The following is a 144,179-nucleotide window of genomic DNA, read 5'->3' as shown; positions in this document are numbered from 1 at the left end:
TGAGGACAGTGGGAAATAACATATATCAAAGGAGATGCTGCTACTGAAGAACTGAACTGCTAGAAATGGGTGACTCAGTGGACATAGTGACTCAGAGGTTAGGACTGTTACCTCTCAGCATTAGGGGTCCGAGTTTGATTCCTGGCCCCATCATTTTCTATCTTCTCCCTTTGTCCATGTGGCTTTCCTCCCATAATTCAAAGACATTAAAGAGAGACGGTTTTGAGACTTTAAATTGCCTGTAACTACACATAAATGTCTGCCCAATTGTGTTAACCCTACAAGGTACAAATGGAGCGGCATGACAGACTGAAAGAATCAATAGTGCCACTGGACAAAATTCAATATTAAGAATTGTTATTGCATTTGTTGGTTTTAAATGTAAATGTAATGTGTAAATAAAATAAAACTACAAAAGAGTAGTAGTAGCAAGAATATGACTATGTACATACATGCACGTATTTTTGCCGTAAATGAGTGTTTTTGCTTTATAGTCACCAAATGCATAAATAAATGCATAACTTGATTATCCTCACTGCTGGAATTGAACTGCAGACATTGCGGTTATGTGGAATACGTCTAGTACTACAACTAGTAGGCTAACAGGGCACACTGACTATTTGATTTTTTTACAGGAAAAGAAGTGCTATATTGCTATATTGAAAAAGAGTGTCTTAGTTTGCTTTGGTTACAAAATTCAAACTCGGTAATTCCTTTATGGTGAGGTAAATTTCCAAATATTCTCTAAGAATCCTTAAAATTGCAAATAGTGGATTCCCAAGGCAGTGAGTCCATGCTGTTCTACTGGTGCTGCTCACATGTGTTGGAAACAAAGTGGCTCTGCACTTATGTGCTGGACCTGAAGGGGATGCACATCTAGCCCTACATTATTTTATTTTCTATCCCCAGGACCAACATGATGTTGATGAGGATGGTTGCTGCATCTGCATTATTAACAGTCAAGGTTGTCTAGGTTCCTCTCGCTCAGCAAGATTGTCCCTAATGTTGTGGCTATGGGCACACCCAGGGTTATTGTCCCTGAGGGCAGTTTATGGACCAGAGATGGATAATCTGGCAGCAGATCAGCTGTACAGAGCAGGGTGGATGTTACACCCCTACGTCATTGCAGGATTTTTCACACTGCATCAGATGGGCAATCCTTGACCTCTCTTCACTGAGGGAGACCACCCATTGTCTGATGTTCTTTACCCTGGGGAAATATCTCCTTTCCCCTTGGAAGACAATTTATGGCCCATTGAAGGCGTTGGGCTCGATTGTAAGCTTTCCCTCCCCTTGTTTTCACTCACAGAAAATGCAGAAACAGGAGGAGAAGCATATTCTGGGCCGCATGGGTGTGGAGTCCTTGTCCACCAATGCATAGAGCCATGGTTTGATTCAAGCATGCCTCCAGCTTGACCGTGCGTTCCAGCAAACACAGTTGGCTGTAGCAACAGGTGGGAAAGCAGATGAGAGTTCTCCTTATTGCTCACTGACGTTCTTTGCTGGTAGGTTAAAGGAGCGGCTGGTGACACCATGTGTCACAGAAGAAACAGATGGCTGTCTGCACCCTCTTCAGGCCAGTAGAGTTAGCAATGACGAGGACTTTAACAGAAAGCAACCTCGAGTTTCTTCCCGTTAAAGGGGAGTTTTTCCTTGCTGTTGTCGCCAAGTGCTTGCTCACGGGGGAATATTGGGTCTCTGTAAATTAAAGGGTATGGTCTAGACATGCTCTATGTAAAAAGTGCCCTGAGATAACTTCTGGCATTATATAAATAATATTGACTTGACTTGACTTAACTGCAGTGCACAGGGAGTTGGTGGGAAAAACTTGCAAAAATAAACTGAATTAAAAAAATACTGCCTTCCTGGTGGCAGTGATTTCTGCCAAGAGGGTAAGGGGGCTGCAGGCTCTCACCTTCCATCAAGACTTGTGCACATTGCTGCCTCCTTTCTGCTATTCTTTTTGGACAAGATGATTGAACTCTCTCTACTCCAAATGGAGAGGTGATGAGGGATGCTAGCAGTAACTAGTAATTGGCACTGGCACTGTACAATAAATACCCACCATCTGAAAACAGACCAGTTGTTTGTATGTTTCAAGCCAGAACACCTGAGCTTTACCAAGTGACAGTTGGTGTTTTCTGTAGTCCTACATGGTGCTACACAGCTGTAGCATGGGCCACTGTACGTAGATACAGTGTGTTCCACTGCTACTTGGTATGTCCCATCCACATCTACTATCTCAACGTGGCTTGATTTGAGTGCTTCCTTTGGGAAGCAGGTGCAAGGCATTGCCCAGTAGCCATTCTTAACCTTTAAGTGGTGTTCGGGTCAAATTGACCCATTTCAAATTTTTACTGAAAGAAAAATGATACAAGTATACAATTTTTAAACCTGAAAAAAAATCATTGATTACACATGCTACAATCCCCCGCACATTTATGTCCTTCATACAATGTTTGGGTCAATTTGACCCGCATACACACACAGACACACATAAACATGGACACACACACACACACACACACACACACACACACACACACACACACACACACACACACACACACACACACACACACACACTGTCTCTCTCACTCACTCACTGATAGAGAGAGAGAGAGAGATGTACACACACATACACCTGCTAAAGTGTAACAAGCCAAGCACAGGGAAGCCGTCTGCTCCTGCTTTCCTGCTCTCTTTACCCTCTGTAGAGTGGGAACCTGCACAATGTTATTCCAAAACATTCTAAACTTTCTCATACTGTACCCCTCATATCTGCACCTCGGGGGAGGGACAAAACAGATAAATAACTCTACTTTATGGTGTATAGGTCACTTTAACTACAATCCTCCACCAGCAATATGAGCAAAAGATTCTCTGCTCAGAGGGCCTTGGAGCTAATATTAGAAGAGAGTGAGACACATAGTGAAGTGGAAGAGGAAGATGTTTTAGAATATGAGGATAATGTAGAAATAAGTTCTGAGTATGAAAGTGAGTTTGAAGATGATGCACCAGAAGGAGTCCCACAACATACATATATGTCCAAGGATGGCCAGATGGAATGGTCTTCATCCCCAATGAGAGTCCCCCCACTCAGCGTGATTTATGCCACCCAGTGGATCTTTATTATAGTGGATTTTTTTTTTTACATAAATTATAACTTTATCACAAAAAATGAATGACACTTCCATTGTTAAATGGGTTGTAGCAGATATTAATTGCAAATATTGCATGCAGATATTAATGTAATTTTTTATTTCTGTATTGTTTTTAAAACCCCAATAATGCTCCGGGTCAATTTGACCCAAACAGTGCCAAGGGTCCAAAAAGTGAACGTAATACAAGGATTAGGCCCATTTGTGCACCCTTCATAACACAAATGGGGAAAGAGAAGTCTAAATGATCAAGACCTGGTCTCTCAAACTGCCCACTCCGGAACCTCACTCACCAACCCCTCTTAAACTGGTTTTAAATTTATTGCTTTACTAAGCCCCCTCTCCTCTCTAAATGGGCACTAGACCTGGGTAAATAGTTCTAAGTAGAGGTTATAAGTGAATTAAATTCAACACTTGACCAAAGCACACAAATGGATAACCATCCTTTTTTTTACTAGGCCTGTAACCTCTTAAGGGCCATAATGCTGTTTCAAGATGTGTGGGTGCACATTAGTTCACCCTTTTACTGTATATTCTGTAAAATGGTGAGGAGAGCACAGCTGGTAGTCAATGGAATATGCTGACAAAAATATCTTATACATGAACACTGATAAAGGCATTCAGACTCTCAGAAAGCAGGACCCGCACGCACTGGTGCATTCATTTTATACACTTATTCAATTCACATGGCAGCTGATACTGTAAGTTATCATCTAATTGGTGCTAATTAGTTCTCATGTTTACATATAAAACCAATGCATGTTATTTATTGTAGAACAAAGCTACTAAGTACACAGGTTTCATGTGCAAAGTTGGAGAGGCTATACAATAAAGCATGCAGCCCTCTATGTGACATCTCTATATCTCTGGGGATCCTCTGCTCCAATCTCTCTTACCTTGTAGTAATGCTGACAGTTGTAGCTGCACTGACACCCTCACCTGCCTACACTAATATATACATTACGCTCAATGAGTTGAAGTTAAAGAGCAAAATGTACATTGCATAGTTTTCCCTGATGCAATTAAAGAATGCTAAACCATGAGCAGTGGCCTGAGCTGTTCTATAACCATGAAGCGGAATATTTAATTTCCCAGCTCTCCCTGCTTGAGTGCTATGAAAGTGATGGAGATGGGAAACTCCCTGCAGGAAACCTGGGATCACAGTATGTCCCCAGCCTGTTTTTAAGACAAGGCTGATTTTTTGACTGACATTAGTACTTATATTTAATTATTCTCAAATTCTAAAATAAAAAAATGAAAATAGGGACTGTGGATTGGCCCCTGTCTGTCTGCTTTTACCTGTCTGTCATGCACAACCTCTATGGTTAAGTTTGGATATGTTTAGGCAACAAAGGGGTGGTGATCTATAGTATGGATTTAAGGCATGGACCATGACCCTAAGGTTAGGGGTTGTAGGGTTGGGGCTCAGGTCCGAGTCCAGATCTTTGTTAAATGTCATTCCCCATCTCTTTCTCCTCTCATCTCTCCCTCAACTGACAGCAATAAAGGCTTGCAACCCCCCAAAATAAATTAAAAATGTCATGGCAACTAAAACTTGACTGAAGGAAGGGAAAGATCATGGTCATTATTATAATTATGTGTAATTTTCTATTTGAATGATTGGGGACATACAATTTCTGCTTAAAGCTTTAGTTAAGCTTTTTTTCCTAACTGGTCCAAAAGACATGTAGTATCTAGTTAATTTTATCTCCATGTATGTTTGTGTACCAATTTTGTCCTTACAAAACATTATTGCCAGCATTAGCAGACAAAGGGGAGCATTTGGGAGAGGACATGATTCGGTGTGTATGCATGTAGGTGAATATTGCACCAATTATTACAGTAATATTTGTTTACAATTTTAGCTCAGAAAAAAACTAGCCACAACACTAAATCTGTAAGGGTCGGGTTTTTTGTATTTTGACATTTTTAATCAATTGCATTTCTTTTAAATAGCAATTTGCTGAAACGCTCTTGGAGTTATGAGTTAAATGAAATACATAATCTACGATGTGTGTGTAGGAATATGCAAGATATTTGGGTCTGTGGACAGCACCTTATTGTTTAGATGCAAATATTCAGAGGTGTGGTTAGATCATGACAGAGGGTTATTAAATGAGAGGGCCAGACTATCTATCTGATAAAGATTCATCTAAAAGGCAGAGCTGTTTGAAGACTGAAGCCAATTAGACACGATATGCAAAGGGGTCCAAGATTTACATTTTCTTCCATCAAGCGACAGATGGATTTATGTCACTAACGCCTCAGATCAGAAGAAGACCGGAGACCAAAGGCACGCACATTATTCATTCAACACTGCTGCATGCATAATGCTAAGTCCATAGAAATATTGTCTCTGAGGCCTGCATGGCACAGAAATGGGAAACTCTTTACTATAGCTCATGACTTCTAAATTTGAGTTTCTTTTGCAGCAGGGTTTAATTCTGTCTAGATGTATTAAAATAATCAATCTAATTACAAGCCTTCCATTTGCGCTGAGAGAAAAAAAAAACACATCAATGGGATTTTGAAAACATATTTACAGAGACTGAGGCAGGGAGCGTATCAGCAAATATTGGATTTTGCTGGGAGGGGAGCAAATGGGTCAGGGTAACAAAACACACAGGGAAAACAATGACAAAGCGAGACCAAAGAAAAATATCTGATTAATAAGAAAAGCAATAAGTAAGATATCAATAAAATGTGGATAAAGAAAGTACATGAATAGTAAAATATACTGTACACACAGAGTTTATCAAAGTGGATGCATGAAATGGGCTTGAATATATTTTTCTAACCATCAAAACTATCCATTATAGTATCAGACAGCAGGGTCCTATGGGAAAAAATGTGAAAACAGGGAACTGTTAATGATTGCCATTGTATTGCAACACTATGATGATAGTGTTATGTGATGTTAAAGGATATCACTAATCTTATTACAATCTTAGCTGTGTGCATAGGCTCCATAGCTACATTTACACGGTAGCTGACGTGCAACTCTTCAAAAATGCAACTGCATGCCAGGGTTATGCTGGCTACAGAGATATCACGTGGAGACCGCAAGAACTGTGACTGGTCAGTTTGTGTTTGCTCCCTCCAGTTTCTGATGCAGGTAGAGATTTAATACAACAAGAAGCATGTTGAATAAAGCTGAGTAAATTCCTCCTTTTGAGTAACATACATCTAGCAAAGACATCTCCACTGCAAACCTTTTGCTGACTGCAACCACTGCTCTTTATCACAGTGAATGAAACAGCATCACAGTTAATGAACTATACTGTAACTGAAGTACTTTATTGTGGGTGTTAAACTGGATGTGAGAGCGTACATTTGCAAAGCTGTATGTTTGTTTGTCTGTCAGATAGTAAACAGTCAGCTACCGTGCATAGTCTATGTCTGGTCAGGAAGAATGATAATGTCTATGTATTACTGTTATCCATTTTTATTGATTGCAACGGTTTTCATATTTGAAGCTATTCATTTATTTGTCTTCCTTCCAGATCTCCATATCAGAATTCAAGATTATTTGTGAAAATAATATCATAGCTGTTACCTGGATTCACTGAGACAGCCTACTTCATGTAAAGAGTAACTGCAAAATATCTAAAGGATTGTCACAGTCACTGCAAGCCTGATCTCTACCTTGCATAATGAGCACACTCAGACATTTTACAAGTTTGTCAAAGAATCATAAGATATGAATACAAATATAAAAAAACATAAGTTTGTGTGATTGTGTATGTATATTTATGACTTGTTGACTATAGTAGCTGTGAACAACTGAAAGCAGTATCAGGGACTAAATGACAGACCAACAAGAGGAGCTGAAAGGCCCTTTAAGTAACAAAATGTAATGGCTACAGTACATGACAACTGTACAGTATAGAGTATAGAGCCCTGGAGTTTTCTGTCATTCCATTAGATGAATAGGGCTGACTTGCACATGCACACACTCACCCACACAAATATATACCGACCACACACACTGTATATCGACTCTATTTTTTCCAGAGCATAACACTTCACCACATGTGGTGGATGGCTTTGTCCAAAGTGCCTTGTGGGGATGTATGGGTGGACATTTTTAGCATGAAAGCTTGCAGCAGAAAATGAAGACCTTGCCATGGTTGTGTTAGTGCCATGCTGCTGTATTCTACATGTATTTAAAATACAACTGCTGGGTACACCTTGAAAGTGATTTATTTATTTACAATTTACCTTATTTTTTTCAAATTGAGGACTGCCAATGTTAAGACCTCTTCACCAAGAGGTCTATCTAGGATATTACCCAGACATTCAGCACTACTGTGCAGGTGAAGGACAGATATGAAAACAAACAAACAAAAAAACCCCCAAAAAACACACACATTTTAGTTGTGAGCAAACAAAATAAATTCAAAAGCTTTTCAGTTAAAGCTGTTCATTTTTCAAAGAAGTAAAGCACACTGAAAGTATGCCTTGTGCATACCTCAACAATATATTGCAAGTGGCGCAGAAAGTGATATGCACAATAGGAGAGTAGCAATTAGTGGCACAGTGGAGTGCTGAGGCAATATAGGCAGATAAAGAGCCCCTTTGCCCACAGTTTTCAAGCTGTAATTATGTTTAATTGTGATTTTTTTTGTGTGGCTTCTGAGCTGCTCTCAGCACCATGTTCCTCTCAAATGAGTCCTGTGGGGCTCACCTTCACTTTCCCTGCTCAGCACTTTCACACCACACCCACTGATGTCCTGTTCCAACTCATTATTGTGGGGCTGTGTATGGTTGGGTCTTCACGCCTACATACCCACAACTGCTGCCTCTGCTGCCACACTAAACTCCGTCAGTTCAATTTAATTAAATTTCAGAATTTGCATTAAAGAGACTGTCATCGCTGAGCATGATAAATGTACAGAAATACTGAACCTATCAGTGACATTTTTGCGGCGACACACTGATGCACATGGTGCAAGGACAAGACTTCCAGTACAATACAAAACGGAGGGCAAAACATGACTTGAGTCTAGAAGTGTGATATACAACTTCAAATAGAATAATAAAATATACAGTGGGGAACTTTCTCTGAAAAAGACCACCCAAACAGTCACCGGTTTATTAACTTTAATAACTAAACTGAAATAATTCCATTTTAGCTGTGCCTTTCAGTAGTCTGGTTTGCTGGTCTTAATTATTATTTTATTTTATTCCTACTTTTTAAAATGGTTTTCAACTCACATGTCTTATTATTTTTCACTGGTCAACTGCTGGTCTTAGTTATTATTTTATTTTATTCTTACTTTTTTAATGGTTTTAATTCATATTCTTATTTTTTACTGGTCACTTGATGGTCTTAGTTATTTTATTTTATTTTATTCCTACTTTCTTAATGTTTTTTAACTCACATATTATTTATGTTTGCTTTAATTGTGTTTACTTATGTCTTATGTTTTATCTTGTACACTATCCACATAGTTTTTGTGGCTTCATCTTCCGTGGTAGCTCACACACTGTGAAGCACATCATGCTTCCACCTGGAGTGAAATGTGCTATATAAATAAAGTTTTGCTTGCTTGCTATTAAGTACACTTATACAATCTAATAAAATGAAATGAAGCAGCTCTGCAATTAAACCCTTCCTTCATGAAATAATAATGGACTAAGAAAGCCGGATCCCTCTCTGGGAGGGTGGCCAGGCCGATACCCATGAGGCTTGGCTGTGTCACCCCTCTGATTCGGGAGGAGGTGTATTTTGTGCAACCAAATTACTGAACAGGAGCTGAACTATTGTTAGTTTGCCCTGGAGAACGAGAGGGCTCTGACTGTTGCCCGAGTCAAAGGCAACAACTGCCTTTTACATAGTATTAATAGATGTTGTTTGACCTGAATAAAAAAATCTTCAGGAAGCAAAACTTTTAGTGGTTTAGACAATGCACCTACTTTTTAGCATCTATAATTATATATTTATAATATTTGGTTTTAAATTAGTTTTGTGTGCTTGTTTGGATGTAGGACTTTCTTAGATGCACAGAGGATGACATCACTTTGTTTTGTGCAGGCTTAAAGGACCAGTGTGTAAGATTTAGGGGGATCTCTTGGCAGAAATGAGCTATAATATTCATAAGTATTTATATATTTTGTATTTATATATTCATATTTCATTAGTGCATAATCACTTGAAAATAAGAATCTTTGTGTTTTCGTTACCTTAGAATGAGCCCCTTATATCTACATAGGGAGTGGGGCCTCTTCCACAGAGTCCATCATGCACCACCAGTAGCCCAGAACGGACAAACCAAACACTGGCTTTGTGTTTTTTCGCGTTTTGTGTGCTAGGTTCTCCTATATGCTTGAAAGAGAGGGGTGAGGGAGAGGGGTATTCAGTTGGTTGTAATCTGCAACCTCACTGCTAGATGCCACTAAATCCTACACACTGGTCCTTTAAACATGGCCATGGATGGTTTATTGTTATCACTGTTATACTATGCAACATTACGTTTTCTGGGACGTTACATAAGTACAGTATCTTCATTCAAAATTAAATTAAGACAAAATGATACACTGACCTCTAATATTTACCTTAAATCTAATTTTAAACATTGAAACACTGTGATATTCAATATGTCAGAGTGGCAGCATGCACATTTTTAGCCCAGCCTGTATATACATATAGTTATTCAAGTTCTTTAATAGCACAAATGAGCATGAAGGGCACTGGAACTGTACTTCATCCTCTTTCACATCACACAGTCCAAGTTTTCTGGCTGTTTTGTATTTTAAGGGACATTTACACAAACATACACCTGCGAGAAGTCTCCACCTAACAGGATTGATATGTCACCTAAGACTTGCGGCAAGTTGCTGAGTAAATGCTTTGCCAGATTATCTATTTGTTGCTCCTCCCATTTTACTCCCTTTGGCGATGTCTCTCATGCAGAGAATTGGAATTTCAAATTTCCGCTTTTGATGACATTTGTGCTCAGGGCTCTGACATAATATTTTCTCAGTTGAATAATATGTAAATATAGACCACCATGTCATGTCTGATTAAACAAATGAATGACTTCATTAATGAAATGTTTTTCTTTCTTTGCCAACGTAGTGTACTTTTTGATGACTCTATGTTAGAACACTGTGATCTCGCAGAGGGCTGGTTGTACTTCTTCACTACACCTGTGAATGCTTTGTTGGGAGAATCTTCATTAAGCAGGTACATTGTGCTATTTCATATATGCTGACTCATGTCCATCATATTCCCTTTTCCCTGTGGTCTAAGAATTTGCTACAGTAGCAGAGAAAGTAAAGCAGAGAGTGCTATAATTCGAGAACTCAAAAAGCCCCAAGTTGTGGCAGAGCTGGATATACTGGTGGTGTGAACATTGAGTTTGTTCCACCATGATGCCACCCTGCGAGCCCCCAGGTGGATGCCTTGGGTTTTTTCTCTACAGTTCAGGGTTTCTTTCATGCCATCTGCGCCTGGCTTCAGGACATGGCATTCAAGCGGGGCACAGAGCAGGCATGGCTCCTATACCCTCTCTCCAAAAAGGCTGAAAGCTTTCACTTTGAGTGAACAAACCTCAGGTCAGATGACTACCACAAACAGACATGGCATTAATAGCGCCAACAATAAACACATCATCCTCTACCCTGTCATGGATACGCTGTTTATTTTCATTGCTGTGAGCGACACCATTGGAGCTATGTGAGGAGATTAACACTACAAACTATGCACACTAACTGCCAACAAGATTTCTTAGAAGACATAGTTGCTCATTTTTAAATCATAGTGTATATTGCATGTGTGCCTCCACCTGGGCCTTGCCTGCAATGGTATGCCGGCAATATCAGCTGCCCCTCACAATCTATACAGAATTTTACATTTAGATATCAACTACATACAAACAATGGTGATAAATCTTCCTCACAAAAAATCTGGGTTAAAAAAATGTCATCTTTCGTACCATCACCAAAGACTGTCCTTTTCTTTAAACCAACAATAAGAGGATACAGCATCAAGTTTCCTTATAATCAGATGCTTAATGTAGGAGACAGAAGCAGCATGGCCGCCAGCTACTTGTGTTTCTGCATCTACAGCTCAGCTCGAGTCCCACTAATCTGGAAGAAATCAAAGATTAGCATTTTTGAGAGGTTTACATTTGTCTCAAAGACCGCTGACTCAGATGTTCTCCAGCCCTCCAGAGAAAAATCTGTCTGACACATTTCATATTACACACTACAAATAACTTATATTTTATCAGAGAATGTAGGTTGGTGCTGACATGTGCCAAAGTTGAATTGATGGGAACACCACCTATTTGATAACAGGGGCGTGACCGAAGGAACAATTGACTGTGCATTGAAAATTTCAATGTAATGAAAATTATTCTTTACAGCAGAACATTTCAGCACTACTTCATCATCCAAAACAAATTGCCCAGTCCTCCATTTCTGTGGCAAAACAAGATTAATCACTACTCTAAACATGTGGAAAAAAAAATTAAGTGTGAAATGAATTTGCCAGCATTGCCTTGATACGTACAACTCACAGCTCTCTCTAGTCTTGCTGCTGAGATCAAGCTGACCTAGATTCCATTATTTCTAAATTCTGCTGATTTTCCAACAGCAGGTAATTAAGTGTGATTCTTCCACCTTGTTCAACGGGGCCCTGGATGTTTCTGAGTTGGCTGCTGAGTCAGATGGGGTGGCGCTATGTGGCTAACTGAGATCTAGGGGCACATCTCACTGCTGCTGCCTTTAGTGTGTGTGCCAGCTGCCTGCCAGAGGCCCAGCCTCATTAGCTGAATTACAGAGATCAAACAGAGAGGCCGAGGAGCAGAAGAAAGAGAATCCGCTGTCCCTCTCCAAGAGGATGGGATGAAAGGCACACAGATAGTGAAGTGGGGGCAGCAGAAGACATTGTGTAACTGGCTCTGAGTTCGAAGGGTGGGTTCTTTGATTCCCTGTCTATTATAAATGAAAAATGTGTAGTACTTTGATGGGCCTGCACAGGTCTGTTGACATTCTTGTCTGCTTACTGATGTACTATGGAGAAGGAATATCACCATTATTGTGGCTTTGATGACTATAGGCCATGGGCATGTTTTTCTTTGAGTATACTATCTAAGTAGATAAACAATTAAACTGACTGTGGATTTCAGTAAAAAATGCTAATTCAACATAAAGCTTTAAAAAACTGCTTTTGTTGTTCATTACCATGTTTGTATGAAATTGTGAGCATATTCCTTAGCAAATCTGCTGAGTACATAAAAGTGATACAGTAAATCTCCAGTCTGAATTTCTGAATCCTGAGTCAAACAGAAATTACATTCAATTTCAGCTTTTCCATTTGGTTCATGTTGAGCATAATGAGCCATTATTATTATACATTGATGAAGTTATGTTCAGTATGTACATCACACTCTGTTCTTTCTCTGTGAACACTCAACTCTAGGCTTAATGTAGCCTCGTACTACAAGCAGAAAAGCTTTCTGTATTCTACAATCCTTGAGAATCCCCGATCAAAAGGTCAAAACAGCATGTCAACTGTATCTTATCTCCAAACGCTTCGTCATTTTTCATTTGCAACACAGATGTTCTTCCACAGGTTGCAAGCAGTCAAGGATACCTAGCCAAAAAATATTTTAGTCTTGAATCAGTTTATTGCCAGCTGAATAAAGTCCTGATTTATTCAGGACTGATTGATCCAGCCTTGGACTCTCCATTCAAATCATGCTTGTCAATACTTAAGTGAGAACATGCATAGTGTATCAGCTGAGAGTTGAGATAGCTAAAGCTTACACTGATTAAAGGTCAACAGGAGTGCAAAGTGCAAATCGATAAATATGGCTATGCATTTGGATTTTGAATATACCATGGCACTTCTTTATGTGTGCAGGTTCTGGGCAAACCCAGCTGAATTTAAGCACATATTGATTTTATCGTCATTTTACTCTGTTACTGGGATGTGCACAGAGTTGCATAGCACATAAATTGACTATATGTGCCTATACAATAATGTATGTATGCCTCTTGGGCAACTTTGTATGCAGTCCATGAGCTAATTACTTTTGATTAGTTTGAGCCCTCTATCTGATTTTTGCATTTTACAGTGTAGAATAAGTTAAGGACTTCTTGGACCCCTGAGGTACAACAACAAAAGCCCTGTTGAAATTGAAGAGATTTCCAGTGCATCACTGGTATTGGTAGTGAGGTAGTGAGGCTTACTTGAGCAGCAGAGGGGACAGCAGTGGATTTAGAGAGGGATTTCATTAGGGTGAGAGAGACGAGATGGTGGTCCAGACCTCAGGGAATGGGGTGAAAAGCCCACTGGATGGCTTCATTACTTGTGGGGTTGACAGCTTTGGGTTAGAGCATCTTACCAATATAGACACTTTCCTAATTAAGTCCTCACTTGCTTTTAGAAACTTAATTGATGAGATAATTGGGTGGTGGTGGGGGTCTCCAGCTAATTACTCCTATAGAGGGTCTTTAGACATGGGAGGTGAAATTGCTTTATGATAGTAGTTATAGTCTCTAATGCAGAGAAACCATAAAATCAATTGATGGATTGTTTTTAGGGAAAATGTGCAAGCACATCAGAATTAAAAGTATCAAAGTTACTTAACATAAATTAACCATCTCAAAGCTCCACAGGGACATCCCAGCATGTAATAATGTAATAAATATGCTTAGCACATGATGAAGCACATGTTACTAAATACTTTTTTATTGCAGTTTGGAAAATCCTGATTTTTTCTCACTGAATTCTATGAATAAAGACTCTTCCCAACAAAACAGTGCTCTAATAATAGACCAAGTGATCATATTTTGACAAAGTGTCCGTGGCATGTGGAAGATGAAAGCAGCTTTCTGGCTCATGTAACTCTGAATATAACAATACTTTAAGTAGGACACTTATTGTGTTCAGTCCTTGAAATGGTAATAGTTTACCTTTTCATGTGTATCTCATACAAACAATTTTCATTACATGGAGTCTATGTTTTAATGAAAACGAGAATATGTTAACTGTCACACATTCAGACGAGGAGTTGAGATGAAGCTATTCTGAACACTTCAATTGTATTCAAAGAGAGTTCCAGACAAGTACGCTCTGCATGGATTTACTGTCCCCGGGGAGAGGGACAGACTCCATTGCAATCTCCTTTCTCATTTTACCCCCAAAAGGTGTTGGCAGTGCTTTGCATCTAAAGAGCCTTAGAAATGATCAGTGTTAAAAGACCTGACATTAAGAGACACAACTTAAAGATCACTTAAAAGACTGCTGAAGGAAAGGGAACATTAAGAAATAGAGGTTTCATGTGATGAAAACTGCTGTGAAACGAATTCATTTAAATAGCTTGTTGATGCGGAGAATATTAAAATGGTGATCTCTGTGAGAAGTAAATAGTAAATACCATACTGCGCTCATTTTGTGAGGCATTAAATTCCGCTGTAAATCCAGATGAATTTTCTCTCATAACTAGGTCACACATCAGATCTGCAAACTAAGCATACTTAGTCAGAAGCCTTTAAAAATGCTTGAGACTCCCAAACCAATCATGCTGTAGCAAAGACAATATGTGCTCATTATCTTTGCTAATCAAAGTTCATATAACACATGGAAAAAGATTGGAGCTTCATTCATCTCACAGTCAATTCCAGCCACAATCCCTCATGTCAGATATTAGTTGATAAGAGAAATAGGTCACATTTTTATGACAAAACACTCTGTATAGATTTGTTCAAAATCAAATGCTGCACCTGATCATAGAATCCTCTCCAGACAAAGATTATAGTGTAAGTGAGGTTTAAACTGTCATTGTAGTCATTCAAATAGTCGTTCTACGCCTTTCACAGATCTCTGCATAGTTATGCCAATAAGGATATTAAGGAAATGCAAATGCACCACCATGCTTCCTTACCTGAGGCAATGCAGCCTGCTCTGTTTCAACACAGCAACCAAAGCGGAACTGCTCACTCTCCCCTGTGTACTACTGCAGCCCACGGCAGCCACAGGAATGTAGCAGTGAACCAAATACTAAACCGAAATATGGTCATAATAACAAACCCTACCAATGCTTGTTTCTCAGCGGTAGACACAAAATTGGTGCATCTACCAAGAAAATCTCAAATTTTGTTAAGCACAAAATCTATACTATCTGTGTTTTTATAAAGATGTCCATAACTCTTTCATATTGTGTGTATATCATGACTTTGAACTGCATTGAGGTGGTGGAAGCATGGAGATGGGGGGCATGACAAATGTAACATGAGGCTGGAGCATTTCCTTGTATTGTCAAGCCCAGATGTTAATCTGATGAACACTAACTGTCAAGAGTGTTGTGGTCTGATTTTTACCAAAGTAATTATTATGTTTGCTGGATATTTTGTGCAATTTTGTGATACTGTAACATTGTACTGCTTATTTCACCGAGAAGTAACTAACTACAGTACTTTAACTAATAACTTTGCTTGGTTGATAGGCTATAATATGAGCTAGGCTTAAGCTCAACTTTTCAACTTAACAGAGGTGGTGTGTTACAATTAATCCACATTGCATTAACTTTAGCTTTTAACCTTAAGTCCTTGCTTTCTAACATGCTGTGCTAATTCATGCTAACTTATATCTGTTGCATAGGTTATAATCGGATGGACCCTGTACTTGATTTATCCTCCCTCTAACATGAGCAAAGAGTTTACAGCCATGCTGGCAGGTCTGTGAAGCTGGACTTAGGCACAGTGGTACTTTGAGTGAAATGTTAACAGATCCTAGTTTAGTGTGTTAGCATGCTAACATGTTCTAATTGCCACTAAAGGGAAAGTCACAGGATCACCAAAGTCATAGGGGTTTATCATCTGATATCTGTACTAACTTTCATGGCAATCCATCCAATTATTGTCAAGATATGTCACTGAAAACCAGTGGTCAACCTGCTGGTGGAGGTACAGCAGTTGAAAAGAAGAGGATCAACTATGTCAGCGGGCTTCACCCTCTTGGGACCATGAATGTATATAAAGAAATTCCTAATCAAATAGTTATTGAGATATTTTAGTTTGGAGTGGTGGACCCATTGACATTGCCATCCCTAAAGCTATACTGATAGCATGGCTAAAAAATCTATCACCGTTTGACATAGTGCATCCCAAGGCAGAACACAAACATCTTATGCATTCAATATGCATTATAAATTTACATGGGGTTGGGGGCTCAGAAAAACCACCACAGTGTGGGGCCTTTGAGCTATCCTGAGAACAACAGAGAGGTCACATGTTCCTATCACTGCATGGAGCCAAAAATTTTTAGCAGAAATTCATCCATATTTACATAACCTTCTTATTTGCCATGGGAAACTAATATCAAAGGTTTCTAAGAACATTTTGCTTCAACATCTCTGTGACTATGAGATTGTGAGAGGGGAGGAAGAAAGGCAGTCTAAAGGAAAGGGGAAAATGATTGAGTGCAGACCTCTTATTTTGTTCTATATAGCATAACAGAATATCCTTCTTAAAATTCAAAACTGCAGTACTTTTTGTAGTGAAATATCACATACACAACTTTGAAGTATCTGAAAAATCGCACACTGAAATATCAAAAGGAATGGTCATGTTTGTGTTTACTTGATTATTGGTCTTCTCACATTATGAAATCACATTGAAAAACATTTCATCATCCTCACTTAATTAATAGCACATAGTCTTTTTATTGCAGTGCAACTGACCACCCCAACAGAATAGCAGAGGGGTTCCAGGAGTATCTTTTCAACAGATTTGAAAGTTCACCTTGAACAATATCCTCAATATTCCTCAACAAAAAAAACAAACTATACAGTTGTATTATAAATAATTCAACTTTGTTTTTGAGAACATTTTTTTCCGCATGACATAAACAACTGAATGTTTTAGATCTATAACTGGTTGTTTCTTCACACAATGCTCATTGGGACTCATAAACTGACTTGCTTATTCAACCAGGACTTTTACGGTCATCCAGCAGTCATCGGAAGTGCTTCAATGCCCACAAGGCAGTGGCTATGTAAAAAAAATGATTTGAAACCAGGGCTGCCCATTATAACCACTATAACTCTTTTCTACTCCCTTCATACTTATTTGAAACAGTGAGAAGTTGCAAACATTTTATCTGGCTAAGTTTTCTTTTCAGAGTTGAACAGAGAGATCTACACACCAAATAGCTCCCATTTAAGGGACTTTTTATTTTCTGCTGTGACCTTTCAATTCACCATCTTAAGTAAATACTACAAACACACATGACATAACACACCTATTGCAAATTGCCATCAATTAAATTGTAGAAAACCTTACATTCCATATTTTACATGTACATTGATTTTACATATAGGCTACATATATGCAAAAGTATATAGAAAATTACAGTATATACAACTCATGTACCCTCAAAAATTTGTACTCCAACAAAGGTTGTCATATATACTACCTACTAGGGGTGTGCTCTAATACAAATACGTTATTCGGCAAAGCACAAATAGTGGGGGGTTTTTTGTGAACATTTGTGTCATACAAATATTTTAAAAATTATTTTTGTTTTCGGGAAGAAAAAAAAACATCGCTACATCAGTATCTCAGTGTCTCTCCTCTGCTCCGCTGTTACATCTATCAGCAGGTCTCAACAAGGGTAATCACATCCACCTGCTACATGACGCACATTTCCTAATTTGGACATCACTCTCAGAGTTGGGGGTGTTCCCCAGAGATAAAGCTGAGCTACTTACACACGTGAAGTGCTCTAAAGGGACTCTCCATAAACTGTTCTTCCCCTTCTACTTTCCACAAAGTTAGGTTGTAAAAAATACGCAATAAATGAAAAGTGCAAAGCAAGAATCAATGAGGGGTGATGAGTAAAGTCTTAGGTCAGTAATCAGCGCAGTCATCTATGATCTGGGAGACTCCAGTTCGAGACTCGGTGTGGGGACGTCCTTTGTAAGGTAGTTTATTCATGAACACTTATTGTAACACTTTAATTTTCTTTAATTAAACAAAAACAAACCAACCAAACATTTTTACAGTCATGTGCGGACATTTTAATGGAGATTTTTAACATCACGTCTGGCATTTTTGACATTTTTACCGCGCTTTAGTGTTTTAACCCAAACCATGATCTTTCCCTAACCCTAACCGACTGCGTTTTGTGCCTACACCTAGTGTAACCCAGTAGAGAACTAGGTTCAGTAATATTATTTTATTCCCAATATTATTTTCTTTTATTCATCAGTATTCATCAGTCATTAATTCAGCTCAAACTTTGTTTATTGCTTGAAATTGGGTCAGTCTAACTTATTCTGCTCAGACTAGTTGTTGTTGGTCATATCAGGAAATGAAGACTTTCTATTGGTTAGAGGGAGTAAGTCTCACCCCTCCAACTAGAAGTTGACTGCACAGCAGCAGAAACAGTATGAGCACGACAAAGCTACTCAAGCTAAAAGTCAATTTTCAGTGAGCTATAGTGAATAATTTCTGTATAAAACACAAAGTGTACCCTCAGAAGATACATGCGGGAGATGAGAAGTTAACCATGGACCTGTGCACCTGGAGTTTGATCACTGTTGGCAACATCTTGGTGGGTTAGCGGAGTTGTGCTAACGTGGCTAGCAAGAATCAGCTGGCGTTGTCAGTCGATATAGGCGCCAGGTTAAGTGGGTGTTTTCCTTTACACTATGCAAACTTGACATTGTTAAGTAAGTGTTAGTAAATCATATCTCTGCATTAACAAGCTAACCAGAAATATAATTTATAGCTCAGTTATTTTATTTTGTCACTGCATAGCATTACTGGATTGTTATGAGTGTTAATAACATGTAATATGTTTAAGAAGCTACTTAGTGTGTGTACTCATGTGCAACCCTGAATGTAAGAGTGTGAATAGCATATATGATGTTGCAGTTCATGATTTGAAGAGAAACATGTTAAAATATGGTTAAAATGGTTAATCATAAAATACGGTCAAAAAACATTTAGTTCATATTTAACATGAAATACATATAATTTGTAAATGATTAACATGCTTAATGATCATAATTCATGGTTAAAAGCTATCAATTGATGATTGATGTAAAAAGGGATAAAATATTACAAGAAAGATGCTGTACAATTAAAATTAATTAAATCATCCACTCACTGTTGTGTTCAAGTAGTATATTGATTTGATATTCATTATGGCCATGAGAGAATTGAGGTTCATGAATCAATATAGTAATAGCCCTGTTTCTGTACAGGCAAGGTTTTTGAGATCCCTTGGAAATTAGATTTGGATTCTGGATTCTCCCTGATGAGGGAGATGGCTAGCCCCTCTTGAACTTTTTGCCCGGAGGAGACCATCAGATCCCACATTCTCATCCTGGACTACCCCAGTGTGGTAAGAGTGTTAAAGCCCACCTCTTCTACCTGACTTTTGACTAAATAAGTGCACCTCTGAACTGAAACTGACTTGAAATGACATTATCTGACTGAAGCTAGCTGAACTGAACTGATTACAACGAAGGACACAACTAAACTTGAAAACCAAACCAAAGGTATACTTATACTTCAGGGACAATTTATTTTCCTTTCATTTTATTCTCATACATTATTGTCTTTTATTGTGAAGCACTGAAAACAATTGTTGCAAATACAGTAATTTCTGGTTAATTAATGCTAGAATGCCGGCTTAGAGCGGTAACTTTTATTTTGTTTACAGCAAAGGTTTTCAATATATTTTAAGTTAAATCACAACGTGGCTCCAGTTGCTTATTGTGTCTGTCATACCTTCTTATTCTACATCCAATCCCTCCCTGCGAATCTAGATACTGGTCCACATATTCGAGTATACTGTAATCACTAAGTAGGTTGCACTAGCCAGTTAGTTAAATGACACTTGAAAAGGTTAAAAATGCAGCATTAAAGTGGCATATCCCCTGCACGCAAAATTGAACTTTGGTATATACACTGCATGTAATTTGTGTTATTTGTACACAGATTGTGAGACTGCGTTGACACTACAGATTTTTTTTTTGTCTGCACATTTGTTTTTACATGTATCACTTGTAAAAAAATCTGATGAAAATAGGAAATAGCAGACAAAAAAAATGAAACTTTTTTAAAAAGCAAATCTGTTCGATTTCATGCTGATATAATGTCGACATACGCCCCAACTGTATTTCTTGCTTCAGTGCTGATTACCATTGTTTAAAACAAGGCTTTCTTCCCAAGTTGAAAAGGTCTCCCAGTTATAGAAAGAGAAACATGTGGACAAAACACATAAGCTGCTGATGCACCAGAGTTATGTTAAAAATAGTTAAGCTGAGCTACATTGGACTATAACTCCAGAAGAAGCAAAGAATCCTGCACACTGTCACCACCTGCTGAGCTGACTGGTGCTCCTGTGTATACCAAAACAGTGTATACCAAAACATTGTAATTCAATAAAGTGAGTAAAATTTGTGTATGCAATGTTTTGATTATTCTTAGATTGAAAATTAAAACACACACAAAAGATTGTAAGCTTTGTTGATCCACTGCAACTGAGTTTCCCTTAAGAACTAACTTGATATGAATGTCCCAAAAGTATAAATCAAGCAATCACACAACCTTCTTACAAACAAAATAGTCCTGCAAAACAGATTCATCACAGTTTAATACATGGCATGGGACTCCATTGATCTTGAATTCTGTGAGGTCTGTCATACACCATCTGGAAACCACTGCAGGATTCCTCCCAAAGGCCTTTGCAGCTGACAGGGCTTGAGGCTTACAGATACTCAGACTTATTTCTTTTTATAAACCTGTCAAACCAATAGTATCCTGCTCTTTGCTTTCTTCACCAAGAAACCTCTGATACTCTTGTCCCAGAGATATTACAGTGCAAACTTTTTTTTTCACAGTATCTGTCATTAGGAAGCGTTTTCTCTACTTGGTCTCGGTATTCCTCTATAGCTCTCTCATTGAATCTTCCTTCCATATATTTCTGTCACATGATACCTGTTGGCTCAGAATCTAATTTAAATTTTCAGCTGTACTTGAAAACAATGTAAAATATATAAAAATAATGTAAAATCTACACTAGTTTGTGAGCATGCAGTCAGTATTTACAGAAACCATTTCATTAGACAGACAGAACATAGTGCAGACACACTTAGATGTATAAAAGCAAGCTTTGTAAACTGACTCTGTCCCCAGCCTTGTCCTGCGGACCGAGAGAAACACCTGGTCTGCAGATCTGGGTTGGGGTGAGAAGGTTGATAATGTAAGATGGGGCAAGGCCACTCAGTGATTTAAAAACAAAGAGGAAATGTGGGATAATATGAGCACATTGGGGAAATGTGCTCATATTTTTGAGCTCTTGTAAGAACCCTATCTGCAGTATTTTGTACAAGTGGGAGGCGGTTGATGGATTTCTGGGGCAGTCCAGCAAATAATGAGTTACGGTAATCTAGATGGCTGGAGACAAAAGCATGAATGAGAGTTCATGCAGTACTTGCACTATAATACCAGTGAGTAGCACTGTCAAGGCCCCCTCTCTCTGTATAGCCTATCATAATGAATTGCTGTAGAAGTTCTTGCTCCTGCGTGAACAAAAGACTCCGTTTTAAATATCAGATGCTATTTAAAGTTTTTGCAATCCAGCAAGAAGTCCAAGCTCTCCATTCAGGCCTCCATCACTTAATCTTTAATCTGCTGTACTCTGTCACTGGAAATTTCCCTTTTCCTTGTCCATCAAGACCTTTGCTGAGCACTCACTATTCACACAATCAATCTCATCACTACACACAAATGTAGGCATCCACCGACAAAGTGAAGAGGTGTTTCTGACTGAAAATAAAAAAGCTGACTTTTTACTTTTTTTGATTTGCTTTTTTCCTGCCTTGGGATTACTGTAAGAAGCCGACACTCAACAGCTGAAAGAGCAATAATGCAGTGTGCATGTCACAGCACATACAAATGAATCGAGGCACCCATGAAAAACACACACACAGGCATGATTTCCAGGACAGTTTTCAGGAAACTCCTTCCTTCAGGTAACATATTTTTTACAATATGTAAATGACTTTGATAAACCATACCCAAACCCATAACCCAAAGTATTCACCCATACTTTTTGAGTAATTATTAGCTACTTTCCATTTGGAAAATGTTAGCCATGCTGGAGATGAGGACACTGCCTGCAGCCTCTGGCTTTTGTGCCAAAAAACAAACAAACAAAACTATAAACTGAAAGGTTAGACAAGGCCAAACAAACATATAAAAACAAATATTTGCTACTTTGGTTGTCCAGACCCATGCCTCACAAATACCTTTCCAAATCTGCAGCTAATCTGCCTGGCATTGGAGTAATGTTTTAAAGCCAAATACGAAGACAGTTGTACATGCTGTACTGCAAACAGCTTCTTAGAACTCCAGAAAGAGGCCAAAAGATTAAACATTCAATGTCTTTTGTCTGCTATGAGCAACTAGTTAAGCAGCTAGGTGACAAAGAGAACTGCTATTGAAAGAGAGGTTGAACAGTTCCATGAAAGGTGTCTAAATGATTGCATATTGTTCTGTATGTCTTGCTCTAAGTATGCTCGTGTTCCTAATGCTCTGTTTTCATGTGGTTGAGAATGTGCTGAGCCTCACATCCCATAAAAATTGGCGACTAACAAAGATCCTGAAGATCAAGAGCTGTGGATTTGGAGCGTTTGACGACACCGTTCAGTGATATGCAAATATCATTCCATGCTTGGCAAAGATTTTTTTCTAGTGAGCTCACAAGCATGGAATAAAATGTATGCATGGTGAAATGTATGCATGGTGCCACCGCGGAAGAAATGTATGGTTTATGGTATCCAGGGCTGGAACTGGCCAGGACCCTGTGGCACCAAGGGTTTTATTTTCTATAAAAACCAACAGGCCTTCATTCTGTTCAAACTATCCATCAGGTGTCTTTCAATATATACTCCCTAATATGTTACAATGCTTTTTCCTTATTCCAATAATGCAAAAGTGACTGTGAAAATATATCATGTAATTTCTTTATGTAGCATAGTAACTTTGGAGCAGGTCAGCTCTCAGAATGCTCTTTAAGTGAAAAAGAACATTTGTAAGATGTGGTTACTTTTTGGTGATTCACACATGAACATAGTTTGTGTCTTTTTAAACTCTCACATTAAAGCTGTTAAAGCTGCACCAATCACTATTTTCATATTATCCAAATATGAGAAGGGTCACTTGTAATAACAAACACACAGTGAATTACACCCCTCAGCTCTACGAAGAAGTTTGTTTGTTTTACGGCCCACAAAAGTTACAAAAGGTACAAAAAAGTTCCAAAGTTAGTGACTAGCTGGTGAACATAGTGGCACATCTGGCGGCTACAGAGCCACATATTTCCCCCACGAGTTGGTGGAAACCAAAACAGAGCTACGAGGAAAGTGAATATATTTAAATTACAAATATTTTTTAATATTCATTTTAAACATACATATTGTAATCCCAATAATGAATTAACATATTTGTCAGTTTGCCTGAAACACAACTTCAGATAAAGCATAATGTTGCTTTGTGTAAATAATAAATTTATCAGGTCATAATATATCAGTGTTATGTTTTCAGGTTGTTCTGCTGTCCTCAAGTAGAAAAAAATCAATCAATGCAGCTTTAAATATTTAAAATGTTTCTTTAAACATTGCACTGCTAATTTAAAGTCTTGGCTGGCACAAACATGTTTTTTTATAATCTGATTACATTACATACTGTTCACCTGTGAACAAGGTGAAGTCAGTGTACAAATATAATTCCAATTTTACTGTAGTTTCAGTGGTACTACTATGCACCTTGATGCTAGAAGATGGGTAAATATAGTTTCAGTACATTAACACCTATACAGCACTTGTGCATTTGTTTTAGCACACGTGACTCACTTAACTGGAAAATGAAATCCTGATGGCTTCTTCAACTCACTATGCCCTCTCTGACACTGCTCTAAATTTCCAACAAACACTGTAAGTATGATTAAAGTCTAGGCATTCAAATATCAGACATTATGCAGCACCATAATTGCAGCATAACTGCTAACAAAGTATCTTCTTATTGCAATCATCTCAGCATTTCATATATCTGCTTTGTGATTTACATTTTGGTTATTTGCTGTCTTAAACCTCAGATAAAGCAGAGCAATTGCTGTCCTCCCAGGCTTAATCTTTTGATCCGGGGTGAGAGAGTTGGTGGGATGTCAGTGGGATGAACAGTGCTGTGACAGGTGAGAGAGAGAAGAGGGAGGGAGAGAAGAGCTGTTCTGTCAATCAAGTTAGTTGGAAAAAACCTCAAGCTTTGCGTCTTAATGAATGAGCAAGTATCCCCTTTAAGAGGACAAGCATTTGAACCACACTTGCGCCTTATTTAGTAGAATGACAGAGAAAAAGAAGGGGAGGGACAGGGACAATCCATCCTGCCTTTCAACGATGGAGGTCGTGAGCCTTGGTGCAGATCCAGTAAGAGCAACAACTAAGAACATGATGGGGAACAAGATCAAGTGAAGATAATACGGCTCTTTTTAGTACTAAAAATGTACAAAATGAAGAAGGTGAAAGCAGAAAATTTCAAACACAAGCTGAAGAAGAAGAAGAAGTTGTTCCCTTGTAACCACAACTACAAATGAACAAGCCGTATATACTTTTGGAAACAAACTCAGATCATTTCACAAAGGGACAACAAGAAGTATTTCCAATTAATTACTTAATTTATCTGTATATGTGTGTGGATTTGCAGCTTTGTGTGTATTTACATTGTTTTCAGATCATATCAGTACATATATATCAGTATATCAGTACATATCACACACACATATATTTGTAATAATCTCAAGCTGAAGTGCAGGTCTCAGCCATTTTGTACCCCATTCAGAATAAAGGTCCCTGCTACAGTATTCATTGATTCATATTTAATATCTTTTCTCCTCACCTTGGGCTGATATACCTTTAATGGTTGACGTTCAGTTCAGACTGATTATTGCTAAGTCGTTGACTCTTTTACAAGGTTCATTGCAGACCAGTTCATCCTGTTCTGTCAGGAGCTACAGACCATAGTGTCATCAATAATATAAGAAGAAGACCACATACCTCGGCTTCCAATTCTCAATTGTAGATTATTACATTGTCTTGTACTGTTGAACAGAGAAATACTAAACTATCCAGGGTGCAAATGATTCTGGTCTTCGTGACTGTAACACTCTGACACTGGTGGAGAGTTTAGGGAGGATTTTAGCTCTTGCTGAGTGACTGAAATAGTTTTATAACTATGTGTGTTGTGAAGAAGGTTGAAGCATGCAAATTGCTTGGAGTTGGTGTTGCTTGATGCATAGAAAGGCTCCTAACTAACAAAATAGCCTTTTCCTCACCGTCTACCCTAAGATTATTTTCCCTTTGAGTTGTTTTTTTTGGCATTATATTATAAAGTTATCACAAATTGATGTGAACTGTGCTCACAATGGGTATCAATGTGTGATGGAAAAGCAATATTCTGAAGGTTTAATTGACTTGTTTGTCTTTAAATGCAGTATCCGAGGATCTTCACTTCAGCTTTTGGTTTAAATGAAAATGTGTTGACACTAAGCACACTATGATAAATTATATATGTTTTTAAATATATATCATATATTTTAAAAAATAGGATAATGTTTATATTTCATGTAGAGCAAGGTCATTCTGAGCAAAGCAGAGCAAGATATTTTGCAAGGAGTGGGTTCTAGAGCTGGTAGTAGTAACATCACTGTAGCAGTGACACAGTGTGGTACTTATATTATTCAATCACTGCAGGATGATGCACTGCATAATGTATACAGTAAAGCATGAGAATGTAGCATCCTAAACAGCTGGTGGAGAGCCACATCTTGTATTTCTTCCTAGTTAATGCCTTGCAGTCACTGGAATTACCCTGAGCAAAATGAAGAAACAACAACAGAATTCAATATGTGTCATAAAATCTATTGTCTCATTAAGGAAACAACAAAGTAGTTTCACAGACAAATGATCTGTGATAGCCAGTAAATCATGCTCACACTCATGTGGGTAATTGTTAAATTAAAACAAACAAAGGCAAACAAATGAATTCAAATCTTTATAAGAGATATTCAGACATGCTGTATGTCTAGTTTTAAATATATAAATATTTTACTTCAAATATACCTTTTTTATTCAGATACACACCCCTTTCCTTTTTTATCAACTGTTGAGTTCAAAATGTCCGACATATGAATATAAAGAAGGTCATAACAGTGACAGCCATGCAAAGTTGCTTATATTATCATCAGCACCACAGTCTTTAATTTTAACTATAAATTTAAGATTGCACTTTATGTCAAGATTTATTTGACACACTGGCCATGATTTACTGGACCTTGGAGCCAGCACTAATGCATGACATTGTGCATTAGCGCACTAGATCAAAATTAAAAATCTGATCTGAAAACCGTTCACACAAGCATTTTCCATAATGACAATGGTTCACACCCCATTAATATAACCAGGCTACAATAATCTCCCCTCTCTAATAGTCCTTCATGGCAACTCATGACTACTGTCACACTTGAGATGACCACTGAGTGCACCTGTGGATTTTAGTATATGTTATGCTGCCTGTGGTGATCAATCATGGCCTCCAGAGCCTCTCTGATGAGGGAACTGGAGCTCACTCAGGGATAATGAACAGAGGCCATGGCCTGATGGTTCAGCCTGGCCTTACTCTCTCATCTTTCCCCTTTAGCTGGAAAAGTCACCTCTTGTGGGTTTAGATCACTCATGAGTATTGGTACATCCCTCTACGTTTAATTTCACAGCCGTTCCGCCTCCGAAACTTTTCCTTCTTCTTCAGAATGAGCAGTTTTGTTTACTTGCCCTCAAAATAAATGTTATACAAGAATACACAAGCAGGCAAAGCTTTGTACACTCTGAATTCAAAACACATTGGACTGTATATCAGTCAAGACATTTCATATTAAACACGATTTGTCATGGGGCCAAGGGAAAATAAAGGTCGGACAGAATAATAAACAAATACTGTATGAATAGGGTATGGCAGTTTGGGCCATAAGCTTGAGACACGTCACATTTTCAATCTCTACCAGTGGGAGGACAAATCGCCTGAGAGGAGGGATTAGGGTTGTGAATCACTGATGGAATAAAAGCCTCTTGTTGTTGCTTTGTAATTGTCTCTGCCATATTTACATGTTAAAAAATGGAAATCTTTTGTTAGGTGCTGGCATGAAAATCGCTCTCCTATGAGTCAGCAACGATGTTAAATATTCATGACTCTATGTGGAAAGCAGCATTTAGGTCCAGGATGCCAATGAGAAGTAAGCAAAGGCGCGGATTAGCAGAGGTGACGGGGTTGATGAATACAAACATTTAGGAGATTATGTTTTTGATTGGAATAATGCTTTGCAGGCAGATTTATTCTGAGCATTGGGGGAATGATTAGATTTCCATCCCCCCCCTCATCATCCATATGGAATTTTGACATGCTGTGTACGCCAACTCCCCAGAGGTGGAGTGGCATTCAGTTTTCTACTGTGGAGGGGGAATTGATCCACAAGGTGACACCCAGTATAAGAACTGTCAATAGAAGGTCAGGAGCTCTCCACTGCCAAGCATACAGAGTGTGTACTAAGCCTCCCGTGCAGCCATGCAGCGTCGATCAATGTTATATGAGAAGGTTGTAAACATTCAACTGAATCATCCTGCTGCTTTGCATTAGATTGCAATAGATGCCAAGCTTTAGGACTTTGGGATGAAAGAGAAGTGGTGCCAAGAGTGAATTTAAAATTTTTGACAACCTTAGGAAACACAACGCTCACAAGTACTGGTAGTTTGATAACTTGTACAAAATAAAAAGTACAGTGGGATACAGTGATTTCTAACAGAAGACTAATAGATGTCATCACTTTCATGTGACAGACAAAACATCTTCAAGCAACACTGCATCTCTTTTTGATGTTTCCTTGTCAGTGTCAGCGAGATAACAAAAGAAAAGCACACGAGAACAGACACACAGACACACAGGCAGACTCAGATACACACACACTTATAGAGGTGAAAAAATTCAGAGAGGAATTTCTGTTCTTAATGTTTGACTTTGATCTGCTTTATTTGATGTGCACTACTGAAAGAATGAGTTCCATCCTTTCTTCCCTTCTTTGACATCAAATAAGCAGTGTCCTCTTATACAGGCAACCTGGTATCACGCCAAAGCGTGTAATACACCTGCCGGTCCACCGTGTCAGTGTCACGTTTTGCCTTGCCTATGCGTGACAAGTTAACATGTGTACGTTAGGAGCTTTTTCCAACATGGCACCTTCAATGATCACTTGAAACGTGGTCTGGGTTAAAGGTACCTTAAAGTTATGCAACCTTTGTTGTCATGGCAACAGTAAACACCACGACAGTCATAGTTACGGTTTTTTAAGAAAACTGACTGTTAAGTCCCCCAAAATGTCCATGTCAAGCTTTTAAGCTCCAGGCCTTGATATCATAATTGATTACAGGTGTGATCGACCACCCACTGCAGGAGTAGGGAGGGCAGGGCAGAACCTGGAGAGATACAGGAGAGAAAAAACACACACAGACACCCACAACACTAGGCCGTAACACTGACACTCGTAGTTGGAAGCGGGAAGTGAAAAGTGCTCTCCTGCAGCTAAGTACTAGCCACCCACCCAACCCACCTTTTCTTAATAAGGACATTTGTCATCTTATATAGATGTCATCTGAACTGCATAACTTCTCCAGATCATAATAACTATGGCCGCTATGGAGTTGTTGGCATTGAGTATACACACGTGTACTATTCACGCCTAGGCAAGGCAAAACCTAACACTGACACGGTATCCTCTAGTGGATCAGCAGATGTATTACACACTTTGGTGTGATGCTGAGCTGGTACAGGAGATGAGAGGTAAGTATACAGAGGTCTAAATCCTACAAAATATCCAGCTTGTAAGAAATCAAAAGTTTTATTGTTTCTTTAATCAGAATGATTATTTAAGGAAAAAAAGTCCAAGTCCAAAAAGTCCAAGCAAGGCCAGCTGCATTGGTTTATTGTTTCTGTACAATATGTGAAATATGAAATGACGCTTTAGTGGGGCTACGGGCTGTCTGCCCCGCTTGTCATTAATTTCATGTGATCTACATTGAATCATGGATGTATTATAAGAGCTGGATACCGGACTAAAAAAGGTGCCTATTCAGTCCTATAGGAATTGCTCAGCTGGCGCACACGCCAAAAAAAGTTTCTAGCTTCCGGGTTTGCTTCCGCGTTGTGCAGCCCACTGAATATGCGTAGTAGTGTTTCCCCCACTGGCCCCACCCACGAGTTCCTGCTTGGCTAGACTTTACATTGTGGTGACATCACGAATATTTAAATCGCTTTTCTCGGCTCAAGGAAAGTTTTACAAATATAAAACCTCCATGGCTCAAAAGTTCATAATGACCAGTCGCAGGTGCATGTACATATTACATGTTTAGTAATGGCATCATGCAGTTAAAACAGTCAACTAGGGATGTTACCTTATTCAAATATGATTTTTGTCAAAACATTAATAACAATAATTGTTTTTGTTAGCAACAGCTGTACCTCCCCAGAGGTTTCAACAGCGTATTAATGGGTAAGCTGCAGTTTTTGAATACAGACAAAATGAATGATGTTATATCTTTGTTAAAACAGCAGTAGATGCCCATCAGAATGTGGACACAGTATGATCATCAGCCTATCAGAGAAACTGAAATAACCACCCTTTGTTCAACACAGGCAGGCAGTTCATCATGGTGTGTTAATAGCCTAAACTTTGTGAATTTGCAGGAAAATATCATCAAATCTCATTATTTCAGCAATTCCAATTTGGAAAGTATTTTACAGCTTTCCTTTCCCACTGGGTCTGCTCATCTATCCAAGGCTTAGGTTTTTTTGATAGGGAGAGAATTAGTAAATTAACACTAGAATCAGTTAAAATTTTGCACTTAGCTATACTTGTGCTGTTGTATTAAAAAGGCCACTTATCTTGAATTGTGTAACCTGCAGACAGCATGACAGCATGCCAATCATTAAATTAGACAAATGTGTGTGTGCAGAAATACAGTGTATACCTTAGAGGGGGGCTCTGTCAATTCACATCACAGCTGCTGCTGCTGACATGCTGCAGACTACATTCTTTTATTTTTTGTTGATGTTAGTTGCCAAATGAATGCTGTTTCAGACTGACTTTTCCACATGCCTGCACTTGTTATTCTTTTTTAAAAATTTCCCTCAGTGTTGCCTTCAAGGTTAACTGTAGCTGTTGTAGGAACAGTTAAAATGTTTCCCTTGTTTATTAATTGCAGTTGTTAACTTAAATGAACATGAGACCAACGACAAGCGGTCTATGGAGTTATATTTGTGTCTCATCCCTGAGCATCTGTTGGGACCATTGACTGTATATAAATATGGACGATGTGTTGCCACTTCCTACCACTATGCAAAAGTGAAGCCAAAATCTCTCCTTTTTGAGAGCTGCCATCTTGCTTGTGTGACGCTATTTGGAGCCAGGGTCTGTGCAGTAGAGTCAGGTGGCGGGATGACAGCCCACAGGACACGCCCCCTCAGCCATCCCACTGCCTGACGGAGGTTCGAGAGCGGCTGTCACAGCTGTCAATAATGGCGCCACAGTCCATTTTATATCCTCAAGTAATAACTACATAAAATGACAGACACCATCTTTGGGAAAAATGTATTTGACATGTACTTTGATTTTTTAGTTTGGCTCATGTCTCATCTGCTGACATGAATGGGGCGGGACTTATGACCTATACTGCAGCCAGCCACCAGGGAGCGATCAAGATGTTTTGGCTTCACTTTTGGGGAGCTGTCATGACGTCCATATTTATATACAGTCAATGCTTGGGACAAGTAAATAAAATTGATTTTGTGCAGAAATAATTATCATACAAAGAATAATTTAATTTGAGCAAACAAAATTATCATGTGCCCAAAACATTTATTTCCATGTTTGCTAATATCCACATATTGTAACCGTTTCACTCAGTTTTACTCACTTCCCCTCTCAGTTTCTGTGCTCTCTGATACTTGATACTTGCTCAGTGTCTGTGTTTCTCTCTTAACATCTCTGTTCTGTGCGCTCTCATATGGAGCTGGAACCATGACTTTAAGTTTTGGCATTGAAAATAAAATTTGGCATTGAAAACAAAACCTGAACTGACAAAAGAAACATTAGCATTGACATACTCATATTGAAAAAAGTTGTATTTTCTCATTTAACGTTGATATTATTTAAATTCTGATGTGTTTGTCAATGACAATTTTCTGATTTTTTTCTCAATGTCAGTCTTTTTAATGCTGACAGTGATTTTTAAGCCGATGGGGTTTTTTCAGTGACAGTGGTTTTCAGTTTCAACTTTCTGTCACTGTTTGGCATGGAGGGGAGGGTTTGATAGGAGGGGCTATGGGGGGTGTGATTTTCATATACTTTGCATACTATGGAGAGATGGTCACTTGACTCTTCCTGACCCAACATCCGCCACAAAGCCATTGCATGCCTGGCATGACCTACACCTTTAGCTTCCATGAATTCAGCCAGAACTCCCAGACCACATGGAAGTCTGTTTCTCTCTGTATTTGTTTTCACACAGAACTGAGCTAGGCAAAGTTTTAACCAGCTTAATACCAGTATGGTGGTTTGGCAGAGGTCTGCTGGAACAAGCACTAACATTAGCTAATTTGTGTTAGCTAGCTAACCTATGGTTAATGGTAGCTAAGTGTCCCACCTTGTGATGTCTTTTTTACCCCTTGGAGTTAGAGACCAATGTTATTGCAAGCCAGATCAAAACACTGATATCATAAATGAAATATTCCATTTATTGCTGTTGCTAGTGTCTCGCCTGTTTCTGTAAACAAAAGTGTATGTGCGTTTCTGTAACATTAGAGCCTGCAGCCTATATTTTAGTACCCTGCACCAGACTAATCCTCACTGACTGCATGCTGTGAGAGTATAACTCAACAGGCAACTAGAAGAGTGCACTTAGTAGAGTGCAGATCTCTGCCATGTGTCTCTGGGGGCATGTATAGTCTCAGTTTTCTTTAAGATGCATAGATGCATTCGCCTAACTGTATAAACTTAAATAAAGTAACAATAAACAGGACAATAAGTCCAAACTTCTCTATTGAAACATTGTTATTTATTTAGAACATTTTGTTGTAACACACCACACAAAATAAAAACCCCTACCTACCTCCTTCTCCCCTCCCAAACAAAGATTTGAATCGCACTCAATCGTTACTCCCAGCTCCTTTACAGTCAAGATGGCAGTAAAGTTAACAAAAACAGTGTTGTGGCCTGCAACAGACTAGGTAAGCCTTGTTTGTAGCCTAGCAGATTGCCGGAAATGCCTTTTGCTGGAGTTGTTGAACACTTGCGTTCCCTACTGGCTGGTTAAGAGTGAGGAGACAGCGGTCAATGGCAGTATAAAACGCATTATAAAATGGGTTTTTCAACAATTGTGAATCACTACAACCACAAGAGATCCTTGAGCATACAGTCATAAATATGCACAAAAAATATCAGGCTTACGCCTGGTAGAGATAATGTACACAAGCTGTATGATACTGGGAAAAAGATGGTTACATGAATTTCTGATGGACAAAACCTTCACCACTTTATACCTACTGCAGTGGGATACTTTAAATTTGCCTATAGCTGTATTTATTTAGGACCTGAAACCTTCAGTGAACACTGATCACTAAAGCTTTTTCTGTGCTGTATTCAGAGTGAGCTACATGGAGCCAATGTGTCTTTGTCTGCTGTCATCTAGTAGAAGACATCATTGACATGCCTGCACGTTGGTCGAGTGTGCAGGCAAACCTGAGAGTGCTCAGAGAGAGGTACAGAGAGGTACAAATATAACTCCATAGTGATCCAGTACCCAGTTAGAGCATCAGCCTGGGGACCATTTTGAGAAGAGCTGGTTTAAAGAATAAGCTATGACTGCTGGTTAGCTTGATCAGCCAAGGTACCCTTGATGATGATGATCTTGCCTTAACTTAAATCACAGAATGTTGTCTAAATATGTTTTGGGCGAGAAGCAAATGATTGGTAGTTTAATCTTCTACAGGATGCCTACCACTACTGCTTTAGTGTCTCTCATAACTGCCTTGCTTTAATTAAAGGTATACTATGTAGGATTTGTCCGTTGGTGTTTGTAAACACAGCATTCAAAGTTTGCCCCTCCTCCCCGGCTTGACCCATAACACAGAGACAGAGAGCAGAGCGGAGCAGAGGAGAGAGACGGACATAGCGATGTAACCTGGTCACTACATTTTTATAAAGTCCAGACCTCACACTTGCAAGCTGTTATTGGCTGGGGGCTACACACCCAGTGCCCAAAGGTTGACGCCCAGAAATGTCCCAAACACAGCAAAATAATAACAAAATAAAGATAAGATAATTACCGCCACACACCTCTAGTGAGTCATATGTGACGTTTTAGAGGGATTATTTTTGTATAAATCCATACATTGTTTTTTCAGGAAAATCCTGCATAGTATGCATTTAAGTCAATCATGTTGCCTTACATGCGTGTCTGGTAAGTGACTTACCTTATAGACAGCTGATTAATTTCTAGCCAGGTTATTTTTTCTGTGGGTGCACCTTGCTGATCATGGAATTTCTAAATTGTAAACTATTTTCTTGCAAATGTTTGGGTATGGGAAACAGGTTTAGCACATTGGAATATCACTGCTACACACCTTAAAAGAAAAGAAAAAAAATCTGCTTTTCATTCCAGTTTCATTTTTTTCCCATCCTACAACCTACAGATACAAATGGCCTCTCTCTACTGAAGACCCTTTCGCTCAATATTTTGTCAGAAGACACGGTCCTCAGAAATAAAATACAAATGGAAATAATAATGTTATTTTCATTATTAATATGAAAATAAATTAAATAAAATGAGAGTTAAAAAGATCCAATTCCACTGGATTATGCACAGCCAAGTCCACCACCAAAAAGTCAGCTTATCATGACAAGAAAGGGAACAAATAAACTCATGAATAAATGCAAATGGATATAAATATGCACATATATAAGCCAGGCCATGCTAGTCTGATGACAAGAGGTGGTTGGGTACAGAGCATTGCCCCATTGCTGATGCGCTGTTGAGCAGAGCACCCCTGCTGCCCCTAAAAAAGATTCTACTACAACCTCGGACCCCATTTGCAATCAAAATGCACTTAAGGCACAGTTCCCTGTTCTTTCCTCTGTTTGCATTGCACTGGTAAAGGCGTCTCTGTTTCTGACAGAAGCAGGGCGCTGTGTTGAACTGTACACCGTGTCTTTCAGACTGACAGGTTTGTTTGTATGCAGAACACACACAGCCATCACCTGGGGAGCAGCTGGGCCTCAGAGCAGAATAGGAAAGTTCAAACTTGCTCAACTATACCTAGATGAACAAACAGGGCAATATAGAAATAGAAAAAAAAGGACCACAATTTTATATATGTCCATGCACATATAGTACTGGACTTACCAAGAGCGACAAATGCATCCATAGTAAAGGATGTCAATGACCAGTCTCCTCTGACTGTTCAAGAGCCATTACAGAGGGGGATCTATATTAAGAAAACGGAGGCAGGAGCCTTTAAAAACACCACAGGGATAATGACATTAAAAAGACAAGATTGATGTGCGAGGGAAGAGTGACACGCATGAAGGACACGGGAGCTTGGCCTCATCTTCAAAGACAACAAGGACTGTCATAGCAGTGAAAATGGGAACTAACAGAATTATTTTGGAAAGTGGTTGCTAGGCTCTCAGCCAGCACTCCAACCACAGAGTGAGAAGGCGACGGGGGGTGTCTGCTGCTTACAACACTACTATAACAACACTGCCTCCACATTTTCCAAAATGGCCACTGGCCCAGACAAAAGAGGGTGCCACCTGGGGAAGAGACATCACGGTTAGAGGGCACTGCATTTTTGGTGCTTTCTGTAGGGAGGTTGCCTTTTATGTTGTCATTTGCTAGGAGTTGTAATGTCTCTACTAATACTGCTATCATGAGAACTGAAGAAGTCATTTAAATGAACTTTATAACAGACAGGAGTACTGTATGTTTTTTTTTTTCAGTTGACATTAAACCATCATGTAGAATAAGATGCATCTAGTTTGATTAAATTGTCGCTTCCTATCTCTTTGACAAATTTCACCACAGCTTTTGACATATAATCTATGTTGGGGCTAACATCCCATATCAGATTTTTTCCCCCACTTTTGCATTAAGCTGAATTTTGACCACTAGTGCGCAGAACGATCCCAAAACAGCAGCCTATATTAGCACAGAGCAGCATTTTTTTCTAGCATTAGCTGAGTGCAAATTCAATATCCATCCATTCATCCATTTTCAGCCATTATACGAGGTCCTAGTTGGGTGACAGTAAGCTGAAAATGGTAACCCAGATGTGTGTGTAACCCAGCTGTTGCTATGGATGACATCATATTTCATCAGTGAACATTCTCACTATGTCTAGAGTGAGTGGTTGACAGGTGACCAGTCTGTGTCAGGGAATGTTAAATACTAAAATAATAAGAATACATGAATCAATATAGAGGAGCACAAGGAACAAATTCAATTATAGTGTATGAAATTAAATATATAATTCAAATAAATCAAATTAAATTGGATTGAAATTAAATTAAACTATATTAAATCAACCAATTGTATAGCATAAATTTATTTCAGCAATCCAATGAAAGCCATGGAGTCCGCTTTACTTGCTTTACCGCTGACTATTTCATATACACTTAATGAAATGTCGAACAAATTGTGGTCTGAAGAGCACGCTTTTGTTTTGATGAATAATTCTAAAAGACAGCTGAGATAATCCATGTTCATCAGTGCTGCAAACTGTATTTTTATTATTATTATTATTGTTACAAAACAATGACGTGATGAGGCTCATTACCTGCAGCAGGTGACTGATTGTGAGCAGGTCCTGGTAACTATGGGATCCTTTGGGCTACGTCTAACTCCTCTTATACTTACATTTAGTGCTGAAAGGCTTTATGAATTATCTAAAGTTAGGACTGACACACCCCTTATGTTAAGGACTTTCTCCTGACTTGTTTGAAAGTAGCCTTAGGGTGTTTTGTAAATACAACCCCAGATGCCCAAACCTCCTCAACTCCTTTCAATGCAAAAAAGCAGAAATCTACTATTGAGATCCTTTCAAATCTCATTTTAACAACTTAAAACTATGATGTAATTCTTTTCATAACTACCCAGAGCTCATGACTGTAGGTGAGAGTTGAAATACGGCACCATTCCTCCTGTCAATTTCACACTCCTCTTATGCTCCCTTATGAACACGATTAACAAAACGTTGACATACTTGAACGGACGAGTAATGATGGCACTGCTTCCACAGTGATTCTTTCTCTGTATGAGGTTTGTCATGCACATGCACACACATAGAAAAAAAAAATATATATATATATACATATAAATATATATACTGTATATATAAATACATATAGCATATACAGCATGCAGAAGCACTGTTAACGTCTGTGTCCATTTGCTTTTGCTGTGCCTTCTCTTAATCAATTCACCAGCTCTTTTAAAATATTGTTTTCTGTCATTACCATTCCAGTTTGTGCAAATTCAAAATGTGCTTAAAACAGATGGACAGAAAGGCACATATTATCTAAGAGGATTCTTTTGATGTCTTAGTACACCTTTTAACTATCAGTGTTTTCTCTCCTCAGTTCATCTGAAGAGAGAGTAAGGAGTCACTTGGAACACATTAGATTGCAAACAATTATGCATACACTTTAACAGCATGTTGACAGTAATTAAATTTGTTTTGCATTCAGAGAGCAACACAGGAATCATTTTGTAATATTTGTATTGGTCCCTGGAGGGGACTGCAGATTCTTTATTGTCATCACTATCATAATATTTAGAGACCCGAGGAGGTCCTTTGCTCTTTTTTAGATAGCTCACCTAATCAGATTACTTAGGCACTGTTTGCCCTGCGAACAGGTTTTGATACAGTGCAAATGATTTTAATTTCACCAGGCCAGGCTGCGAGACAGCTCTAGTCTTGCCTTGCTGATTGGTGAAGTGCTCTTTAATTGGTTTAAACTTTGCTCTCGCTGCTCAGGGATCTACACGCTTAATTTCAGCAAAAGGTCAATATCAATAAATCTGATGCTGGAGAAGCGAGAAAGGCAGAGGCATGGAAATAAAATGCTCTACACTTTTCTGGCTGGAACTGACCACTGGGAGGAGGAAGTGAGCTGACCCTGGTAATACCGCGAACCAACAGGGTGCTAAGAGAAGATTAGAATTTGAAGCTCTGTCTGAGCACCCTCTTGTCAGGTGTTTATTGCCCATGACCTCGGCAAGATGAGGTCAGATTTTCATATTAAGGCAAACCAACTCCTTTGGCACAATTGGTTGCAGTATATTCAACAACAGCATAATGAAATGGTCCAACAGGAAGTCAGCTGTATCTGCAAGTGAAGAGAGACAAGCGGGGATAGGAAGTGAGTCTTAAGGGGCAAAGCAGAAGAGACTGCGCAAGATTGTTTGCAGTGCAGAGCAGATGCAGAAGGAAGGAGAGTGATATGAAAGAAAATCTACTCTGTAGGGGCCTTTCTTGTTGCATCAGATCCTCTCTTGTGTGAACATTACAAGGCCCTACAGAGGCAGGCATGGGAGGCTGCGGTGCTCTGGGCCCTCAGGGGGGTATCCACACTCCACACTTGCCCCTCGGGATTTCACTCACCCAAATGGAGAGATGAACAGCCCCACTGATTACATGTCTAATACTTTCTATGGCTCATCACTCTCTGATGCCCAAGTGGAGCGCTGGCTCACACACACATACACACACACACACACATGCAGGCATAAACTCCCCAATCTCTCTTTCTCACTCTCTCACACACATACAGACAAAACTAAGTCATGATGATCAACATCCTAGCTCAGACCTACCTGATCTATCAAGAGATTATGTCACTTGTCTATCAGAGTGATGCTAAAGTCTTTCAGCTGACACACACACACACACACACACACACTGAGCCAGGACTGTCCAGGTAAGATTAAAATAAATTACCACAGCTCACCCTGTACTTTTCCTAATCTGTCAGCTGATTGGTCTTTATTCTGGTGGTCCTGGCTTTAGCAAAGCACTGTGCAGTCCTGCACAATGGAGATGAAATTGGGTAATTATTCCGTCTGGTCACCATGCATCACTCCTCACATGAACTCAAAGAAAGGCAACACCAGCCAGAGAGGAAATATAAGGAGAAGCAAATACAAACAAAATGAAGCCAGAACTATACAACAACAAGCTCCATAGTTTTAGTTCTTTTAGTTTACTGCTAAAATATTCATTTCAAACCTTTCTTTATTTGTTAAATATATTTTGTCTGTTATTACCATATGCTTGACAGTCTTCATTGTCAATATGCTCTACAATGTAAATGACTGACTGTGACTGACTGTAATCCTCAAATGCATTAGTATGAATGCAGCATGTCACGTTGCTTGAGTAAAATCAGCCCTGGTTTCAACTTTATGAACTTTGTTGCACTTTGATTCGGGTATAGGCAACATACAGTATACCTTGTATGGTACTATTTTGCATAGTTATATCACTATGTCGCAGTGTTGTAGTACTTGAGTCCAGGACTCAGACTCAAGTCCTGATTTTTTAGAACTTGTGTCTCAACTCGGACTTGAGCACTGATGACTTGACTCAAGCATTGACTGCATTCAGACTCAGAAGTTGAAGACGAGGACTCAAACTTGCTAATTGATAAAGAAGTAATATATATCTGATTTTCAAATTTTCCGCACATAGCCACACTATGGTTCACGCTACACACAGCAGCGCACACAACATGCACGTCGCGCACACAGCGCAAAGACACTACAGCCACACACACACACGTGTTAGGTATGGAAATTCTATAGCGTGAGTGAAGAAGACACAAAGCTCGTAATTTGTAATAGTACAAAATAAAATTTAAAAAATCTTATTTAATTTTTATAAAGAAAATCGGAATCACCAAAAGTCGTAATTGGTAGGTCAGACTTTTAAAATATTGGAAATCAGAATCATCAAATTGAAAATCGCAATTGGTGCATCACTAATATAAATATGAAATCACAGCTGTGTCATTTTTGTTCAATGTAGACCTTTTTTATTTGGATGTCAGCCCTTCAATGGTGGAACACTGGAGCCCATCTTGGAACTCAACTCAGACTCAATCTTGATGACTCCAACTCAGACTCAGGTAATGGGGACTCGACTCTGACTCTTCTTTGGTGACTCACACTTGGACTTGGACTCGAACATTGGGGACTCAAGACTCGACTCAGACTCAAGACTTAGTGACTCGACTACAACACTGGCATGTTGATACGTGTCCTTGTGCTTCTTTATATTACCAGTCGCTGAATGATTGTCACAGTCAGCCTGGAAGATTAAAGAGATCCAAACTATTTAGATATTTCAGGGATAAGAGGATGAAATATCAAGTCTACTGTCTATCACTTCATGACATTACATATATGTCAATGAAATGGATAGCTACATTATTATTTTTTTTGGCTGGGACCAAATGTAATGCACTGAGTGTGTTACTTTCTAGTGGGATCATCTATTGCCATTAAGGAAATTCTTACCACCACTGAATTCAGTACAAGGTGGTATAAAGTGTTAATTTGTGTCTGTATGTAGGGCCAGCTCTTTCACTGCAGCTGCAGTCCGTGTCCTAAAGAAAGCAACTGGTGCATGTTTCTATATGTTTGTGCACAACATCAACAAAGCATCATCTAAGTTTGGATGAATAAATCATCTGTGCCAGAAATGTGGTTGTGTAGTCACACACCCTTTGGCTGTCCTTCAGAGTGATATACTGCATGTTACAGGTTTTGAGCAACTTGTTCAAGTACAGCTTGTTGTTTTTCTAGTGTTTTTCTAGCAACCTATGTACTTAACAGACAATAATAGTCTCATTTTGGCCTCAAAGTATTTTGTTATTTCAATTAGCCTTGCCATGCATAATGATGTGTCAGGGCTGCGGTTGCAATTTTGTTGCATTTTTCATTTAAATTGTATTTCAGGTAATGATTTTGTAATTTTTCTGTCATAACAAGCTAGGAGCAAGAAATGTATTTTCTCAACATACTGCCTTCAGTGTCATTTAGTTCACAGTTAAAGCTACAAATTAACAAGCTGTGTTTACTTGGTTACCTGGGAAGAGTAAATTGACTGAAAAAAATGAGATACAACAACAACAACAACAACGAAAAAGATGTAGAGGCAGTCTAAACCCTCAACCAAACCTTTATCAAAAAAAATACACCACACCACATATAGACAGTATTATGCCCATCATAAATATATCCAATCTTTCGTATGATTGAAGTTTAGTTAGCAAGTATCAGCATTATGAAAAATGAATAACAAATACATTTGTGTTTTAATGTTTAAAACGCATCATAGTTAGCACTATACCCCTACAGTTACTGTGAAAGAACCTGGTTTATTTCCTCTGCTGTTTGAGAGTGTTTCAGACCAGAGGGGTGTTCCATCAATGCACCTAAAGAAAGCTGCGCTTACTTGAAAAAGCCTGGCTAGAATTAACGTCAACTTTCACTTGAGGCTCAAGCTGTTTCACTAACGCAGCTTAGCTGCATCTAGTCAACGCTAAGTCTAACCAGACTGGAATAAGCTTGAAGTGTGCACGTGCACAGAGTACATAAGCAGCCCAGACCAGTCAATTGTCGAAAAGACGATACTATGTCGCAAAAAGAAGACAAACTAGAGCGGTGTTCTTCTCCGCAGCAGAACAAACTTGCTGATGAAACTATATGAAGAATATAGAGGAGTTTTCACCAAAAAGGGCAATACTGCTGCAATTAACTGGTGAAGGAGATGACTTAGCACAACATTGATGACAGACTGAATGTATACCTGCGGGTGGGTAGTGAAAGCCTAAAGGTTAGAAGAGAGAATTTATTACTAGAAGGTTGACAGTTCAATCCCTGCATCCGGCTTGATGAGTGAAGAGCAGTGCTTGTTCCTGTCCATGGTTTTATCTTTATTTGTTAATAAATGAGCATTCAGATCACAGACTGTGGTTATATTATCACTAGGCTAGATAATATCAGATGTATATTTAAAATTATGGTGTAGGCAACTTAAGAGAACCAACTTACCAACATTATCATACTCTTTGACATATTTTCTCTTTCACAGGATGTCCATTTACGAGCATCACTGAAAGTTAAAAATTAACTGGAAACTGGAGATGGATATAAGTACAGTGGAAACCACTTATAGTGATCACGTCTGACCTGGTCAAATATCACTATAAGCAGATGTTTATTATAACCTTTTCTTTTTCTTTATTGGTCATGCAGAATACCATCTAATTGACATTTGTATATTAATTAGCCTACATGAATATAAATTCACTGAATTTTAATGACTGTTTCATAATACAGTATAGCTATTTCAAACGCAGTGTGCACACATTTTTGAAGCAATGGGTTCTGACTTGTGTTCTGCCAATGACAAGTTCCTTATTTCAGGTGAAGATAGCAGTGAAATTTACTTAAATCATCACCCCCCCCCCCCCCCCCCCCCTTTTATTGTCATAAGTTTCGGGGAGACTATGTTTGTCAATGAGAGAAAATGACTTTCTGTCTCTGTCATGATTTAAGTGTGCACACAGCAGCAGCCGCTTATCATGAGAGTAAAGTACAAAAATAGGTTTACGTGGCTTAAAATGTTTTTCCATATGTTGTCATGTACGAAGAAACCCAAAATGAATACTTTAGGCGGACTACTTGATTTCTATAGGCGCCTTATTTAAGCAGCATAAATGTTGTACAGGAATGATTCTGTCCCGAGCTTTTTGATCCATATAAGCAGCTGATCACTGTATCTGTGATCACTATACGCAGTTACCACTGTATACTTTTAAACACAGCAGAAGTTAATGCTTTGGACTTTATTTAATTTTCTTTTTGTCTTCACAGCTTGAACAAAATGAATGAATAAATAAATAAATAACTTCAAAATAATGCTGGCACACTTTTATTTCTTAAATTATAAATGCTAAGCTTTTAATTAAAAGGGTTGCGAGTGCGAAAAGACACTTGATGGAACCATCTTTTGAGAGTCTGTTTCCGTTCATGGGACATTCTTTGACACAGCTAAATTAAGCTTGACCGTGAGCCTACCACGGAGCAGGCTAGTTCTGCTGACTAATTTACCATGGTTACTGAGTTGGGACTCATATAAGCTGCAGTGATGGAACGGATCTCTCACTCAAATTAGTGAGGCTTATCGAAATAAGCCAAGCTATCCGGTTAGCCAGCTTGATGGAACACCCCTCTGAACTCTCCTACACACTGGGAGCTATGTACACACACTTGTGAAACCACAGCTATGCTAAACAATTACCTCTAATTTACAGAAATTGGGTGCATGCACAGCCACTGCAGTGGGACAAAGATGTATGTTGATGTGACAAGCTAATTTGAATAATGTTTGGTAACCAAACCCAAATGCAATTCTAGAGAAGTTGGGGCAGGCTTCAATAAAAAAGAAGACTGTTGCATGAGTTGCATGTTACACATAAAAAGCACCTCAAATTTAAATATATAGCACTCTATACATGGTTTTAATGGCAAATGATTTATTTTTCAGGGGGCACTAAAATTCCTGTATGTGAACAATGGTGCAACAACAGTAACAAATGTAGCAGAATTACATTTGTTTCCATTATTACTGTCAGTAAGTACAGTACCATTACATCACACAAAAATGCAAATACTGTAAAAAAAACAAACAAAAAAAAACCAGCAACAACAAACAAACAACTAAAATGTGTAATTTCAGCAACAGACAACAAGGACTGTGCCTTTATGACATTCAAAGTTGTATTTTGATAGGCCTTTCCTGTAAGTGTGTACTACTGTAGATATAGAAAATATCAAAATGAGACAAAACTCAACATACAGAACATATGTACATTTTTGTGACTAGGCTCTGTTTGGGTAAAGAGGTGTTCTGATCAGAAAAAAACAGAAAAGTGTCCCAAAATTGCTCTGCACAACCTGATTTGCATTAATCACCAGTGCTCTACCTACCCAGTGCAAGTGGATTAATTAGAGCCAGGAAATCACCAAAAAGATGCAGGTGAGAAAAAAAAGGACTTTGCCAACATGGCAATTATTATTTTATCATTGCTCATGTGCTTTGCCAGCTTTGCACCAGTGACGCTGATCGTTTAATGCAGCGCTCAAGCAATCAGTAGGACCAAGAGACAGCTGTGTTACATGTTTTCTACAGCTGACTGGACCTGGCCCTTAAACCATCTGCAGTGGTTATTCCAAGCTAATGACCACAGAACAAATCAGCTGATCACCCAGTGCTTGCCTCGTGATACCTTGCTTGATGGGCGCTTCATGAAGGCATGAAGGAGACTGGGGTTGAATTGCATGTATGAAACAGGGGGGAGTTTGGTAAAACCCTGCCCTTCCTCATATAACACCATAATGGAACACAGGATGGGGCCAAGGTGCACAGATTTCAGCTGTCAGGAAGAGCGACTTAGCATCATCTCAAGCAGTGATGATAATCCATGCTTGCCTATCCCCAATCAGGAGATGAGAATCTGTAATGACAGGCCCCAATCAACATGAACCTCGGTAGCTAGGGGGCTAATAGCATTTCATGTCCAATTAGGTTAGTTGACGCTGGTGCTTCTCCCTGACACAGCCTCTTCTCTGTGATAGGCAGACTCTGGCGGAGATGGAGGACGGATACATCTGACTGGGTTGACAGACTGGGTCAAAATCAGCTCTCCAGTGGGTTAAGTAATTCTGACACTGTGTCTGCCTTCCTGTGTAACTGAGCTGAGACACAATGTACAGTGCACGGAGTCATAAAAAATTGAGAATGATATTTCGCTTTTGAAACAAAATAGCTGAGGCATTGCTTTCACCACTAGAGTCCATCTTAAAGCTTAAATGCTGAGGTGCGTTTCAGACCAGGCTGAGTAGCCAGTAGGGGTGATGCCTCTGAAAATGCTTTGATAAAATGGGAGACTTGACCGGTGAGGCGTGTGATGCAAATTAAATTCCTCTAACAGAGAATCTGATTGAAGTCAGAGAGGAACTGACCAAGCTGAACACAGACCTCACAAGCTCATCATCCCAGCCTCCGGCTCCTTGGCTTGCAGCAAGATCTACCCCCTGTAGCCGAGCAAACACAGATGTGGCAGCCTCATTTAAATACCTTGCTCAGAGGGCTGCAATCTCATCCATGTTTCCCCAGCTGGCAACCAAAATCTCCTGTGGAAGGCAAATTTCAGTCTTTAGAGAAATTGCCTGTTGTTTCCAGTCACTGATTTGCATGGTTTCAGTGTACACAAATGTGCTTGAATGACTGTGAAGACAGTCTTGATTTGTTTTTAGAGGGCATGTCGGTGAAACAACTACATCAGGCTCAGCTCAGACATTGCTTTGTTCAGAGGAGAACCCCTGTGAACTTCAAACTACATGCTGCAGCAGTGCTATGGTATGGTTGCCCCGTATTCTATAAAACAAAACCTGAGTGAAAACAGTAGGGAATAAAAATAAAAATCAGCGCGGCTCTGCCAGATGGAGCTCTGTTTGGTAGATAATGCCCATCGCCAGGCCCCTGAGGTACATTAGCAATGCTTATTTAAACAGCTGGGCTGAATATTGCCCTTTTAAATGGAATGAAATAGTCCCATTAGCGGGCCATGCACTCTACTCCTGCCACTTATTGTTTCCTGTAAAACTCCCTCAACATTGAAGGAAAGTTGATTAACAGTAAGTGAATCTGAATTGGTGGTAAGGTGGCAGCAGAACAAAACAATACTGCTAGAAGCTGAATCAAAAAGACAAAATTTACTGTAGGCATCTACATAACATTTAAATTGAACTCTGTGAAACATTTGCTCCTCATAAGCACGCACACTTAAAAAGTGTTTAATCATCTTCTTAACATTAATCATTTATAATGGAGCTGCAGGGTGACCAAGTTCTGTCTGTTCTGTAGGTCTGTAATTAAAATATGTAAACTTCAGTCCATTTTACTGGTAAGGAGATTACCTTCTGCTACAACTCCGGGAAGGCAAGGAGGACACTGACTCACTGATTGGAGCTGCAGGCGGAAACAGGGTATTTCTAAACTATAGTTTTGTCGTCTTGATATCGTGTCTGTGGGCACTCAAGAAAAATGAATGCAGAGTTGAGTTCTGACATCTGGCAAAAGATATGTGCTCATTCTGATTGTTGGGCCAAGTAAATTTCAGTGCAGTGCACCACGTAGAAGAGTAGTTTAGCCTGTAAAGTCTGCTGGAAACTAAGGTGTCTGTAAAAGTACACCATATGATAATTTTAGCCTAATATGAAACAAAAAATAACTCACACCAATTTTTATAAATATTATGCAGGGAATGGGGTATGTGTCTTGGTGAAGCAGTGATAGTTTGACAGCAGCACCTTTCCCAGACAGTGGCTGTCAGTCTGTCAGGTGAACTATGCTTTTTTTTTTCAAGTCTGATTAGGTTGACAGTTCTCTCTGTACCAACTGGTCATTTCCTGTAACAATTGGCAGCATAGTTCCCTGCAGTGAGCGCTTTTATACTCTCCCTATCTGTACTTTAAATGAATATAGTCTTAGTGGACAGGCTACGTAGCCAGAGGGCATTTTAGATTATATATGTCAAGTTGGAGCCAATATTTCCTCAATCTAATTACATGTCAGGAATGAGTTGTCCATGTGGAAAATTTCAAGTGAGATTTCTTTTTCAAAAATTGACGTGCTTCAATGATGTAATAATGGTGTGCAAAGTTTGACGGTGGACCTACACAGTGCAGCATTTTTTGTGTGTAGGTGAGAGAGATATAGGAAGAAAGAGAAGGATAAAGGTTAGAGAGAACAAGCAAGAAAGAAGAGTGAGCGTGGGGTGCATATTTTCATTTCTGCTTGCAACCCTGATTGGAGTGTTAACAAAGCAGACTGGTTTTCGCTGTTCCTCTCAGCTCTCGAAACAGCATGAAAAGGAACAAAAGACCAGGGGCCCTTTCATTTTCACAAGCTATTTCCACATAGATACAGTACATCAAACAGACAAATAAGATAAACAGACAGACAGACAGAGTCAGACAATCGGATAGACAGATAGCAGCTAGAGCTAGCTAGCTATATAGCTAGATAGAAATGTAGGACATTCTCATATTTGGCTCTATTGGAGGATGATGGCTATATCCGTGAGTGACAGGCAAGTGGATGTGTCAGTGAAAAATGAGTTCATCCCACTCAAATATAAAACTTGGCTATTACCTCAATAGCGATCCACTCTGATTGTGCACATTTGTCATTCCTTCTGACAGAGCTTAAATAACATATAACCAGCTTTCAGACACATTCTTCTCAAAACCAAAACTGCCTGCACTTTTGTTGAGATCGTTTTTATATGTCAATATATAGACTGATTGATTGAGGCAATAAACAACCCTCCCTTTCCCCCCACCTCCTCCTCCAAGGTTAACCACTCTACATCGATGCAAAGTTTCCTAAACTGTGTAATTTTAGCCGCATCCCTCAGAGCTCTGTCAGTTTGTGTCTGGAGGTTTGGCTGAGAAAAAGCTGTCTCCAGACGGACATGGATGATATAGTCACTTCTCCTAGGCCCCCAGTACTCTAATCGGCTTTGAGAAGAGAGACGGGTAGAGGACATCATTGTCTGTTGCTTGGTGTTTCAGCCCTCAAGGCCTCATCTCCTGTGTACCAAGGCCAAGCATCTCTCTGGCCTCACGCAATCCAGCTTGTGTGAGGCGCGATCTGTTTTCTGCCCTGGGGAGCTAGCCACTGCTGGAGCACATCAAAGTTTGTGAAGTCATCCCAGACTCACTACTTTCATGTCTAGATGTATCAGTGTTTCTGCAAGATCCCAGTATAGCCATCTGTAGAGGGGAACCCTTCTCAAGGCTGTTGCCTTTGTTCACTGCAGAGGTTACCATTTACTTTCCCTCTCATTTCTCCTGTCTCTGAGAAATGGACCTGTTGTTTTAATGCACAATTCTCCTACAGTAAAAGGTTTGTTCTTTTTATTGAATCTTCAGGACTGCCCACACGGCTCAAATTAAGTGTCTCATAAAGCTTCCACTTAAATTGTCCTGTAAAGCGTATGCAAAGGTATTGCAGATTTTGCCATTAAAGTCTGTATCAACAATTCCCTTGGGTCTTAAAATTTGCACTGGCTTTTAGAATTACACAATCCCACTATAATGAGGAAGTAAAATTACAAAGTCAAAGTCCCATTTCACCACAGGAAACAAAAGTCTGCATCAATTATTAATTTGTTACTTTACTGCATTTTGCTCACCATATCATCTGTTTTGTCACCTTGTATTTAGCACTACAAGCACTAAATTGCACCAATGTGAGGTCTGCACTTTCCTCAGATTGCTTAAATGTGATCTGTGTTGTTTTTTTAATAATGCATGCTTTACTAGTCCAGCAATGCATCATGCTTCAATGTACAAGAGGCTCTTTTCACTGATTAATTTTTAATATAACCAGCCTTGCCTTTGAAAGACCCATAGCACCGTCTCATTATGAATAAGATAGTTTCATTAGTTTCACTTTGGCACCTGGGAGACTCGAAAACAAGATTCACCTCACCACATGTTTTGTCCCAAAGTAATAGGAGGGATGTATTTGATCAATAATGCATCATCAAAATAAATGCAGACCTCTCCTGTTGTTGATTTCAATGCATACAAATATCTGCACTCCAATAACCATATTGTGTTTAGTGAAAGTATCATTCCATATCTGTGCACATTTCACCTGAACGGCCAGGATAGATTTGCAGGAAAGCTTCAATATACTGTAGATCTGACAGAGTCCACATAGATGGACACATAATCAAATATAAGTGTATTTTGTAGGCTTATCTAATTACCAAGGCCTGATTGAAGTGATTTTATCACTGCCATTGATATATAAGTACACAGATGTCTGATGTTAAGTTCAACACTCCAGAGTTAGAATGAGGACAGACCTTCCAGTGAAAATGACAACAATAACATTGTGTATGGAGGTGTAATTGTCAAGTCCTCCTTGTTAGATTGTTAATTGTGACTGATTGTGTCACCCACTTGGGGCTGGTTAACCCATTGAATAGTGTGTGTGTGTGTGTGTGTGTGTGTGTGTGTGTGTGTGTGAGAAGGGAAAAAATATATTTATCATAGTATTATAGTATAGTATAATTTGATATTTAGTGATTACATTACCATTACTAATCTCAGTAACACTCTGTTACTTAGACATTTTAGGGGTCAGCTTTTTCCCTTTCTTACAGGGAATAGACAGTTGATATTAATTTTGTCTCCCTCAGTGGAGAGACTGACCTGGGACCTGTTAGCTTGGAGTACCTGGAGCTGGAGGTGTGGGGAGGCAGTTAGCCTCTGAAAAATGTAAGTCTAGGTGCCTCAAAAGTTGTTTTATTTACATGCTAGCTTAGCTGACTTAATAACATAAGCCGCTGGTGAATCTATTTTGGGCATCAGCTGGGTTTTCCAGAGTTAGAAGGTGTGTGAACTTGGACGGGACTTCTGGAGAACTGTGTGGATTCACAGGGGTAAAGCGTAACTGTTGATGGTCAGTAAATATATTTTCTATTTCCTCATCTGTTAAATAGAAGAGTATATGAGTAATTAGTATAGTAATGCATTTACGTTTTAGTGAATAATATGTAATGAGCGATTTATAATATTTTTCATATAACCTGCCCAGCACTGCCCTCAATTCATACGTATAAAAATAGACACACTTTTATTGAAATACTAATGCAGTTTTTGCTACTACAGTATAAAAAGCATTAATGATAATTTCACAACACAAGTGCATGTGCTTGACCATGTAGCCCTGCATGCACACACTCCTGTCTGTGGACATTTATTTCTGGCTGCCTCAGTGTGTGTGCATGTGTGTGCATGTGTGTGTTTGTGGGTATGCTGCTACTTTGCATGGTAACTCAATTCCAAGGCTGTGGCTGAGCACAGAGCTGTCCTTGGCTGTCACTTCTCATCATTTGCTGGTCAGCGAGACAGCTGAGCAGAGGGCAGCGTATGAGCAGTGAGGAGATGGAGGGAGTCCTAGTGCTGAGTGACAGACTCTGGCATTGAGTGACTGCACCCTGTTAGGACCCCTGTTGTCTTCATGGGGAGCCTGGCCCTCAAGTGATATATAAAGGATGAAGAATAATTCTGCACATACAGTACAAATAAACACGCCCACACTTCATCACACACGCAGATAGACATACCAGCAGATACAGGGGTATTTGAATACATGAATTTGAATAGGTTTGCATGCATCCAGACATACGCAGCCACACATATGCAGGAAAAGACAGAAATTTATGTATTCACTATGCAGCCACCAACATGAACACACACACACACACCGGCAAACAATCACACTGTTGTCTCCCTGCTATTGATATTCCTCACAGCTGTGGCCTTCATGCACTTCCAAGTCATCATAGGCTGCCTTCAGCCACCACATATAATGGAACTCTGTATCACTTCACTCTTCTCTTTCTCTCTTTTCCTCTCAAGAGGGAATGTTGCTGAGATAAAGCAATATTTAAAAATGCAAACAAACTCACAAAAGTACAAATGCTCAGACACACGCATGCATTTAGTTCCTGTGCAACACAATAAACCATCTCTAAACCTGAACTGAGAAGACCTTCAGCCAGAGAGGTCTGTGATTAATGCAAAGCATATATATATATAATTCATAGGGTGCTATAATAAATGGCCCCTCCTTGAGATTATTAGACAAAAGAAAAACTGGTTTTATCCCATGTGTCAGCAAGATTCCCTTATAGCCTGATCTTGTTCCACACAAAAACCATCAGCATCATCACTGAGCAAGCTGTAATACACAGAGGACTGTGAACAGGAAAGGCAGCAGTGCCTGTCAAGAGATTCAGGTGTTAGTTTAGAAGACTGACAACAAAGTAACAGCGAGAACATTCGGGCTTTCACATTCACGGCATGATCCAGTTTCGGATAACCCCGTAGTGTTGCTCTTAAAATTTAATGATCCCCAATTGGTAAGCAGTTTTGTGTAGGAGAATTTCAATGAGACAAGGCGCTGGATATTCCTGATATGGGAAAACAGGGGTCAGTGAATATATAGGGAACACAAAAAAGGATATTCACATTCTGCTTCTGCCTTTGCAGTGATCTGTAATACTCAGAGACAGGAGAGTGAAAAGTTCAGCGCAACCCTGAGCCAGTTTTACTTACATAACAGATCAGAAAAAAATGAATATATCCATGACGACAATGACAGCACCCACTGAAAGACAAGGTAATGCTGCAGTGCTCATGTGGGCAGGTGTGTATGTATCCATGTTTCTGTGTGTATTGCCATGCATTCTTTGTGCTTTAAGATTTAATTTCTTCATCGTTTATAGAAAAACATTCAATAACTTAACTGGAAGCTGTGACAGTGTTGGGTGAGTTCTGCAAAAACATCTTAATAAGTAATTTAATTTTGTATTCTGCCTTGAAATATGATTTACAAGTAAGTAAGCACACCACCGGTGGGATGAGGTAATGTCACCTTTTCCAATGCCACCTCAGTTGCCTCGAGAGTTTTCAAGAAAATCTGCCTTTGAAAATAAATCAAGGCTACAAGATTAATTTTAAACAGAACACTGATAAGGGTGTGGTGAGTGTTTTATACCGCTGTCATTGTGCAAGCGGCATTGATATTTTTTTCTGGGTGAAAAATTTCTCTCCTTCTCCTCATTTCTCTAACCCCTATCCCTATATCTTCCCTGACAATCTCAGCTGTAGGCAGAGATTAATCAAATTGTGATATATTTTACTCAAGCAAAAAGACTTCTCTTTAGTTATTGCCTTAGCTAAGGTCACAGCAGAAAATACAGGCCTTGAAAAATACTCAATTGTAAATAATATGGAAACTTTTTTCTACCACTATGCTAACACTTTCAAGCAAAAGTGATTTGTACAAGCTCCAAAATCTTCACAAAATCCAGAGATTCCCGGCTCTGGCATGGTCGTTGCAAGTGACTTGATACAGCCAAGGGTTTGGCGATGGTTCCACATTAGCTTGTTATCAACAAAGCTACAGTTCTGGCTCAGTTTTAGGAGATAAAACAGAGAGTGGCTGCTTGACTACAGATTCAGATGTTAAACCATAGGTATAATATAAAATATTATATCTATGGTATATGCTAGGTATGTGCAGAAATTATTTATATTTGTATTTGTATTTGAATAAACATGAAAATAGGTGTAAAAATACAGTTTTTGTTTTTATTATGCTTTTAATTTTAGGATATTAAAGTGTTAAAATAAGTGTATCTTATGAAAGAGTTTCCCAGATCATAGACGACTGTGCTGACTACTGAGCTAAAAACCTTGCTCATTGCAATTGTGCAGACAGACCTCTACCTATTTATACACCCATAACACAGAGACAGCACACCGTGTAATGTGTAGGGAAGAACCTCAAAGGTGATTATTGCTTTGCACTTTTCATTTATTGCCTATTTTTTACAACCTAACTTTGTGGGAAGGAGAAGGGGAAGAACAGGTTATGGAGAGTCCCTTGAGAGCACTTCGCTTGTGTCAGTAGCTCAGCTTTATCTCTGGGGAACACCCCAACTCGGGAGTGATGTCCAAATTAGGAAATGTGCATCATGTAGCAGGTGGATGTGACTCCCCTAGTTGAGACCTGCTGATAGATGCAACAGCAGAGCAGAGGAGAGAGACTGAGACAGCGATGTAACCTACCTGCGTGCTGGTATTTAACATGTTTTTTTTTTCCTTCACAAAAACAAATATTTTTAAAATGTTTGTATGAAATAAGTGTTCGTAAAAAACCCAATGTTTGTGCTTTGCTCAATAACATATTCATATTCGGGTACATCCTTAGTATATACTGTACTACTGTATATAAAGATGGTTGTGGTGAAATGTGATGTCATCCTTTGGTTTGCATTGGAGCTGGTTTGAAGCCCAGGGTTGCTGCTTATGGTCAGCGCCATCTTTTCTGTTTGGAGTCAGGACCTTCCAAATAAGGAGTGCGGGTGCTGTCTTTCACACTCTGGAAACACGACCCACTACCTTGGACCGAAGCGAGTGCTAGCTTACTGGGAACACCTAAGCACTGCACACTTGGGCTCTCATTAGCTACTTTTGCTTAATTTTGCTAATAATCGTTATCAAGTAACATCAAACTTACCGAAACATTGCGACAACAGTCTGACTCAGTGCGAGTCTCAGAGTCGGGGAGAGCAGCAGGTGAGCTGACTGTCAAACACAGCTATCAACCAACACCCACACGGCAGACATCAAAGGTACTATAAGTCTTCAAATCTTATTAACAGAGAAATAATTTCCAAAATTACCACCAGTATTAGACGTATTACACGTATTTAACGACCCGAATTTAACGATTGAGAACATGACTCGTTGAAAAAAATGATTGACTTAGGAGAAGTTGGCACTTGGGAATGGGAGTAAATTAGAACCAGGGATTCTCTGGAGTCAGCATCTAGTGGCTGTTGGTGACATTGCAATTTAAGGTTCTTCTGCATTAGCTTCAGCCTCAGGCGAGGTAGTTGTTGCTTGAGTTAAACTTATTACTAATGTGTCTGCAATGATGTAAAGTACATCCACATTTACTTAAAAAAAATGTAGCATGAACAGTACCATTCAGCAGAATTTGCGACATGCTTTCTGGTCCTATGCTCCTTATCACTGTCATGCCCTCATTAGTATTGTGGATGGAGGCATTAATGTCTGCTCCATGCATTCAGATATTTTCCATCCCAAATCCCGAAAGACAACACACAGTGGGTACTAATGTTTTTGTCGTTTTTCGCTCTGGATACCCGCTGAGTTATTGTGTGTGAGCTCTGTGTGTGAGCTCTGAGAGAAAGAGAAAGAGACATAGTATAAGTGATGCTGGGTAGCTCATGAAGTGAGAGCTCTTTGTTTTCCAAAACTGCCAGCTGTGAGTCTCCTCAACGAGTGTTAAGTATTAACGAAACGAACATTTGAGTAGATTGAACGTGTTGCTGAGTTGGTTTAATTTACAAATGCTCATTGTTGGCCTCATTGTTGAATACCTTGAATATCTTTATGCATAGCCTTAGTAATAAAGTTAATAAACACACATTTATTCATGTATATGTATGTGCACACATTCATATATATGTATATATATATATATATATAGCTGAGTGTGTGCCTGTGTGTGTCTCCATGTGTATTTTCTTCAGCTTGTGTACATTTGTTCTTCTATATTAAAGAAGCCGAACATCATGTCAGCATGTGGCTCAGGATGACAAATCTCCTCTCACTATCTACAGCCATGCAGCTCTCGCACTGCGTGGCCAGGGCCATGTTTCCCAGCCTCTCTGACACAGGCAACCGGCCTGCCTGCTAAACTACCAATGCTCCCCAAATGGAGTTCTCATTTTCAAGGGGAACGGCTGCATGGCATAACGCACTTTGTCTTGGGAATTACTTTTTCTCTGCCTGTGTGACTCTCCAGGATGGACATGGCTGGCTGGCTCTAGGGGAGACAGATGGAGACCACTGGCTAGCTTGACACACGTTGAGAGGCTGTGATGAGTCAGTGACGAGGGGCCGGCGGGACAGGGGGGCACAGCACTCTGTCTATGTGTCTATGTTGATGAGCGTAGGGAGAATGGGAGGGTGGAGGCCCTGCTCAGCCTAAAACCTGCTGTACAAACCTTTATAGTGAACAAGATTTGGACACTTCATCACTTCAACTGGCACTTCAGAGAAATATAACTCTAATAATATTGTACTGATTTATAAAACAATGGTCTTTTGAAAAATAGGTACTAACATGAGTTAGTTGGCATCTCAGTATTTTTCATTTAAATGTTATATTTTTTGTCTAAACCTGAAATAGTTGAAATTCCCAAAAAAATTAATGTAGTTGCCTTGTTCTCTGTACATAAAAAATCCAATTTGACATACAAGGCTTACTTCATTCTCCTACTTCATTTGGTCACACATAAATGAATGAATATAAGTTATATAGTAATCATCATTAGCCAGTAACCACAGGTATACTGAGATGTGCTCTGGTACAAACTACCTCTACAGCTTTGCAGTTCTTAATTGGATTTCTATTTCTGCAGCTGCAACCTGTCAGTCAATCAAAGGACAAACTGATGCTGGTGTATAGGAGCACATGCAGATACTTTTACTTTTTTCTGTTTCATCTATTGTCTTGTTGTCCTAAACTAATATTTTCTATTGGTTTTACCCACAATGAATGTGAATAGATATGTGTGAGGATTAATTTACTTAATTTCAGGGAATAAATACATTTATGGGTTGTGTTTGATTTGTACTGCAGACCAATTATTAACGATTCAGGAGTAGATAGCAGCATGCCTTGAGCAGATTTACATACAGTTCATGAATCTGAATCTGAACTCTCATCACAAACTATCTAGGACAACAGCAACTGCACAGTAAAATGCATGGTTACTCTGCAGAATGACCTCCATCCATTGATTCGAGTAATTTTTTGCTGCCTCTGTCCATACACCAGATCTTGACTTCCTGTACAAATGCTAACTAGAGGATAGTGGTCTTCCTCTCTATCTACTTCTCTTCCAGTCCATGGCATTGAGAGAGGAACTTGGGCTGCCTTAGGCAATGAAACAAGAGTGGCAGTAGGCATCAGGATTGAGCTGAATAATTCAGCCCCTGGATCACAGTACATTTTCATATTCATATTTTCACTGGCACATTTATCTGAGCAATCCTCCCCTCCTCTGCCTGAATGCATCTTCCTCTTCAGACCCCATAAATATCTGAATCAACTAATGACTCCTCTTGAGGAATTAAAAAGGCATCATTAGCCAGCACCTGAAGGTTGGGTCTGATGTACTGTGAGGACTTTGTCAATGCTGATTAGGAAAACAGTCTCAAGGGTTGATCTGCATCACAGCAAAGTCATATGTAATGTGGAACCAGGAGTACATTTAATGTACAGCATTTCCCTTTTCACCACTGACAACACAAGAATTAAAACTAAATTCTTGCTAAATAGGAAGTAGTGGACATTTTATGTTGGCATACCAGTGGTGTCCAGATCATCCAATGCACAGCAGAGGCACACAGTAAAGAATTTATACATTTTAATGTATTTTTATTGAGTGACAGATTTCATGCTGGCTCTTAGCACAGAAAAGATCCATCTGCTGTCTTGTGACTGACATTTACATTACAGGCTCTGTATGGCAGGACTCATTTTAACGCCCGTCATGCAAATAGTATGTGAGACTGATTAATAAAAAACATGACATATAGTCGACATACATTTCTTTTTGTATCACCAAGTAATTTCATTTCAGCTTAGGTAATTTGTTGTGGAAATAAGAGGTTTGTCACAACAGCAGCGCACTGGTTTTCAAGAGGTAATGTCTGAATCCCTGAGGACACCGAGGGCTTAGTATGTTGCACAACAAATCAAACAGATTTGAAACAAAAGAAAATGGCAGTAATTCTCAAAAGATCTGTTTTAAATACATTTTCCAAAATCTCTTACTTTAGAGAACTCTCTTTAATTAAGCTCTTTCTTGTACAAGTAACACATCAGTGATGATTCTACCCTCCCTTTGAATGAGGTAGACTTGCAGGAGAATACATTTTATCTGTTTAAGTCTCTAGCACAGCTAGGACAAATAACACTTGTCAAACAGACAAACGGGTATGCAAAAAAAAGTATGGAGAGGAAAAGGGGGAGAAGGAGGGGCAATGAGGAAGATGTAGAGGCAGCAGAGATGACCCACATTGGTGCGACTCGTTATGAATTTGCAATGATGCTGCTGGGCTTGTTAGCACACGGCTGGGGAGCCAGGGGTGATGGGAGATGCACAGTTGGCTATCTCAGCTAACCCCACTGCAATTCTATTACACTTGTTTATAGCTCTTGGCAAACAGCACACCAAAGATACTTTAGCTTCTGAGAGAAGGGCAGGGTTAAAGGAGGACGACTACTTAGCATTTCACAAGGAGACTGAGAGGGCATCTTGAGCAAAGTGAACAAGCAGGGGAAGTGAGGAGAGAAGAGATTGAAAGATACAGATAAAGCTGGGCTGACTGTTAAAGTACTGGCTCATGGTAATATGACCAAACAGCGCAAAAACACTATGGGATTAAATGTTATTATGGATGATGTTTTTTTGTTGTTTTTTTTTTTCTAATCTTTCTGTGAATTTGAACCTTTATGTCCTATTCCTAGCACAATTTGAGAGGATTTGTAAAAAATCTCCCTGCTTTGCATGAATATTGAGAATAATTTTTGAGTGACATTCCCTCATCCAGTTTCAAGTGCTGTGCCCGTTTGAGAGATGCCAACTGTCAATGCTAATGTAAATTTGGAGATGGTTACTACTCACTATGCTTTTTGTTCAGCAGAGTGGGGATGATAGTTGCACCTGCAAATTAGCAACTCTTGTCACACACACACACACACACACACAAAGGAAAAAGAGTTTGTGTGTGTATGTGTAAGTGAGAAATATGATGCAACTGCTCACAGCACTCTAACATAATTGGTTTAGATGTTTTAAAATGACAGGACCTATTTGACTGTGTGATACACTGACTACTGACACACTACAGGTGTCAACTGGTTTTGTTTATGATGTAAATTATGGAACTTTCTATTAATTCTGTAAATTGCAAACATAAGATGGTGAAAAAATACTTATTTGAACTAAGCAATCACTTCACCACAGTAGTCAAAAACGGTGCTTACCATGTACCAACAACAAAGCTCGCACAATGTAATTTCAAATTCAACTGCTGAATAATGTATACACATATAGGTTGCATAACCTTATATTGAACATATTTTATATGAACTGCAGCTCTGAATTTCTCTGCTATCCTCCCCTCTTTATGTTCTCGATCAAAGGCTGGATTTTGCTTTGACATGATGTACATCTGATGGTGTACAATTTTCTATTACCTTCCACACTACAACATAAAGCCAGTTTCTACTGTTGCTATGAATCCAATATTTCTTAGCAGCTCGTGCAGAAGTATAATCAGGGAATTTGATTCAATGCACCAAAGAATGTCTGCCTTCACAGGAAAATATGAACATATAACATGAGTACATTCTAGCTATCAGACTTAATCGTACCAACTATTTTGGCAGGATTCAAACTGGACCAATAGCATCCAAGTACAGGTCCACTGTTAACTTATTAGGTAATATGAAGCCTGAGTAAATGTCTTCACATTTACAGTATTGAACAATTAATAAGAGTAATCAAAGGTTTATCTCCATACACTATATATAAAAATAGACATAGCAAGGTGTGATGTAACCCATTATTTTGCATTGGAGACGGTTTGAAGCCCAGAGTTGCAGCTTGCAATCTGCACCATCTTTTCCGTTTGGAGCCAGGACCTTTGGAAACAGGTCCTGCTACCTCAGACCGAAGCAAACGTTAGCTTACTGAGAGCAATGAGTAGTGCACACTTGGGCTAACCTTAGCTACTTTTGCTAAATTGTGCTAACCAAGCGGCAACCTCTGGGGCTGGAAACTTGAGGCTGGCTCCAAAAGTGAGTCAATCCCCATAAAGAGCCAGTCAGGTACAAAAATCTCTTTAGCCAATTTCCCCTTTCATGACAACTGTTGGGGGGGTGAATTTTTCTATAATTCACTTGTTTAAATGTTATTAAGCCATAAAGTTATGCATAATTAAGGACGTGGCTACTTTGAGTGACAAGTCACAAGCCGCTAGGTGGCTTGTTTCAGCAACCAGGCTTCATTCAGCCCACCTCAGCTCTATATCTTTGCCCATTTTGGATTAGCCGGGAGTTAGGCAGAGTCAGGCACTGCCAAGATGGCGACGGCCAGAACCACCCACTTTGAGCTTCAAAACTACTCTTCAGAAACCAATGGGTGACATTACGGTGGCTATGTCCATATTTTTTACAGTCTATGCTGCTAACACAGCAAGTATCGTAATCAAGTACCATTAAACTTACTGAAATACTGTGACAATAGTCCGATAATAGTCCAGGACAGCAGCAGGTGAGTGAACTGTCAATCACAGCTGTCAATCGACACCCACACCACAGACATCAAAGTCTACAATAACTCTTCAAATCTTAATAACAGAGCAATAATTTCCAAAATGACTGCCAGCACACTTATTAGAGGACCTGAATTTAGCAATTGAAACCATTATGATTCATTGAAAAAAATTATTGACTTAGTATTTGTTGACACTTTTTGAATGGGAGTAGATTTGAGTCAGCATCTAGCGGTTGCCAGTGGTATTGCACTTTGAGGTTCTTCCGAACTGCCTCAAGCTTGTATCTCAGGTGTTAGATGGCAGAAGCTACTTAGTCCTTAACCCATGCCATCTAAACTGACAGGATGTAGAGTCTATTTACGTAAATAAACTTTACTTTACTACGGTTTCTATCGTAGTATGGGAAAGAATGTGTATCCTAAATTGTTGTTTTTACTTGATTAACAGAAGCCAGCTAGTGCAATACATAAACACAATCTACATTACAGATACAGAGAGATGGGTGTGTGAATACGACACCACCATGGATTTCCAGCACAACAATAAATAAATTAACAAGTTATACATCAACCAGTGGCAGTTATTGATGGAAGAATGTTGATGCATTCAGGTTTCTCACTGCATATGGCTTTCTATCCTTAGGGCAGTGGAAGCATATATAATGAAAGCCACAGCATGTCTTAGCATGCTGGGTTCATTTCTATTTCTCCTGCATCCTCACAGCAGGAGATAACCACACTGACCCACAATAAGCAGTGCCAAACCCCATCCTCAATCGCAGTGTCCCAGTAAAGTAAGTGTGGGTTCATGCTGTTAAACTGGTGTTAATGGGAGATATACACTTCTTGTGGCTGTTTTACATTAAAAGCATTGCAATGGCAAACTGCAGGAAGGATATAAAGCAGTTATACGCAGTGTTGACTAACCCTCCTATTAAGACTAGAGGCATGTTAGGCTGCCATTCATTGTGAATGGATCTTCCCACTGACATCCCAGCACCACCCCTGCAATTCAAGACTCCAAAGTCTTTCTGCAGCGTGACCTGAAGAAATTAAGAGTTTCAACTTTATGCAAATTTCCTCCAATGTGGAGGAGCAACAACCCAGGAGACAACCAATCTCACTTGAGTTTATTACCTTGGTAAAAGCATTGCAAACAAATGTGAGAAAAGCCAATTGTGGTGGTCAATGGTTCTTCACGCAACATGATGCAACTTTAATGAGTTAGCAGGAAATGATGTGTAGAACACATCGCTGGGGAAATGTAAAGTGTCTATGTTGTATGCCAGTATAGTGACAAGGGGACACAATAATTGTCCAATCAGAGCTGAATATGCAAATTACACCTGCTACTTTGAGTCTGTATGTATGAACAGGGCATTAGTTAGGCATAAATTAGGTTAGTGACCATCTCTTTCCACCTTGTTCAGTTAACATTTATATCTAGTTTTGGACAATGTTTGGCACTTGTTTCATTGGCAGTAGTTCTGGGAGGGAATAGTAATTCAGCTCAGAAAAAGAGGTGAAATCCAGAGGTGCTTATTACAGTTTGGACAAACTGTAAACTCGCGCCTTTCCCTGTGCCACTGCTGTTGTTAAAAAAAAAACAACTATTTGCACCTGAATTTGGTTCGCAGTGACAGCTCGTAATGAAGTGCATGTGCAAACATGTTGGATTTGATAATCCACACACATAATCAAATAAATGACTCAGCAGATCAACTATTGTTGAGGAACACCTGTACCTCAATTGTTATTAATAACCAAAATCATAATGGCATGTTGATGCAGTATTCTGAACCACAACACACATTGTATAGTTTTGCTCACAGTAATACTGCTGTTTTGAGCAGCAGCCTAGATCAGACACAGGAGGTAACGTCCATTCTTTGAAATGATCTCTAACAGGCCAATCAGAAATAAAATAAGCATTTGGTCGCCTCTTGTTTCACTTGACATTGGGCAAAATCTTCAACAATGTCATTTATATCTGTCCCATGCTACGATATTCTCTCAGTAGTTATGATTTGTCAATTTAGACTGTCATCCATGCCTGAGAAGTGGTTTTTGATCAGTTTTGATTTGGAAATGGATCTCTGTCTCCACTGGCTGATAGGTGTTATTTTTATGGCTAGCTTTAGTCAGAATTCTTCTGCAGTAAACTTCCAGTTTCAGCGTTTGTTTGCAAAGCTAACTTCACTAAAGCGTTTGTAAATGAACAAACTCAAGATAAACTTCCTTCTTCACATGTACATAGCTTCTTTCACTTGATGAAGAGGATAAATGGGCTCAAATACCTTTGGTGTCATGACACATTTATATTTTAATCTGTTTTGAGTTCCTTTACATGTGTAGAAAAAAACCAGTGGTGGACAAAAATTGCCATTCACTATTAGCTTAGGCTGTATTCACACACACGCACATGTTTGCGTTCTCCCATCATGTCATACTCTAAATAGCTCACATTGATCCACAATACGCGGACTGACAACTGTTGAGTGATTGCATCTCAAAAACATACAAACTGAATATGATACAAGCCCACTCTTCACAATGAGACCACACAGGCCCTCTCAGGCCACGGGCCCCAGTGCTGCTGCAAGGGCTATAATTCCACCACTGGTGAGGAAAGTAAATGAGAAATCAATCAAACACTTAGGCTTCATTTCATTGTGTAAGAGCACTGATCCATCACAGGGTGTTATGGTCTGAGACAGCCTCTGCTCCTCTGCATGCTGTATGACTGCTAAAAAAAAAAGAAAAACCCAACAGACAAACACACACGCACAGGATACCGACTGAAATATCAAAAGGTCAGGTGACAGGCAAGAGGAGAGACTGGTGTCGTTGTAAGACAGGCTGGGCATTAGAGCCCTCTGTCCCTTACTGTTTGTCTGTGTGAAATCAAGGACCGTATCAGAATCGTAAACAGGGCATGATGTCTATGTTAAGCCATGCATATTGTAGAGGCCAGATGTGCCTTCCAATTCTTTTGGTTCATAAATCATCATTCAAATCAATCATCAGCCAAAATTCAACTATGGAATTATGATGGCAGAGATTATATGGAAAAAATACTTAAGCCTCTTAGTGAGAGAGCGTTTTATCAGTGGAAATCATTTGATTATACATACTTTTAAATAAATCATGCTAGACATGAACTGACTGCCAAGCATCTCTTAATTTATTCATGGATATGTGTTGAATGTGCATTAAAAACTGCAATTAATCCTTCTTTGATTCTGCATCATGTTATCATGTGACTTCTTCACACAGCAGGCGTGTCATGTAACAATAAATATTTCAGTGCATCTGTTGAATACCAAGAGCAAGCAACTTTTCTCTGTCTGTCCACCATTTTAATACACACTCATAGCAGAGAAAAAGCAACACGTCACAACTACACCACAGTGCCACACAATGGCCAGGAGAGGGAAAGCATAATGGGTTCAGATTAATTAAAGGGATAATGCCACAAATTGTAGCTTATTCCTTGACAGTGAGTGGGAAGTCTCATGTTTCCTCCTCTGCTCATATGTTTGTTTGGAAAATATCTCAAAATATTACAACAGATTTAGCTGAAAGTTACGCAACCCTTTGCGCAAGAATTAACTAATTAGATTTTGATGATGATCAGGATGAAGGATTTCTACCACTAGACAGTGTTTATGTGCTACTGTGAAAGTCCAACATACATATACCACCTCTGAGACAAACAATAAACAAGCGTTTACTATATTATGGAGGCTGAAAGTTGGATAAGTTTTGCATTGGTAGATTTTTGTAGACTAACAAGTGACTTCTATCTGTATTTTAGTTTTTAAGTTTGTTTAAAAGAGTACTCCACTGATTTAGCATTGCACTCCTTCAACATCGTCAAACTCGCAATGGGCAGTTTTAAAAATAAAGTATCAAAATCGATGCAGCAGAACCAAAGAAATCATCTTTTTCATTCTTCTACCTTGCCAAAACCTGGCAACTTCATTCCCACGATGCATTTCAATTACAGACAGTTTGGTTGGATATTCAGGTGTGTTTCCAACTCCATACCCCCTGACTTTTTTCATTTTCAAACTCGTAGTTGCCTGATAAATTGCTTTGTGCAGCTCCCTTTTCTGCCACAAAAGGCCTTAACTTATTTTCACATATGAAGTAGGGCTCCACAAGACTTTGTTGTGTAAAATCAGTGGTGTTCCCCTTTAAGAGTATTTTCTGTCATGTATTATATGTCTATTCTAGTCACCCTCAAATCCAGAGAGATCCTTAACTCTATTCTGTTGGGAATGGATGGTTACAGGTCAGAATGGGGCAGATGTATCAATTATGCACATGGTGAAGATGTGTGTCAGACATTTATGCAAATGACTTCCACCTTGAATTTCAAAGATGGGTGTGAGAGTGATGTTGGTGATGGCTATGGCATCAACGATTGACGCTGGTGAAAAAACAAGACAGACAAGTGGGCATTCTGAATTGTTGATCACCTGATGAACATGCACTTGGTTTAAGCACGAGCTTCTGTGTATTATGCAGCTTTTTGAGTAGCGAAGGGAATCAAGGGTATTGAGGACTGAATAGGAGCTAATTAGTGAAGAGGAAAGAGTGATGAATTGCTGGAGGAGGGGTGCTGGGAGCGCTTGAGGGTGGGGGAAAAACTGCCCCTTACAGACCCTTCAGCAGCGATTTTGAAAGTGTGGGGGAACTAGGGGTGGGACATGAGCACCGCAACCCCCAATGTCCCTGTTCTAGTCTTCACAACATGCCAAATCAAAATGAATGCCCTACATTTCTACATTTTTTTCAACCACCAAATGCAAATAATATTGAGCTCAAAATGTACATTGTAGCACTGAGCCCTTCACCCCACGATACTATATTCACCAGCATTCACATATCATAGTATTAAGCAATGACATTAGACTTTTTAGTGTCAAAAATATAAAGAATAAGACTTAAATTCTCTTTTTTCTTATATTATTCCCTGATACACAACAAGATGGAAACTGAGCTACATTGTCCAACTTGACCATACCCATTACTCAAAACCAGTGTCAGTGGGTGAAATTGGCAAGAACACAGCAGCTTTCACATTACAAAAACAGTACTCTGCTCAAAACCAGAGCCAGAAATAATGAAGGGCAACATTGTCCTTATCGCCTGGTATTAAATAGCTGTTTCATACCTTTGATCTGTTATTCCCTAATCTGTTATCACAGCCAGCAGCAAATGACAGAAGCACCAGTTTTGAATGCATGTAACTTTGCCATACTTCAGCTGTTTAAACTTCCCTGGCCTGGTGGATTGGTCAAATGGCTGTGATTGGTTGGGTGGCCTTTCAATCAATCTAACTTGACCAATAGGTTTTCATGTATAGGGACGTCACTTTAGATTCATCAATGACTACCTCAGGAAAAAGTGGGGGGATGGAATGATGTTTCTGTGAAAGTGTGGATGTTGCAACACCCATAATGCGCAGCTGCGACATGCCTGCCCTTCACAGTGGAGTGCAAATTTACTTTTGTTATATTCATTTTTACGTCAGTGTAAAGCAACTTAATGCTCATATCATTAAATCTCATATCCATCTATTTTTTTCATACAAATCATTTTTGACCTCCTGGAAACTGTTTATTTTAGTTTCTTCAACATCAGAATGTCAAGTAAATACAACTTCCAGCCAATAAACAATTCTTGTAAACTTCTCTTTTCCAAGCCGCATTAAATAAAACTCAATTTTCTTCTTCACATATCCCATTGGTTAAGCAATTTTGATTTTGGCGTTATGTCCCACCCCTTCAAACATTAATCTATAAAATGTAAGCAAAATGCCGTTTCATCAGGACATGGTGACACCAATTTGAACCAATGCTACAAAGATCAGTAGCCCAGCTCAGACTGTGCAGCCTTTTGTAACAAAGAATATGATTTATTTGTACAGTGTCACGATTAAACAGAAAAATAACCAATTCATTTTGATTATTTTGTTTTCAATATGGCATAATGGATTTTATTTAGTGTTTTATATTTCTTTTATATATCTAATAAAAGGCTCCGAAATGCATTCTTTCCACCCCTGTAATCATACATGTGTACGCTGTGTGGAGACAGGGAGGAGCATCTGTATTGATTGTTGGTGCTGGTCTCTTTCCACTTTAATAAAAATATATATTATAAATCCTGTGCACATCCTGTATCAGTGGCTGTGAATCCAGAAACTGCAGGGAAGGTAGCCAAAAGACAACAATAATAAAAAAGAGTCTTGATCCCTGCTGTATCAAATAAGTAGGAGTATGATGGCTTATTGGTAGGTAAAGAATACAAGTCAAATAAAATCTCTCCTGGGTTTTATTCTTATGTTACCAAATTACTAATATGGAATGCCCAGACTTGTGTTTATGTGTGTGTACTTGATGTGTGTGTTTGTGGGTCTATGTCTGTGTGTGCCTATGTGTACGTGTGTGTTTGTTTATGCATCTTTGTGCTCGTTTGTGAGCCTGTGCCCAACTAGAAAAAAATTACGTTCTATAAAACGTCTCCATAAACGGCATGGCACAATAAATCCAAGGCAGAAATATTAAGTGGAACCAATATTTTGCTGGACTCACTCCAGATTCCTAGTAAAACTCACAAGTCGGGATGACCTTAGCATTAACAAAAATATATTTTACAGGGAGAAATAATCCAATTCCCTTCCAATGAAGGCATCGCTGACATGGAGCTATCTGTGCTGTGCACCTGGGCCTTTCCACTGAGAGGTCATTTAGTAGTATATACTCTCTCTTTTAAGGACAGCTCTATTAAATACACCATGAATATCCAAGCAAAAGGTATTTTGCAATGTCAAGAAAAAAAAAGAAAATGACACAAAAAAATGTGCTGCAAACTGTTGCTGTGTTCTAAGAAGGGAGCCTCCCATATGTGCAGCGAAGCTACAAAGGAAACATGCTCAAGGATACCTGTTTCTTGCAGGGAGCAGTTTGTGAGAAGCATGATGTCTGTGCAATGCTGCACCAGCTGTGTGTAAATGCAAGGAAAAGGCACAGCATCCCATTACAGTCCCCTAATCCCACACAGCCACAATGTACTTTAGAATATGACGACATACTAAAAATTTGATGAAGTCCTAAGATGACACAATCTGACTCTGTACTTAGGAAAGCATAACATGGAATATGAAGCATTTCTTTATTAAGCCAAACTCTATCATTTATTAATCAAAGAAAACATGCAAAAGAGAATTTGTTATACTGCAGAATATTCCCCCAATTAGCCTTACAGCATCAGCATAACGCCTGTGATCTTAGTAGTAGAAACCACAGAGGACACAAGAACAAATTCATCTGCATGGAAGATCCACCTAACCGGAATCCACTCTGCTTTCTTCTTTACAATTATGCTAAGGAATGCACTGAGCCTCTGGCTGTTCAGTGCAGTTATCTGCCAAAACCCTCTGGAAACTGGCGTGCATTGCTCAAGAAGTTGTCATTATGAATTTGCTTTACTCTTACATTATCTCCTTTGGAAAACTAATTTCATATTAGGGTGATTGCCTCTGGTGGGGTTATGCAGGGCTGTGTCTTGTGTTGAAAAAAAAAAAAAACTTCCTGATGAAGAGGACGGGGGAGAGAAAAAGTCATACTGGCCCTCCCTTCCCTTTTTCTGTCTCTTAGTCAGATGAGGTCATCAAACACCAACCTGCTTTGTATATTAATGATGTAACAGCCAGGGATTTTTGGACACCTTGTCCCCGGAGACTGCTTGGCTGGCGGCAGAGGAAGACTTCATCTTGATTTAAGAGAGAGATAACACCCTCGATAGAACTGTGACAAAGGGTAGATAGACAGTGAGAGGAGATAGTGAGGGAGTGTAGACGCCAGCGAAGGAGAGGACAAGAGAGAAGAGCGATACACTGTGCCTTTAACGCACCAAGCCCCTCCTCCACTGAGCGGAGCAGAAGAGCAGAGTGGTGCTGGCAGGAGCCTGAGCCCCACAATAAACTCTGGCATCAGCTTCTCTTCATCCGGCAGTCAGCGAGGACACAGTGAGGGCGCAGGGGCAGAGAGAGACGGGGGCCGGAGAAAGAGAAAGAGCAAGAGCAAGTATGACAGAGAGGGGGGAGAGGCACGGAAACAGGCAGATAGGCAGAGAGGAGAGGCTGTCATAGGAATCACACAGCTCTGCACACAGCTTACAGCTCAGCCGCTCTGTCTACTGCCTCCTGATGCAGGCAAACGCTGACGGGGATGACGGGTGGCTTGTTTTCAGTGGCACAGTTATCTGAGTGATGGTAGCAACCGCGGCGTCAGGATCCGAAGCAGGAGCACTCCTTGCCGCTCTGGCTCTTAGTCATCTCCAGCCTCCTCTCTCCTCTTCTCAGAGTGCTATCAGGGCCATTCATCGTTCCCATCTCATGCCTCCTGCCTCCTCCTCCTCCTCCTCCTCCTCCTCCTCCACAGCTTCATCCTCCCCTTCTACTCCTCCTCTGATGAGCCTCAGCCTCAGAGTGAAATAACCCTGCTGATAGAAGCTTCTCTCTCTGTCAAGACAGTAAGTAGGGGAGGGAGGGAGAAAACTGTGTGTTTGTGTGTGTGTGTATGTGTGTGTGTGTGTGAGAGAGAGAGAGAGATAGAGAGAGAGAGAGGGAGAGAGTGTGTGTGTGTGTGTGTATGAGAGAGAGAGACAGAGGGAGAAAGAGAGGAAGAGAGAACAGAAAGGCGGCGAGAAGATGTTAGTATGTGCGACAGAGGGACTGCTAAACAACCAGCAGGTTGTGTGTAGCTTGAATGATCCTGCTGTGCGTGGACAGTGAGCTCTGGGCATAGCAACAGCAAAGTGATGCACAGAAAAGGTGAGTAGATGTGTGTCCTGGTGTGTGTGTGCGTGCGTGTGTGTGTGTGTGGAGGTGAAGCAAGAGATGCATTTTAACTCCAGCTAAAAATCGTCAACGCAGTTAATCCCTGCCTGTCTCCGTCCCTCTCTGAGTCTCCTCCACTCTATTGTTGTTGCATTTTACGCTGCTATGAGATAGAGAAAGAGCGAAAAAAATATGGAGGAAGGGAGGATGAGACATCAGAGAATAAGTGATTGCTTTCCTTCCCATCTGTCCAGGTGCCATGTGTGATTGGCCAGCACACCCTGTGGCAGTGGCATTGCCCCGGATTTGGCGAGAAGCTCTCCCCCCCGCTTGTTCTCTGGGGCTCCTCTGGGAAGCTTTCATGGGATTTATCTCGTCCTGCTGGATGGCACAGAGCTTTCTGCTTCTCTGAAAAGAGTCCACAGAGAAAACACACACTACACGGATAAGAAGTAAAATAATTATCCAATCACAGCACAAGGAGGCAGACCGGGTTCCCTTAGCAACAACTGAAGGAGAGAAGAGAATCCTTTTCTCTTTCTGCTCCCTTGGTTTTTGGGCACACCCCTGTGGACTGCTGTGGGTCAGTGTTTGTGAGAGGACTTGGAGAGAGGAGCATCGTTGCATAAGACAAGCTGCCACCCAAATTCCAGGGGAAGGTGCTCTCATTCGCCTTCCAGCTCTTTGTAACTGTGTTTCATCGACAACCATGATTTTTTGTTATCCCTCCACAAATTCTCATCACAAGTCACGTTCCACTGGCTTAGAAATCAATTCATTCTGATCCCACGCCACCTGGAATAAGCCCTGCTTTGGGGGAGAGATAGGACGTTCTGTGAAAAGACCCACACCTACCTTCCTCCCTTTCACGGACAAGAAGCGAAGGACAACATGATTAAGTCATCATCTGCAAAGAAGATGGATGTGAAGCGAAGTTTATTTTGATGTGAGTTTCTTGTTGAGTCCTTTTTTTTTATTTTTCCTGTCCTCCTGAGGTGGAAACGCCACACTGCACAGAGGAATATCCCCTTTTTTCCAAACAGGATCTGTTCTTTCTCTCATAAAAGACAGTAGCCTTCCCTGAGGGACTATATTTTAGAAGGCGAATCTTGTCACTGCTGGCAACCAATAACGTAGTGGACGAGAATTTTCAAATTTGAGCCACTGCTGGGAGTTCTATTTTTCTATCTATGTTGGATAGTTTACTCTATAGAGGGGTCAATATGAACCCCTTTTCTGCTTTCACTTTTCTATGTTAGCCTGCTATTATGTTACTGTGTTTCACAAGTAAAAAAGATTGCGCAGGACAAGTGGAAGAGGGGAAAAGTCTCTTCCCTGTATAGACAGGCGTTTTAAATAGCATCTCCTCGGGAACAATTTCAAACGTACACACTGACACATGAGATGAGTTGGCTCAACATGATTATGTAAGAGTTTCATACCAGCTTTAGCCCATGTATTTTGCCTCTTTCTTTTCCATGGATTTACTGCGTTTGACTTTTCCCATGCTCATTTTCTCTTCGTTTTTGGACGCATCTACCAGAAGGCATGGATGTCAGAGTGTGACCCTGTGCCGAGTGTGCGGGCGAGGCAAGGTGTTTTGGCTGCCCAGGTGCTTTTAAGATGTTGAGGTCTCCCTGCGTGGCCGGGGCCCCTGTTCGGATCAGTAGCACTGAGGCTCCTTGTAGCCAAAGACATGGACCCCGACTCGGCTCCCCCACGCCCTCAGCCTGTTGGCCACTGGCCCCACGTCGCCCTGTAAAGGATGTCCCTCAGCAGAGCTCCGGCCCGGGACACCTCTGAGACCCCCAGCCCGAGAGAACGCATCCGCAGCCACATGAAGATGGTGATTGACCAGCTGGACGGCATTCTCAAAGAGCTCAAGGATGTGGCCAAGGAACTCCGGGAGGTGAGGTTCAAAATCAGCTTACACATATCAGGCTTTTGGGGATTTAGCAAGGAACATAGGGGGAATATGAGACGGAGATACGGAGAGAATGTGGGTTTCAGGTTGGTGTGCGTCTCAAGAAGGATGCAATTAAGTGTAAAATTCTTTTCACAGCATGAAGATTTTGATTAAGATTCGAAAGTGATGAGATCTCACTTTTTTTTTTGTTTTTGTAGCAGGAGGATATTGTTGATTACAACCGTGACGAAGCTGTCTTCCTTTTCCAATCAAACAGTCAGCAATACAAATGTCCTTCATGTGTTCAGTGGTGTCTTGTGGGAGGTACAGTAGATGTAAAGGGCTCTTGAAAAGCACCAAAGCCAGGCTGAAAGGAAACACAGAGGCAGGCTTGAATAAGATACAAGACTTAGCACCGCAATAGTTATATAACCATTTTGTTAAGGATCAGCTGGATTCCTACTGTATTTTTGAAACTGCCATGGTAACGCTGGGAATCTGCATGTGTGTGTGTGTGTGTTTATGTACAGTATGTTTGAACAAGGATGAACAAAGAAAGAAACAGTGTGTGTGCATGTTTTATCCTTGCATGTACAAGTACGTGGGCTAAAATAATGCGTTTGGTGAGAAAAAAAAAGCGTATGATAGATGATAATCAGAGTACTTTGTTCATATGTGTGAGAGTATAAAAAGGCCCTCATCATCTTGTTGGGATCTTCCCCCTGCAGTGTCCTCAAAGCTACGAGCTCTTCTTGCAAAGCTCCTCCAAAAGAAAGAGATAAAGGAAGATAGCGAGACGGAGACAAATGAAACCAGAGCAAACAGTTGTGTCTGACCCATCCCACATCCTCCATGCGCATCCCATGATTAGACTCCCACCTGCATCTGATCAGGGATGCAGAGCGAGCGTATGTGTGTGTGTGCTTTTAAATGTGGAGAAGAAGTGAAATGGTGGATGTTTGTACATATACTGTAATGACCTGAAGGAAGAGGAGGGTTTTGAACAGCCGTGGCGAAGCTGCCATAACTCACTCCATCACACAGCACACTCACAGGCCCTCCCCACCCACCTCCCCCACCCCCCACCCTTTCTCCCATACTCCCAGCTCTGTCCCACTCACCACGCTCTACTTTATGTACTTGCACAGTTGGAGGTGCAAGGGCACAGCTCACAGTGCACCTTCTCTCTGGTGAGAAGGAGAAGCCGACCCGCGCGGGAGTGATTGATGATTATGGGACAACTGCAAGTGGAATAATACTGGCTGGAGCTATTTATAAACAAAAACACAGCCTGTGCCTCTGCCAGCTCCAACGCATATTACCATTCTTATCCCAGACCCCATTACAGAGGGCTCTGCACAGTGGCTCAAATGTCATTTTTTATTGGGAGAGCACAATCCCACATATTGAAATGGCTAGGAATCATATTAGCTGCAGTGGCAGTCATAATGCTGGTATCAATATCCTGCAATTAACTGACCTGCGAGATTGCAGACTGTATCAAAGGGAGATGAAGAAACAGAATCAGTGTAGCACCATCAGATGCATGGAAGCCTAATGTTCCATAAAATCTCTCATTCTTGGCCACATGAAACGAACAACATAATAGATAACAACTGTCACATAAATAAATGATGGATCGCCGCGTGAATGTAGTGAAATAAATAACTCAGTGAAGAAGCAGTAATGACTGATTATCACCCACAAGGTCTTTGGGGAAGAGGAGATACTGCAGTGCTCTCAGGAGTTAAAGATGATACTCCAAATGACATGGCTGCTCAGAAATTAAGACACTGCTGGTCTGTTACTTTATGTCTTTGATTCTACTGTTTTCATAGCTCCAGATCAGTGTCATTGTCCACTAGATGCACACAGCAAATTGGTCAAAAGTTGAATCCAAAAAGTGATTAAAACACCTCTTTTCAACCATTGATTAGTCACACTGCAATACAGTCTTCCTACTTTAAATGTTTTGTCTGTTGCCTCAAAAGGTGCATATGTTGTATATTGCAGTGCTCATTTACAAAGTTTAGTTCGTACCTCTACATGAATAGAAATGTGAATTTTGGGAGGATTTTCTAGTCATGTTTTTAAGTGGTCTTCATAGTCTTATGCAGCAACAATTAAAATTCAGATGTTCTGCAGAGTAGTTGTAGCTTTTATTTGATAAATATTTGCAGTGCTAAGGAAAACTATAACAAGGCCCAAAGGGAATCTCATATCCACATGCTCAAAAGTGAGTGACACGGAAAACATTTAAAATAAATTTTATAGACTCTCTTGGCTTGTGAGAAGTCCAGAGGAAGGCATCTAGAGCTGCTGGTTAACATGAAGGGGGATGTTCAATTTAGTTAAAACAGTTTGTACCATTACAGACTTTGCATCCTTGGAACATGAGAATGATACATCCCCAATGACTTTATATGACTAGATCATATTTATTAACAAACATCATTAATCTAAGTTAATAAATGTTGAATACAGTCATCAAGATCGTATAAACAAAGAAAATAAGATGCACATTGAAAACAATGATAATTTGTTTGGCCTCGACCCATTCTAACCTAAAGTAACTTGCTTTCCTCTTAAAGGCTCAGGAGTCTGAAAAAAGGGGTCACACATGGGTCTGACTTTCTTGTCTGCCAGAATTCATCATCCTCATTGCTAAACATCCCCTCCCTTGAGGACATGGGCCCAACTCACATCCTCAATGCTGCCAAAAATATCATTTTACCAGAGTTTGCATATCTACAGGGAACACTCAGTGCAGTCTAATCGGACCCTGTGGTGAACCTACTGAGATGTCTGCCATTAAACTTTAATCACTGGCGCGCCCCAGCAGCCTGCTGGTTAAGATGCATGCCACATAACCACAACGTCTGTGGTTTGATTCCGCCAGCAGACCTTTGTTGCATGTCATTCCCCATTGTTTCCCATGGCATAGCAACAATTTTGCACTAATAATCTCACATTCTGTATGCTTATGCCTATTGAAATTTTAGACACTCAGCAAAGAGTCAGCCATTTTAAGGGAACTTGAAAAACGAGAAGTGATGAATGTTAAATTAAAAAGCAATATTAAGGAAATTCCCATTTAAGGATGTCAAGCTTTTTCAGTCGACTCTTCACAGCATACAGCAATTTTTTTTCCTTCCTAGTACCCTGGTTCCAGGGTACTTAAAGCTGATTTTGTATTTTACCTGGTTCAGTGGTAACTGCATTCATTTTCATTCAACAGAATTAATATAGCAGCCAATTAAGTCAAATACAAAAATAAAACTGTAGTAGTTGTTCCTCTTTGGTTGAAGGTATGTTGATACCTAAATTCATGTTCTCTCATCTGATTAAAATCAACAGACGTCTTGGCAAACTATACTATGTGATTACTTAACCCAAAGGTTGCAGCATATGAAATGATAAGCCTTCTCTAAAACTATGAATTTACAGTATTGTACTGAATGAACATAGTCAATATTAGTATAAATAAAAGAGTTACATAGAGACCATTTTAAATTAAGTATGTAAAGTCTCACTGTTGATGAACCTCAATGCAGTACACTGTCAGCAAGTAAATCTCATGTCAAGAAAAATAACAAAAAACAGAGCTCAAGGTTTTCAAGATTGCTCCCTTCAAAAGCTATTTACAGTCAAATGCAGCCTGTCTTACTTGTGAATCCTATTACAGGCTTCATGACAGGTAAAATGAGAAGGATATAAAGGAAGGACATCAGAAGGTAATATACTGATAAACTATTCCATTTATAATAATACTACTGGCAGGAGTGGTAACTCTAGAGGAAGTAATTCATTTAGGCACCATGTCAACCTTGGACTTACAAGTCTGAGGATAAACAAGGAAAAAAATGGCACCCAACTGAATATAAAGCACCCTCTGAAATTTCAAATGTTGTGTTATTCCTTTTGCTAAAACTGAATTTCACTGAGAAAGGGGGCAACTAAGGAAACTTAGAGTGCACTCATGTTGGTTATTAGAGAGATACAGAGTGGTAAATTGAAAGAATTTAATGAAGCGCTGAAGGAAAATTTGAGACAGGGGAGAAGAGGCAGTGGCATGGATTGGGGGAAGGGGTTGGCAGTGAGTTTCACATCTTTATATGAAACCAAACAGGGACTGTTATTATGTCGATGTACCTATTATGCAGAATCATACGAGGAGCAGACGATGCGGCACGTCTGTACTCAGTTCAAGACAAATGAACACATGAAGACGATCAGGACTCGTAGAATAAAGCTCTGAATGAGAGGAACGAATATAAGCTTGACAAAGAGCAATTATCAACAGCAGAGTACAGCACATTCAGGACACTAGCCTCTATTAGTCAGCCAAAGGAGAGCTTGTGGTAGTTATCTGCACATCCTCATCATAATGCTGGAGACTGGCTCACTGTTTCTACTCAGCTACAGGCGTGAAGACAGAGGAGGGCGACAGCAGGAAAACACTGGTGTCACGTGAAAACGGTGTCCTTCAAACGTCAGCTTTTTAGGGATATAGTACTGAATAACAGCTTTATTAAAGAGACTGGCCACTGGGAAGTTTTAGAATTATATAATGGATTTTTAAAAGTGTGTCATGCATGCTTTTGATCTACAGAAAATCACAGCTATCATGTTTTAGCTTGTGAGTAAGCTTAGTCCTGCACTATATATGCAGGAGCAATTTAAAGTTATACAGTCATCCTTGGGCGCCATGGCAGACACAGAGGCACAAATGGGGTGGTCTATTCATTTTCTATTCACCAGCTGCATGATCCCATTGGCCTGGCTGTCAAATCAAGGCATTTGTGCTAAAATGGAGTCTGTCAAAGAGAACTGCTATGTAAACGATCTGATTAGAAAGGCTACCGTGTGGTGCTCTTTCATGTCTCAGGCATGCTTAAACGCTGCATTGTTTAAAGCCTGCTATGGTGGGAGAGTTATCCAAACAGCTGGCCCCAGATAAGTCAGCCTGTTAGCCAGCCTGCCAGCCAGCAGTGTCTCCTGATCGAGACTGAAACCAGTTATGACACATCCACGTCGAGGGGGGAACCACAGTCGCTCTCTGCTGAGGCTACCACGCTCTGCACTGAACCAAATCTGTTTCAAACCCAGAGGCAGCCCGAGGGAGACCAAAACCAAAATCAAAGGGCCATTTTTTTTCTGCAGGGGCCATATCCTCTCCTCACTCTGTGTTTCCCATGCTGCTGCTGCTGCTGCTGAGCAGGGCACGGAGCAGAAAACTGCCTAGCAAAAACACTTCAACATTTAACCATGAGGGACACGCTTGTAATCACTAACACTTTTACTCAGGAGGTATAACGATATAGAGGACACAAGGGGCGTAACGGTAAAAAGAATTCACAGTTCGGTATGTACCTCGGTTTTGGGGTCACGGTTTGGTACATTTTCTGTACACCAGAGAAAACAAAACACAATTTTAAAAAAGGTTGGAAATAACAATGTGATGTAATCATCCAACAATGGCTCATTGGCCATAACTATTACTGAAACAGTTTAGTTGTGCTGCAGTGGAAAAGGAAAATAACCTTTCTGTTTCGTGCAATGAGTCAGGACACCTGCTGACAGCTGTTTTATGATGATTTATGGTCACTCAGAACTGGTTCTTACAACATGTTGTCCGACCACGTTGGAAATCAAATGTGTTTATAGTTCCCAACAGCTTCACTCAAAAGTGGAGTGAAAAACCGACTGTCACAGAGAGGGGAGGGGGACTGAGAGAGTTGTTTAAATACAGGGATAACGGCATATATTTTAATAATGTGTTGCGCTCAGTCAATGTCATGGGAGGATGGGAGGAGGAAGAGGTGGTCTTTTGTTTGTCATTCCGATGGCAGCGACACCACATGAGAATGGGTTAGCAGGGTAACCAGGCTAAGCCAACTAGCATATACCCATGAGCATGCTACAGCTAAGTGATGCACTGCCAAAAGATTATTGTTCCGCACGTTGGGATAAATGGATTATAAAATTATTTTGACAGTAATTGTTTGGGTCACAAAGCATACAAACCAAGGAAAGTTGCTTACTGAATCAAATATCCTGTACTGAAAAATTCGGAACGAACCAATGTACCGTTACACCCCTAGAGGACACTGGTAAACACACTATCATCCTATGATATGGTTATTCCTTTTACCAGAGAACAGGACACTTGATGATTCCTGTGGGCAAAATGTGTCACTGCAGTAGCATGTAATGGAATAAAATACAGAAAAAATACGATAGATAAAATGCAGTACAGTTAAAAACAAATACATTTCACAAAACAGTTAATGTGTCAACATGGTGAAATAATTACATTATAAATAAATAAACAATTAATCAATTAACTATTAAAGATGACTTGACATGACTAAATATCACTTGGCAGGAGATTGTGGTACTTTCTCTTTGTCCAAATGAATGTCTACAATCAGAAATTGCAATCAGTCACAAAGCTGTGTACTAGTGGATCATTTCCCACAAAGCAACCATTTCAACTTGGCTGCCAGTGTTGTGGGTCTACAGCCCAGCTGACCACAGCCCAGTGATCTCCATCGAGGACGGCCCAGCCTGTTCTCCACTGAATCCATTTACTTCAGATTAAGGCAGGGTTTGGCCCATGAAGTCGCCAACATGTGAACATGCCGACCAGCTGTCCTTGCAGGCCAACAACACTCAGTGGGCAGCGCTTAACGCTTAGCGCAGCCACTCACAGAAGAAAGTACCCTTCAACCTGACATACCTGGGCCAAAGGGTTTCTTCTCATTAAAAGCCATTTGGAAGAAATGACAAGTACCTGCCTGCTGTGTCTGTCAATTTGTTCCTCCTTGCCTGACCTCTTTTGTGTGTGGAAATTAAATTCCTAAATTAAACTTGGTGACGTGCCTCCAGCGGAGTTCTCTTTGCTCAGGAAAACAACAAGAACAAGGTACCCCAAGCCTTATCTATTCTTCGCTGAATACAAAACACCCTGCCATCTTCACACCTGTGTTGCTGCCTTGAGCTGAACTCCACATAAATTTGTCCATTCTTGGAATGAATCAGACGCTCAATTATTCTCAGGACTGATGAAATAATGCTTCAGGATTCAAGTTAGACTCTCTGATCATCTATTAATTGAAGTCATTAAAACATTTCTGACCTGGCCACAGTCATGCTCATGGTGACCTGACTGACTAACAGATACAAATATAACCCATCCCTGCTTTAATGAAGAAAGGGGATATTTATACATCTTGTGTGGCTTTAATTCCTATCTCCATATTAAAAAGTAAGCACTTTTGAAGACTGAAAGAGTTGAAGAGAGGACTGAAAGGAAGGCAGGATCTAAGGAGGGAGGGAGTAGCAGTAAACAACGGGTTAAGACTTTAGCGGCATCTAACCTTGAGAGCTGTGGAGAGAATAAAACTGCACCACGCAAAGCATTCCCCTGAGCCTCTTTTACCTGGCTCTGCTGTGGAGCTCCAGCTTCTTTAGGATGCAGCTCCAGCATATTGACTAGCCCATCATGCCTGTAAGACCCACTGGATTAGCTGGCCCTTTGAGCTCTGCCTCCCTGCGCGAACCCTGCACTCAGCATAGACTGTAATGAGGGCTTTAGGTTAGACCTCTGCTGAGGTAAACACTCCAAAAATTGCGCTTGTCATGCTCATTGATTTTTATCAACTAACACGCCTACTTTGGGATGGTTACAAATAAATATGTGAAAAATTTTACCATGCATGTTTGTACTTTGTGATTCAGCCAAGAACCCTTTTGCTTGTCCCTATGCAAGGATAGAGCTGAATAGGATGAAAAAGAGAGTTTAGGGCAAAGCAAAGAAAGACAGAGAATGTGTGCAAGAGAGAAAGAGACAGAGAAAGAGAGGGAGATGAAGGGTGGATGGAGATAATGGTTTTTCCTGCTGCACAGAATTGCGACAGACTGGGTGGAACAGCTTAGATCAATTGTTGCAATTGTGCTCGTTCGTGGGCGTGTTTAGGATTGTTTTGGCCTATCTCTGTGCTGTGAATAAAACCAGTAGGCTGTAGTTAATGGTGTGAAAAATGGCATCCATCGAAGTGCACAAGCAGCCTCCAAGAATAGCTACATCATTTCATTGTGTCAAAGCATACTGTACGCAGAGGGACAGCTTGCTCTCTATTAGGCCGTCAGACTGTCTCTTTTACCAGGTGCAGACAAATTTTTAATCGGAGTACAAATGCAGGTTATTAGAAATACAAATTAATAATGTGATCTGATTTTAAAAAGCTGCTACATTTTCCTCCATTCCCGTAGCCTGTGAAAGTGTTCAGGGCAGCGCGGGCCTACCCACTCACCAGTGCAGCAGCTTAATCCAGCTACAATCTTTGGAACTGTGTTATACTGAGGGATCATCAGGAGGCTTTTTTTGTCCTTCCTTTTATTTTTAGCCGTAGTCTGTGATGCATCATAAATCAACCCAGTTTCGAATGAGATTGTTCAGTGTTAACCAGCCGAAATAGCTGAACTGAGATGGCACACAATCAAGCATCTGTATCCCCTGGCCCCCTCCTTTTTTAAAGGCTTTTAAAGAGATTTCAAGTTTATGCACATAGTATGTCCATCCTGAAAGCTTTTTGTATATTATAAAGGTTCTCCAACAAGGTCCTTTATTATATAATGCTAGAGCAGTTGGAAATACTAGATATTGATATACCGATTTATTGTAACAGCTCATTGTAAATCTAATGAAACAGAAACCTCCTGCAGAACTATATTATTCTGTATTCAAGTCAGAGGTAGAAAATTTGTCAGTGATTCAACATAATTATAATAATTAGCATATGCCCTGGCAACTTGTAGAACTAGTGCAGTGTAGTTGTACAAGGCTTTGTCATTTATTATAGGGTGTATTTGTGTTTAGAGTGTAGAGTGTGTGAAGCTTTTCATAAAACATTTCATGGTATTATGTAGAATGAAACTGTGCCACCTGTTTACCTTGTTTTAAAGTACATTTGTGCTGAGTATATCTCAAAATACAAATGTCCAGTGATTCTTCAAGGAAGTTGTCAGAGTTAGTGCAGACTGTGGTAATTTATTACTAAACCAAGTTCAATTTATTATTTCCCCAAGTGTAATTTCTTTGTGTAGTGGCAAAACAACACACACAGAGGACAAAATAAGGACACACCACCATAGAAAACTCATTTTAAGAGACTATAAATTTTGGCACATCTGCTAGGTTGTCCTGTCTTCACTTAAGACAGACTGTTTATTGATTGTGTTGGTGTGCAGACAGCAAAACAGCAAATTAAGAATCTTTTCTACATTGCAAACTTTTTTTAATGATCTCATCTGCATTGCTGCAAAAGCAATGGTACTCGGGGATGTGCACAGCAAGTGTTTGCAGGTTTGGGGGGTTTTATGGATATTTACATTTTCACATTTTTACTTCACATTTATACTATACTTTAATCTTCACAAAGTGACTTCTATAGCACCATGACAATAGCACACAGTTAGAGAGAATGATGCTTCACTTCGTTTTCTATGGCAGAATTTGGGTGGAGGCAACTGTGTAATGTTAAAAAAAGTCAAATTCTGTGGAGAAATTGTTAAAGATGAACATACTGCACATTAGAGATAGTGGAAATAACGTTAGAACAATGAAGCAATTTTTCAGTGAAACAAGTAGTTTAAGTAATTTCAATAAGGTTTCTATAATAAACCCTAATAAGAAATAGTTTATTTTACTGGCACAGATTAGAGCAGCTGTGGTGTTCAGCCATACTGTACCAATTTGCAACAGTTGCTAAGAGAGAAATTACTATAAATAAAACTGGTTTAAATTCTTAATTCAAATTCCAATCAGCAACTAGGTTCAACGTTATATGGATGTTCTTCATCCGTAGTTGTTCATCCATTTGCTTTCTACTGTTTGAATCATCTCAACTCATTTTCTCCAAAGTTTGTACCTTCTGTTGCAAAAAGTTCTAAAAGTTAGTATTTCTAAGAGCTAGTCAGTAAGTTGACTGTTCTTCAGGGAAATTTTGCCCTGTTCCCAAGAAGCTCAATAAATAATGGTTAGATTTAAGGTTTTATGGAGTTAAAAATGGCTCGTTGAAATTTAAATTTGCACAGCTTGTTTGGGGCAATGTACAACCTGCCATATAAGGCAACTTTAGGGGAAAATAAAGTCTCAGTGTATGAAGTGTTTGCATATTGGAGTGGTCTTTTGAGATTAAAGCTGTTCACAATAACCACAATTCATGAAATACTGCAAGAAATAGACACAATTGCAAGCTCTGGCACATGTAGAGGTTAGTTGAATTTGCAGACATTCACAAGTCAAATTTACATTCAACCAATTATTGTGACTGCAAGATCATACATTTTTGTTGGGAATAATAGACTAATACAGAGGTAATGCACCTTGCCAAAGACTTGCCAAGACTCTAGAAATGCCAAAACATTAGATTCTCTTACTGGGATTTGTTTCTAATCCACCTAATTAATGCCAACTAGACAGACATCCATTTAACATTTAAATGTCATTAATTACTTCACTTTGTGAGGAGCCTGTCTGTCTGAATATTTAAGCAGGGTGTCTGAGTTTGGCCCAGGGTGTTGTAGCTAATCTACATCGTGGTCCTGAGCCGGACCTGTCTTATTGAATAAATCAGTTATTTTTGTTTTCCCTTGTTATGTGAGTTAACATTTAAATTTCACAATAGAAAAGACTGGTAGTCTGCAACAAGTCTACCAATTCTAAAGGCCCTAAAAACCTATTTTCTCAATCAGCGTCTTACGATGAGTGATCAGGTCCTACACAAACACACAAATTTGTGCCAAAGTTAGAACTTTTTGGGCTCTGTTGGAAAAAAGTGATGTCTAGTACTTCTGTGCACCAATCAGAATTTAGAAACATCTGAATCAAAATATGATGACAGTTGTGGGGTTGTTTGCTTCTGTTGCCATTCAACCAATCAGTCCTAACGTGAGTAGATTTTCCGTTTAGCGAGTAAATCCTGGAAGGCTATCCATCACACTTGTGGGTAAATGTTTGTACCAAAACAGTTATGTAATAAAATACCATATGTGCTTTTTATGTGCGTCTAACTCGTTTTCACTGATTGAACATTCAACAACAATATTACGAATCTTACCGTTGTTATTCCGTCATGTGGAATGTTTGATCTGTCACTCAGAACTATTCGCTAAAGTTGAGTGATGCTCTGTGTTTAGATATTCCATACTGGTCTGTATCACACACATGCACACGGTAACACACTATTGAAGTCCACAAACGAGATAGAGAATGAATGGGAAGGTACCACTCTTTATCTCTCTCTCTCTCTCTCTTTCAATTCAAATGACAGAAATCCATCATAGCGACGGAGAAATTTAATCCTTGCAAATGTTTGTTTTAGTTGGCTAACTTCCTTGATTCACCTGTAAGATATACAAAACTGTCTTGCAAATTAAGTTTTTTTAACTGTACAAAATAGCAAAATGAAAGTCTGGATCAGCAGATGTTGCTCATTTTGGTATTATGAAATCTTTTTTTTTTTTTTTTTTTATACAACGTTGTGTACCACATTGATAAATATAAAATATAGGACTATACTAAAATGCTTTTATAATGCATGTTTATTGGGTTATTTTATGGTAATTTTGCTCTGGCCTCTTCTTTAAGTTGATATTCAACATAACACCTTATTATCTCAATGAAATGTATTGAAACAAATGTATATGTAACACAAAAAGGCAATTTATTATTTTGGCCAGTAAAAAATAAGCTTGTCCAGTGGATTTTTTCATCTACCAGTCCCCTTGGCAGGTGAAGCACAAAGTTAATTTCGAACACTGCAGTCAACTAAATCTGATCGAACTACAGCCAAACAGTCCTGATGAAGCCGATTGGCTAAGATTTGGAGTGTTAAACTCCAAGTACATAATAGTAAGGATGTTTTCTCCAAACTGCGACTGTTGTTATTTAGTCATGAATATTCAGTTGAGAAATAAATATTTAAGATAATCTTTTTTTCAGAGGCTTTTAGTAGTTTAGAGTTTTTGGTATGGACATTACCCTGCCATAATGTGGCCACCTGAGCATTGCAGATCTAGTCAAGAAAACTGTGAATTCTGCAAAAATGCATCATAGGCAACTGTACTAAACCCATGAATCATAAAATTTAAACATTCACACTGAAAACAAGCCAAATGAAACAGAGTAACACGCAGAGTCGCATCAAGGTATAACACCTGTTCACTCAAGAAGCCCCTATCTCTTTGCATGTGGGAAGTTGGGTGCATAAAAGCTTAATAAAGGACTTTTGGCTATATTTCTGTCATTTTCTTTGCTTTGGTATGTTTTTGTTTCATTTGTAACATTTCTTCATTCTGTGTGTAGTTGTTGGCTTGAAAATGGTACTGGCAGTGTCAGATTTTGTTGGGGGGGGGGGGGGTATCCAGGGGGAAGCCGTCCATCCAACATGGACCGAGGTTTGGGCCAGGAAGTGTTGGAGGAGCAGGTGTTGAGGCTGCAGGTGTATAAGTTGGCCATGATAATGGGATATACTTCCAGTGTGAATTCAGCGGTGGTTGTGTTTCTGAACAAAAAGCTTTTTGCTCAGCTGATTATAAGTGACCTTTGTTATAATGATATGTTTTTTCATGTTTCCCCATGGCCACTGTGATTCCAAGTAAAGGGCAGCACCTTTAAAATCTCTGAGTCTTAGTTGTAAAACCACAACATTTAACCATGTCGAGTATCTTCAAAGACAGCTTCCCATGTTTCTGGAATCTCCCTCTCTCTATTTCTCTTGTTGCCTTGCACTGGCTGCTCGCACTCTGCCAGTGGCACGGCATGGATGATGGCCACCACTGTCACTTGACCACGTACCATCTAATGCAGGGCAGGCCAAGATGAAAAACGCACAGCAGAGAGAACAGCATAATTATTCAGACACACAGCTAAGAGCAGACAGGGACAGAACATGTCAACAAAATGTTTGGGTGATTAATATTTTTGTCATCTGCGCAGTCACCTGTGCAGTTGGCAGTTTATGGCCAAGATGATGAAGCCTAAGATTTCTGACTTTTATGCAAAGTAGATGATACAGCAAGGTCTATGAGGGTGAAAAATATAATTAGACTTTTTTGGTACGCTATTATTCTCGAGGATATTAACTGGGGATGGGACTTCAGGTTGATGTGAGTTGCGGCGGACCGTGTGCTGCAGGTTCTGATTAGAGAGAAAAATCTTAATGATAATTATGCAAAAAGCAGAATGGAGAAAAAAATAGAATTTACTGATGAGCATGCATTAGCAAACCCCCAAGGTTAATAACCTTCTGGACTGTCTTCTGTTTCCAATATTGTGCTGTGCCAGTCATTCCATATATTTTAGGGGAAAATTATGCTGATGGTTCTTTCACTTTATACAGTATTCAATATATGATATCGCATGGATTCCTGATAATGATACTGTATTGGTGATGTAGTATTTACATTTCTCTTTTGTACTTTTTTTTTGGAAAATGTGCTCTGTATTTGTATCCCCTGCTGTCATGAACACATGATTCCAATTTATTTAAAATACTGTTTGTGGGTGAATCATTGTGTCACATGGGCACACTGATTAGTGGCTACATGCTTATTGTTGTGCTCCAGTAAACACAATTGTCAGTGATCGCATGTGGGAGGCCTGTGGGAAGCTGTTTCTGTTATCAGATGGCTGTATGATTATTAAAAAATGATCTGATCCACGGTCTCAAACTGCTAACGGCCAAGGAATTACCATTAACCTCTTAAGCTAGTTTTTATGCCCATCTATTTTATGACCATGCAGTTGTCTGATAACACCAACACAAAGATATGTCAAAGACAATTTAAACACAAGTAATCACAGATTTTCAAGTGATATAAAGTGGACAAAATGTATGGCATATAATGACATGTAATGTACAATAGGTAGTTAATTAATTGGATGAAATTAAGGAACATACATAGTCAGGCTGTATTTCAACTAAAACTAGTAGTAAAGTAAGCAGGATACAATGCAATAAAACTCAGCATTATACTATCCAGCTTAATTCATTTTAGGCCCTCATAGAAAAACTATTTGGCCACTGTGAGCAAGGACTTATAGTTTCTGGCGAATAGGATGTCCAAGAGCAAAGGATAATCCTTCCAGCATTAATTAAACCTCTAATTATAACACTACTACAAGGTCAGTTGCATGATTTATTTTATCAATTTAAAGATAAAGATCAACACAAGAAGCCATTTTAAAGATCAAATTGATGGTCATCTTCAACCTTCCCATTGAAGCTTGCAAGAGGTCATGCCTTTAAGCTTAATTGAAATGAATACAGTTTGATTGACTGACTTCACTGTAAGAAGTGCTGCCATCACTTTCTTCAGCTCACAGACAGAAACGCACCATGCAGTATGGTATTCAATACAGCCTGTGTAGGTAATCGTTAACTGCGTCATCGTTATCATGCAATACATGTCCGTCCACATGTACAGCCACAATAATGCACATGCATACAGTGTATTCACATTAACAAAGCAGAATCTACATTTGCATGCTGTGTGTGGTAAGTAATGTGTGAAGGAGCTGAAGAGTCTGACAAATAAAGCAGCTCCGGTGTCCTCAATTCAACTATGACTCACAGTTTTGTGGCTCCCAGTGAGTGAGCACAGGTTATTCATTGTAAATGATATGGCTGATAGAGATACTAAGAATGACTTTTCGGATGGAATAAGATATGGATATGGTATCATTTCTGTATGCACAAGAGTAAAGTAAAGTTAGAGTTTCAGTTGTCAATGAATATAGTGTGGTGTCAATACATCGTGTGGTCCAGCGTGAAGAAATAAGTGTTTACAAATTGTGTCTGACCAAGGACTTAAGGTTAATCATGACTGCAGTGACCCTCACAGAGGGGAATTTTCGGGCACGACCACATAAATCATAGTGCCTAATATGCAGCTAGAGGTTTATTACCAATTCTGTGTGCATCTGTGACTTGCCAAAAGGCAAACTATGTGACTAATTGACCTAATGTTTAGAGCCTGTCCTTGTTTTGCTTTAAAGCCTCTGACATGGATTAGAAGAAGAAAGGAAGGAACAATGGAGCAGAGTGTAGCTGCAATGGTGACCTCCAGAATAGCTATCAAGGTCATAGCTGGAATTACAACTCCTAGAATCAGCTGTTCACGTTGGCAAAGAGGGCAGCTTGATGGAGTGGTTTGCCCACCGTCAGGACTTTCGGAGTCAGGTGAGGGTGAAGACACACAGGTCATCCATTGTTGGGTTTGAGTGGGGAGGCTTTTGTCAGCACAAAACAAATAGGACAGCAGGGCATCCGATGGCCGTCGCAGTCTGGTGTCTGTGTGCGTGTGTAGGGAAAACATTAAGAGATTGAGAATCAAGAGATGAGACGGAGAAGGAGGAAGAGAGGGAGGCAGGGAGTGAGAAAGAGGGAGACAGAGAGAAAGAAAGAGAGGTAGACAGAGAGAAGGCTTATCTCTTGGCCTGCAGACAGCAGTTCTTTTTCACAACTGGGGCCGTGTGCACAGGGCCAGGGGGGGAAGTGTGTTCCTCTTCGGGGTGCATGAGCCAGAGGGTCAGCAGTTCATCTCTTAATTCTATGGCTGCAAGTCAGTCGCAGATGCACAACAATAAAAAACTGGTAGTATTTAACACCTGTCATTCCTGCGTCTGTACTTGGAGCTGACTGTTAGCCAAAACATATTTGGAAGGGTTCACAAAGGAGCATAAAAGATTTCTCTTTATCCATCTGTGTGCTTATATTTTTTAAGAATTCACTTTTTTTTAACTGATGCTGGAATTTCATAAGTCCCTCGCCCCTACAAAGCATCAGATCCATCTGTCTTGTGTCACTATTGCTTTGCAGAGTCATTTGTAACAACCAAAAATAGCTTTGGTCTACATTTAGTCAATGACATCTGCTATGACCTAAATAGAGGCAATATTAAATGGGCTGTGAGTAGCTAAATTTGTGGTGGCACACACTGTTTTCAGTACATCTTTATGTCTGAATTATGAAGGAAGGAAAAAAAATCAAGGGCAATGCCTACATCAAAAAACTAAAAATGCACAATACATCAACTGGAGAGCCTCTTGCTTACTTTTACGTTGATGTACTGTTTTTTCAGATATTAGTGTAGAACATAATGTGGGATGACATTATTCAGAAATATAATACAATGTAATATGTTGTAAAAAAGGGTTTTCTATGTAATGGAGGGGCATAGGTGCAGCATACAATGAAGACATCATTTTCCAGAAAGTACACATATGAAATTAGTATTCAAATTGGATTCTGATTTAAAAACACAAGACCATTTTTAAAAAGCACTTTTGGGGGCATTTATTGCGATGTATTTTTTTTTTTTTTTTTACATGGAAAATTAGTCCAAAGATGAAAAACTATTTTTATCCCACTTCCACCCCATTTTCTTTGACTTTACTGCATTATACAAGGAACTGCAAAGAGGTGCACCTACAACAGATGACTGGTTAATATCAAACAAAAAGACAAACATTTCTATTACATATGTAAACCATATAATGGTTATTGCATATGTATAGGTGTATATGTAACCATATGATGAAACAAAAAGGATGGCTCAATACTAACTTGACCCTCAGCAGGAATAAGAAACAACATAAATTCCCTATTTTTGTCTTTTGACACTGCAAACTGACTGAATCTGAATATGTATGAAGTGTTTTGGGACAACAGTGTCTCACTATTATATGTCAGTAGCACTTAGATTATATTTTGTGTTGGCAAGATATTTAAATAACTATAATTAACACATAATAATGTGTGTTGTCATTCATTTAAAAATGTGCAATGAATGTGAAAATTAGACACTAAAATCTGCTAATTTAATTGCTAATTTGAAACATGCCTATATGTTTTCAATTATGATAACTAAGCGACCACTAAAAAATAGTTTTTCTTTTATTATTATTATTTTGAAGTCAACCTACAATTTATGAGGTCAAATATCGATCTGGCTGTGAACATGACAACACAGCATAAACACACACAGCAGTCTAGGCAGGCAGCATATACACTCTTTATGCAGAATTATGCATTTTGAGACACAATAACGTCCCCAAATCAATTAGGGAAACTCTTGGCAGGCCTGTGAACGAAAGCCATACTTCCCCCACATGTTCTATGTAAATGAAAACCTAATTTCCCTTCTTATCATACCACTTTTCTCAGATCAATGTACCCTCTCTTTCTGCTTGGGAGCAAGTCCCACAGTGCTTTGTATCCACAGCTAAGTTGCCATTATGATGGCCCACTTTGATTCTTCCAAAGAACGGATCTCATCCTTGCAGAGCTTCATTTCTTAGTCAATGCTGTTCCTAATGATTGTTTTAGAACTTCACACAAAGTGTTGAATAGAAGCTTAATAACAAAAGATAAACCTCTTTTCTATATTTAGTGCTACTTTTTTGTCATTGAAGTTCTGAAAATCGTGTGCTCATCAGAGAAGTCATGTGTCTTTAGATGAGTAAAATAGAGTGAGAGACATACAGTGACTTCTAGTTTGAAAACTTTCTCTGTACTCCATTTTGACACAATCAGGAGACAGCGTGACCTTTGCACATAACATAGCTGTGAATGTAAATCTCACAAAGCTTTCCATCTCTACTAATTGATGCCTGCAGCAAAAAAGACCGAAAAAAAAAAAATCTGCCGCTTTGACACCTCTATGTGAAGACTGAACAGCACCCCTGGACGAGTGCATGCTGTGGGAATTTTCACTCTGTCAAACGCCCTCTCCTCTGCTTGACCAGATGCTGCCCATCCAAACACCTGGAGGAGGGTGACACCATTACCTCTTCCCCAGTCTAATTGCATGGACATTACATTGGCACTTGGAAAACTGTTCTGAAGCCAAATTGTGCAGGAGAGGAAGCAGGGGCTTGATGGTTTGAAATTCATTCTGACAGTCCCTGCCTGACTGACAGATTGATAAAGGTTGACTGTGGCCTCTCTTCGCCACAGGTAAATGGGCCGCTTGCCCCGCCTACACGGCACCCCGGGGAGGTTGGCTCTGGGGTCGGGAAGTGGAGAACAGCTCAGGAAACATTTAGTGTTGGATTTGAATCTGGCAATAACTGTTGGTGGTCAGGCAATTAGATATACACAGTGCAAAACAGAGCCTCATGCTGTTCTCAACCCACTCCTGCCTGCCTGCCTCAGCACTATACATATTTATGAGTCTAAGCTTAGGAAGGAGTAGCAAGTCACCTATACGCCATCGCTATTTTCATTTGGGGTTTTGAATACAGGTTGTCTTAATGAGTTATAGCCCTGACTTATGTTAAACCAACCAATGGATGGATTAATAGATGAATCCCTTGCTTCTCTTTAGATTTGTTTATACTAGTTAGCTTTGAGCTAACTCCAGTGAAGTGCATCTTTATGTTAAAAACTGTACACTGTCCCAATAAATAAATACAATCAAATCAAACTAACAAACTTATGGTCAGTGACCTGCCATGCTGCGCTGTGCTCTGCTTGCAGTCTGAGTAATGAATTCAAACCTGCTTTTATGCACTTAAACATATAAAAATGGGTAACAAAGATCAATAAATGCTACTTTTACTTCACAAATATGTTGGGTTTTTTTTCATCAGCGAGGCTAGTGGAGGCAGAGGATGCATTATTGATCTCTGACTCGAGGATACCAGTGAGTATCCTTGAGGAAGAGCTAACTTTGTTGCAAAGCCCGAAGTTACAAAACTAAACTTTGGTTAACATCTATGGTATCAAAACACTGTTGTATCTGGGCCGTTGCACACCAACTGTTTCACTATGTTGTTCAACCAAGCTTTACATCCCTAAACAAACACATATTTAAATAAATAGCATTCCAGCATTGCAATGTCAACAGTTTTGCATTGTAATGAGGTGTGCATACCACCATATTATATTAGAATGACTGGCTTCAAATGCTCTGGATACTAAAATCTTTGATCCATGAAGATTCATAAATTGGATTTTATTTTCTACTCATGGACATCTCTGAATATGCATGTCCTTTATCTTGGACTGACAAATGAAAAAGAGCAGCAGATCATTTCAGCCTGATCATCTTTTAAAAAATAAAAAAAAAAAGAAAAGAAAAGAAAGAAAGCAAAACAATTGAAGGTTGCCTAGGGTATCATTTCTTTGAGGGGCATCGAGCCATTAAAGACGAAAACAAGCTTCAAGGAAGGAAGGAAAAAGGAGCGCTGGCACAGCTAACAACATCGTCATTCAGCCCACCCACCCTCTTCTTACCCTCCTTTCACACCACATTGTCAAAATAACTGTCAGAAGTGCTTCATGCTTCAGAACTGCTGGAGAAAATGGTGGGAGGTGCTGTGTGCTCACAATATTGAGGACAATAAAGAAAGAAACAATCTGGCATAGCAGTTCAATTTAGAAATATCATTTATTTGATGAAAGGTGCTCCAGCAAGCTGCCACGGACCGCACCACAGCAAGCCTAAGCAACTATTAACAGCGATACTCCATTTTGAAGCAGGGGAGAATTTTTCTGATGACAAACCCACTGTAAACTTTTGTGACAGCCAGTGGCTGTATTTTCCATCCATTTCATACGTTATTGGATTTCCTTCCTTTATCTGCTATCGCTGTATTTAGTGTTGATGATTTCCAATGAGAGAGGAAAAATAGGCCATCGGATTCTCTTAATTCACCACACACACTCTGCCCCTGTCATTTAATTGATAGATGCGTGCTCTTTCTTTTTTCACTCTCTCTCTCTCTCGCTCCCCACAAAGCCATCCATTTATTGCCACTTTCATTACACGAAGCAGAACGGTGAGTTTTTGAGATCAGTGCTGGAAATCTGGAGGCTAATGAATTGGGTGGACTGTAGTGATTGCAGGAGCATCTGCCTTTTATGCTCTGAGGGCACTTAGTGACAGTTTCAGAGTGACAATAGAGAGAACTAAAAGCTACTGCTCCTCTGTCATATTACATATCAGACATGTGACTGTATTTTTTTTTTCTCTATTTATCCCTATTCATTCCTTCATTAGTGGCCAACTCTTAATTGCATAGCTACAGAAGGAGGCATCTCAATATCAATTCTGCATACAAGGGCTCTTGAGATACATGTTTGTTTTCATGTTTATTCATACCATTGATTAAAGTGCCTCTCTAATGCCATGCAACTTGAGAGACTAAAGTATTATTGATGTGCCATCTCCGAGCTGGATCCCAGCAATACAGTAGTAAGGCTGTGCTGGTGTAAGTGTGGGCCTAAAGCACCCTGCCAGCAGCACTGAGGCATGTCATTAGAAGCACCCAATCAAGCCCAGACACAGGACTTTTGCTCAAGTGCCAGAATTGTGGCCAGAGGCAAAAAAACACAAGCATCGGTCCTCCAGCATGTAGGAGCAGTTCAAGTCTGGTCTCCTCTGTTCTCTCAGAGCTGGAAGGGTCAGTCCAGTTCCTTATTTTTTATTGGTTAAATTTAGACCAGTGTCCTGTGCTGCAGATAGAATACTAATCAGGCCAGTGCAAAGCCAATGAGAGAGTTGCAAGAGACCCTATACTCCTGTATCCCTCCTCCATTTCTACTGCATTAAAGCTTCCAGGCTTTCAGGACACTGTTCTACTGAACTTACCCTGGCCACAAGTTTAACTGTAGCCCAGAGATATATTGTCTACTTCTCATGCAATTATGAGCAGCATTTGAAACATTCAAGGCATTTTAGTGACACATTAAAGCCACTTAATGGGACACCAATTTTCACTACTGGACTATCCAAATAAAGTGTGACCCATTAAATGAATATTTCATATGCATTTTGATGGGAACTATCAGAGACTCTGCAAACATTACCTATTATTTATTGCCCTGCTCACCAACTGTGATTTCAGTCCATTTTGCATTAGAGAGACGGAACACTTTTGAGGCCCAATCAGTGATTTGTTTGACTATATACAGTAAATTATTGAGTAGATATGGTATATTCATATACATAATTGAAGAGTTTGAGTTGTTGATGGAAAATCAGCATTTTGTGTGCTTCTCAATCAAATATATAATATTCACAATAGAGGCTATTTTACTGCAATATTTAAAACATTGCCGATGTAGAAAAACTTTTCACAGCATACTAAAAGAAATACTGTAGAATTAGGTTATGATTTAATGGTAGCCTTTATATATATATATTTATATATAAACATGTCAATCAAACATGGCATGTTCCAATCTTTGACATTTATAACATACAGTACAACTCACACATTGATAATTCATGCTACCTTAAGTGCTTATATGGGAGGCTTTCCTACGTACTTATGAAGGAATATGTCCGCAGGAGTTTTACAGCTCATTTATGACCAACATTTCTGTTCAACATCGATAACACAGCTCCACTCCAAAGACTACAGGAAAAGCTAGAGTAACATTTGTGGCTGACCGAGCACATCAACCCCCATCTTGCTCTCTCTTCTTTTTCTCTCTTTTTTTTTTTTTCCTCTGCTCTGGAAATGAGAGCAGATGCCAAATGAAACCACTAAGCAGAGCAGTGCTGAAATAAGAAATAGCTGTAACCGGGACACACTGGGTGAATATTTAGAGCAATGTACATATTTTAGCATGCCATTTCATGTCATTCCAGGTCAAAGCGGATCACGCCTGTGCCTGCACTGATTCAACTCCAGGTTTCATGCAGAAGTGTAATGTAAAAGTACAGCAGAACAGTCCACGCAGCAGTGCTAAGTATGCACTGGTGACAATGTGTGTTGTTTTCTCAGAGATGCGGCATGGGTTATCAAAGGGCATGGTCTGTGGCTCCTGCTGTCTCTCTCCTCCTCCTCTCTTTCTTTCTTTTTATCATGGTCTCTTAGTGCTTGAACTCCTCTGAGTCAATAGAGACACTCCACTCTGGGGTCTTAAGTCAGGGGGCTAGGATGATGCTACCCCTGTGTCAGCACTATACTTGTTTTGGCCTTGGAGAGGGAAAGAAGGGTTCGGAAGGTTAGAATAAGGGCTAGATGAGGGAGCTAAAGACAGAGAAGGGGGAGATTCAGTGTGCTTCATCATCTCCAGTGACAACTGCACACAGAGGGAAGCGAAGTACATGTCCACTTACAATCTGCAACCTTATCCAGCAGGCTGCCAGCTAGCGGTCACCTCGCAGACGTCTGGCCAAGCCCATCTATTAACCCAGAACAGCTGGCCACTTTCCAGCATGAACGAGCGCGATTTTAATTGTGCTTGTGTTCTGGGGGGAAAGGAAGGGGGGTTTGCTACAATTACATTTACATTTTGATCATTACCAAAGAGTCTCGCCTCACAGGATCACCGCTCAGGAGACAAAGGATGACAACAAACCCTAGATGGAACACCTGCAGTTGTTAAAATGTAATCATTTCTTTTGGAGGAAAAAAAAAACATGGGCTGGTTTAAAAATATATAAACATAAAATGATGTTTAGTTGTGGCTTTTTTTTTTTCTTTAATAACCTTTACCCCCCAACACACACACACACACACACACCAGCCGCTCACTTCAGCAATCCTGTTGATGCTGCAAAATGCAGCAGCATCTACATAATACAACAAAACTAATTTCCCTGTCTCCTGCTGTTCTTGAGTCCTGAGAAGATGAAAATATTCATTGCTGTTGTCCTGAACACAGCATAATCATCTAGGATTTATGCTTCTAGCTTGTATCAAATTAATTGTGCATGGAGTGAGGAGGGTCGAGAGAATATCTCATAGAAATGGATTTCACCATGTCATCACACAGCATCAGAAAGTAAAAACTATATCCCTTGTTTTCTTCTCAGAGTCCACACAGCTGCTGCCTTCACTGGAATACAGAACACAGAGCAGAGATATAGTGTGGGATTACATATTAGCTAATTTCCAGGCTTGTCAGAGCAGTGTAGAGAGGGGTGGTATGCAAAGCATTTACATTGAAATGGCTATGCAAGCCAACATATGATGAGACTGCTGCCTTAGGATTATCCCGTGGCTTTGAAGTTTTCTGTTGGTGCAGTGGTTACTTGTGCCTTAATGCTTAAGAGTCATGATACATACAGTCGTGAGGTTAGACTCATCAGGAATTATTGATGGTGGGCTACGCATTTTCTTGGATAATGAAAAGTGTTAACTCCTAACAGAATCACAGCCAAAGATGGACACTTCATCTGTGATGTTACTCATAGGTTTCAGAAGGGATGTTTTGAATTAATTGTTAGTGTTATTGTCATAAACCAGAAAATCCACATTTAGGCAAAGACAGGGAACCTGAGGTAGTTGGGGTTTTCTCATTGTCTTTAATGCCATTTGTTTTGGAGCCAGCAACAACAGAACAGAAGAACTGCATCACTTTTACACTGGTTCAACAGTCAGCTATGGTGCTGGCCACTTGAGCACCATTATTTTAAATACTATTAACCATCTTTGTGAATTAGTATCATCACCCTCTTCCCATGAATTATGTATTTCTTTTAACCACATTCATTTATTGCCACATAGTGAGATCCCCCTGTCTCCAGTGAAAAATATAAGTTCAATGTGATAGAGCCTGTGGTGATTCAATGCATCACTGGAGCACTATTACTAAAGCTGGTGATAAACTATGTCTTAACACAGTGCCTATGGTTTGACTTTTTGAGGCATATAACATACTGCTTTGGCATGGTTATACATTTGTAACCTTAATTGAAGAGATGAGAAGGTTTCGTTAGCATGCATGATCTTCACATTGGAGCTGTATCATTTTTTATTGTTGGCCAGAGGTAGAGTAGCTTTGAGCAGCTACAGATTCAGTACCTTTCACAAAAGTATTAGATAAGAAAAGGTTGAGGATATTGTATCATTTGCCATTATTTCAGTCTTGTACAATAAAAAAATTAAATAGCATGCTTACAATTGAAAGCCTATGATTATAACTTCCACTATGCAGCCACATCATAGAATAGAACATCATAGAACATAGTATTAATTGTTAAATTGTCGATAGTGATATCAGTTTTGGAACAATCATGTTCACTGCATTTGTTAAGTGTTAAGAGTTCGGGGAGCAGAGGCTCCAAATTGTTATCAGTCATACAGCGTCATCCATATAGCAGCAGGTTTTCCAACTTTCCCTCAGGCTTATTGGAAAAGCAGTGAGGCCAACAGGGTTAAACTATTAAGCTTTGCTTTTAGAGCTGCAATAATTAGTCAATTCATCAATTAGTAGATTGTCAGACAATTCATCTGCAACTGTTTTGATAATTGATTAATCGTTTCAGTCATTTTTCAACCAAATATTTGATGGGTCCAGCTTCTTAAATGTAAATATTTGCTGTTTTTCCTTTTCATATATGACAGATAATTGAATATCTTAACATTTCCGAGTGAGAAAACAAGAAAACTGAAGAAATCACTGTGGCCTCTGAGAAATTGTGTCACTATTTTTTTACATTTCATTGACTAAACGATTAATCAACTAATCGAGAAAATAATTAGGGGATTAATCGATGAGGAATATTATTGTTAGTTGCAGCTCAATGTGTTTTGTTTTTGAAACTGTCAGGACGACCTTTTTAACTTGCATTATATTGAACTGAGACAATACTATATTGCACAGAGGTCAAGTCGTAAGACTTGCTTAGACAAAGAAAAGGCAGTGCCACAACAGCAGGGCCCCATGAGAAGAGTGACCAAGTCATCATAAAGGGATGGATAGTGTAGAAATAAGAGAGTGGAAATAAGAGACTGTGCCACATTCATAAGCCCAGAAAAAGGGAGGGGTTGACAGTAAACCCTGTAAATCCATTTGGTTTTTCAGACATGGAAGGAGAACGGAACTGACAATAGCTTGAGGGGCCAGTGCTCCACGGAGTGAATACCAGAGCGGAGGAGAGGAAAAATAAATAAAGAATGTGTCACCTAGTGGGAGGAGGCACCGAGGCAGGATCTGTCAGAACTCTGCTGCTGTCTGCAGATTAGATCTGGGGCTATTTAAAGAGGGAGAGCACGCCAAAGCCCCTGACGCTAGTGTCCACACTGCCCCCGCCGCCACTATGACATCATTGGCAGCCATCACCTTGTGACAAAAAAACATGAAGCATAAATGATGGCTACAAAGAGGGTGGGGAGGAGGCATTTTCCTCTGCCGTGACTGACCTGATCACGTTGCACATTTTCTGCATCCGTGTAGATTCACTGCATAAAAGCCAAGGTCACACGAGAGGGAATTTGCCTGATGATATCAGAGATGCAGTCAGGGCTGCAGTACATATTTTTAAGGGTTATTGTTGGCCTATAAATAAAACTCTATAACCCTCAGGTTAGATATACAAGCTGCCATCAGAATAATCACTGCTCCCCATCAGGATCAAAGTAGCATGAGCCAGCCTGGGAGTCTGACTGATTCAGCGCGTGCTGTATATGTATATGTTGTGTGTGTATGACAGTGGTGTTTTTATTTGAGAGGGAAAAAAACAGAGTGATTGATGCATGCGTTTGAGTGGGTGTATGAGTATCTGCCAGAAGATATGAGATTGGCTGTGTGTACGAGCGTGTGTGTGTGTGCGTATACTGTAGTTTTGTGGGTGCCTATTGTGGGTGCGTGTTCTTGCGTGAGTGCATATTGTTTGTGCGTATGTGTGTTTTCTGTCCTCCCACAGTAGATTGATTAGAAATAATGCTGTTGGCGAGGCCGCGCTGTGTGTTTGGTCACATCACTCTGACTTTCAGCGATGTTTCTCTTCTCAAACAAAGCAACATTCGCCCAGTCATGTTTGCCTCCCAAACATGAGCCAAGGATGATGAAGCTATGTGCACTACCAAACTGCAAGGCCTCATTTACCCCGTGATACCTTCTCCCTTTCCCGATCCCTCTCGCTCTTGCTCTCCTGTCTCGCTCTTTTCCTCCAGGCTGCAGCAGACTGACTCTCTGCTACAGACTGAGTCATTCTCAGCCAGTCAGTTATCTCTCCATCCAGCCCTCAGATTTCACCACTCCTTTTATTGTCATCAATCAAAGCTCGGCTGCCAGAGAGAGAGGGAGAAACCGTGAAAGATGTCTAAACAGTGGCCAACTAAGGACTTGCACTTGTAGGTTGGCGCCACATTCACGCACGGACACAGATTCCATGTATTATTAATGCTGCCCCTTTTCAAATGTTTCCAGGAACATTGTAGAATTGTGTGTGAAAAGCGAGGAGCTTGCATCAGAAGGTGGCTTGGTGAACACCGGTCATTGCATCATCCAGACTTGCAAACAGGCTCTACAGTAGGTTTGGAGGAGGTGATTTGTTGGCAGGCTGTGCATATAGGAGAGAGGGTCACGGAGAAATGCAGGAGAAGACAAAGAAGCGAGGAAAGCTCAGTCGCAGAGATCCTCACAAACGCTCCCCACAGATGGCTCGATGAAGCGCCCGTACTATACCTCTATACCTGCTAATTACATGCCTCGCTTGACTTCACACTTTCTCTTCCCTACAAATGCCAACTTTATTGAAAAGATGAATATGCTTTACATGGAACAATACATCTCCATTCTTCACTCCTTCCAATTTGTGTCAACAGCACAGTACAATGGGCCCACTGTTTATGGACTGGCAATTTAAAGCTTGGAAACAAGAGATGAAGTGAGAGGAGAAAAGGAAGGAAAATTGCCTCTCCTGTCCTTCACCTTCACTGTACATTGCTTATTTGTTGGTGGTAATTGGCTCTTTTAATGTTCCAGGAGAATGCAGGTAGAGAACTCCACTGTGTTATGTGTTTTTTCAAACGAGACAGCAGAGCAGAATGTGGCAGACGGGAGATAATCTGATGGATGGATGATGCATGTTACAATAGACTCAACTCCTGGTATGCCAATGTGGACTTCCCATTTGCATCATCTGTATATGAGCCTGACAATCCAGATTCATCCATTCTGGAGTTGTACTTATTTTCCTCTCACTGGACGGATATTTAACAACTGGTTTTTATTTAAATGAGAATAAACTGGGTTTTGTGATTATGCATCCTGAAGAGTTATCTGGTGGTATGCCTTCCTCTGGACAACCACAACCTCTCCCCCCTACAGTGGGGAGAAAACTTATCAAACTGAGTCCAGAAAGTAATAGAAAAATATTAATAGTGCATTAAAATATTGCCCTAGTTAAATAGTTTTTTTCTCTCTCTCTCTCTCTCACTTTGGTGAGATTTGTTTACCAGGTTCCTCTTGCCGGAAGGGCTTGTGTGAGTGAGGTAGCGCTTCTCCACATACCACCATGTTTCCCTGCCAACTCTACAACCTATAATTATCAAGAGACACACACATTAAAACGCAAATCAAGAGAATTGTTGGGAGGAAAATATGCTGTGGTATTGCTCTGAGGGGAACATATATGTATTCTCTACGAATCTCAGGCAATCTCCAAGTAATCAATGTTTTTGAGCGTATGAGTAATATTTCAATATGTAATTAAAGGAGCTGATCCATGCACATTGACTAATTGTTCTCACAATGAGATGGCTGAAATCCATCCAAAGAGAGAGAGAGAGAGAGAGAGAGAGAGAGAGAGAGAGAGAGGCTGTTACTTCTTCTTAATGGGGAGCTGTGCCAGCACATCTGGATTTTGATGACTAATTTAACATTCAAAGGCTGTATTTTACATTGGAATTTTGATAAAGTCAGTTCTTGCTCAGAGAGGCTAAAACCTTGGATGGAGTATAAATGGAAAGAGGATATGTTAGTGCACACATAAATATGGGGGAATTTGTGTTTGGATGCAGAGTGAATCTATTAGTGAGACAGTATTTTGCAGCCCTTGCTTACTTCAATTTAATTATATGTGACATTTTAGCATTGCAATCAAAGTAGTACATTGCTACAGGGGTTCTTATAGCATTCAAAATATAGTCACTGTGGACCTTATCAAAATGCAGCAAATGCCTGAGTAGCTTGCAAGCACACGTCTGTGTTCTGTGTTAGGGCTCTCAATATCATTCCCTCGCTGGGGAATACTTGTTCAATAACATAATACCAATGATCAGAATTCAGTCAACTCCCCTCTGAAATGAGACACTAATCGGTTTATTGATAACTCTGATAGCCCACTGGTGGTTCACGGCTGACATCCCACATCATCACAGATTCTGCCGGTATCAACCTGGAATACACAAAGATTAGATCGCACCCGGTACCCTCACCATCTGCCCCCATCAGCCACCGCAGTAAGTTTTTACCTCACACTTAGGTGCTTCAATCTATTTCATAGCTCATCTCACTACTTACTCTAACACAGCCAAGCTAAAAATAGGAGAAGAGTTCAGATAATGACAAAGAAGGTCATTGCCGGCCTCCCTATCTCCGCAAGGTCTGGCAAGGAGCCGGCTGATTGTTCATTTCTATTGTTAGCGACGGCATATTGTTGGGAAGATGTTATCCACACATTACGGGAAAATATGTTGACATCTGTCACCCTAATGATTGATTGCCTGAAGGAGATTCTTCAGTTTGCTAGATTTTGGTTGCTGTTTTACAAGATGCAGTGTGTGGGTGGGTGGACAGGAGAGCGTCTATAAATAGAGAAGCCGGTGATCGTGAGGGAGTGATGGAGGCAGGTACGTGTGGCAGCCAGATGGTGCCTTGTGGGGAATGTCTCCCAGTGATTTTGTTTGCAAATAGGTCTCTGTAAAGTCGCTGTCTTCTCTCCTCCAACTTGCCTGCTGTTATAGGCAGAGCTTTAGGAACTGCCATATCTGATAAAGGTGCTGCAGACTCAAAGATGTCCTGCCGCTTGCCAAAGAGAGAGTGAAAGTGACGCACTGTGACAGGTTTTGTCACTCTCTGAGGCGACCGCCCCACAGATTGTCACAGATAGAAATGGCAGAACCCTGGAAGCAATGACAAATTGTTTTGAGAGAAAGAAGTAGGAGAGCGAGTCATGCCAATATCTGTGGCCTACTTCAGCACGCTGGTGGAGGAGGGGTGGGGTAGGGGGGCACGCCATCACTCAAGATTTTTGTTTTCAGTTAGAAGTTTTGCATGTGTAGGTGTCATCACCCTTTGTAAACAGGGTTCTCTCTGCAGAAAGAAATGCATTGAGAAGAACCTAATATGTATAATATTTGAAGAGCTTATCGTTAAGCTAATGCTCCCTGCAACCTGGACAATTTCAATTTTAACTAAACTACCTACATGTAGCCTGAAGTATGCTACAAAGAGTGCTGCTCATGATAAGATTGGATAACACATGGCATTCTCTAGTGACTCATATAATTTGAGTGCGAGGATAACATTTATCACATATTTTGCTTGAAATGCTCCAAGAGGTTGCAGAAAATGGTATCTCCTTGATGTAGTAGAGCATGGTTACGTATGTATGTTCACAACAATAATTCTATCCAAAAAAAAGGAGTCAAGACTCTTTATGTCATCAGGAGAGCAATCCTTGATGTGCTCTACTGACTGAGTGTGAGAACAACATTGTGAACACAGTAACAGAAGCCAGAGTGATTTCACGGAGATATGGGCACATTTTCTGGTTCGTAACTGCTAGCACCACACCAAATAAAGCTCATTTGGGTGTAAATGCTCAAACAAACATTTTACGAGTACACAAATTCAATCTCCAATTATTTTGTAATAGAGCAGCCACAGGTTTTATCTCTTGAAGTCTTCACTACTTAGGGTTCTCCCATCTGTAGCCCGGGAGAAACTGGCTCATGATTAAATATGTGTCCAAGATCATAGGATTAATTTTTTTATTCTGTAAGGATCGCAAATTTACTGTGGAAGTTTATATTTAGAGAATGAAATGTGTTTTTATGAGGCAACATCAGTTATTGTCTTCATTTCTTCCAGATGTTTTGTTTTTTTTAATGGTTTTAAAGTTGAGTATAACTTTGCAAGTCAATAATGCCTTGGGGTAATGCATCATTGTAAATGAGACCTTATCATATCTGCCACCGTGGTGAGATAGACTACCTATTTTAAAGAGCTCTCTCCTCCAGACACTGACTCACAGGCCTGAAGCAATGCTTTGTTGATGAGAGGTCAGAGGAGACCTGTTCATGCTAACAGAGTGGCCACAAGTAAGTGGTAACGCTTCCTTTTACAGTCCCCTAATTAATAAGTATTTACCTTGTAAATATATGGTAAATTGTTGTTTATTATTGGGTAATTACCACTGGTAATAAGTAGGTAAATACAGGTAAATACAGAGAAACTACAGATGAAACACTAACAAAAACCTCCACTATTACCCATCAATTCAACTAAGTACCGTGTAGTTGTGACCGGTTTAGGCTGGTAATATAATTGTGTACTTCCTAGGAAAGTAGGCAACGACTTCTTAGAAACACCTCCTCTATTACCCATCAATTCAAGTTACAATTGTAGTTATCCAAAGTTTATGATGGTAACAGCCCAAGTTTCATTATGTATTTAAGAAGATGTACCATGACACTAGAAAAAAACTGTTCCTACAGAGGTTGTTAACAGGTAAATATAATGTAAATGTAATGAACCCTTTATAAATGGGTGTAGCCATGAACAATAAATATATAAGAAAACGTACCATCTTAATTTCTAGATAGAACATAGTAGCTGTGTTATCATCAATAAATATGGGAATCACATAATCTCAGGGTTGTTGTGACGTTTAGATAGCACCTTCAGTAACTGATGGAGGTGATTTGCTGGCGTTCTTGGTACATACTGTATTAGTTGCCTTGCTAGGAGCTGAGCATTGTTTGAATACCACAATGTATTATGCAACCTTGTTGCTGACCAGATTCATCTCTTCATGGCCACAGTCTTTTAGCAGGATAATACACCATGTGACTAAGTGTGTATCATTTCAAGATTATTCCAGGTGAGCAGGACTGAAAATATCTCTCCACATAAATCTGCTTCTACCCATATAACCATCCCTTAATATATAGCACATCATCTCCTACCGACATGGTATGGTTCATGAAGAATAATCCTGCAACAAACATAAGGGGATAATTAGCACAGACAATAGTTTGTTTGAAATTAAAAAAGTAAGTGAAAGTAAAGACAAAAGACAGAGCAGAAATGAAATAGCTAAAGATAAATTCCTTAGGTCTACTACCATTGCCATAAGGCAGCCAAGAGAAGGTTAAAATAAAAATAAATTGTAGAATTTTTTTCCTTTTCTCTTCACTCCAGCATGGTAGATCGGGCCATATTTGGTTGGTAATGATATATGGGTTCACACAATAAAAGAAAATGGGAGCACACTCACATTAAGATAAGCGCTGCAGGCCAAGGAAACCTAGAAATGCCAGTGGCATATTGATTGCATGCTCTGTATTAATAGTAGGGTTAGCTGCTGCTCTCTCAGGCTGGACTTCTCATCCAAAGCAATGGCCCAACAACAATGAGCAGTACTGAAAACTAACCCCAAGTTTTTTCCCAAATGGAAAAATAGTACAAGTGCTGAAAAGCTGAAAAGACAACTGTGGTTCATTGAAATGCACAGCACAGTACAGTGCTATTCCAGATGGTGGAATATTAAGTTGATTTAGATCTTAGATTTCACTCATTTTCATTTTAGATCACTGTTTGTTCCATGCTTGATATTGTATCAAGATGATTGGATGATCACTATAACTTCATGTAAAAGAGTGAAAAGTAATGCTCTACCATCAGTTATATTCTTTTCAAAAAATGTTGTATAGGCATACAGTATGTTGGTGGTTGCTTGTTTGTCAATCACCTGCACACAATCGACCACTGAAATTTGCATGTACGTAGCCAGCCAATCAGGTCGCACCTACCGATTACATGTGTCCAATTACGTGTCTGCAGATGGACTTGTCCATCTGGACCATCATGCCCCAGTCTCATCACTGCTGCTGCTGGGCATCTCTTCTGCTTCGAGTGCCTCAGATGGGACCATGCAGAGAGTGACACGATGCTGCCACTGTCTTGTATGCACTGCAGGGCACTTCTCCAAATCAACACTGGCAACGGTGGGACCATTTTCAGCTGTATGACTTCTCACTCCACTGCCGTGAGAGCAAACCGGAGCTCGAGATTGATCTCCATGGCGAAATGAGTTCATCGCTTCATCCGGCCCTCCGCCACCACCGCTGCCGCCAGACACCTTGGCTGAGACTCTCTGAGTAGCTTCACCAATGGATGATGATAACAACCTCTCATCTGTGTCTGCAAGTTCACTGACCTTTGGAAATCTGCCGCCGACTTCAGTTCGCCATGATTTCCCTAAGGTTATGGCCATGGCGGTGGAGCGTGTTGGGCTCTCTCTGCCACTCCCATCCCGCCCAGTCATCCGGGTTCGTTAAGACTTTTACAGCCCAGCTCATTTGGCTCAACCCGCCTTTGTTTTGCCTCCTCTCCTGGACATTTGGCATTGCGTCGAAGCATCCTGGAAGGAACTGCTTCCACCCTGGAAGAGGCCCTTGCAGCCCTCCTGATTCCTCACTTGACTGGCTGGGAAGTGAGCAGGAAGCTGCAGCCTCCGCTGGTGCAGGATAGGGATGCACTGGAATATTTTGAGAAAATATTCCATGCATGCAGCTGGCCACAGAAAATAATCTGGACACACACACCGCTGGATGCCCCCTCCACAGCAGAACAGGCTGATTTTCTGGGCTGCACCGTCGGTCAGATTAATAACCTGGCTCTGGGTGTTGCTACTATGGCAGGGCGATTGATGTCACTTGCCACAGTAGGCTCACATCACATGTGGCTGGGACTCACCGCCCTACAGAGGAAGGACAGGAGAGGACCTCCTGGGAGCTCCCATAGCTTTGGACTTCCTCGAACTTCAGGCAGTGCTCCTGGTTTTCCAACACTTCCTGACTCTGGTTTAGGGGAGACGTGTTGCACCACGGTTGCCTATAGTACAGTCCACTTGTGATCAGGTACAGGTGTGAACGCACCCAAGACGCACTGAGGACGCATTGAGATCCGATCACTCAGACCACATTCAGAGGTGGTCTGGGCTGCATGTAGCCACATTCATTTAGCAATGTAAACGCAATGGGTCCTGGGCCAGATTGAAGGACTGCCTACTCAACTGATGTCCTCTGTTTTCCTGCAGAGTAGGCACAGGAGTTGCATTGCTGTCTCCTGGTCCAAAGCTGTGTTAAACTTGTTTGATAACAGAATAAAGAAATGCATTATTTTGTTTTTCTATTTCTCATGTGAATTAAAAAAATGTTTTAGTTTTGCTGTGCTGCTCAACATAATGAGCTAAAGATTTATCAAGAGGATGGCCGCTTTACTCCAAACGGTATGAACCTGGACTGTGTGTAACAGCTGACCTATTGGATGTGTAGAAGAACACAGAACATTAATTAACATTAGATCCTGACCGATCCTGTCGGCGAGTCAGAGATTTAAATAATCAATGAAGTTATTGCTGTGTTTGTGAGGGGGCGCACAATGCATTGTATATTTGTTTATCCTTTTATGGAACAAGTTGAACACAACTTTGGACGGAGGGTACACAGATACCGGGTCTTCCTGCCGGTTAAAAACAAACGAATTTGGTCTTTGCAAACGGAAATGATGTACATGTGTATTTGCATATAGAGCGGGGAAGTGAGATCCAATCACAAGTGGTCACTCAAGATGCATGTGGAGACGCATGTTAATATGTGTGAAGAGATGTACTTATAGCTGTCCACTTGTGAACAGATCACCCGAGATGCATGTTAATGCCCGGTGTAAACAGGGCCTGTCAGTTCAACCCAGCTGTTTGCTGCTTCGTAGTGACCACAGTGGTGCTACCCTCAGACCTAACCACTCCCTTGTTCCTAAGAACATAAGGAGTTCATTTAGGTCGAAAACTCTTCAGCTAGAGGCATTTTTGTCCTCCACTCCATGGGGATGCCAGGGAGGCAGCCTGCACCTCTTGTGCCCAGTACGTGCATTGGCATGTTATGTTCAACGCATGCCCCCCTTTTGGTGCACTGAACAACTGTTCATGTGCTATGGAGAGGGAGTGGATGCCCTATTCAAGAAGCGTCTAGCTAGTTGGCTTTGTGAGTGCATCTCCCAAGTTCACAGGCAGGCGGGTAAGGACCCCCCCACTGTGTGTCTGAGTGCATTCCACATATTGTGGCAGCATCTACGGCCTTGTTCAGTGGGGTGAGTCCATTCATGAGGTTCTATCTCTTGGACATGACAGGCTCCTTTTAAAGATCTGTGCTTGCGGGTACAACTCAGGACTTGTGAAAAGGGCAGTGTGAGTGTCAGCTGTGTTACACCTGACACCCCCCCACCCCCAGCAATTATACACCTGCATTCTCCCATGATTCAAGATGACTCAGGGAATGGGGTGTGCAGGGTGTCTGTTGTATGATCTGTGACCCCTGTGGGGTTAGGCCATGGTTTCACCCAGTTCATGTACATGTTAACCGGGCTGGGTTGGGCCCCCTACCGCTCCACTTAAGTGGCTGGGGTTATAAAGTAGTGGGAGGGCTGCGCTGACCAACCTATAGCTGGTCGAGCTCAGTGAGGCAGTCTGATGACATGTTGCGGCAGGGTGAACATTCATTAGGCTCCACCTACTGTACCCATAGTCCAGTCGCCTGTGTGAGATAGAACAAAGGTTATGATAATTGTAATATCACAAGCACAGACAGGGCCCTCTTCCGCGAGACCATGCGGCTCCCACGCTGTGGTTTCAGGATGGGAGGTGCAGTGAGGCGCAGCCTTTTATACTGTTTGGGACACATGGAATTAGTAGGTGCGTCCTGATTGGCAGGCTATGTACATGCAAATTTCAGTCAGCAATTGTGTACATGCGATTGAAGGAGAGTATTACCCATAGAGTCCAGTAGAGGGCTCTGCTTGTGCTTGTAGAACTAGGGTTACAACATCATAACCTTCGTTCATTGCAACTCGTTTTCACTGGCAAGGTGTAAACTTGTAGGTAAACGTAGAAGTAACTCTGTGTAACAGTACAGGATTGCAGGGTAGCATGAAAACCCCCTAGCAGTCAAAAATTAATCATTTCTGGCAGGTGCCATGATTGGTAATTAACATTGATTACTGATCAATAATCACATATGTATTTCTAGGTATCAGTTAATTAGCATTATCAATTATGAGCATGCTAATACAGGGAGCAATTACAACACAAGCCCCTGAGCCAAGAGTACATTGGTTAGCTTCCCTGCAGGCAGGAATCGTTTTTTCACAAGGGTAGTTCGTTTACATTTTAGTGCAGGATTTATTCTTTCGCTTGTTGGCAGGGTATAGGAGTTCTGTATGTGAAGATGCTGCACAGTAAACCAGTGCAGCTGAAAAGCTACAGACAGACACAGCAGGTTCATGACAAGTTTGAATGAAAGGAGGGAAATGTTCATGTAATATACAATAGCCCATGTATAATACATGCTTGCATATGGGACACAGCTTCAGATATAGCCTGTATATTTAATAGTTTAGGTAACATGTCAAAGCATATAAATGTGAGTGCAAATTATTAGTAAATTTTACTTAAAATATTTACAGTACTGCACACTACACACCAGTTGTGTACAAATTTTGGCACATAATGCAGAGGCTGCCCTAACCAGCAAAACAACAGCATTGGTTGTTTGTTCAAATACTTTAAACAACCTCTGTCCATGTTTTCCTGACAAGTGACCTTTTGCTTTCATGCACTCAGTAGCAATGGTGGAAATAGTGCGAAGTTGCAACACCACAGCAAAAAGGCTTAGGGTTAGAGTTTGGAAAGGATCACTGAATGTACAAAGTGTACAACTCTGACACTGCATTAATGATAATGATGTCTGACCAAGTATTTTTAATTGCCTGAACTTTGCCAAACTTAGCCATAGTTGTGGCAGATAAAAAAAAACAATGATGTGGATCATTTTTATAATAATCATTTGGGTTATTTTAGGAATCATTGACAAATGACCTATGTATTACTTGATGCGCAAAACATCATTCAGGCCTTTTGAGAACCTTCATTCTTATGGAAAAAACTTTATATTTACTGATCTGAAGGTTTAATTATTTTCCTCAGTGTAATCAGAGTTATGTAGCAGCTAACACATAGAAGGACAAAACAATCCCTTTATTACTTACCCAGAAGTAGTGTGTCTAAATGTAAGCAACAACTGCAACTTGTTGACAGAAGTGACAGTAATGTCAACAACTGAACAGTCTGGCAGCTGTCATGTATACTACCTGAGTGATTAACACCAATAGCCCAGTTTTCCATATCTCAGCCTCCACCAACAGACTGTCCTTTTTTTGTTAATCACAAACAGAGCTGATAGATCAAACTGCAGAATCTTGTAGGCAAGAACAGTAAAAGCATTTTTTTTCCCTCTGATAAAAATGGTATACCTTCGGGGTAGTTTTTTTTTATTTACACCTGTGTCTCGTTTTCCTGATTTTGGGGTGTGTGTGTAAATACATTTACACCCCTGGAATTGTGAAATAAAACCCAGTGCTGCCTCATGGAAACTACCATCAGGAAATATCATCTGTCACCAGCCCAGTGTAGACAGTAATAGGAGCCATAAAAGGAATCTAGATAGTTTTTTTTTTTAATTACAAAAACAGAGCAAGTGATAACTTTTGTATGGTAACTCTAGACATGGATCATTTCTCCTACAACCACAAATAGAACTCTCGGTCTTGTTGGCTGAAGGGGCTGGCAAAAGCAAAATATTTTGCTGAGTGGGGGGTTTGCAGTTTCATCCTCACTTATGATAAAGGCACTGATGGCTGTGGCTGTGTGACTGTATATAAATGATAATGTGACTGTGTGAGTGAGTAGCAAATCAACTCTAAAGTTGTAAACACATTTTATTGCAGGCTATCTTTTTCAAAGATATGAATATGTTCCTCATAGATACCAAAGTGGAACAAAGCTGACAATGAGATTCTAAAAAGTTGTGTTGAGTAATATTTGCAAATATGTTTAAATGTAGATCCTTTCCTGCTAGTCTGTCTCTTCCCTGCTGCCTGGCCGTCTCCCTCCATCCATTAGTTTTTCTTTCCATCATTCTTTGAATAATTTGAAATAAATCATAAATGTAGGTGTATTGCAAATGATTTTTAGAAGTCATGACCGTAGATGGATGTGTTTTAATTAGAGTAATGTGACATGAGGGCATACATGCAAATTCCCTTATGTCTGTATGTATCTATTTGCATAAAATTTGCACTTTTTGTTATTTGTTTTTTCCAACCTTTCAGTTTCTAAAATTCTCTTTCAATTCTGATCAAAATTTGTCAATTGATTTACCATTTGGACTGCTATTATTACTACTAAATACTCCATGGGTTAGCCATGTAGCTATGGAACTGTACTCTGTTTTTTTAATTTCTTCTTTTTTTTAAGACTGGGTGGACTTGCTGATTATCTGCTTACTGGTCTGGCTTGTACTCAAACTGGCAGTGTGAAGTGTCAGGGTGAGGGATTTACTGCTGGATTTGGCTGAGCCGGTTCCTGTAGCGCAGTATTCTCCCCTGCCAGAGAGATTCTCCCCTTTTCCCTGTACAGGTCAACTACGTTTACCCTCCAACCCACCACACACATACACATAAACTCTCACACATTTCTTGTGCTCTGATAAACTGCAATCACTTCAGACCTTCACTGGCCTTCTAGGAAGACACCATGTTGTTAATGAAAACTCTATCGAGTCATTAAAATGAGTCAGTGTGGCCTGACTGTGCTCACATGCACACCTTTTTCCTCGCATGTGACCTGACAGTACTCAGGTCTAATCCGAGTGCTATCTCAGGGAAGCAGACGAAGAGCCCCGTAGCGTGGCACTACCATCTTTTTCTGGTCATTACTGGCGCTAGGCCTCTCAACACGGATAGAAGCAATGAAGGAGAACCTCAATAAATGATCAGTGTGCACTGCCAGCAACAACGCATGCTGCATCTGCTGCCTCCCTGTTGCTGGAAGACAGAGTTCCCATCTTGCTCCCTTACTGATTGTACAACCCATAACCTCTCCAGGATAATATTATAAACCTTCTAAATTTGGCTAAGGAAGTGGTTGATTTCCCAGGCCTCAAGGACTGCAGAAGCCCACCTCTTCTAAAGCCCCAAAGGGATAAATGGGGCCCATTATGCGGTGAAGTTTGTAATGATGCTTTTGATTAGTGAGTTGTCAGGAGGTATTGGCCCTACGCTCATCACAGCGTTGTTTAGCACTTTAAGGCCTCCATAAAGATGAGTGTTTTTTGAAAAAAGATGAAAAAGCAGGAGGCATGTGCCTAATGAAGTCTCAGGCTTATAGCCCCTCTCATGACAGGATAATTACACCAAATGCTTCCAGCGAGCACTTCAAAGGACACTTCATCCCTGTGCCAACACCACGCAACACATCTCACCAATCAAGATGGCCTGACCTAAATCAGGTCCCCCTTACTTGTTTGTAATGTCACCCGCCCACAGACTCACTGGACCTCTGCAGAGTCAACTGCATTAACATCACAACCGCACTCAATGTAATTGACAAGTACAATAAGCAGAGAGGAATAAGTCTCACTGATGTTGCTGCAGAAACATATATACAACTTTTGTCCCATAGTATGTCACAGGGTGTCATAAGCAGCACTAAGGAAGACAGCAAAACACACACATATGAAAACATGCAAGCACATAAATATTAAACCTACCCTATTCGGGCGGTGTTATTTCAATTCTGCAACATAGCACATAGAGTTAGCAAAGATAATGATAATGCATGATCAGCAGGGCATTAATCCAGAGATGGAAAATGTGTACTAAAAGAATATATGAAACACATTATACACTTTATAGGGAACAGACTTTTTTCTTATTTGTAGCTCTGATGTTTTGTATGCCTATGTGCATGTTATCAGTCCAACAGGCACACCAGTCAAGAAAGGGTGTCACCCAGTCATCTGAGTTGCATATTGCAAATCATCAGTGAAGTGGCCATGTCTCCTTAAGGCACACACTCACAGACACACATGGGGGAGAATGAAGGTATAATAAGTGTGGTCTGAATTCCTCTGGATTTAATAAAGTTCACACAATTTGTGTCAGCTTGGCGAATGGGATTCTGAAGCGCTGAAGAGCTGACAAAAATGTGCAGCTATATTAAAGTGATACTCCACACAAAATCTATCTTTATTTTTACAGAGAAGTACTGTCTGTAGTATGAAACACTCACTTTTTACACACTTGAAACCTGGCTGTTAGTAATTTGCAGTTTGCTCCATCTTGAGGAACAGAGGCTGTGGTCAGTTATCATGATAGAAAAGCAGCATCAAAATTGAATCTTGCTACATAAGCCATTTATCTGCTGTCCATCCATGTGCACAGTTCATTTTAAACACTAATATTTTTGCCAAAATATGGCTAAATACTCTGCTTCCGTATCAATCGTCATGCACACTCCTGTTGAGATTGCAAGCAGGTGTGTGCATTGGTTTGTGCATATCAGTCAGAGCACCCACCTCCACTTTCATGTTATGTGGCCCAAGCTTTCAAGCCAACAATGTTGGCTTTATATTCAATTTTCAGCATGTTGTTCACATACAAATCTGCAATACTAAGTATGTAACAAGAGGTTCAAAAAGCTCCCAAAATGCTGTTTCATGCAATTTTGAATAAGATGTCTGGAAGAGATTTAGGAGTCACTGGACAATTTTTCTAGTGAATCCAATAAATAAGTTCTTTCAGAGGAAGTCCGGGATGATAAATTAGCTTCTGGGGGATAAGATAAACCATATCACCACAATGTGAGTGGTTTGGATGCTACCATCTTCACGTCTTGAGAATTAAATTGAGGGGAAATAAGGATGGGCTACGGAGAAAGGACGAACTGTCAAACTGCAGGAGCTAACCACATTAAAACAATATTTGCAAATGTTTTACTTCGATGCCAGCATGCATGGCCATTATGATAATTGCGGAAACTTTATAACTGGCATAAACTGCTTCCAGCGCTGGAAATGCTGCATGGGGGCAAGCTGGAAATCTATTGTGACATGTTGAGAAAGAAATAAAACTTGTGTTGTGTTTGAATGGCTCCCATGAACATATTTCGGGTTTTCCCATGAAAAAAGCAAACCCATGCTAGACGCTGGATGCTGCATAATTAACAAGCACTGCAAACTTCTCTCAGTCTACTCTGAGAATGACTCCTGGAAGAACGGGTGGCACAGGAACAGATGGAGAGAGGCCACTTGAACACAGCGTAATGAAGCGATTCACAGAAAATTCACTCATACAGTGTGCATTTCAAATGAACCCGGTGAGGGTGTTATGTCTCATTTATTTTGGTAACTCGCACCTGATGTATTTTTTACATATGTACAAACTGCATTGCTACAGATGCCAAAAATTTAGAGCTGTTTTTATTTGCTGATAAATACTAGAATATATATAAGACAGCTTAAACTTGGGAAATATGATACCCTTTCCACTAGGATCATCAGGAACATGTTAAAGATACTCATTCACGTGTGTAATATTTGCAAAGGATGGTAATCCAATCTGTTTACTAGACAGATAACATACAAAAAATCATCAATACACATCAAAACAAGCTATTCCTGTTAAACATCTGTTTGAAGATCAACAGTGTGATTAGATTACATGGTACATGTCCCCCTCCTCATCAGAGTTACACCCACATTTTCACATTTGCTGATTTTGACCTCAGTCTGCATTTTTTTCCACACATTAAGCATTAGTAGTGGAATAAGTTATGCCACTACCAATGTTCCAGTACATTTTCAATTAGCATTAACAGAGGAAAGGCGCTCACTTGGGGGAAAAGAAACAGGTACCTACTCAGGATAAATAAATCATGATACCAGGTGGAGCTGAATATTAGTGAGAAGGACTCTTGTAATGATAGTGGACAGTACTGAATCTATTTCCCAAATCACCACTCTGCCTGAGAGGCTCTTCGGAGAGTTTTTACATTACTGACCATCACTCTGTGTTAGATTATCCTTGCCTGTCTTTTCCATCACTGTACCTTTCTGTCACAGACAAGGCTCCAAGTGCCCTCTTTCAGCCTGACCCTCAATTACCCAGCCCAATCATCTCAGACAGGTGTTGAGGTACAGTAATAAACCCTGCCTGATGCTGCCGAGGCAGCCTCTCTTTTAAAGCACCTCTGAGAGCTCTGAAATGACTGAACTCTGTGTTGATCAGGTGCTGTGACCACAGTTGACTCATGGCTGCCAGCTGATAGTGTGCAATGAAAAAGAAAAAAAAAATTACAATACCACTTATTTCTCTTTATGGACCATATAAACAACATCAGATGCGCTTAGTGTTGGCTGGGCAATTCTGCCTCTTTAGACTATAGCCAGACCATATTCTAAAATATTAATGGGGGAAAAAACAACTCTAGCAGGTTTATTGCTAAGATTTTTGTGTTCGTCTTCATTGTTCACACACAGAATCATAGATATTGTCATATTCATCATCATAGTTCTCAGTAGCTGAGTAGCCCTAGACACCATTTACAGTGAGGAAAATAATAAAAAAAAATATAGACTAAAGTTAAACTCAAATCCCCAGCATTTATATCCATTCTTAAACTATACATTACTGCTTAACTGTGTTGCAAATGGAGTCTTTTCAGTCACAAGGATATGCCATCACTGCATCATAAATTTTGTAGAGTGATGGTGCCTTAAAGTCCATGGGGGAAACACAGCAGAACTCCAGAAGTTTATCACAGCCTCAAGCTGCAAATACAGAACTTAACATTTTAAGGAAACAAAACAAATCTCGGTCTCAAACTCAAAACTAAAACCTACTTGGTTATATTAACTATTTTTAGGCCTACATTTCGGATATTGTAAGAGGCTATTACAACTGCTGTGAGGAGAATATCAGTCAATGTAAGCATGTAACTGTGTGTTGTTATTTAGGGCTCCATATTGTCCACCCACACAGGTGTTTTCATTTATTCTGTCTGATTACATGTATGTACACAGTGGCATTAAGTGTTAGCATAAGCGCTTTATTGAATAGGGAAAGATCATTGGATTAATTCTGTTTACTCTGTATAATTTGGTCATTTTAAGTGATTGTTTGCCCTGCTGTGGGAAAATCTTAAAAAGACATTTGGTATCTCCCTCAGTGATGTACAGATATGATAGCGTTCTTCTGCATGAGATGTTTTATTGTAAAGTCTCATAATTACTTTTGCCTTCTACTTTTGACTCTTGTAAATTTTCATAATGCGTTTTCTATTTCAAACCCATTGTGTGCATTGTTAATGACTTGTTCCTGATGTGTTCATTCATCCTTTGTGCTAAGGCAATCTGCTTGTCCAATTCACTCCATAGCGCCTTCATCACACGTTCTCTGACTGGAAGAAAAAGCATAGACTAGTGTTCATTGTTGCTGCATTGAACATGTGCTGCATTGTGACCTAGAAAGATTCAGCAGACCCTTCAAGCTGAGACAGTTATCAAGCTAAATTAGCCTACATACGGTTGGCAGGGGTCAGGTTAACCAGCAGTGGAAGCTGGCACAGCTTACCACTAATACTCAGAAATGCATTTTAAAATGGAAAATAAGCACGGTCGTGCTGCCCTGCAGAGGTAAAGGTGATGTTTGGCAACCAAGAAATGTTATTTTTTTTGTATTAATTTCACCTTTCCTTCACCATTTCACAGCATGGTGTTTGTGCTCAAACTGTTTTAGATATAAATGAAAATGAGATTTATTTAAAATGACTCACTGCTCATTGCAATAACTGTTAACCAACCAATAATCTGTATTGGTGTCATGGCAGGCTGGTAAAATACATTTGACAGATAATTTTTTAACACACTGATTAAATTAAGTCCCTTGTCCAAGTTATGTAATCAAGTAAACAAAGCTATTCAACCTCCTCTGGGCTTGAGAGACATTTTACATTAACAACTCCATGAGTAAAAAGTCGGCAAATCACACAGCAAACAGGTTGAGTAAGGATTAGAGCATTCATACAACCCAATTCCCTCTGGGCAGTCTGCCAATAGAGAAGCACAGTCCAGGTACTCGTGAGGTGTACGATGCCACAGCTGGCAGATCTGCAGAGGAGCTCATTGACAGATGAGCCAGTGCTATGCATGCAGATGTATACAGGCAGATTCCAATGCAGGTGGTTTGACTTAACAGCAACAAACATATCTGTTAAGACCTAAGGACTCAAGAGATATATAAATGCAGGAGTGATGAGAATAACAGCATCTAGTCATCCTCCACACTCTCTTTTAAAAGGTTTATTCTATAACTAATGTGTAGCTGGTAACATAAGTCTGTGTTCAAGGATTTAGTGAGCAAATTTATGTTACATTCAAATCATCATCTTGAGATATTTGCACAAGATCATTAAGCTCATAGATGTCAGTTTCCATGTTTGCAATGGAGAACATCTGAGCTTTTAGTGATCCGTATGTTCACATAAAGTCTGAGACTCATAACTTCTCTTTTAAAGTCAAAGACTGAATTACGATTTTTCATGCAGGAATATGGCTTTGTGTTGTTGATACAACCATATTCATTTGTAGTAATAAGAGCCAGAAAGCAAACACTGCAAATAATTACAGAGGCAGAAAAAAGGGTCATGTTCCACAAATCTCAGGGTAAAAAATATTCTTTCACTGCTATTCAGCTGCAATTATGTATCAAATCCATATGCACATGTTCTACAAAACTTTTTGGAGTTCAAAACACTGGGCTTAATTGCTGAATGGTTTGGGGAAATGTATCATTTACAGAGTACATGAATGCTGAGTGTTTTCATTTTACAATAGATTGTTGTTGAGAGCAAAACATGCTGATTGAAGGTGCTAAAATGTCAAGTATAGAGGGGCTTGGATTTTAGGTGTTGTCAGCAAACCAGTGTGATTTCAGCTGAAGTGCTTTCTATTCATCAAACACTCAACACTGTGGCTGCTCATGACAGAAGCATTGAGGTTAATTTTGAGGTAGCAATAAATGAAATACTTTTACGCGATACATTTCCATGCAGTAGGTCAACATTTGAGGGTTGATTTTTTTTTTGACATGGACATTACAATAGCACTGGGATTCAAATATACATCACTGTACAAGAATCAAAAGCACAGGGTTAAGTGTTAGTACCATAAAACTATGTCTGTGCAGGTTCAACTCATTCATCCAGAGGACAACATCTAAAAAAAAGTGAATCATCCACTGGACTGAGGATGTACAGCTGAAGTTGTTTCATCACCTTTAAGAGGCTTCTTCAGTTCCTCTTTCTTGATTTCTCCCTCAGAGCTGAAAAATCCTCTTTGATGAGCTGTGACATGCCTGTAAATGCTACAACCTCATTCCAGGGGATATTTAATTTTGTCTTGATGTAGCATAAAGCTAATTTACAACACCTGTCCACAGGAGGCCTTGGTGGGAATAAAAACTATTTTAAAACCATGAGCAAACAATTAAGGATTTATGGATGAAAAGTAGCATAATGGCAAGCTGTAAAGGCAAACACAGATCTATTAGCAGCTGTGAATAAACCTTAGCTTACGTTAATCCCACCTGGGGTGTCAAAATCAGCGGGATATAAAGCATCTGGAAATTTCATGTAATATAGTACTAGGTAAGCTGTCATAGAGATTTATATTTAAGTGGGATTCACAATTAGTACTTTGTGAAGTTTCTTTCACACAGTGAACTTTTATCATTAGAGTCTATTCCAACACTGTATCTGTGAAAATTAGGATCAGCAAGCATTCTGCATTTGTTATGCTTTTAAATGATTTTATTTTTTTTAGTGACACTACTTTAATATGAATAATAATGAATGACCTGTGTGCATCAAGTAAAGCAGTGGTTGGACTTTGTTGTGCCACTATTGATATTGACATGTCAGAATCACACCAGAGGTGCCTGTGCTATGTACTTTGTTCTCCAGTTGGAAACCAGACAAGTCCAGATGGTTTGAGATACAGCTGCTTTATTTTCACCAGCTTGAAAATGTTGATGTGAGTCATACCTGAATAAATATAAAAATGTCTTTCCACGATGACCAGAAACTGCCTGCACTCACGTTATTGTCCAACTAACTCTAAAATGACTCGATTTGGCACTTTGTTGCGCTCCATAATCTCATCAGATCTTCTTTCTTGTGCTTTCGCTTTTCTGTTGCAGGTGGTGGGTCAGATCGATAAATTAACGTCAGACTTTGACTTTGACCTGGAGCCAGATGACTGGACGGTGGCCACAGCCAGCAGCACGTCCAGCAGTGAGCGGGGTTTGGGAGAAGCCTTCAGGCTGGACTTCCTCAATGCAGATGTGCTTTCTGATAGCTGGGAGTTCTGCAGCTACCTGGAGGCCGCTGGCGCCTCTGCCCGCAGACCTGGTGAGCAACCAGGAGATCTACATCCGGAGCTGGGCCGTGGGACTATCCCCACCCAGACGCAGACCCCCACCCCGCCCCCCACCACTGCCTCTGTCTACTCCCAGATGAATGGCGGGCTGCCCATCCCAAACGGGCCCCGCATTATTACTCCAGATTCATCCAGCGAGGAGGCCAGCAGCTCCACGCACAGCCACAAGACTTCTCGTACCTCCGGCACAAGAGAGAGGGTCCGCTTCAGTGACAAAATTCTGTACCACGCGTTGTGCTGTGACGATGATGAGGAGGAGGAGGAGCAAGAGGAGTTACAGGAGGACAAGAGTGGCTGTGCTACACCAGACAGCGATAGTGAGCCTAGTCTCCTGGCCAGCTCGGTCACCCCCAAACGTTCTTCCTCTGAGCACTCACTCCTCCATAACTGTCTGGACCCTTCCTATGTCTCCTCGCCAGTGAAAGGGATGACAGGAGCTCACACACTACCCAGGAAAGGTCTCTTAAACCCCGGCTGCCGCAAAAAACTGTTACGAAATAGCAGCACACAAACTGTCTCTGACAAGAGCACCCAAACTGTACTGCCCTATATTCCAACCAAACAGAAAACAAAGGACCACTGAGAAAGCCCTAAGTTTATCATAAATCTCATGAAAAGGACTGTGCATTATTTAATATTAAATACATAGCTCATAGATTAATACACAAATAAATTAATTACTAAATAAATAAATGATATATGGGAAATCACTCGACTACCTAAAGTCATTCCGAGGCTCAGGGAAAACACGATGAAATGAAGCAAAGCAGATTACTATGTCAGTGAAAGATGAAAGTTACTGGTGGACCAAAAGGTTAGTGCCTGTTCTAATGTTAAAAGATATACTGAATGGATTCCCTATGTGTAATCATTTGAGACAATGCCAGAGATTACAAAAGCAATCCTTTTTACTAGAACATTTTAAGTGTTCAAAATTGGAAGTGAAGTATGAAGAGTATGAGGAGGTCCTTTCTCCTCCTTGTACAATAGTATAAGTCACAAAATAAGGAAAAAAAAGAGAAAAGCTTGTTCCTATAATGTGGATACAAAACGCTGCACATTCTGTACTCTGAATCTGTATAAACATTGTCTTTTTTCATGTTCCAGTTATTTCAAATGTCAAGGGGATTATTGCTTTCAGCTGGGAAATGTATCTAGATGCACATGTCAAGCCTCTTTCTCTCTTTGATGTCAACAAACAACTTTGAGCAAAGAGCCAGAAAACAACACTATTTACCTGCCCTTGATTTTATAAATCATCTCAATGTGATCTCCTCTTGGTCTGCTGCGGAGGCTGAAGCATAAGAGTGGCAGGCAGAAGAACAGATATTTAAAGTTATCTGAGAATATGGGGTACACAAAAGTGACATTTGCTATTTTTCTCATTTTCTGTGTCTGGCAGTAACGTCATTAGGCTTAGGATCTGAGCTAAATAGCAGTCCACATAAAAGTGCTAAGGGTTTTGTCTCTCCATTCAGTTGCTCAGTGGGAAATTGGACTCAGTGGAGCAGCATTTTATTCACAGGGCTAAGGCCAATAGCCATTCCTGATCAATATGTTAGAGGGAGGCTGCACTGAGAGGTCTCTGCTGAGCATGCATGCCACTCTCCTGGGATCTGTGAACAAAAACTCACAGTTAGATCTATTTACTTACACTGAGCAGAACAAAAATTAGAACTGTGGCCCTAAAGAACTGACATTTCAAAAAAACTTGTGTCCAAGAGTGAGAGCTGATGGAGGAAAGAGAAAATGTTCCTGTTCAAAGATTTTTTTACCGAGCAATAATCTACCCTGGGGAACGGCTTTGTGAGCCAGCTCCTTTGGTCCCTTCACCCTTACTTTCCTAAATGTTGTGTTTTCCAGCTTGAAAAGAAAAAGTAAAATGTCATAGTCTTAAAGAGGAAAAGCCTTGCCGACTCCTGTGAAGCTGACCTTTGTGCCTCTGATCACCTAACATGGACTTAACCTTCCGCAGTAGGCAGAGATGGTCGTAGCATTGTATTTATTCACACAGAAAGAGATACTCTACTCAGAGATATCCTACTCAAGAAATATATTTAATGCTTCCATGTTTTGTAAGGGAGTTTTGTGAATTAGTGTTCACAGTGACGCAGGCAGTTGAGCACACGTTATGATCTTTATATGCAGTAAAACATATTCGAGCATATATACAAGCAAGCCAGCTTTTTAATTCCAAATCACAAGCTTTTTGTTGTTGTAATTAACTCTATATATATGATATACATATATGAAATATATATTTTCATTTTGTCCGTCTAGTGAAACTAATAAGTAATTTAACTCTTTTATTATCATTAAAATATTTGACTAAATTCATGTAAACAGTTTCAGTTAGCAGAATTGTTCTTAAAGGATTTATATAGAGCTGATCAAGGCAACAAGCTTGGAACTTTGGTTTGTCAGCACCAATAACCATAATGCTAAACTAATAAAGTATAAAAGAAACTATCCTGCTAATGTAGACCGGTATAAATTTAAAACCATTTGCTGGCAGCAGTCAACATGTTTTAAGATTATTTTACGCTCATTGCAATTCACATAACAGTGCAGGTTTTACAATTTGGGCAAATTTGCAATTACAGTAATTGCAGAAAATGTGTCTAAAAATAAGCTTTGTTACTCATATAATTACACAATCACATTGGTTGTGTTGAGAATTACTGGTTAAGTTATTTTCACATCCCAGCATGGGTAATTGAGGAAGATGTGCTGAGCATGTGTGCTATTTTTCACTGATTCCCTGCTTTGATCATATTCATTTACACAGGTTTCTGATGTGCCCAATCTTCTGCCACTGGCCACTGCAACACTGTGGATTATTAAGTACTTTGGAGATGCACATCCATAACAGCCCACTTCTTTGTTTTTGTTTGTGTGTTCCTGTATAATAGTTATTGCATTGAACACTGCTTAGGGGAGTTACAGCTCTGCTGTTTAGGCACCACTGAGCCTCAGGAGCCTGATATGAGGGTAGCAGAGTAGGCACTTTTACACCAGACAGCTTGACAGAAGCCACGCGAGCATCAATTAGCCTGAAGATGGTGTGCTATACATGCATATACCAGAAGTTATTTGGAAAATTTTTATATCATTCTGGGTTTTCTTTTGTCTTGTTCTAGCTCAGTTAATCCCAAGTACCTGTGAAGAAAGAGGCACTGAAGAGAGATCAATGTCTCACTCCCCACAGCATTGGCTGCCATTTCCCTGCTAGATTGGGGACCAACAGGTCATCACAGCCATTAGCATAAACAAACAAAGCAATGCCGCCACACAGGCAAAGCATCAATTACAGGAAAACAAACTAAGCCCTTATTGTGATGCCTATACACCCGCCAGACATTACAGCGTGAGAGGGATTTTTTTTTCACCCTTTTCCAGTCTAAAGATTTTATAAGTCATATCTGCTATGAATCACCTCTTCAAATATAGAGCTGTTTGGCACTGGTGCAGAATACATTATCATTGGGGACAGATTTGAGATATTTGGACAAAACATTAGCAACGTCTCTTCTGCCAACAGGCTCATTATTCATCTCTAATAGGGCAGAGCTCTGTCCTCGGTTCTCTGTAGGACAAGGATGAGAGGCATCCAAAGGTTATGAAAACCTGAGCACACCGATGCCAAATCATCTGCCTACCATGAGGAAGATCATTTTGTGATGCCACTGCATACAAAACAGATGTTGTGTCTTTGTGTATGTGTGTATATATGTGCGTCTCTTGTCTGTATGTTGACTGCCCTTGTGCCTGCACATTGTGGGAGGAGATAAGTGATATTTTCTGAATTATACATTGCCTGATGTTTAATTTTATATTTCACTGTCACAGCAATTAATGGAGACCAATACAAATAGATGCTGCACATCCCCCTGGAAGTCATTTGGCCAGACATGTCTATAAGGCGAGATTTAACAAAATCTCTTTTAGAAGGCTACAAAGTGAGTCATGCCATCTGTGTCTTGACATCACCGGTGGGCATGTATTAGTTTACATCCCTGATCAATCCTCTAATCACCACCAGTAGGACACTCTCTGTTGAGTGACTGACAAATAGTGTGGAGCAAAACCAATTTTAAAAGGTGATTATGACACTAAAACACACAAACATACGCCCCCAGCCCCTTCCTTATCCACCCTTCATATATAATTACCATACTTCACTCTCACTGCCCTTTGCGTCCATCAGTGAGCAGGGGAAAACAGATGACAGATCTCTGTTTTCTCTGCTGATTGGTAAGGGTCCATGAAGCGGAGAGCTCAATGCAGTCTCACTGATTACTATGGATTGGCTAACGGCTGGGGCTACCTAAGGTTGATTTGTTTCATCTTTGTGCCATTTATATCCTGCCGTTACTAGAGCAAACTATTTCTATTCCATCTTCCCCCTCCTTTTCCTACCTGAAACCTCCTTTCACTGACACCTTTCCATTCATGACATAGCTGGATTTGGCAGTCCATCACTGCCAATTTTCTTGAGCTCATGAAGAGGTGGGAAGATAATTTGGTGTCTCAGTTTTGGTTAAATGAGTAGAAAGTTTTATGTCATTGAGCAGAAATGTAACCTTAGGCCTTTTATGGTACCTAAATCAAAGCTTGAACTTGAACAGCTAGCAAATAAAAGTCAGGCTGAGAGCTCACTGCTCCTGATGAGACAAAGCCAGCAGCAGTGGAACAATGTGTTGAACTTCAGGTGCAGTGGATAGTTGGCACAGGGTTACATGGCACAACTTGTTCCCCATGTAGAGTACACCGCTGTGTTAACGCACACACAGACACCAGTCACAATCAGCTACTAGGATCTATACCGCATTTTGCCCCGGTCAACAAGAGAGAGGGTCCCAGCACCTGAGGGATGGCCAGACAAGGCCACGTCAACCATCAGTCACCATTTGATTGGGCCTGGGGAGTGATTAATGAAGAGGCATGCAACAGCCGCAGATAAGATTAGACCTTCACAGGTGATGAAGGACAGGGCCTGTGGCTGCAAGTGGGGGGCTGGGCGGTTCCTGGGACAAAACACTGCCTTCAGATGACTTAGCACACAGTAATTAAAGTTAATGAGAACCCTGTCACTTTCACATACACTATGGCATTGTGATTGAACAGTGTGTCGAGCAAAACAAAGAAAGGTAATAGCAGGCGATAATTATTTTATGATAGGTCAAAGAGAAGGCGACCATGAGGCCTTGATCATATAAAGCTACCAAATCATTTTTAGTGTTTGCATTGGACCTTGGTTGTGGTAGTGCAGTTCAGATAACGGACATAAAAAAGTATGCACACTTGACATTTGACTACTTTCTAGTGACTTTCCAAATCTGTCGTACTTGCTTTACTGTGGCAAACTGTCCACTTTTGGCATCTATGAAAGGTAAAACTAATTGTAAAAATGAAAGGGCTAACACTAGCTGACCTGGGGTCAATGGTCCTTAGCATTTCAGCCCACCAGAAACCAAAAACACACTTCAGTACAGCTACCTTTTAAAAGTCAATGGGAAGCATAATAATTCTACAACCACTACATCTGGTGAAAAAAAAAAATCATAAAGCAACAGATAGACAGAATTTCATGATGCAGTGCACTTGAGAATAATTGATCAGCACACGTAGGCTAAAATAGAGAAAGTTATCATTTTCATCACTTTACCTGACCAATAATTGGAATATCTCCCAATGTGAACTTAGAATGTGGCATGACGAGCAAGGCAGAGGATGGCAGAATCATTGCCAAAGCAATTTCTGAGAGAGAGTGAAAAAGAGACAGAGAGAGAAATAATTGCAACTGAAATGCTATGAGTCCTCAAATTGAACTACCATAGAAATGTAACCTTGTTGCATACTGTGTAAAATTGCACACAAATGATGTGTGTATTGACATGCTCAGCTGAGCGAGGAATACATCAAGAGACAATTGAATCAGTCCAGAAAAATACACAATTACAGGAAACATCACTGACACAGACTGCAGGAATGGATGAAGAATGTTTCGGGGAATAGCATGATCAGAAAATACTAAGTTACTGGTGAGTTGTAAAAGGAAATAGTCAGTTACAGGAAACTGCTGCCAAGTGAATATGTATTTAAAATGGACTACAGAAAATAAATGCAGCTAAGTGCAGTTCTGTACATGTACATCTAATTCTGACAATAAATAGCAGAATTCAAAGAAAAGCCAGCTGCAGTCGTTTCCAGACAGCTCCGGTTTGGCAGCCTGTCAGCATTTCCATGGCATTTTACAGGTAAAGGCCAAGAAGGCAGGGAATTGCTGACAGTTTAGTAAGACCAACAAATAAGAGTTAAATGATGATAAGACAGGTGCAATGTACAAGTCGAGTCCCCAAGTGCCCCTTATTTCACCTTACAAGGGGCTTTCCCCATCGCTCATATTTACTACTTTCTTCACAGTCTACACTCAATACTCTCTATGTCGTTCTCTCACTCTCACACACATGCACATTATTCTCTATTCATTCTTTCCTATGCACATGTCTCCTCTTGCTGTAATGAGCTCTCCATTCTAGCCCAAGAGGCTGTGACTGAGGTCTTCATCAAACACACAGCAATTCACAAGGTGCCAAGGACAGGTAAGAGTCATTCCTCTAAGGCTTCACCATGAAACAGAAGGGAGGGGAATAAGTTGGGGTTTGGTTATCCTGCAGCACTGGATGATAAATTGTGCCATGGATTGGTTCTTGTCTTCTGCGATCCTTGCGAAGATAAGATTGGACCTCGTAAAAAAAGAAAGAAAAAAAGGCTTGAAATGCAATAAATACTACTGTACTTACCTTGCTCCAATTAGTAGAGTTTTTAGTGGTTCAACAGCTTCCTCCTTACGCTGACAGTAAAGTGGGTCACCAGACGGAGAGGGGTGCCTGAATGTTGTGTTATGCTGCTGTGCGTTTCCAATACATTATAGCGGTAATCATTCTCAAATGGCTGCAATTAGTCAAATGTCAGGCTCAGTTTGTGCTCTCACGGTGGCTTGCTGACAAAGTAGCTCAGAGGTATGTCAAAAGATTAATAGCCGCGGGATTTCATTAAGTCAGGTGCTTGAAAGAAACAGGAGGAATAAACACAAATTAATTAAAACTTGTTCTTTCCCTTAAGTTTAGTCCATATTTAGGCACAAAGAACACAAAAAAAATCAGTGAATAAGCTCAGACATTGATCTAGTCTATGTATATATCGTCATTTTTAGGGCTGGGCGAGAATCAAATATCACAATATTTTTGACCAAATACCTCGATATCGATATTGCAACAATATTGTAGAGATGACTTTTGGTGCTTTCACAAAATATTTACACAATGAGATTTTTGATAAATAATCATCAGCAATGTGGATATAATGACTAAGTGGGTAAAGGCAAATAATAGAACAGTTAGAACAGTCTGGTAAGTTCAGGAGATAACATCACTTTACTGAAAGGCAGAATTTAAAACCAGGAAAAGACAACACTTATGCCATTTCATGATATTATGATATCTAAAATCTAAGATGATATCTAGTCTCATATCATAATATTGATATAATATCAATATATTGTCCAACTCTAATTGAAGTCATATTCATTGTGATATTTATCGAAGAAAAGATCATTCAGTAGATCACAAAGACAAATGATGGAAAATAAAACACATCTGAAATATATAACATGTCATATGCTGTGACAACTTTTACAACAAACTTTTCTACTTCAAGTTACTTAATGTTAAAAAATGTAGAACATTCAGATAATGACAAAGCCTGACCTTACTAGAAAACATAATATATGTAAAATATGCAAAGTGCAAAAATAATTTTTTTCAAGGGAGATATTCGCACATCCAACTATCAGAAATGCAGGTGCGTTGGAAAGTATGACTTCAGTCTTGAGAAAAGAAGATCCTGCACACTGCTCTTGCTCAGCATCACAATTCACTGATCATACTAATGTTTGAGTCCTTCTGGACCTTCATCAAGAGTATTTTAAACAATTCTTAAAACAATGATCTTACATAGATAATGCTCCACTCCGTGTGGGAATGTCTCTCAATAATTGACACTGACTTGTACAATCTGTCACATTATAGTCCACACATAAGAAAAGCATGGCACATATTATCTTCAGATCCAGCATTGTCCATAGATTTGAAAGAACTGCAATTAATAGAAGATATTGATAGATAAGTACGTAATCTCGGAGAAAGCTTTGTACATGCTAATGTAAAATCAGTGAAAAAGAGTACACAGGCCTTGTTTAAACCTCTTCCAAATGGGTGCTACAAATGCAGAGGATGTGCTCAATGTAATATGGTCATGTATATGGTCAAATCTAACTACTTTACTCAACCTCATACTGGAAAAAAGTATACTGTTAACAATGTCATCACGTGTTCCACTTATTCCACATGTATTTTATATGATCCAATGTCCCTAGCCTATGTTGGTAAGACATCACGTTCATTAAAACAGAGAATAAGGGAACACAAGAGCTCCATAAGGAGAAGTGATAGAGATTAGCCAATAGCAGTACATTTCAATGACTTCAAACATAACATCTCATCTTTCAGGTTCCAGGGCACTGAAAAGGTGACTCTGCCAGAGAGAGGTGGTAACGTTGATGAAATTCTTAACAGAGGAGAAGTATACTGGACATTTAATTTGCAAACTTTATCCCCCAAAGGACTTAACCATGAGAATCCATGGCAGGTCATGCTGTATGGAGCTTTGAGATCAAATAAATCTATTCATGGTGCACTCAAGATACAAATACTTCATATAATTACACAACTTTGAATGACTTATGAAAGCAGCAAGGCTGATGTTTTCATTCATTAGATATGCAATTTCTGTAAATATTCTTGTAAATAGACATAAGTATGTGTCGTGGTGTCTCACTTGGTCCTGTGTTTCTGTTCTTTTTCTTATGTGTGGATTGTGTGACAGATCGTACACGTCACTGTCAATTATTGAGAGACACTCCAACAGGACAATAACTGTCCCACACCTGTGCACACACAATGAGCGTAGCATTATCTATTTAAGATCACTGTTGTAAGAACTGTTTAAAATACTCTTGATGAAGGTCCAGAGGGACTGAAATGTTAGAATGATCAATAAATGTGATGCTGAGCAAGAGCAGTGTGCAGGATCTTCCTTTCTCAAGACTGCAAAAATAATTTTGAATTCTTTGAGTGCTGTTGCTGTTGTGACTATAATTGCTTGCATAGTGTGACCCAATCCAAAATGGATCTAAGGAAAAACTACTCGAACCTGATGGGCATCAATTAATTTAAAAAAAAAGAGAGACCTAATCCGACCCACCAACAGTAGGACAATAGATGGATTGAGGATAGAAATGTTCTAACTAATCTAATAGGATTATGTCATACCATGTGACCCGAACTGACACGAAGTAAGCTTGGATCCATTCGCATCCACTCAGGTATTAGACATGTTGACAGACCTGACACCTTAGCAGATTAGACTTGAGTAAACAGTGGAAATCGCTTATAGTGATCACGGTTACAGTGATCAAAGAGCTCAGGACAGAATAATTCCTTTACAAATGCTGTTTAAATAATTCGCTTATAGGAATCAAGTAGTCCGCTTACATTGTTCATTTTGGGTCTGTTCATACATGGAAACTTATGGAAAAAAACATTTAAAACTACAGTAATTCTATTTTCTTTTTACCTTACTCCCATAGTATGATTTGTATATGATGTGTATTTAACGGCTGCGGCACCATTATCAGGCATTGCAGCACCTCTGCAGGGTTGTGTGGAGGTGCTTTCTTCCTCTCATTCACCGGCTTTTTAACTACCACTGCTCACTCTCCTCATCCACTTTCTAGCTTGCTCAACCACTGCTTCTCTCTCTCTCTCGCCTTTTTTAAAATGAGTCGGGAGGCCGTCAGCAAAGCCTAACTTCACTTTTAATGTTATCAAACAAAGAGAAATGTCCTCCACTCTTCCTAGTAATGTTTTTGTCTTCCCTCATGGCAGGGTTGTACAGCGTTATGGGACAAGTTTCTCCAAAAGTTGATTCTGGTTCAACTTTCTCGCTGCAGCGCCCCTGCAGCCCCCACCCCCACAGCCTAAATGCACAACCGTCTGCTTCCAGCTGGTGCTGCGTGCACACTGAAATCATGACGGGAAAAAGTAATTTTCTCTCAAGCATAGTCTCCTTGAAGCTTATGACAAAATGCCAAAAACGAGCCAACAAGATACAGCAGCGAAACAACAAGCATTTTAACAGCTGTACTGTATTTTGAAACAGTCAATAAAATTCAGTAAATAGTGAAGCTACCCGTTTAATTATTTTATATTCATGTTATAAATATACAAATGTCAATTAGATGGTAATCTGCATGAGAAATTAAGAAAAAAAAACAAAAAAAAAAAAAACGGTTATAATAATCACCCGCTTATAGTGATCAATTTGACCCGGACAGAAGTGATCACTATAAGCAGTTACCACTGTATTGTGAACACAGTACGACTTGAATCCATGGACTGGTCTCAGTTCCTGACAACCAACTGGACATGTGAAGACTAGGTAGAGTAGGTCTTGGACTAAACCAAAAGAAATACTAAAGTGAAAAATGTTATTGTAGTAATTTATGGTAATTAAAATCTGCAATTATTTACTCAAAACTTAATGTGATTCAGGATTGAATATTATTTATCTTATGAATGGATCATTACTACATATACCGTAACATAATTCAACTCTAACAAAGTTATTAAGCAGGACTTAGTATGGGATATAGTACAGTTGGTGGGATGAAAAGTTACGTCACAAACAAATATCACTGCTTTTCAGTTAAAACTGATCCTGCAGCAAAATGCCTGTAATGTAGCTTGGATAAAAAGCAATCAGGTCAAAGTTTTAGTAGTGGCATCCTCTCCTTGACCAAGTGGTCAATCAATGTTCTCTTTTGCTTGTGTCCTCAGTGCATCAGCATGGGCTATAAAGTCTAGAAAGCACAGCCGTTAAATGGCTGTGCAGGCCCTTTGCTGGCCTGGTGTCTGGCAATCTGGCAGGGGTTTCTGGCAGCCTTGGTGTCGGACTAGGACTTTAAGAGCATGTAAAGTGTAAATCTCCCAGCTGACACACTGATCTTTGCTGTCTCCAGACCACATTTACCACCTTGCACAGAGCTATAAGAGGCCAGCTGTAGAAACCTGACATTTCCAGATGGAACTTAGGACATTTTGGATAACTTTTCATATATGCAACAACACTAACACCAGTCACAACTTACAATACCTGAGTCTATATAGTTAGCATGAAGAAAATATACCATAAAAACAATCTTCTTTAACAATATCTGATCTAAGTATTTTAGTTTACTGTGCAAATTACACTTGGAAATATACCAACAGAAGCCAGATATCAAACTGTGAAGTGAGATTTTTCTGTTGTGCAGTGATATTTTTCTTCACCTGCACCAACTTGGTATTTTGGTGAGTCACGATGCCAGAAAGTAGGAGGAGAGGTGCAGTAGGAGGTGTGTTTAATAGGATTAATTTTGGCATCAAGGATGACTGCACTTTGCACTGTCTGAAGCTCACCTGCATGAATCAGGTTAACAGCAAACTGTGAAAGATGCACCTGTGTCTGGTACCATTTTTATAACCATAGTTGGCAGAGGACCACCCACATAAACTATAATTGCACACTTTTTTTAATGTATGTCATGCTTGTTTGCAGAATATACAGTATGTCTGATTGTGATTCTTGCTAGCATTTGCTATTAATCTCTGTGTGTAGACTGTATGGAGGTTTTCCCTTTCTGTTTTAAACTGCATACAGCTAAAGCAGCTACAGCTCAGTGACCACTGAGGACCTTACATTTGTGGATCAATATTGCATGACTGCAGAGTGTAGTAAGTGGGACAAGGTACATAGGAAATGGTGGCCCTTTTTGGTGTGTTAATAGCGACAGGTGCAAGCAGATCTGCAGTGCAGATGATAACAGTTAGAAGCAGGTGAGATTTCATTATCACTGGGTATGTTAAGGGCTTGCTTTTCCTCTCATCCCCTTTTATAGCAGTCAGTTACATCATACACTGACAGAAGTCCTCCAAGAGGAAGCTGATGTTCTTGTCTTGTTCAAGGTGCACAAGGGACAAGTGTGGACATGTTTGACTGTTAAACACAGGTGTAACTAATAACATTAATAATGGCTGTGTAAGTGTGCCAGTAGCCAGAGCCCTGGTGCTGTGCATGCTGGCTTACTGACATGATTTGCAGCTATCATTAATTTTATTAATTTCACCTGTGTTTTTTTTTTCCTGCTATGACAAGTCAAGATGTCTGCCATGAAAAGGGCATATTAGTCATATTTGGCTACATTTCCAAGCACACAAAACTGTTGCCAATGACAATACTGTAGGTAAACAACTAAAGTGTGAAACCCTAACCCACAATTTGTGTGCAGCATCCCATCTGCCAACAGTCATACACTGTTTTATGGTTGAATTTACACTGTTTACATTCCATTACAGGTGAGTGTATAGTCTATGGTCTGTACTCTAATGTAGATCATAAAAAAAACTGTTAAGACATCTTGGGAAATGGGGTGCTGTGTATTGATCATGTGTTAGGGGTTTAAGCTCTGTAGAAAATGACAACTCCCTATAATTACTGTCTGTGCATGACATTACATGACAACTGATTTATTATGAGGATTCTACTGCTTCACATTGTGTTTGCCACAGCCACAGGTCTATTTGTATTGCAATTAAAAATACAATGTTCTATGCACTGATGGTGAAACTGTCAAATAACAAGCGCGGTTGCTACTTAGGTTTTACTCACTTTTAATGAGGAGCAGACAAATTACACATAGTACTAAACAAGCACAACAGTCTTCGTTTTGATCCTCTTTCACACACACATACTGACATGTTTCAGAGTTACCATGGTTGCCTAATATACATCTTGGATAACAAGATAGCACTCTGTCAACTTCCTTGACAGAAGTCTGATGGGGAAAAAGAACATTTACAAGTTTTAATTTAGGCTACTGCATATATTACATTTTCATGCATGTCATCTGACTGAGTAAAAGTTTTGACACAAGCCACAGCATGTTTTTGGTCAAGCCATAATGATTGATAAAAACTGCAGACTGAACTTTAAAATATCTTGAAAACAACTTTTATCGTTGATGTTTGCACAGTATAAAAGCTGAATTGCATAGTGAGTCATAGCTAAAAAGACAAACTGTAGTAAGTTTTGTATTTACCTTGAGCATAATGCTTGTTGCACAAGAATTAACCAAGGAGCATGTTGTGTAGTGCTATTGAAATGTGCAGCGCAACTTTCACACCCTAGGCTGCAGGTACAATTCACAGAATATACATTTTCATGCCACCTTCATTTGGCTGTAATGATTAAAGCAAACCAACAGGGAAGGTCATCATATAACCATTTGCATACTTCTACAGGTGAATACCACACCACACATGTAATTGACCATGCATTAGAGTCACCCCACAAGTCTGGCTATTACAATATCCATGTCTTTGTGCTATATGACATCATGTTTGTAACGCCTGTCCATGGGTACCACTAGAAAATTAGGTCCTCCAGTATAAATATTTGTAATCCCTGGCATGTGTCAGGCTCTGGGAAACTAAATCATGGAAGCTTCCAGCAATAACCCTGCTTCAATGAATTTGGAACCCTGCTTACAAAGTCTCACATGTATTTTCATCTTTAAAAAATGTTTACTGAAGTGATATTAGACAGGATGAGTATGGTCAACCGGATACGTCCACTGATATTGTCCACAACCACAGTACTATATGTGTGCCATTTTTAGTGTTTCACTACTATTTACCATAAAGATATTCATAATGATACATTTATTAAAAACATTATGGATTTCACCTTCACAGTAAAAGTCATGTTTTTGGAAGGAACAGTTGTGCAGTCATAAATCTTTCTAGACTTTCATTTTTTTCCCCCTGCCTTTTTATAGAGGCAGCTGCTCATATACTTATTCATTCATTCATCCACCCAAAAAGAAGTAGCGTGTTGAGAAAAAGGAGATCCCTTTCTCAGGCCATTACCAATTATTTCCCCGAGGTGCAAACCCCATCACACAGTGTTTTTAAAGACTATGAGAAAGAGACTTGGCAGAGTAGAAGAATACATTTCTGCTTAATTAATCCCATTCCTTACTTTAGGTATTAAAAGGCAATGGTCTGTTTAACAACTTTCGGCGACACTAAACGGGTAATTAGTCACAGCCTAATCATTTTTCATACATTTTATGGGTATGTCCAGGGCGGGGTATGCTCTCTGGAGGGTCATCCCACTAGCCACCTCACATATTCCCCGCCCTTTCACAGCTCCCTACCTCCACACAGGATTAAGTCATTTTCATTCTTCTCGGCCAGTTTTTCATTAAACATACCATGCTCTGTGATCAAATACCCACACCTCAGTAGTCCTTTCTTCCAGGTCCAACCACCTGCTTTTGATAGCATTGCAGACAAACTTAAATGTCTTCAATGTGGGGCCGCTAGAGCCAGTGTGGTGTGATGCAGAAACCAATATGAAAAGGGAAAAAAAAAAAAAAAAAAAAAAGAATGTGAGTGGGAGCCCGGGCACAATCAACTATGGCACACTGACTAGAAGCTTGTGCCAGCTGTTTCAGGCAGCCAATCCTAAATCTGAATACAGTGTTTGTGACATTTATTCAAATGGTTGGGAAATTAGAATCATTTAAATGGTGAGAGCCGCCCACTGCCCAGGTGTAAATATGATTTCAGCAATGCTCTCTGTTCTCTAAATAGGCACAGCTGTTCAGACACACAGCCAGAATTCTGCATTCAAAACACAGTGCAGGACATGTCACTCTCTTTTTCTGAGAGAATGTAGCCTAAAATAGCTGAATACACAAGTGATAGCTTTTATCTTTCCCTGCTAATAAGCTTTAACCGCCCACAGAAGCAGAGGCTAAAGATAAAATCAATTAAACAAAAGTGCACATCTTCACAGCCAACGCCAACATCCGTTTGTGAATTAAAATCAACTCTATATTCATGTAAAACATCATTAACATACCTTCAAAGTAATTTTTTGTCCTTCAGACAGATTTAATGAATTTGCATAATCTGTCCAGACCTGAGTGTCGTCATCAGCTACAGGTTATGAAACCCAGCATTGGACAGCTTAGGTGTTCTATATGTAATCCACCCCTGACTGGAAGGGATCAGCAAACATTGCTACCTTTGTTAAGGGCCCCATGAAATGAAAAATACATTTCCCCAGTTTTAATCATGTGTCCCTGTGTTAATTGTTTATTTATCTCTTTTTATATGCCAAATACTGTATATCTCAAAAAATCTGTATCAGAGTCATTTTACATCAAAATCCCTGTCTCTTTCTCTTCCTGTAAAACAGTTTTGAATGTGTGATGACTCAAACTGCACTCAGGGGCGTTTACAAAAGTTCATCCAATCAAATTTGACTTTGGGCGAGTAGCTAGCCACACCGGTCATTTCCAAAACAATATGGCTATGGTCTAATTCATTCATCTCTCCCTTGTCCTCCTTGTGATCTAACAACGGGTTTGGGTATGTGTGGAGCCAAAAATCCTCTGTAGCTCAGTTTCTCTCTGCAGCTCCATATCACACTAAACTCTACGCCCTACCTACTTTTCAGCAGCCCAATCAAATATGAAGGATTTGATTTAAATCCCTCCTGTAACTGTACACCGCTCAAATATTCCATTTCACTGGGAAATACATCACAGCACAGTAGCTAAAGACACTCTAACTTCCGTTTCATGGGGCCTTTAAATTTTCATTAGTCTTTAACTGTCAGTAACCAAACTGACGGAGATCATTTCAACCAGGCCACCATGCTACCTAATGCAAAATCAATCTTAACATATCAATCAGCTTTGAACAAGCCAAAGCTTCAACCTAGATTCTGCACTATTAACCCCACACAAATGCTGAGGTCATCTGTGAGCCGATCATACAACAGTCTCATGCATCGGGCAGGCTAAACCCCCCAAGCACATGTCACTGGTGCTAATGTCACATTGTTATGTGCCATCTGGAGTGACTGCAGCAGTTACACTAATGTTGTTCATTTCTCACAGCTTTGTCTGTTTCACACTATCTATAATTTTCCTGCTGCTAGCATTTCAATTTGTTCGCAGCTCTCCAAATCAGTGACCATGACCAGCAGTGTGAAGCAGTAAAAGCCACAGGTGGTATGACTACAAAAGCATCTATCGCTCTACACTCATCATTAACCTTTAAACATCCAATAGACCTTTTCTCATGGCAGACATTTTGACCTGCAGGAAAAGCACAGGTGTAACTAATAACATTAATGATGGCTGTGTTATATTAAGACGTGTGAGTAAGCCATGTCAGTGAGCCAGAATTCACAATACGAAGACCATGTCAATGGCACACCTAAATGGAAGGCAGCCCTTATTAAATGTTAGTTAAACCCATGATTGACAAAGTCTTTTTAGCCGTATTAGCAGCATGGCTGTAGGGATGGCAATATCTGACCGTCGGTCAGTGGTCCCCCACTGGTCCAGACTGAAATATCTCAAAAACTATTGGATGGATTGCCATGAAATTTTGCTCAGACATTCCTGGTCCCCTGACTGTAGGATTTACATGTTGGGCTTTCAGTGAAATATCTTGAAAACTATTTCATGGATTGCCATGATATTTGGTACAGAAATCTCAGAGGATGAATCCTAATGAATCCTTTTCCTGTAGTGCCACCAACAGGGCAAAGTACCACCATGAGGTCTGCATGTGGTTTTGACTGAAATGTCTCAATAACTATTAGATGGATTGCCATGAAATTTGGTACACATATTCATGCTCCCTCAGTAATACTAATACTAATTCCTGTAATATACCTGCAAAACTGTTCATCAGCCTCAGCTGCACAGTATGTTTTCCACTAATTAGTGAGTGTTAGCATGTTAACATGCTAAACTAACACAGTGAAAATTGTAAACATCACACCTGCTTAACATCAGCATTAAAGCATTGACATTGTTAGCATATTACTGTAGCATGTCGACATTAGCATTTAGCTCTTTTTTGTGATGAAATAAACATTACAAGCATACATTTGATAACTATCTGGTGAGAAAGCAACCAGCAATATTAATGTCAGCGCTTGTACATAAAAAAAAGAGAAAAAAAAAACAAAAACAAAAGCAAAAAACTGACAGTATTTATAACAGACAAACCAACGAAAGAAAAATATTTTTCTTTTTTTGATAAATAACACAACTAAATAAAGATACCCAGGACAAAACCAACCAACTATATACCGACATACTATCACACTCAGCAATATCAGATACAGCAATGATAATGATGAGATGTAGTGCAGGCCAATCCCCTGCCACAGAAATAAAAATATATCCAGATAGTGGAAATATATCCAGGGTTTGAGTCCTTGAGCCCCTCCCAGTCCTACAGCCTAGTCTGACCCTCTAATGTTGGAGAGGTAACTCTCCCATTTCAATTGGAAACTTTCCACTCTGTTCATGAGTCTGTATGACAGGTTTTCCAGCACAGCTAGTCTACCTAGTTGATTATGCCAGAGATTTACGGGGGGGCCTTCCACTCTGAAATGATAAGCTTACGCCCCAGCATCAATCCAGTCTGCACCCATTCTGCATCAGGGGATGGGGGGGACTCGACACTCCTCGAGGACAGGATAAGCAGGGGAACACATCGCGCCCTATGATTTGTGTAAATTTTTTTGAATCTCGGACCAGAAGTCTCCACAGCATATGAGTCAACATACCCTCCCCTTTCTGGCATCTCCAGCATTCCGGGCTTTGTGTTAGCTTGACTCTATATAGCTTGGATGAGGTCCAGTAAACTATTCAGAATCTTAAATTGGATGAACCTGATTTTAAGTTCCCTAGAGACCTTTTTGAAGTTGAGTAAGATCCTACACCATTCCCTCTCTGTGAATGACACGTTAAAATCAGCCTCCAAAATCCATCTGAGGGTGAATGTGCCTTTGTCTGAGCATTTTAAAAGTATTAAATAATAGAGTGAGGCTTTGTGTCCCTTACTGAAGACCCCAATTATTTGTGTAAGAAAACATACCTACCCCCCCCCCCCCCCCCCCCCCCCCCCCCCATATAGAGGCTGCAGTGTGGAGGTGAGGGTTCAAATTGAGTATGAAAGCCATCCTCTTCCATCAAGTTTAATCTGGGGCGTTTATCATTCCAAAAAAATTTGTTGCATAGCCTATTGAGCTGCTTCGAATATTTGAGGGAAATCTTCATCGGGAAAACCTGTACAAGGTAATTAAATCTGAGGGAACAATTAATTTTTATTAAATTGACCTTGACCCATGGGAGAGAAATAAAGGGGACTATGTCAATCTTAAATTTGTCTAGAAGGAGTTCAAAATTAGCACAGATCAGGTCAAACAATTGTGGGGGGGAAGTGATGCCTAGGTATTTGATACCTGACTATGGCCAAATGAAATCCCCAAGTTGGAATAATGTCTTGGGACAATAGGGTGTCACAGGAAGTACCTCTGATTTGGCCCAGTTCACTTCCCAAATTATCAAGATTATTTAGAAACAGATCAATGGTTTTAAACAGGGAGAGGAGAGAGTGTTCTGGTTCTTTTATAAAAACTAAAGCATTGTCTGCACTGTTTGAATACCTGGAAAATCAGGGTCTCTGCAAATAGCCACTGCCAGGGGCTCCAGTGTCAGTGTACAGAGCAGAGGACTCATCAGACAGCCCTGTCTGGTACCTCTGTAAAGCCTTGAAATGCTATGAAATGATACAATTTGTTGGTTACGTCTGATAGGACGTAGGTGCCAACAGGGAGTGCATAGCAGCAGATTATTTTTTTAATTTTTTTAAAATTTTGTAAGTTCATTAGGTGCAAAGGTGTTCGTGAAAGCGCTGGATCTTTAGCTTTTTCTTAAAGATTGATAGGGACTATGCAGATCAAATGGAGTTTGGTAACTCATTCGGGGAACTACAGAGGAGAAGAGTCTGTCTAGCAACTTAGGGCCCTGTTGTGGCGGTACTACCAGGCGCCTTTCATTGGCAGATTGTAGTGAGTGGGAGGGAACATAGATCTGAATGAGGGAGTTCAGGTAGGTGGGAGCCATTTTAGTTGCTGTTTTGTAAGCGAGCATCAAGGTTTTGAATTTGATGCGAGCAGCAACTGGGAGCCAGTGGAGGCATATGAAGAGTGGAGTGACGTGCTGTTTTGGGCTGGTTGAAGACCAGACGTGGATATTCTTCTAGAACTTCTGGATCATCTGCAGAGGTCTGAGTGTGCATACGCCAGAGGTTTGAGTGTGCATACGCCAGTAAGGAGTTGCAGTAGTCAACACGTGATATTAAGAGAGTCTGTACCAGGAGTTGTGCTGCATGTGCAGACCGGTAGGGTCTAATCTTCCTGATCTTGTATAGGGAAAATCGCCACAAATGAGCCATCAAGGCCATATGAACATTAAAGGTTAGCTGGTAATCAATCATGACACCCAAGTTTCGGGCGGACTTTTTCGGCATGAGTTGGGCTGATTCAAGCTGGATATTGATCTGTTGTTGTATAGAGGGACTGGCTTGGATGACAAGGAGCTCAGTCTTAGAGAGGTTAAGCTGAAGGTGGCGTTCTTTCATCCATGCCAAGATATTGGCAAGGCATGACGAGATCCATGCCAAGACTGTGAAGTCTTCCGGTGGGAACAACAGAAAGGGCATAGCAATGGTATGAGAAATCATGGGAGCGGATGAGGTGGTGGTGTATATTGAGAAGAGAAGAGGACCGAGCACTGACCCTTGAGGAGCCCCTGTGAATGGTGTCGTGGGTGAATCCAGAACCTGAATTGGGAGGCAGCTCAAAAATCCGAAAATAAAATGTTACTGATCTGATTCACCAGCTCTCTCGCTACAACCACTCCTCTTCATTCACTCTCTAACTCACTCGACCACAGCTGATCTCTCTCTCGCTCGCTGGCGCTCTCAGCTCTCTCTCTTTCTTTTTCTTTCTTTCGTTTTGAGGTGGTCTTGAACCATGCTCTCTACTGACTTCAACTTGCTGCCAAGAATCTTACTAACCATCCATCAGCCCCTCCTCCTTCTAATAAGAAAGATCATCTCATATAGATCGCATGTGAACTACGTCACTTTAGAAATGTTGAGATTATACGTTTTGTTGAAATGTTGATGTGCTACGTTTTGTTGAAATGTTAATATGCTACGTTTTGTTGAAATGTTAATATGCTGACATAGATGGTTTGCAGAAACGTAAACTGCCAACATTTTATTCTGGGGACCAGGCTGTAGAGCGATGAAGGCTAGGGATGGAAATGTGCTGACTGGCAAGGAGAGTGTGTTGAGAAGGTGGAAGGAGTACTTTGAGGGGCTGATGAATGAAGAAAATGAGAAGGTTGGATGATGTGGGGATAGGAGGATGAAGAGTGGAAAGGAGGTTAGTCCAGATGACATACCAGTGGAGGCATGAGGATGTTTTGGAGAGATGGCAGTGGAGTTCTTAACTAGATTGTTTAAGACAATCTTGGAAATTCAGAGGATGCCTGAGGAGTGGAGAGGTGCAGTGGTATCAATTTTCACAAATAAGGGTGACGTGCAGAGCTGTTGTAACTATAGCTTTTTTTTTTTTTTTTAGAAATAAAACCCTTTTAGTTCATTTTCGCCTATCAGCGCCCATGTTCATCAAATAAAAAAACTCTAGCTAACTAAAAACTAATTTGTAAAATACTAAACGTGTTATCAATACTTAGTCAGACGATGTGTTTTTAATAGTTTTAGACTACAATGGAATAGTATCGCACAGACACATATGTTTTATCAGAATGTAGTTATGTTGACAATACTTGTAAGCAAAATAAATTCATTGTTTGTTTTAATATGTACGTGGAATTTGTTGCATCCTTAATCTCATCATTACACTCCCTGGCTTGGTCAGGTGTCTAATAAAAATACAAATGAGCTTGGAACTGCTAACCTACAAGGTGAAAAGTGGTCGTAAAGGGCACCTAACCAGTGACTAATGAGGCACAGATACGCATTTAGAAATTTCACAATGGAAACTGAACATGTATCTTTAACTACTAGATTTTAAAGACATGGTTGAAATTCAAAATCAAAGTCCCTCTTACGTGAAGTGAAAATGTAAGGTAGGTTTTTTTTCATCCCATATGATTTGTCTGATCGCAGCAGGGACCAAATTAATGTATTATTGAGGAAACAGCATCCCTTAGCCGCAACCATATATCCTCAGCATGTAAAAAAAGCTTATGCTCCCGACTCCCTCCCTCTACTCCTTTTATTTCTGTATTTTTTTCAAATAGATATAGCTAATGGTTCTAAAGCTAAAGGACCCTGTTTCCTAAGTACCTCCTCTCATGGAAACAGGAGAAAAGTTCTCTACGATCTCAGGATAAAGAGTCAGGTGGCATAAATGAGAAGCAATGCCTATATCTGCAAGCTGTACATCATAAACACATCAGTCTTAAATGTGTCCAAACTGGTATGAAATACTTTGGTAGATCACTAATACCATAATAATAATAATAATATCTGAATGTATTACCAGTTTTACAGAAGATAAAGCGACATTTAGAAAAATGGAAATTATTAAAATTAAGCTTATGGGGGAAAATCAATGCTGTTACAATGACAATTATTCTGAAACTTGACTATATGTCTATGATGCTCCTGATAAAATTCACAACACAAACACAATTTTTAAACAATATAATGCTCTTATTAAAGATTTTCTGTGGGAAGAAAAAAGGCCTCAAATCAGTTTTATAAAGATTCAGACCCCAAAATAAATGAGGGGCTAGGACTCACAAATATAGAGCTATATAAAATGGCATTTGAATTGTCAAAATTGACTAAACATTGGAAGCTAGAGGGAGAAATGGCAAAATGAGAGCAACTTGAAATTAATATGACAGCACCATTTAAACTATTGCAGATCTTATCTCAAATATTAGACCAAAATTCATGTGTGCAGGACATCAATCCTATTTTCGACCACTCCAGAAAAGTATGGCATATGGCACACAAAATGATGAAGGAATCTCCCTACATGCAGAGATATGCGTCTGTATGGAATAATCCTGAGATTTGTATGGGAAAGAAGTCTATTTATTGGGGAAAATGGGTAAAAGAGGGAGTGCATACTTTGGGAGATCTTCACAAGGATGAATTATATCTTTCATTTGATGAGATGTGTGCTCAGTATAATTTGAATTGTAAGGATGTTTGGAGATCCATGCAAATCAAAAGCTGTGTAACCAAAGTGTATGGCGTTGAGATGCACAAAGGAACAAATGCGACTTGAGAGGCTTTTTTCCAGCCCCAACATCAAGCAAACAGCTTCAGTGTGTTATAAAATGTTATGCAAAGTGAATAGTGTTATTTGTGACAGTTTGAGAATTGTATGGAAAAATTACTTCAAATGTGAAATAGATAAGGAGACATGGTCACATATTGTATCAAATAATGAATAGGGGAAGAGATATCCCATTTAAAGTTTTGAAAAGAGTTTACTACACACCCATCAACCCATCAAATTACATCGGATGGGGCTGAGCCAGGATGAGATGTGCTGGAGGTGTGGAGGGGCATAAGACTCCCCTCATCATGCAGTGTGGGGACTATCCTGTCATACAGCCACTGTGGAGCAGTGGCTGTATGACAGGATTCTTGCGAATCCAATACCAAGAACTCCAAGACTAGGCCTGTTATGTGACAGATCAAAGGCAGAAGGGTTGAACAATGTAGAATTTAAAATTGTATGCATTGGAATTGTTTCAATGCTCAGATTAGTCCTCAAATACTGGAACAGCTTTGAAAGGCCTTCCTCTAAGGAGTGGCTCAATTCTTTAATTAAGATTACATCCTATGAAATAATGCCAGCAAAAAGACAGAGTGAGAGTAAAGATATAATCAATAGGTGGGACAGTTTTATTAAACAGCTCAAAATACAAGAATAATGAATAGGTATTTGTTCTTTGTGCATCTTAAATTTGTCCTTGTGTTGTATTGGCTATTATGTGTATTTCTCACAATGTGCACTGCACGTATAGAGTATACAGACATAATGTATGTATGAGTGCATGTATGCATATGTATGCATAAGTGTATGTACATCAGTTTATGGGTATGTATATAATATGTATATATACTTTCTTTTCTTTTCCTGTGCTATTTTTTCGGGAAGGTAACACAAATACAGTACGTTACATCATCCAAGTGTATATTTATTATTATTACTGTCAAGGTTATAAAAAAAAATAAATTCATTTATTATTAATGGTTTTGGAAAAATGTCAGAGCCCCTGTCTGTTTATTGCTTTACAAGGCTCCTGTGTTGTTGCTAATCCTCTTGCCTTTAATTAACATAACAAAATTATTAATGTCTCCTTTTTATCTTTATTATCGTGTCTTAAATCCTTTTAGCAGCTGAGAAGCATGCCTAATCGCAAGGAAATGGGTTGTGATATGTGCTATTTCAGCTTGTTTTCTGACTTCCAGCTGCAGTTGAATAAAATAAACCGGGGCTGGTATTTATCCAGCATCTCAGTGTGGGAAATTAGTCCTAACTGGCCCAAAATTCTCACAGTTATGCATAATTGTTCTTACTTGTAGACATGGGAGTAAGAAATTGCTCCAGGATTTAGGACAGCTGCAGAACTGTCCTTAACTATTTTGAAGCTTCACCTAAACTGTCTGCATGAAAATGTAAAACAGTAAAACGTAAAATACACTTTCAGCCCTTTATATTCAAAATACAATTTCAGCATTTACTGGTGTGTAAGCACTGAGAAGGCTGAAATAGTTGAGGAGAAAACATACAAACACTCGGTTGGTGAGGTACTGGCTTGCAAGAAAAACTGTTGAAACAAATAGGAAGTGAGGCAATGCACTCTTTTAGCTCTGATACATAATTTATTAAGATAAAACTAACATTTTAGTTATAAGAGTGTGCGGCCTCACCTCCTATTTGTCCTATGGGGTTACATTCAGAAATGTGATTAGTTTCAGTTTGCTTTTCTTTTTAAACCACAGTTCTACTGGTCACAGAAAGACCTTACTTCTGGATACACAACAGTGTTTATACCTCTCTCCTTGCATTTTTATTATCAATTAACCAACACAAATTGGTCCCCTATCATCCAATCACTTTAGACATACTAAGTAAGCACATTTATGAAAAACAATGTCGTTCATACCAACAAGATCAACCCTGTCCTCTTAGCTACATAATTTCTCTTAGTTCTTCAACAGGATTACAAGATCTTCTGGACAAATTTTACCTTCTGAACTGCTTCCACACACAATCGCAGCCACCAAGATGTCATACCCGTTTCATATTTACAAGAAACTGGACTTTACCTCACTGAGCAGACTAAGCAGCCTCAAAATAGAGATAAATCAAGGAGGACAAGAAAGGATACAAGAAATGGAAACAACAAGGATGGTGTCACCTGTTTGTTTGAAGGACCGCTGTAGGGGAGGCAACGTTGAAAATATGTCTAAAATTGTATCTTCAATGTATACATTAATAGGAGATGGAGACTTGCAGGTGAAAAAGCATGTGTGCAAAAAAGAGAGTGAGGAATAGAAAGCAAGTATGTGTGTGGGCATTTGTGATAGAGATAGAGAAAGAGAGAGGGAAATCGATGAGCATGTTTGTGAGAGGATGTTAGGTACATCTGCTGGAAAGATAATCTTTATAATATCCTGTCGCCCATGACGCACTGGTATTTCTAATCTTCTAGTTTGAGTTCGAGTTATTTTCTCTTTTTGCGCATCATAAAACCCAAAAACAGTCAAAATTTTAAAACCCCTGTAATATGAGCACAGCTTAAAAATGATTCTAAACAGATAGTGAATAGTCTTCTTGTTCATTGTCTTTTTTTTGGCATATTGCTACATTTCTTCGCATGTTACTGCCACTACCTGTCGATCAGTGGAATAGCATGAAACTTTTGGTAGGACTGTGTATCACGTCACCCACATATACAGTACACACACATGCATGTGCGTTCTCATGCATGTATATAAAATACTAACAGAACAGGGGTCCACTCATGAAAACATTGCTCCATAGCGCCTCTAGAGATCAAAAACGCCACAGGGCACCTTTAATTTTTGAATGTTGCAGCACATAAGTGGATATTATCGTTGTGTATCCTCTGTGTGCAGCAATCCATCTGCCAGAGAAGGTCTGGTATGTTATTTTATATACTAAATTAATCACTTTATGTAAGTGTGTTAATTATTATTGTTATTATTATTTATTATTGTATTTCTAATGTTTTGCATGTGTCAAACAAGTTTAATTTCAAATGTCCTTTTATTTATTTTTCTTTTAATTCAGATACAGTAATAGCATGATTCAGCAGAAGGGTGACCAAACTCTGTTAGCAATTAGTATATCAATTATTAGTTTCACTTGAACATTGAGGGAATTTTGCAACTGCTAATATGATGGTAATACGATGGTTTTACATGTGTTTCATATGCAGCTGAAGAGCATTAGTAATCACAGTCCAATCTTTTGAACAGTTCAAAATATTTTGAGGGATCTTTTTGATAAGAAGGAAGTTCTGTTATTTTCACAAGTCACCATCACTTTTAGTCTGAAGTATAGTCCCTGGAGCTGCCCACTGTGTATATGTTAATACACTATATAAGGCTCCTGGAAAGTAAAGTTTTATCAATGCTCCAAAAATACTACGTTATGCGTAAGCAGTCTTCATACAACTTTGTATCCTGCATATATCATAGGGTTATAACCCAACTATAACTTCACACTAGGTCTATTCATCAGGTCCTGTGATGCATAGTGTGATTTTCAGTGTCAGCACAATGTGTACAAAGCAGTAAATCAAATAGGCTTTATGTATGTTTGTGTGTGTGTGTGTGTGTGTGTGTGTGTGTGTGTGTGTGTGTGTGTGTGTGTGTGTGTGTGTGGTGGGTGGGTGTTTGTGTGTATCTGAGCAGCAGCATGTTCAAACTCTGCACCGGCAGGAGCCACTGCTGACATTAAGTTGAAAGAGGCAATACAATTACAATTGATTAAACACGGCCTTGTTGTTTCCTTCTCTAGTCTATGTTAATGGTATCTGGTTAAAAAGAGGGCACACTTCATAAACCATTTCTAAGAAAACAAATCAACTGGTAAGGGCCACATTAATTAGATGATGTTGTTTCGTGATGTTTTGTGTATAATAGAGTTTGAAATTGTCATGACAACACACTCTGGAATAAGCTTTGTTTTGATGAGCTTGTCTGAAAGGATATGTGGCCATTTCTTACTTAACTTTAATATCAATAACCCATCTTTGTGCACACAGCTCTACTTGCAAATGAGTCATATTAATCAGCAAGAGCACTGAACTTTCAATCTTATAAAACACATTTACTGTTGATAACACACTTCTCACATTATTGCCATAATTTTTCTTGCCTCCATGATACATGTTTGTTTTATGTAACAGTCTTTAACTGAATCATCAGGCTTTATAATAGTGATGATGAAGTACTTGGAAGCATAAAGCCTTAATTGTGTTTGTGGGTATTTTAGCAGTCTTGTGTTGATGGAAATGAGTGATTTACACAAATGTAAGCTTCAGCAGTATGGACACTGAGATGCTCATATATCTCAGTTCAAGACTGTTTTGTTGAAAAAACCCTGAGTTACTGTACACTGCTGTTCAACAACATTGACTCCTGTGAGGTATTCTCTAACATTACTGTGTGCTTTGATTTTTTATGATTATATATTCAAATATGACAGAACTGCCAAATGCAGCATTGATTTTTGGAATGTGGGTGGATATATACCGTAGCTTACTTTTATAGTTGAACACAGATCTGTACCGGGACCCTCAATACAGCCAATTACAGAATCTTCACATCCCAATAGGCAGTAAGTTGTGCACACACAACAAACATTAAGACAAGTGTGTTAACATATGGAGACACACAGTGAGTGCTACAATATTCTCATACTGCAGGGTTCAGTAGCTTCATTTAATGGTTACTCATGCACCATTGAGTGAAATTAGCCTACTTTTGGCCATAGCAACACAGTCAATTCACTGTGAGAGCTGCTTCCCAAGAAGTCAATAGAATGTATTGTATTACATGCTCGCAATGATGAGGGGAGCAGTCCAAAGGGATAATACAGACTGAAATGCTGCATACCTTAGAGGGCTGCACTGGAATCTGCAGTATAATATGAGCGAGCAGAAAAATAACAGCCCCACTCTGTGGAGTGGAACCGGAGGATTCAGAGATCAAATAGATAAGCCACTTCAGACCTTTCCATTTCAGCGCATGATAGAGCTCACATCTCTAAATTCTTGCTTGGCACATCATCCCTTTCCTATTTGATCTCTGCTACTGATGCTTAGAGTACAAGGCTTGGCTGTGTTAGAAGATTGTGATCCAAACTGAAGCTTAATTAAATTCTTAATTATTCAATTGACCCAGCAGCTGGTGATCAGTGGAAATGAAGCATGAAGAGGGTGTTTTATTAAAACCCGTAATCTTAAATTATATAAGCAATGTCAACTCAAATGTGCATTAGTCAGCTTCTGCATGATGCTAATTAGAACAGGAACTAAGTACACATCTTATTAAAAATCACAGTTAGTGGCGTCGTCTCTTGCTTGCACAGTGAGTAAACTCCAGTGCTGATGTCACAAAATAAATAGATGTACTAAAGAGTGGCAATACAATTACAGTTGGGACTATTTCTGGCCAAGATCAAGGAAAAATGAGAAAAATTAATCCATCACTTTCATGGAAGCTCTCCACATATATCACCCTTTGTTCAGAGCTCCGCTAACAGCTCATGGCTGCTGAGCTACACCACTACTAAGAGTATGGCACGCAAGGAGGAAACATTTAAGTACATATTTACTTCTTTTCAAGGTCTTCATCGTGCATCCTGCCGGTGTCCCAGCATAGTGGCCCCACTTCTGTTCATCAACACATATTTTGTAGAGGACCGGGACCTGTAGAGCAAAAACCTGATTACAGAATCCCAAGTTGTGCTTGGATTTTGCTGTATCATTTCACAACAGAGCTAATGCAGTGAATGGCACGAGAGGCCAAGCGCATACTTCTGCTGTAAAATGGAAACTTTTATCTCTTAATTCTTCCAGGATTTAAACCCTTAGACTCTAAATGCAGAAGTAACAGTCAGCCCACTCCAAGCTTAGTTTATTTTATTCGCTGGATTTACAACACTTTTGTATTGAGCTTTTGAGGGCTTTTGATATTAGAGAATCATCCACCTACTCACTTTTGTAAACAAAGCTAAAACATTGCTTCTTTAGGTTTTCTTGAAACGTTTTTACGAATATAAAATGGATTTCAAGAGTACTTTGATTCCTGCAGTAATATTCCTTCTGCTTAGTGACGCAATGTTTTGCATAGTGACAGTCTCACAGGGGTCCGTTGATAAAGGCCAGATGTTTCCTTCGAACACACTTCAGCACAGCAAGGGAGGATCCCTCTGGAATTGTCCTGCTCATTATCCTGCTTGATTGGACACTTCTCTGACACAGAAGTCCTATAAGTGGCACATTTTACTTGTATCATAAACCGTAATTACCTTCCCACCAACATGGTGAAAAGAGATGAACAGATTGCGTGTATTGTGCCTGCATACACCCAGTGATAAGTTTACAAAGTGCACCTATGTCCTTTCTTGGCATTCTGAACTCCAACTCTTACTCATCAAGGGATTGACTCTCACTTTGATGTGTTTTCAGTGAAATACGTGTAATTATCTTGTTTGTGAAGCATTACGGGTTGTTATCTTGAGGAGCCATTTGATCATTCTCGATCTTTGAAGGGCCTGCATGCCAGTAATAACATGTAACAATGATACAAAGTGAAGAAATTTACACAGTATTGAATGCAACACGATCTGGTACATTGCCTTTGGAAATGTATATCATTAAATTAATATTTTAAGTCTTTCTTCAAACTCCTGTTTTAAGGAGCCTGTAGGATATTTAAGCTTACTATTTCTATAAAAAGCCCAGTCTCAAATCTGCTTTCATTGTTAAATTTTCTAGATTTTAGCTATTGATATTTAGAAGATACACAACCCGCATTTCACAAAGGTCGCCAGCCTGTGTGCTCCTTCAACCTTGGGTATCCAGTAATATCACCAGCCCCTCGCTGAGTGAGAACAGATGGAACCAAATCAAAACGGTGGGAAATGAAGGAAATACATTTGAGTCCTATGGTCTGACAGGACTGGGCCTGAGCCAGACAAGCTACAATGTAGCAGGAGCCATGTACAACATATGTGATGCTATTTCAGTTTGTTCCAGAAGGGTGCATTTGTCATGACCCACATGGCCCAACATTCTGCAAAAAGACTAGGATCTCAGAGACCTATTGCCATTTGACATTAGAATTGAGAGCAAACTGAGTGCCATTAAATCCATCCATCAATCCAGGCATCCTGACAAATACAATCACATGAAATCATAAGCAAATTTATATTTTTCTTATTTTTACCATATTTGATTACCTTGTCATGCAAATGTTAGTTGGCAAACAATGGGTGCCCGT

At 39.8% G+C, this 144,179-nt stretch overlaps 1 protein-coding gene across 1 annotated transcript; it reads left to right on the top strand.

Moving 5' to 3' along the window:
- Nucleotides 1–66,151: 66,151 nt before the first annotated feature.
- On the top strand, nucleotides 66,152–115,124 carry insyn1 (inhibitory synaptic factor 1). The gene is made up of 3 exons (XM_042417537.1): nucleotides 66,152–66,939; nucleotides 67,501–69,155; nucleotides 114,293–115,124. Exons 2-3 carry the CDS (start codon nucleotides 69,012–69,014, stop codon nucleotides 115,112–115,114), a joined length of 966 nt encoding a protein of 321 aa, XP_042273471.1. The 5' UTR covers nucleotides 66,152–66,939; nucleotides 67,501–69,011; the 3' UTR covers nucleotides 115,115–115,124.
- Nucleotides 115,125–144,179: the final 29,055 nt, after the last annotated feature.

This window comes from Thunnus maccoyii, chromosome 1 (assembly GCF_910596095.1).
Source record: "Thunnus maccoyii chromosome 1, fThuMac1.1, whole genome shotgun sequence".
Classification (NCBI taxonomy): domain Eukaryota; kingdom Metazoa; phylum Chordata; class Actinopteri; order Scombriformes; family Scombridae; genus Thunnus; species Thunnus maccoyii.
Note: the sequence above shows the minus strand (reverse complement) of the source record. Positions and strands in the feature narration are given on the sequence as shown.

Excerpts from the sequence above, each read along its gene's own strand:
- insyn1 (XM_042417537.1), top strand. The coding sequence starts at position 69,012 with ATGTCCCTCAGCAGAGCTCCGGCCCGGGACACCTCTGAGACCCCCAGC. Across the intron at positions 69,156-114,292 it reads TGGCCAAGGAACTCCGGGAG|GTGGTGGGTCAGATCGATAA; the intron begins GTGAGGTTCAAA and ends TTTCTGTTGCAG.